Source organism: Lytechinus pictus, chromosome 2, assembly GCF_037042905.1.
Source record: "Lytechinus pictus isolate F3 Inbred chromosome 2, Lp3.0, whole genome shotgun sequence".
Taxonomy (NCBI): Eukaryota; Metazoa; Echinodermata; class Echinoidea; order Temnopleuroida; family Toxopneustidae; genus Lytechinus; species Lytechinus pictus.
Genome location: NC_087246.1, coordinates 44,244,080 through 44,377,803, shown reverse-complemented (window position 1 = coordinate 44,377,803; position 133,724 = coordinate 44,244,080). Strand labels below are relative to the sequence as shown.

The window sequence follows — 133,724 nt, the reverse complement described above, 5'->3', positions numbered from 1 at the left end:
TTATTTTTTGACCATTTTTTGATATTGAGGTATCAAATTAAACAGCAGATATTGAACTTTTAAGACATGTGATTTTCTTTTTTAAATTCATATACCCCCCGCCAAATGAGTTTTTGGTATCCTTCTTTCAAATTGTTTTTGCTCACTCATGCGTGAACGAGGAATAATCTAAGTAACATCAGATGAAAGAGGAGATTCTAAGCTTTACATTGGTAGGTCATTTGTCAATTTTTTATTTTGATTAAGTTATGATAAATCGTCGCTAAATCTCGGTTTCGTTTTTTTCTGGGACGCACTGTATAGTATCCCGTAATTAGTAACCATCTGGAATAAAATTATTGGAAATGGTTTTCTGACTGATTTGAGTAGGTATGGGTGTCAACATTTACCAAAAATAAGTTAGGAGGAATACGGGTTGGGGAAAGTGTTTTTTTTGCAAGGTCAATGACATTTTTATCATGGTGTCAAAATGCACAGATATTTACAAGATCAAATAAAATCAAATCAAGTACCTACAATGCTCATTCACCCATGAAATTCAAGGTCAAAATTAAGCCTTTCATAGGTCAATTACCTTTTTTACTTATACACCATATATGGTATAATTAATGGTATATCTGAGATGAAAAGGCGCATGCAGGTTGGTGATCTTGGTGTCAAAATGCAGAGGTTCTTACAGGAAGATCAAATAAAATAAAATTAAGTACCCAGAATGCACATTAAATAAAAACATTCAATATTTTGTCATTTTCCGGAAGTCAGGGTTGGTGACGTGACAAAGGGAAGTAGGGGTTGCTATGGGGGTGGGGAGGTGGAGGGTGGGGCTCTCTTGCTGCTATCTTCGTTTTCGGATGGCATGAGCTTCGACTACTACACAGTTTTGATAAAAAAGTTTTTTTTCGAGGAAGTTCATCACAATATTAAATGTAGATTTTTTTCGGCAAAAAAAAGATGACGGAATCCTGGATTAACTTCATATTTCTTTTATCTACAGGCCTGTATTATCGAGGGATATTCTGGTCCTGGTATCTCTTTAAATTAATGAATGGATAATTTTCCATAAATACACACACACAAAAAACCCAGACTTTTTTCATTTTGTATATAGTGTATTTTGTATATCTTTCCATTTTCCAATAAAGATCTAGTTACCATCTCACTTTACCTTCTCTCCCTCCCTCATATTCTGTCACTCCTTTCTTTTTTCCTCCTTTTTCTTTCTTTCACTCTCTTTCTATTTTTCTTTCTTTCTCTACTTTTCTTTGTCTTTTTCTCTTTCTTTCCTTTACACTTTCTTTCACTCTCTTTCTTTCTCTACTTTTCTTTCTTTCTTTCACTCTCTTTCTTTCTTTCTCTAATTTTCTTTGTCTTTCTTTCTCTCTAAATCTGTCTTTTTCTCTTTCTTTCTCTCTCTCTTATTTCTTTCTTTCTTTCTTTCTATATCTTCATATATCTAAAACTTTCTCTTTCCTCCAACCACTCTCTTTTCCTTTCACATCCTGATACCTTCCACATATATTTTTTCTCCACCTTAACAACACCCTACTCTGCTATCAAGCTCTGATGAAAACCTTCCTGAACCTTTTAAAAAGAATCAGAGTATTCCACAGAAAATCACAGACCCACACATTACACTTTTGACAATTTTTTATTTATTGACAAAACATCAAATTTATTCAAAGGGACATATCACATGCAATTAATGTATATAAATATTAATACTAGTATTTGTATTTGTATCATTTTATATACAAAACCACTGTATATCAATATGGCAAGAAGGCCCGCCCTCTTGCATTTCATGATCACACATTCTTCTACAGCTCTCTATTCCCACAATGATCAAAGATTGAAATATAGACATTAATATTGATAGACAATAATGTCCAATATCAAATTTGATATTGGCATAAGAAGTAATTATTATAATTAATCCAATGTACCCTGTTTAAAAAAAAAAATTCATATAACATCAGCACCCCAAAACCTTAAAGGTAAAGTCCACCTCAGAACACTGTTGATTTGAAACGATAGAGAAAAATCAGACAAGCAAAATGCTGAAAATTTCATCAAAATTGGATGTAAAATAAGAAAGTTATGACATTTTAAACTTTTGCTTATTTTTCACAAAATAGTTGTATTCACAATTTAGTCACATGCAAATGAGAGAATCCATGATGTCCCTCACTATTTCTTTTGTTTTTGATTGTTTGAATTATACACAATATTTTAATTTTTCCAGATTTGACAATCAGGACCAACTTGACTGAACCATAAAATGTTTAACAATGGTAATTCCACATGTTCAGGGAGAAATAAAACTTGGTTTCACAGGACAATGATAAAATTTGAATATTTCATATCATAAAATACAAATGAAATAGTGAGTGGATGACATCATAGTCTCCTCATTTCCATACCAACCAGGATGTGCATATAACCATTTTGTAAAATTAAGCGAAACTTTAAAATGTCATAACTTTCTGAATTTACATCCGATTTTGATGAAATTTTCAGTGTTGTACTTGTTGGATTTTTATCTTTTTATTCAAACCAACTTTTTGTTGGGGTGGACTTGTCCTTAAACAGAACTGTGAAAAATAGCAATCTCCTTGATACATTGTATATCACAATTCACAAAAGAATATACAGTCTCAAAATCATAATTGTGCCTTTTTAACCCTTGTCATGCTTAATTGCTCACTGACTGGGCTTCCTTCAATTAAAGTTTGATTTCACAAATGCGCAATCAAGCATAAAATCAACTAAGATTAATTGCTAAGCTTTGCGTTACAGGCCCCTGAGCTTTCTATGAGAAAAACAATGTAAATACAAAACATTATACCAAAGTGAGAGAACATTATGAAAGTTATCATGGCAACTGTTGTGTAGATTCAACAAAAGAGTTGAAAGATGAAAAAGCCTGAACATCTGGAGGAATTGGTTAATAAAGAGGTCATATTGTTGACATATTTCATAATTCATTTTGATCATTCATTTCAGTGATTGGCAGTCAAAAAGTAAAAATCCAGAATCATTAAACTCTGTGAATAATTCAGACAATAAATAATATTAAACACATACGTCCAACTGATCAGTATCAATAAATGTAGATGAATAATTGACAGATTAATATTACACATTGCTCAAAATTATGCCATAATTAAAACAAAACCTTTCCAAAAAATAATGGAACTGGTTTATCAACATTTCACATGCAAAGAAGGGTGCGATTGGAAGCTGATATCATGGGGAAAAATTGATCTTGGCAAAGAATTGTACATCTTATATTTTTGTATATAGATGTGTATTTATTGTGGAAGTTTGATGATCATTTTAAGAAAATATTGCGTTTGATATGATTGAGTTTATGTAAAGTGTTCGGTGATACAATCCACTGACATGAATACATGGATCAATAAATGCAGAAGAATATTTTAATGAAAAAGTTGTTTTACTTTTCAAAATTAATAATAAATTCGGAGACAATGGTTTCCTGCAGAGAGTGTTACATGCAACTGTATATTGTTTTTGACTTGTCTGAATGCGAGTAAATATTGACCATATCTCAATTTTTCATGCGCATGATTTAGCATTAAATTGTGTCATACAATTTTGAAAAATAGTCATCATGCAACACACTACTGAACTTTTGTAAGGACTATGAATAATTTTCATAGATTCCTAAATATTAATTTTTCACCTGCCCATACCCCCTCAATCTTTTTTATCATTAAAGGTCAAGTCCACCCAAGAAAAATTTTGATTTGAATAAATAGAGAAAAATCAAACTAGCATGACGCTGAAAATTTCATCAAAATCGGTTGAAAAATAAGAAAGTAATATGACATTTTAAAGTTTCGCTTATTTTTTCAAAAACAGTGATATGCACAATTCAGTGACATCCAAACTACTAGTATTTATTTTGTTTTTTTACTGTTTAAATAATTAATACAATATTTCATTTTTTACATATTTGACAATACGGACTGACTTAACTGAACCATATAGTATTAAACAATGATAATTCTTCATGTTCAGGGAGGAAGATCGTTGTTTCACTTGACGATGAGAAAATTGGAATAGTTCATATAATAAAATAGAAAAGAAATAGTGAGTGGATGACATCATCAGTCTCCTCATTTGCTTACTGACCAGGATGTGCATATAACTGTTTTGTGAAATAACGCAAAATTTTAAAATGTCATAACTTTCTTATTTTTCATCCACCTGGACAATTGTCAGTGGTATGTAAAATAATAATTGTAAATGTTAATTTTTCACAGAGGATGACCCAGATTCCTTGAATATTTCTGTAAGGAGGGCTTTAAAAAAGTTTGATGATTATTTGGCTTTGCACTAAATCTATTAAGCGACGAAAGAATGCTCTACCTGGGCGAATTGCCCTACAGATGAAATTAAGGAGGCCAGCTAATGATTGAATTTCTTTAACTGTTGTTGTCTTTAATATAATGACAGAACTTTCTTGATTTTGTTTCTGGCTTTAGAAAAGGGACACCTTTTTCTTCGCACACTGACTTGAGTGATTGTACCACATGATACCCCACTTGATTGCACAGGCCCAATACACATAAAATCATCCACGTAGTGCATTACCTTTATCTGAGCCACTTTGTGTAATATTCAATGAATGTGGAGAATTTGTCAAAGTAAGCAGGTGCGTTTCGAATCCCCATGGGTAGACATTTGTCAATGTAATATTTCCCTTCAAATTTCACTCCCAACAATTCAAAATTCTTGGGACTCATGGATAATAAGCGAAATGCAGATTTAATATCGAATTTAGAATCCCCAAGGGCAGACACCGGATCCGATCATCGCGAGATTTGTAACGATGTTCAACCGTGACTCCATACTCCAAGCATACTAAGTTGAATTCAAATACATACGCCATCTAATATTATTATTATCATTATTATATTTGTATTTTGTTAACTTTTGGACTACTGCCATTTACAAGCTTTTTAAAAAAGCTTTCTACAGGGGTTCCATTTTCCATTTATTTCTATCACTTACAATATTAATTTACTATGCTTACGTATTTGATCTATTTTTTTGTATATACATGTGTATTTCAACTGTACATATTTGTTGTTTTTTAATGGAAAAGAATAAATGAATTGAATTGAAAAAACAACGAACAGCAACGAAAATTACCTCCTGGAACCAAGATGCCTTTCACTCTTTGCACAGATCTTCCTCACAAATTGAAAGAGAAGCGTTAATAGTGCTTATAGGCTGAGAAAAGAAAAAGGAAAATCTAACAGAATTCGACTAATGGGAATTGATCTTTCCCTTGAAACATGTAACAAAGGCCAAAAAAAAGCACCGTGGGTTAAGCATGTCGATTAAATTATGGCAAGCCTGCGCCTACCATGATAAGCTGATACATCTGAAATTCATGTGATAGACAGTATTTTCATGGCACTTTTCTATACAAAGACTTTTGATATTTCTTGAATTGATTTCCAAAGTCAGCTAATTTTCACTCTGAGGTGAAAGTACTCTTACATTATTTCAGTGCCATATCAACAATATTTTGCTTTCATTTAATATTATGTCAAATACAGGCTTGTTGCATCTTAGGCTTTGTTTTTAGTCTTCTCTATGTACTGCCTAAGTATGAAGTACAAATATTTTGAACTAAGTTCTATGGAAGGGTATCTTGTCAACAGAGGTCTAGATGCTATTAACCAAATATCGACAATATTCTGATTTCACTCAATCTCATGTCAAAGACAGGCTTGTTGCATCTTAGGTGTCGTTTTTAGTCTCCTTTATTATGTATCTCTAAATTATATACCTGTCCTAAACAAGGTGAAACGCCTTATTCAAGTTTGGTCGAATAGGAACATAACCCCATTGGGCAAGGTAACTCTTGTTAAAACCCTTTTTCTTTCACAATTTAATTATTTAATTTTGTCTTTACCGAATCCGTCACCTGTGTTCATAAAAGAGCTGGACAGAGTTCTGTTTAGTTTTTTGTGTGGAATAAAAGAGTGTTCCTGTTGAACCCATCAAAGAGAAATATGGGAAGGCATTTGCCACATTTTGTAGCAATGTCATTGAAAGCAAAATTATCAAGGAGAAACAGATACATAGAATGTCATCACTGAGACGCATGTTTGTAAGATCAGTGAGAGATGTCAAGGGTGACGAAGAATTACAGTATTCAACAACGGATCAAAAGTATCTGCAGCTCTGCCTCCTCAAGCCCCAAAAGAGGTACACTCTTCTAATCAGAATGGACTTTCTTTGAACAATGCCAGAGAAATGAATCTGTATGTAATCTAGTCGATTTTCTGATTTAGTCAAATGCTGTCAAATTAGGTCAAAAGTTAAGTTTGTGAGCCACACGTACCGGTATTTGTTTTACACGTATTACATGTATGACCCTATGTATAACCTTGGACCCAAGACTTGGGCATTTCCTTCATTACTAGATCTAGGCCTGGGCTAGGAGTCTATTATCCCCAGACATAGAGCCAGTCTGCCACTGTAGATCGATGTAGACCTACAGATTCCAAGTTCATTCGTCCAGTACGATGATTCTGTACACTTTATCACAGATCGCTATCCAGCTGTCTCCGTCAAAAGTGCTGAGAGGGGAAAGAGGGCTCCAGATCGAAGGAATGCAGAGGGTAAAAATCTACATCACTGAACAATCCAATCGATTCCTCTACAGTGGAAAAAGTATATGACAGGGGGTCCAAACAAGGAAGAAATCGTATACCTTTTCTTTAAGACTACAGACCAAAGAAGTTCAAGAATCTGAAGGTCTTCTCCATCAATTGATTTCGATTGATGAAGCACTTTACAGGAAAGACAAAAACCTAATCAGTGATTCGGCCTATCACGATTTGGCAAGAGAGGAAGAATCCAGTTATCCATCCTGTTATTCCCTCAGGTTACTCATGAGGGAATTGGACTCAATGATGGAGATAATATATCTTTGAACGATTCAGAAGGTGTTATGAAAATCTTAGAACATAACTTGTTAGTGCTAGAAAATAGTACCGACTGGAATGATGATAAACTACACGTAAGTCTGAAATTCAGTAAAGAACTGACTACTGGTCTGTGATTTGCTGACAACATAAGTCACAACCAGGTGCCAATTAGCCCCCCCCCCCCTTCCCGGACCCTTTCATGGTTGAAACTTGAAAGGAGATAAATCAGTTAATAAAGTGGTGCATTTTTATGCCAAATTAGCACAGTACAGATGAGGAATTGCCAGATCCACTCATCTTCATAAGTGACTCCCCAACCGGCCCTGTCACACCCCCAACTGCTATACCATCTACGGCACCAACGAAAAGAGCCCCTGCAGTAGCTTCTCCATCATATCAGTAAGTCAAACAGTAATTAATACTGATTAAACAAAAATGGGAGAGGGAGGGGGTTCTCATCCAACCCATAGCTTTGCATCACTTCTGAGCTCCAACCAGGCCATCGAAGTACTCCGTGATCCATTATTAAGGTTAGATTTAGTAGTTAGTACTTTATAGCATAAGTTAGGCCAGTCTACAACAAATGGCGTAGTAGGTAAATAATTTGTGCGGGTGTAACTTTATGCGTTTTTCTTTTGTTTTGCGCTGGCAGTCACATGCTACTGCACGCAAAATCCGTCGGCCCTGTCACACCCCCAACTGCTATACCATCTACGGCACCAACAAAAAGAGCCCCTGCAGTAGCTTCTCCATCATATCAGTAAGTTAAACAGTAATTAATACTGATTAAATAAAAATGGGAGAAGGGGGGGGGGGGGGTCTCATCCAACCCAAAGAGCAAGATGAGCATAGCCATTTTGTGATGTCTGTTGTATTTGGCAAGCGTCATCTTTCCACAATTTCACATATTTCTTTCTTTCTGATTTCAATTCCATTTTCTCATCAAATATGCCAATTTATTCAGTTATTCAAAATCACACCCCAAAAAATTCACTTGGAGACGGATTATGTTTTTTTTTTTCATCTCGTAGAGCAACATGGGTAATTTCTTTCGTTACAACAAGCTCTTAACCCTATTGAATATGCTATTTCTAATATTTGGCTGATTATGTCAAAACTAAACAAGTGGAATGCCTCTGGCCGTCTCACCTGCATCACGCGATTCAATATAGCAGCAGTGCTGATTTTGAAAACTACTATAACTCGCACAAGATGTTCAGTGATACTTGGTTACTCTTATTTCCACGTTTTATGAACTAGACCAATACACTTATAGAGATATGATGGCAATTCAACAAATACCCCCAACGTGGCCAAAGTTCTTTGACCTTACATGACCTTTGACCTTGATCATGTGACCTGAAACTCGCACAGGATGTTCAGTAATACTTGATTAACCTTATGGCCAAGTTTCATGAACTAGGTCCATATACTTTCTAAGTTATGTTGTCATTTCAAAAACTTAACCTCAGGTTAAGATTTGGTGTTGACGCCGCCGCCGTCGCCGTCGGAAAAGCGGCGCCTATAGTCTCACTCTGCTATGCAGGTGAGACAAAAATTAGCATGCACATTACCCATGGCATCATCTACCAAAATGAATAGTCATATTCTTAGTATCTCATAATCATCATCACTATTAAAGTATGCTAATTAACGGATGAAACAAAGTGTTGCCAGAATAACTATATAAAGACACAAAACTGCAATTTTTAGATCATCCAGCCCGAAGCCTTTCAGAAGGGCCCGATGAGCAGATGAGCAACATCGTCGTCCATCCACAATTTTGAAATCCTTCTTCATCCTCATTTCAAGACCGATTACAATTCTGTTTGGTTTAGAATATAGCACTAAGATGGAGACTCAAAACTTCTACAGCGAATTTAGAAATTTTGACTAGAAAATTAATGTAGGTTTACCGTCTTATTTCTTATGTATTGTTCGTATTTATTATTGTTATTTTTTCACTTTTATGTACGTTTATATATTATGTATTGGGTGTCCCACTCATCAAGCTTTTGCTTATCATTTAAACTATATTGTACACTCATGTATGATTTTGTATATATTTTGGTTTGTATATTGATTTTTCAATGATTGAATAAAATGAATTGAATTGATCATATGCTAATTTATGTGAAATTTATTCATAAATCATCAAAAATGCTTCTCTTTTATTTGTTAACCAATTTCATTTTTTTCCTTTCATCTGGTAGAGCTACATGAGGTTCACCAAACTTCTGTACAGAATTTTGAAATTTTTACTAGAAAATTCTTTATGCTAATTCATGCAAAATTAAATTGTAAATCACAATACGTGATTCTTTATTTGTGACCGATTTTGATTTGTCCTGTCATCTGGTATCTATGTGAAGAAACATTGACGTGAAAAAGATATCACGTTACGAATTACACCTTCTCCATATTTACAGAAAATTGGAAGTCTGATGATTTGATTATTGTCATTTCAACAGAGCCAAAAAAGTATGATTTCATCCAGAATGTTTTAACTATTCTTAAGGGTGAAGTGGACGTCACTAGTACGAGGGGCATTATGATCCATGGAAAATCTGTTGAGGTTAAGTTCATAATATGTGATGACTTGAAATTCACAAATGAAATATTAGGAATGAATGCTTGTTTTGCAAAGTATCCAACATTCAACTATTCACCATTACATTCTTTTCTTTTATTCCAGCCAGACAACTAGGCGGGAAAAGAAAGTTCAAGACTAGTACCAATGAAGCCTTTGTCAACCAGAGCCTCAAGTGACAAATGCCCTCCCACCGAACCAGTACTGGCTTTCAGACAAACATAAGAAACATCTCCTATTGTATGAAGTCGAGTGAGTAAAGGGTGTACCAAAAAAAATAATGTAAACTGTACAAACAACACTGTATCTTTTGAACCTCTGGCACAAAATTTGATGGTATTATGAATGAAATGCTTGAAGGTGCGAATGACAGGGATTCTGTAAGGGTAATCTTCAACGCTCTCCAATTAAACAAACCCATTAGCATGCCGTTTGTAATGCGGAACCAGTTTGATAATGAAGCATTTTCTGTCAAACTCTGAGCCATTTTGCAATTGCACAAAGAAGTTTCTTTGGAAAAAATGTATCATTCAGCATTACGCATATGGAAATGCTTAAAGCAGGCATGATATTCCCCTCTGAAAAAAAGAAAAAGAAAAGTAACCAAGGGTGGCTAAGTCCCAGCCAAAGTCGGAGATGCCCCGGTCGAGGTTACAAGCTCTTGCATACTAAAGAAAACGAAAGTAATTTTTCAAGGTAAGTCTGCATGATAGCTTTGTCATTTGATTTAAAAAAGCATGAGAATATTCTTGGGCAAAGGATTTCATGTAAAAAGAAAATCATTGAAAAATAGGAATTCCGATTTTAGTTGAGAGAATATCATGCCTGTTAAAGGGGGTAAAAAGTCCATAACGCAACTCAATCTGAAGGAAAAACTCCTCTATGAAGAACATCACAAGAATAAAGAATAGGGGTGATCATGATATGCATTGTACATGGGCCATTGTAACTGGTACAGCTAGGAATGAAAATGATAATTGAAATTCAATATGGCAGAGCTATGGAATATGCTAAACAATTACACACAAAGGCAAAGTGCAAACTATACCTTATATTAAATGTGGCATTGAGGAAACGATTCAAAAATACAACCTGACTGCAAATTGTTGAGAAATCGTCCTTTACAAAAAGAATTTGAACAGTATCGTTAATGCTGGACCTGAGGACAGGCAGCTTTCCATTTACTTGTATGGCACATTGATTACTATGATCTTGTGAACTCACTTTAAGGGCTTTTTACAATAGATCTATTTTTGTTAAAAAGTGTCTGAAAGGTTAAGATGTCAAATTTGAACACAAGTGCGAAAATGCTTGCAAGATCTGTCGCAGGACAGACCTGCCAAGAATGACAATATTCAGCATTGCAATAGTTGTAACCATAATTAAAAAAAATAAGCAATGTTTCAAGAACCATGTAGAGGATCGAACCTGTTAAATCTGATTTCTAATGCAAATTTTGCAAAGGTGTTGTGTGGTGTATCTTTTTTAGAAAGGGACAAAAATTATTATATATGTCGCTGGACACTTTGCAATATATGCAAAGTGTTTGTACCACCGAGACAATGGTGCTACATGATGAAAGAGAGACCTAAGGCTAGGTGTAAACAAGTGGAATGCCTCTGGCCGTCTCACCTGCATCACGCGATTCAATATAGCAGCAGTGCTGATTTTGAAAACTACTATAACTCGCACAAGATGTTCAGTGATACTTGGTTACTCTTATTTCCACGTTTTATGAACTAGACCAATACACTTATAGAGATATGATGGCAATTCAACAAATACCCCCAACGTGGCCAAAGTTCTTTGACCTTACATGACCTTTGACCTTGATCATGTGACCTGAAACTCGCACAGGATGTTCAGTGATACTTGATTACTATTATGTCCAAGTTTTATGAACTAGACCAACACACTTTCAAATTTATGGCTGTAATTCAACAAATACCCCAATTTGGCCAAAGTTCATTGACCCTAAATGACCTTTGACCTTGATCATGTGACCTGAAACTTGCACAGGATGTTCAGTAATACTTGATTACTATTATGTCCAAGTTTCATGAATCAGATCCATAAACTTTCAAAGTTATGATGGTAATTCAACAGATACCCCCAATTCGGCCAAAGTTCATTGACCCTAAATGACCTTTGACCTTGGTCATGTGATGTGAAACTCATGCAGGATGTTCAGTGATACTTGATTAACCTTATGTATAAGTTTCATGAACTAGGTCCATATATTTTCTAAGTTATGATGACATTTCAAAAACTTAACCTTAGGTTAAGATTTTGATGTTGATTCCCCCAACATGGTCTAAGTTCATTGACCCTAAATGACCTTTGACCTTGGTCATGTGACATGAAACTCAGGCAGGATGTTCAGTAATACTTGATTAACCTTATGGCCAAGTTTCATGAACTAGGTCCATATCCTTTCTAAGTTATGCTGTCATTTCAAAAACTTAACCTCAGGTTAAGATTTTGTGTTGACGCCGCCGCCGCCGCCGCCGTCGGAAAAGCGGCGCCTATAGTCTCACTCTGCTATGCAGGTGAGACAACAAAATGATAGGATGGGTGATGAGCCGCTCAAATGGCAGCGGATACGGCCTAAGAGGCCCAACACAAACATGCTGCGGAAGATGAGAGGAAAAAAATGTTCCACTGGAAATGTAAAATCTTCAGGAATGTAGACCTTTAAATTTACCTATATGTCTACACCTAAAATCTCATTTTGTTGACCAGCTTTTATGTTTTTAGAAGGAAGAATTGGGAGGGAGTTTTGTGATGGATATTTTCTTTTTACAATTTTTTTAGCTCAAAATATTGTCGAGACCATTGTACTAAATTTTATATCTTGTTTTAATATAATCATTCACTAATTTCTTTTCTCTCATTGTATTTTACTCTTTCAGTCAGACCACATTCATTACTGAACATTGAAGATCTTCTTCCGAAGGCAAGTCCTCATGTGCTCCCTGGATACAGAGATTTAGAAGTGTCTATCAACTCCAATTGAGAAGGGCATATATGCCTTGGTGCTTGAAATCAAGCAAAATCCAATCAGTCAGCTAGAAAATATTGCTTCTTACATTCTAAAGAGTGTCTGGGAGGTGACAGAGAGAGGAAGCCATCTAGCTGTAGGTTCAGCTTTAAACACAGAACTATGGAAAGTTTTCCATGAGCTATGGCTTGGTGATGGACTAGCATCAAGATTTAACACATTGTAGAGTAGGAGGCCTCAATGTTGAAAGTTCTGAATTTTCCATCAGATTTCTCCTTCAAGGAGTGCTTGAATGTACTGTGAAGTCTATATTGGGAGTAAGGAATTAACAAAAGTGTCACAAAGGAATTAGAATTGCATTTACTTGTGTGTATCTTAAGATGATACAGATTAAGAGAGAGGTGAGATAGAGAAAGAACGTGCTTCTTGTGCCATTGGTGGAGAATGATAGAGAAAGATGATGAAATGAGATTAGTGATGAGATTAATGATGAAATTGAGGATTAATTTTCTAATGTGAAAGAGGTCCTAATAGGCCACAGGTCATTGAAATGTCTGTGAGTAGATTTGCTGAAAGAGGTTTAATTTCTTATTGTGCAAGGGTCTAGTCTATAGAGTCTTCCATGCAAGAGTTAATTGAACTGCATGCCTTATTTTATTCAGCCCAGGATAGGCTTTTGTGTTATAAGAATTTTTAAGTGCAAATATGCAAATTAACTTTGGACATGTTCCTCGTACTGAACATGTAGAAAGGGACACTTGGGGCAGACACACCCAGCCAGTTAGAGAACGAGGACATGCCAAGCCTGGGCATAGATCCTCAGGAGATTTTGTTCATTTAATTTCTTCAATAATTTTTTGTTTAGTCTTATAATTCTCCAAGTTTGAGAACAGTAGAAGAACCTGTTTTGACAGGGTATTTCATCGATTCTGTATACACGTAGTTAATTCAGCACCACCGGTGAGTTGACTTATGAACTTTTGTATGTTTTGAAAGTAAAAGAAATAATGTATGTGAAAGAAACAATACTGACTTATGATAAAGGATACTTTATTATAGTAAATGGATGATTCTTTTTGGCCTACTTATGAAATATTTGAGTAAGCCCTATAATAGCATTGTTTGATTTTTATCCTTATTGTTGTTTGAACTTTTAGAAAACTCATTTATATCAGCATTTCAAGACGGATTGTATATTTATAGGGAGTCATTGGACTTTAAATGGAATATGGAAGGATGTCATAGATTCTGAATTATTTAGTAATTATTTAGTAAGATGCTTTAATGCTATAAATGTGAATAACTATTCATATAGAATCTGAATCATATAGTAGAAAGTGTTTTCTGGCCGTTATTTAATTTTAGATGGCACGCAGTCTGGGGCAGGATGAACCCCCTTCCCATCCTTAACTCTGACGTATGCGACTTAAGCCACCGATGGAGTGCTGTTTAGCAAGATCTGCGACAGCGGGACTTTGGAACTTTGTCGTTAAAGCATTGATTCTTCGGAGTATGAACTATTCATCAAAGAATAAACAGAATGGTGATGTATTGAACTGAAACAATGAGCGTGATTGGGTTCTAAGAACAATTGCATATATATGTGCATATTTTCCATAGATTATCGTAGAGAGAGTGCATTTATTTTAGCAAAGAAATGGTTCAGAATTAGAGAGTGGATAGTAGAGGGATTGAATAAAGATGTAAGAGGCTAATAGATATTAAGTAAATGAGTTGGTATAGGTTTAAGATTTGGAGAGGTTACGATCAGGTCAGTACAGGATCTGCTTTGTACATGTTAGCCCTAGAGGCAGGTACGGTTGTGAAACGTGGAAATATTGTTTGAAAAACATTGTTACTTGGAGAGAGATAGAAGGTATTATCCTTTGGAAATAAAGAATCTTAGTTAAAGGCATGGTTGATGTGAATATTGTTTTTATTTAGTTGTTCCCATGTGACAAAAAGGAACATGAGACAGTTTCAAGCGAGGAATTTTCCATTCATGATGAACAGGTGCCGCATTATGTAGCAGGCTTTGTGCCCTTTGCTCATAGGAAGCGGTACCGGAGGCAGAAGTCAAGGGTGGCTGGTGAATTAGTCAGGTTTCTGGATGGGCTTTGGGCAAAGGAAGATGATCATACTCAGGCAGACTGTCATTACCTCTATCCCTACTCCTGTTGCTACCTCTATCTCTACTCCTATGGCTTTGACAGCCATTTGGATAGGATGATTGACCACATTGCATCTAAAGGTGATTACTTCCCCTGGACTCTGTCTGTCGTGAAGCTTGTGGGCGGTGTAGTCAATTTTTGCGACCCCCTGACTTTTAAGCGTGCACTCAAGCTCCTGCCGCTACTTTCGCATTATCATGTGGCTGTGGGCGTACATCCCAAGAAAGTCCCAGACCTAACCGAGGGTTCCTTTCAGAAACTGGAATGCCTGCTTGCATGCCAGGGATCGACCACGATGTCCCCTCTGCTGATCTCATCCCTTCAATGGGATTTCGTTCGGCGGCTTCTTAGTCACGGTTGCCGGAACCAGGTGTTGGTCCTTCACCTGCGGCCAGCCAGGAGGGATCCATGTGGACATCATCTGCGCGGCCCCTTCCGGGACCTCTTGAGGCAGTTTTGGGAGAGCACCAACACATCCACTTGCATAATTTCTCTGGTGACCTCCCCAGGTTACAAGAGTGGATGGCTGCGTGCAAGAATGTTTATGCCGCTGCTCAGCTCCTCCTAGAGACGGATGCACCGTACTTGCCAGTCACGTCTGGTCTACTGATCAATACCCCCTACCTGCTAGAGGATGTTGGTCGGTTGGTTTCCCGTATTAGGGACGAGGATTTCTGGGAGGCAATGCGAATCACGGCTCATAATGCCCAAGTACTCTACTCTGAGTTTGCTGGCCTTACCGTAGCATAAGATGTTTATGTCATGAGGGAAGCACATAACGTGTTTGGCAATACTTTAGCAATAAATCTTACCTATTTTTTCTACCATTAATTCAGTCGTAGGCTCTATCCATTTTTTGTTGTTGTTGCTAAATTGTGTTTATTTAATTTTTTGGCTAAATTGACATATTTGTGTCCGTCAAAAAGAAAACACATCATGAAGATGTTATGTTCTTCTCATGAGCGCCGTATTCATGGCCCCCTCATAACAATCCTTTAGGGTACCGTCTCATTCACCAGAACCTACCTGGGAGGGTATCTCTCAAGAGTTTATTTATCCTTCGTCTTCTTAAGGGCGCCGTCCTTATGGCCCCCGAAAGTCAATAGACTGGAATTTGATCAGTAAATTACGCATGGCAGCATTAAATGGTAACCAGTAAATAATCATCTGCATACTTGTCACTTCATTCTTTCATTTGGGTCTTAACGTCACACAGATTCCCCTGGACACATGATTTACGCGCTGCTTATTAATAAATTTGGATTCAAATTCCTCTTTTTGAACATGCTTATAAAAATGATAGTAAAAGCAATAATGTTGCGGATAGTAGAAACCAATCTGGCCTAATTTTGGGATAGATTACAGTCCTTATTTTGGATACTGCTATTAGTGTTGATTTCTCAGATAAAGTTTTAGTTTGTATGTATGTTAGATATCTATGCTTTATTAAAAAAAAAAAAGAGAAAAGATAAAAGAAAAAAAGAGATAAAAGAAAAGACAGAAGAAAACAAAAACAGAAATAGAGAAAAGAAGATAAAAGAAAAAAAGGAGAGTTAAAAGAAAAGAGAGAAGAATGAACAAAGCAAGAAGCTGGCACATGTACCTACTTATGTTTACATAGCAGGGTCACATAATTCCCCTCTGATACCTGTTTTTGTATTCAATTTTCTTTTGAATTATGAGTTATTTGTTAGGTTGATTCTGGGTTGTTCCCCAATAAGTCTAGATAAGATCTATCCTTAATAAGATAGGGAATAGTGTAGTGACAAGCACTTTTATATAGTTTCCTCATTCTCTATCCATATGGTTACGTACGTATTCCCTTTTGGCAAGCCATACCACTCCTGCCTCTAGTCGCGGCTTACGGGTTCCCCATATAAAGCCGAGTCACTTTGTAGGTTAGTTGTTGTTTTGAGTTTGCTTCTAATGGATCCATCGCTGAAAGCGTGTATCACCTGGCCAGTGGACGAGACATACCCCGGCAGTATACATCCTCCAGCTAGGACCCAACAGAGCGCTCTGCAACGGTAGCTTCGCATCGCTTCCGAGCTTCAACCAGGCCATCGAAGTACTCCGTGATCCATTAAGGTTAGATTTAGTAGTTAGTAATTTATAGCATAAGTTAGGCCAGACTACAACATATGGAAAGTGTTTGTTCCACCAAGACAACCCAGCTACATGAAGAAAGTGAGACCTGAGGCTAGAATGATAGCATGGGTGATGAGCAGCTCAAATGGCAATGAATACAGCTATACTCTTTTTGCCATTTTAACTCTACGTCATAATAGTTGCGCGGACTTTACTCATTACGTCACAATTTCTTCTAACAATGCACCTGTCGCGTTATGTTGTTGCGCATTGTATTTACTGCGTGTTGGTATCATCACAAAATGATGCAACCTGTTTTTTATAATAAAATCATCCCTGAAGAAGGTCTATGACCGAAAATTTGGAAGATTATGTCTCCTCACGGCGTTTCTATTAAGTCTTCTTTTGTTTCTACATTATGACGCCGATGCAGAACTCTTTGATTTATATATATATTGCAAAAGAAATGAATGAAGAGAACAATGGTAGGCATAGCTTAAATCAATTTCCCCAGAGCTATCTGCCCTTTAGAAATATTGGTGATGCCAGTAGAGACATTTTTTCGGCATCGCCAATATTTCCAAAGGGAAGATAGATCTGGGGAACCTTGATTTAGGCTACGCCTACCATTGTTCCCTTCATTCATTTCTTTCACAACATATTTGAATACAAGGGTTTCCAAAGCTGTTGTACATGTATAATTTCACACAATTGTATAATTTGTCCCATTTGCATAATTTGTCCCATACATGTACTGTATCTCAGCAATAGCTCTGATCCACCCGAGGCATATCGGCTTGTCGTTGTTCAAAACTCACCTACACCCGACAAAAGAAATTTAATTGGCAGTGCCAAAAATCTGTTTATCTGACGGTCAATTGGATCGGGGTCGCCCGAGCCACTAACAAATCTCTCTGGTCTCAATGTTGAAGGTTGTGAATTTTCCATCAGATTTCTTCTTCAAGGAGTGCTTGAATGTACTTTGAAGTCTATTTTGGGAGTAAGGAATGAACAAAAGGAGCATGAGACAGTTTCAAGCGAGGAAATTTCTGTTCATGATGAATAGGTGCTGCGTTATGTAGCAGGCTTTGTGCCCTTCGCTCTTTGGAAGCGGTACCAGAGGCAGAAGTCACAGGTGGCTGATGAATTTAAGGTTTCTGGATGGGCTTTGGGCAAAGCAAGACGATCACACTCAGGCAGACTCCTTTCTTGCATACACATCGGTCTAGACAACTGTCCAGAATCATGGCAGACTTTATGAGGAACACGATGAATGTTATAAGCTTTTCTGTGCCATGGAATTGGAAACAAGGCAACACATAAGCGATAATCTCCTCCTGCAAGGAAGATTGAAGAGGGTGGATAGTTTTGGTATATTCCTCAAAATCTGCTTGTCACAATTTTTATTTATTTGTATATGATATGAATGTTTATGCCCTGAAACAGTCATGATGTGGATGACATCAAGGAGATATCACCTTTAACTGGAATCACAACAGAGACTTTTTTACGACCGAGTGTAACGCAACGCATTAAATTGGATACGAAATGAAAGTGCCGCTTTGCTCTTATCGCTCGATCTTGCCCCGCGGTAACAGCTGACGACCCCTCTGCATCCCGCACTCTCATGCCGACTCGAAATAGCGCGGATGAATTTTATTTTTCATCGACTGTGATCGAGTAATATTGTGCACATGCGCAGTTCAATGTTTGAAGATATGATTGATGGTTTGTATACATGTATTGTTATTTTGTACCAAACTGAAGCAAAAAATAAAATTGGGCATAGTATTTTAGTGAAGACATGAAAAATAAGATAAAATAAAGTAACAACGGTCTGAAATGTTTGTATCTGGGTGAAGCGAGTCTTGGCAAATGTTTTTTTTTTATTTGGGGGGGGGGGGATATGGCTCTTTTCAAAAGTTATGATTTACATAAATTCCTTAAAGGTAGTCAATATTCATTGATCTCATATTGCATTTTTTATGTAGATACTCATCAAGATGCACTCAAGGAGCAATGTCGACTGTGCGGCATACTTTTGGGACCCCGCCCATGCTCTTTAACACCCATTGCTGGTATAATTAGAGCTGCACTTGGTATTGATGTTTCTGAGGATGATTCAACCATTCACCCACCATTCATCTGTGGAGGTTGCCTACGCAAACTACAGCGTTGGAGGAAGGGACAAAGCAAGAAGGAAAAGCAGTTGCATTGAATATTGCTGTTTCCTTTCGGGGCCCCACGATGATGGATGCTCTACATGCACTCAGGTAAAACCTAATCTAAAGACCATTGTTGGAAGAAGAGCACAACAATTTGAAGAGCTCACAGTTCATTCAAGAAGTAACAGAATATTGGTTGTCAAGCCCGACGAAGATGGGAATGCCAAAATAACCTTGACTATAAACGAAGGAGGATCGCGGCATATTAGGGCCTATGGGTGATTAGTCAAGAAAGATCATCCCTTGTTTTCTGCCATCCCTTGCCAGATGAATGGAGATTCAGATGTAGAAACATTGTTGAAGTTCTTGGTAAATAGCAAAGTCTGCACAGGGAATGAATTTTCCCTGACAGATGCAGACTTAAAAGGTAAACCTGCTTATCACCACCATTGCCCAGATTTGTCAACTGTTAGTCATAGGAGCTGCCCCCTACTGACTGACAGACCTAGATGTGGGCTGTGCTCAATATACAGAAGCACACTTGCAGCTTCATGTAAATCAGCCTAGCACATCTCAAAATACACCGCATCAATACCTCCCTGGCAAGGAAATTGAAGATCGCCTCAGAAAAGCTTGTGGGACTGTCAAATCCATGAGAACAAAAATCAGCAAACTAGAAGATAAGATTGCAAAATGGGTTCATGAGGGCCAAGAACTTCCTTTAGACCAGACAAAGTGCTTCAAAAGCATCCTCACCGATGAACACACCATCGATTACTTCCGTTCACTCCCAGAGGATTCTCCCCAAAGAATCCTGTTCGAACAGCAAAAAAAAATCAGCTTCTTCACACCCTACTAGAATGCGATGGCATCCCGCCCTTCTCCGTCTTTGCTCAGCCCTTCATTCAAAATCTTCATCTGCTTATAATCTCATTCGATCTTCTGGATTTTTGAACTTGCCGCATGAAAATACTCACCGGAACTACACACACTTTACCGACTCATCCCCAGGTATAAATGAAGAACTTCTCAAACTGCTTATCGATGAACAAGATTTAAGCAATCAGCCGGAATATGAGCACAATGTTTGCCTACTAATGGGCGAAATGAAAATTAAGACAGGACTCATCTTCAGTTCAGGTGGAAGGCAAGTTGGTTTTCCAGACCTTGATGATGTGAACAATGAACTGAAACACTTTGAGAACACTCTGAATGGACAGAAAACAAAACTTGCAAGCCATGTTTTTGTGTTGATGGTCCGCGCATTGCTATCGAACATGAAGGCCCCATTTGCTTACTTTCCTTTTGTAAGCATGTCATGTGATGAATTGTATCCTTGTGTTTGGGGAGGCATCAAAGTGCTTGAGAAGTATGGACTTCGTGTTCGAGCAGTTACTTCTGATGGTGCAAGTACAAACAAGAAATTCTATGAGATGTGCAGAAGTGAAAATGGGCATTTGACTTGGAATCCCTTTGACAAGACTCGGAAGGTGTACTTCATTTCAGATCCACCTCACCTCATCAAGACAGTAAGGAATAATTTTGCCAACAGTGGGAGTCATACAAAGACCAGGAACCTCATGGTAATGAAATTGATAATTTCTCTGAAGTAAACATAGGAATGAAAAAAAAAAAAAACATTCATTTTGAGAAAGTGCTTCCAAGAATTCATTGTCACTCTATTCACTTAAAATAATAAAATCTTCATGAGATTAAATTGGTAAATAGAGGTGTGAAAGTAATTGTTTTGATCTTTTTGTTCAACTTTTCAGAGCAAACAAAGATTGAGAGATTCCTGGGAAAGGGCTGCTGAGATGCTCAAGAGCCGAGGCATGCCCCTCTCCCCAAGAAGAAGGGAGCCAGACCCTGCCTCCGAGACCTATGGCAGAAGATGGTGTCACGTGCTAAAAAATATCGGAACCAGAGGTCTATGAAAGGGGAAAATTTGTCTCATCTTATTAATTAGAGAGTAATTAGATATGGCTTAGAAATTAAAAGTGGTACCACTGGATATTAAGATTTGTTGTACTTGTTGTCATGCAATGCATGTGTAATATTGTTTTGATGGTGGTTTGAACACTTCTAGCACCTCTCTCCCTAGGGAGTAGATGCCTTCATGGTACTGATTGCATCCAATATGTGGGGTAATAATATATCTTTAATTGCTTGGATACACCTAACAAGATTATTATTATTTTTAAAATTCTTCTTATTATTATTATACCTTGGGTTATGCTTAACATACTGATCAAAATTTACATGTAATTTATCTTCATTGGGAGGTGGACCCTGGCCCAAGTTTCATGATCGCCATGAAATGGTTTTAGAAGCTCTTCCAGCACCAACTGTGGAGGGATTCTCAGATGCGAACACCGAAGGTGGCAACATCATTGCTTTGACGAGTTAAATCATTCTTAAATTAGAATTCTATGCTTTTCATCTTCATTCGTGGAAGGACAAATGCCTTCATTTGTCCAGTAACTTTCAGTCTGTCATTTCAGTCTATTTTTTCTAAGTTTTTTGGCTTAGGCTTTTTAAGAGCATGTTTTAATAGTCATCTGGCTACTTGTTTCATCATGAATGGGTCCTTTCAAAAATAATGTCCTGTCCTTGTATCTCTTGATTCAGCAAATGTAAATACTTTTGAGTTGTTGAAGAGATGTGGTATTGACCCAGCTAACCACCGAATGGCAGTCCAAGGCTTGCCAGACGGGAAGTTCAACATACCTTTCGAATCTGCTGACATAAAAGAAAACAAGCTACCGATCCTGGAGAAAGAGAGGGCATGTGATGTGGTATCATACTCTAAACCTATCAAGTTTATTGCATTGCTTCATGTGCCATTTGAAGTAGACGTGCAAGTTACTTTTCTGACTACTTCACTTTAGAAAAAAATATGAAAAGCCTCAAAAGAAAAGAAAAACAGGCAACAAATCACTGAACAAAATGTGGATTGATACTAGAGTTGTTGGCCCAGGGGCATTGATGAAATTATTCAAGACATAAAAATATTTGCTTTGCATAGGAGGAACTTTCTGAAATAGAATTATAAGATTTAAAGAAACAATTATTTTCTCTCTTTATTTTCTTGCAATTCATAATGTAATGTCAAAAGGGCGGAGGTGCAAGTGGTGGAGGTCCTGTATCACATACAGTCATCGCTACTTCAGGAAGCAGATAACATGAAATCAAGGATCTCATCTTTCAGCGAGATGCTGTACAGGTTGGCATTGGCAAGCAATCTTGCAGAACCACCAAAGCCAAGCATCAAACATAAAAATGATTGCTTGTTGGAGGTGCATGTGCTAAGCCTCTGTGGGCAAAGCGACGAAAAGATTTGTTAGTAAGGAGATCATATAATTGTTTCTGTTGAAAGTAGCTCCGATGATGGTGAAAAAAGACGGTTCAAGTGATACTAAGAAAAATTACATCTCTAAGCGCATGCCAGATATATCATCATCCACGTTGTTTGATTAACTATCTTGCCCGCATATAAATGTACAGCAAGAATACACACTATTTCTTTAAGTATGTTCTTTTGTTGCAATATAAATCTCCAAAGTGCCATTTCAGTTTCATGATTTTGTTAAAATATTTCACAGAAAAGTAAAAAATAACTTAATATTATGCATACGTTTTAGAGCAATCTTGAAGGTGAGCTATTTATGAACTTGTTTCTAAGGAAGGCCCAGGAATTAAAATCCCTAACTCAGGCTATATTTTATAAAGCTTGTTATTAATGGTAAATAACAAGATGTTATAAGCTACTGACATAGTATAAGATGCTGAAACATTATAATTTGACTGGCCAAGATCAATTCTTTAAACATTTCTCACATTTAGATATTGATTACATGCTCTTTGAAACAGGGTCCAGATGGATCCGTTTGGTGATCAACAAAGGATTCTCAAACTCTTCTGATGTCTATAAGTCGATGCTCATATAGTAAAGGCTTGTGAATGAAAATCCAAGACTTAACTTCAATAGGCTGGTTATAAATGGGAAATGTTACAATTCAGTTGATTGAGAGTAATTTGAAAAAAAAATTCTAACATCTGATATTAATAAATGTTCTGTTGTTTAGAGGTCGATGCTCATATTCTATTATTATTATTATTATTTGTTTGGCGTCACCTGTGCCTGGGAGGCGAAAAGCGAACTGAATCACTATGACCCGCAGGTCTCTCCTCCCGATATGACTGATTGGGGGGGATGCAGGTGGACCACTACACCGGGGTTTCCCCCTACTCTTATACGAATAGTGCAGTGGGTTCTTAACGTGCAAAGGTGTAATGACTGTAATGACTAAATGAGCTCATGCATTAAAATCCCAAACTCAGACCTTATTTCATGAAGATTGTTTAATATCAAGCCTGAATTCTTTGAAGTTAAAGCACCAATACATCTAGTTACAGCTTAAATGCAAATCCTGTTGTCACCTGTCTCCCATCATGCCTTGCCGGTTTCGTATCAACTGCCCTTCAGCCGGGTAACTGACATAGCGACGATTGTCTGGTACTTTAGACCTCTCTCGTATTAAACCATCACTATCTCCAAGGAACTTCTCGTCAGAGCTGTAATCACATTAAACAAAAAAAAAATTAATGACACCAAAATGATACACAGATTTTACTTTGCAAACCAAAGTAAATTCACAGTCAGTCGCAGTAAATGATTTTTCATTCACATTCATTTTTTTATATTACAAACTTTAATGTTTTTTTTATCATATTATTACAAATGAGATTTAAAAGGTATTCATTAGCAGTGAGAGAGTTGGCATTTTGGAGATTAAAGTTCTTTGTCAGCTAGAATAGAAATGATTTCATAAATTGATATTAGACCTTAAATTTCAACACTGGTGACAAATGGCTAAAATATGTGTAAAATATACAGAAGAGTCTTGTACATAGGGTGATCATGTCAAGGATCACAGAGATTTTTGTCCATGCATATAAATGTGCAATCAATGAGCCTCTCTATGCAAGGTGCTGGCCCCTTATTTTCGCAAAACAATATGTTTATAATTGATATTTTTTTAAATGAGTGAATGATGTCCTACTTTGTACTCACTATAAATGTGTAATTTCAAATAAACTTTCTTTTCTTCATTCAATAATGCAAAAGTTGTTTGATGCTTCATGACACATCTTAAGTCATCCCTTACCAAGAAAACACAGTTACAAAAGACTTTTATTTTCATTGACGAATACATTTTAGGCCAATGGATAATTCAATAAATTCTTCTGGTATTAGGCTTCTTTTCTTGACTTGGAAAAATAAGTATTCCAATAATTCTGCATACATGGTAATTTTTAATTATTCTTCTTGGTGGATTCAACCACTGAAAATTTGATTTTTTTTTAAAATACAATTCCCAAGATACTCAACAATTATAGCTAAATTTTTTTTTTGCAAAGTGAAGAGAAAAGTCTGTAAAATAATGACTTCCACTTACAAAAGGTGAGAGCATGCCAAGCAATAGTACATGATGAAACCAAAAACAGTAAAGATTGCTGCAATGAAGTAGGCGGCAGTTCTTGTAGGCGTCACCTGTACAAGTTATGATAAAGAGAATATATCTTTTTATATTCAGAAAACATAAACATGTAGATTGGTTATCAAATTTGATAACAAAATAATAATTCATAACATAGTGAAGATTGTTGCAAACAAGTAGATGGCAGTTCTTTCTGCACGTATACTTGCCATCTGGACGAAAAAATCAGAAAGGGAAAAGAACAAGAAATTAATTTAATATTGAACTATGCATTATTTTCTATTTACAAATGTCACAAGATAACATTAGTTACAATGAAAAAGATGAAGTTTTATGATTTGAAAATTATGTTCATATATGTTCTGATATGATGAGAGAGGTAAACGAAAGGAAAATGTGTATGTGAATATTAGCAAATGGAATTTAAAACTGAATAACTTGTAAAACTTTTGTTTGTGTACATATATATTTGTGCATATTTTTATTCAAATAAAGAAGACCAGTACTGGTTAAAAAAAGGAATTATTTTATTTTTGGAAATCACATGAAACGGTTACACACTGACACATATAAATAACAGTACAACAAATCTATACAAAGCAATCAGTGACACATCGTTACTTATAATCATTTTTAGGTAATTTCACCTCAGTTTACTTGATATGGGACAACAGAAATCTATTTGACTTGGAAGAAAAAATTGAATCTGACGAGGCATGTCTTGCATAATCTGGCCTCAGAAAAGTGTTTCAATTTCAAATTGGGCAAATATTTGACTTGTGGAATGTCTCTTGCAAGTGCCTGATACCATGAGTGAATAGCCCAATTCAAGGTCACTACACTCTATACATGGTTCAGTTCTAACATGGGGTCTAAAGATCATAATATAATGAGAATTTATGAATCAATTATTTGAACTTGCTGTGGAACTTGATGCCAGAAAATTTCAATGGGATAGACCAATCAACCAGGGTAGGAGCTCATTTTTATTTTTAGGGGCAAATTTTATTCTTAACTTTCAGGCAATACTAGCTGAAGTTTGGGGCCACATGTGTTTCTTTTCTTCAAGGGCTACTTTTGGTGCAATAATCAATTATCATTTTGTAGTATATAGACATTCCACTAATATATTGATTTAAAAAAAAATGTAGAATACTGTTTGTAGCAGATCTATGGGGATTCCAGAAAATATAGTCACCCCAAAGGATGGCATTTGGGGAATTTCAGGGGCGATTTGGACTAAGATGAGGGCGACAGGCCTGTTGCCCTCATGATTTTCCTATGCTACGGTACCATCAACTCAAAATACTATATCATCTATCCCTACACTAACCAATGAAATTTAGCTACATCCTGTACATCTACCCTCCTATATAAGTATATATATATATATGTCGAAAATCTGTCTATCTGACGGTCAATCGGATCGGGGTCGCCCTAGCCACTAACCCAACTCTGTGGTCTAGTGGTTAAGGCACCGGCGTTCAAAGCTGGGGGCCCGGGTTTGATTCCCGGCAGAGACATTTTTTCGGCATCACCAATTTTTCCAAAGGGTAGATAGCTCTGGGGAACCTTGATTTAAGCTACACCTACCATTGTTCTCTTCATCCATTTCTTTACAATATATATTGTAATAACACTGCTAAATTTCTTCATGTTTTAATAATTATGTTATATCATATTATTATTATATTACTGTTCTCATTAAATTTTATTTGCTAAAATGCAACAAGAAGTAAATAACAAGTGTTATATCATAATGCATGCTACATACAGCCATTTCGCGTTCTACCTCTTCAAATAATAATCCTTACGTTGTTTACCTCTTTGTATGGATTCTCCCAGTAATTTTCACAAGTCAGAAATGAGCACACAGCATTATCCAGTTTTTCTGTGATAAATAAACAAAAGTAACAAATCACAAAAGGCTATCTGATGACTGAAACATAATGAATTTAAATTTCCACTAAAACCTTAATTTTGCATTCCATTTTCAATTTCAATTGCAATAACCATTTCAACTCAATTTGCTGAACCATGTAAGTATATTTTAGAATCAACATCATTATCAGCCATCGGCACTGCATACATCAAATTAAAACATTCAAGCATGGTCAATATGTATGTTGGATCTCCATCCAACACCCCCCCCCCCCTTTCTTGGCCCCATCTCAAAACAAGTTGCTATGATACCTAGTCTATCTGGAATGTCAACTTACCATGACAACAATGAAAATTCTGCTTTTTGATTGGCTCTTCCGATGAAAAGTTATATTCCAGCAAGAGTTCATATCATAGCAACTGTCAGTGTCTTTAATCTAGTTGTGTGAGCACTTTTTGTTAGAAAGAAAATCGGTAGAAAACAAACCTAGTATACTTTTCTTCTCTGCATCTGAAATGTGGGTTGGGACACATGCCTTCATGATATTCTGCAGTGATGGGGAAAAGAGAAAGTACAACCCTGTCAAAGTATGTACAGAGATGCACAGTACAAAGACCAGAGCCCCATCTTACAAAGAGTTGCGACTGATCCAATCAACCACAACTATGGAAAGCCAGCAATGTCAACATCTATTATGTATGATTATTCAAAATATTTTCTAATTATGATGTATATTCATACATTCATTGTTTTCTTAAAAATTCAGTGTGCTTCTCTTTGTTTACAAAGGACATGGTTCAAATTTCTTGTAGAAAATATTATGACAATGATGGATTTCCATAGAGTTGAGGTTGATTGGATCAATCGTAACTCTTTGTAAGACAGGACCTAGCCTATGCATTAGATTTTGAGTAGTACACCGCGACTCGGCGTGAGATCACCAAACAGTGAGTATAATGTATATGAGGATAGGCTATGGTACAGGCATGAGAAAGAGGTATGAGCCCTAATGCGTGAGACTTGGCATGTCTGTATAACTGCAAGCACATTAATGTAAATCCTGAACTTAGCACAACCAAATTTGAGAAAAGGGGCAAGGAATATAAATTGATTGCAATTTAGAGGACCAAACACGATCAGTAAGACCCATAAAAAACAACAAAACTACATTTAAACACTGTGGTAGGACTACAATGCAGTTTGGTGTGTCAGCCCCCTTATCAATAATAATATCATGCCCCTTATTGTTGTTGGTCTATATCGTTTTGCCTGACGTCCCTTATGCAGTGTAATGGCATCCATTGCGGTCATGAATGGCAAACTGATGAGACACACATGTCCCTAATAGGAATAAAATTAGAGTTGCCATAGAATTTCAGAAGCATATCAACAACAAAATATGGAAAAGTATTTTTTTTTTACAGAATATGAATGACTCACTGACTTGGAATCCTTCTACAAAGCAATTTAAACTTCAGATTACAACACGAGATTGCAAGTTCCTCTCCAAATTGTAATTGATTCTTTTTTACTTTTTTTTTTACGTTATACCATTATAAAAAAAAAAACATTAGTTCATTTATATACATTGTAAAAAAAAAAAAATTTCTATGGAATGAGATAAATGTACTCAATTTCTTGCTTACTGAGTAAGAAAATATCTTTGGTGTTGTAATATAATTGACCATTTCTACTTTGTTGATACAGTAATCAACTTCATACCCTCTTAAACATTTAGAGAGGAATCAACCTGATATCCACAAAAAGGTGGCAGACATTATGTCCATTTATTTACAAATAATCATAGCTTGTATATTTGTGAAACTGTGTGTGAAAGTTCAGCTGATACGTTAATTGAATTGTACAAGAGAATTGCTTCAATATATACTTTTTTAAAATAGACTCACCTGACATTTCCTTTTTAGAGCAAGGAGATCCTTTTGTTTGCAGAGAGCTTCTTCCCAAAAAGATGTCTTTTTAGCACTAGATATGATGTCACAGCGCAGGTAATCACAATGATCGGCTAGACAAACTGCTTCAGGTCCCTAGAGAAATAGGCACAATCAAATGTACTTTATCAACATTACATAAATCTTTATTTTGTTCAAAGCTACATGTACTGCAAGAAAATATTTGCAATTGAATGCAAATTTGTGTTGCAATTAACAAGTGACACCAGTTTTAGCTGTAGCAAATCAATTAGCATTCCTCATTTTGAGAAGCAAATTAGCGATCAAGTGTACAATTGTACTTGATTACAAGACACTACTGACATAGCGACCAAAAATACACAGGATTGATTGCAAGTTTCTTGCCATAAATCTCTTTAATGTAATTTTGTTGCTACTCAATACATTTAGGCCGAATTCATTTCGCCCAAAATTTCAAAAGTTAATCAACAACCATAAACATTTAAACTGTAAAAATATTACTGGTAATGCCAATTAATTTCAATGTAAAATAAAAATAGATTTCAGGCACACCTGCTTGCACCCACAATCTACGCAATCTCTGCGAAAAAAAGTCCATTTGAGAAATAGCATCATAACAGGTGTTTGAACGGATAACTGGCCGTATTGTATCACAGCTGTTTATGTTTGTTTAACTCTATCTAGGCCGGGGTATTTTGGGAGTTCATATGCATATGGCCGGGGGGGGGGGGGGGGGGGGGCCTCCCAGGCCCCCCCTTGAAATCTCGGCCGTCGACTGCGCGATCGCGCCAAAAATGGCACGCAGGTTGTCTGGGATATAATCTACAAAATTGTATAGTAATTTATTTCATAAGAATTGTTATTAAGTAATTATGCTAATTTATGCGTAATTAGTATGCGAAATCATACTTTTTCCTTTAACTCCATAAATAAAGCTCCAAATGTTCTAATTTTTGGCATAGAAACTCTTTGTGGTGTTCTTAGCAAGTTTACATGAAAAGAATTGTGATATTAGATCAATTTCTTATGTATTATATTTTTTTTTGCAATTTCTTATGTATTTCTCTGTTTTTTGGACCCTTTGTTTTTCATTGTTTTTTCAATGAAATTCGTTGGGGACTCTTCTAAGATCATAAACAGCATAAAATACATACATTTAGACCAGCAGAACTAAAAATAAACATACATTTATGATTTTTGGTTGAAAACACATTTATGTTGACTTTGTACACAAAATCACGTTTTTGAGCAATTTTTGGTCTGACATGCACTTACATAACGTTGCGTAATTTCGGAACCGCGTACCCGGGTGACGCAAAATTGGTCTCAAAAGTTGCGCAAGACTTGAAAGTAAAAAGTCAGCAAGCAGCGCGGTCCAAAAATTTTGCGTCGCGGAAATATCGCGCGACTCGTGGCCCCCCCCCCCCCCCGGCCTAGATAGGGTTAAAAGGGCATTACAAGAAACTTATGATCAATAACAAGTGCATTTGGCTATCTACAGTTAATACTGATCTGTAACAGAAATTTGCGATTGATTGCAGTATTTTTCTTTCAACGTCCCCAATGTTACACAAACAGTTGGCTTAATAATACAGAAGCAAGCTTGAATTTAGCACCCTGACATGCATGAAATCTGCAGGTATGTATACATAAACCATGGTTTCAGTCTTTCAGACCAACGATTGAAAACCCCCACTTCTTACATTATAGGCCTACTGTGGGTGGAGACATTAACATATCATTTAACTTTTGTTATAGTATGTGTGGTACTGAAATTGCCTTCTGAGAACAGAAATTTGGGGCAGACTTCCACATACATGCTAAAATTGAAACAAAAATCAATCATGAGGACTCTCGTCTTTCAGTCTGAAGGACATGGACTCAATTCCAAGCCATGGCGTGTTTTCCTTCAGCAAGAAATTTACCCACATTGTGCTGCACTCAACCCAGGTGAGGTAAATGGGTACCAGTAGGAAGTAATTCCTCAAAAAGCTGTGTGCACTAAAATCGGTAGACTAGCTTAGCTGGGGTAATATAGGAGCGCCTTGAGCACCTAGCAAGGTGGATACATGCGCTATACAAATCCTATATCATTATTATAATATTACCGGTATTATTATTTCCCACTTGACATTGGATTGTTTAAATCAAAATAAATATAATAGAATTAACCCACTTTAGATTTTAGATTAGACTATAGCAATTTCAGGTTTAAGATCACTTTAAAAACCTCTTCCTACATTACCAGTCAGGTTTCTGTAAATTACACTATCAAAACAGATAATAGATTTGGTCCACTGAATCTATTGTTTTCTGCTTTTATAGTGCAATAATTAATAAGCTGGAAGATTCTTGCTAATGCAGTGCACAGTTCATTAGCCTACAGTTTCATCAGTCTTTAATAGCTGGGAATGCATCCAATCTATTGATAAAAGACTGACCAACGGGTTCTGCCATGACTCAAATGAGTTGCTATGTCAATGAATATGCAGTGCACTTGAAGCCCCCATGCTTTCAATGATTCCTCTTACCCTCAATACTGTGTCCCTATGCCTATTATCATAATGATTGTCGATATGGTGCTCGTTGTGGAAGGACTTTCCGCAGTAAAGACAGTTCCAATTGTTCGCAAGCTCCGACCACTTGTGTCTTTCATTGTCCCAGTACATGTTCCTCTCGGGCCTCAGCAGACATTCTGTTCCAGGACTTAGTCCTTCTTTCTGCATGATGGCTAGGAAAGACTGATCAAACAGATTTAAAGTCAGAGCAGCAAACCTTAACATAAAGCTTGACGATTGATCTGATCGTGGGCCAGATTTTTATGAAGGATCATACACACTAATCAATGAAATCAATCAAACCAGCCCATAATCAATCTCTTACCTTCACTGGAAGCAGTGAATCAAACTGATTTCCTAAGTGCTACTCAGTTTAGACCATTTTGTAGTTTAGCCTAACTCAAACGACCTCTAACATCCACAGCATACAGACGTTTCATAACATGGAAGTCTTCTTGAACACTTTGATGAGCTTCCACAAAGTATTAAGTGTCTCACGAATAGCTTTAAATTCCCTTTTGAAAATAGAATGCCTCCACCTGGATACTTTAAAATGCATCAGGAGTGAACAAATGATTGCTTATGTAGGCATTCCAATTTACACACATGCACTTGAATACTATGACCACCTAAAAACTATTCTAGCTTCCGTTATTTGTAATCAAATCAATGAGGCTCGGTGTGTGGAATCCAGTTTGCATGAGTGCTGCTAGGTCAGACAACAAATGATCTTTACCTACACATGCTCAGATTAAATCTAGATGTACATGTATCAACTGGCTTTCTATTGACTAGCTGCCAAAAAAGAGTGCCAAATTATTCCCTGAAAAAAATTCTCATTAATTTTGTAAAATGTGTCAAATCAAATGCAAACTTGTGTCATTTCACACTTTTTTCTCCATTACATAAATAGAAACGCACTCTTGTAGAATACTGTGTGGCACAATTTTCAGAACCTGCAAATATGGAAAATCAATCATGTGAAAACAGCAGTTACAGTAATAGTCACCAAACACTTTTTCCTCCTTCTTGTCCTATTGCTCATTCTATTCCTTTCTTTTTTTGTCACCTCCTACTTTTTTTCTTTTTAATATGCAACAGTAGGGATACAGTAGTCACCCAAAATGACTTTTATGAAATTTACAAACTGGTTTAAACAGTACAGTGTCTCCTTGACACTTTGACAGTTTCTCATCACCCTGAATACTAGCAAAAAATGGAATGTGGTTTATATAGAGAGACAAATGTAAGTATGGAGAAAATGGTAACATTCCAAGTAAAGTATGTTGTGCCATTCCCGAGTCAAAACTGTTAACATGAGCTAATCATTATTAGCAACACTGTGAAACAAACAAAAATCTCTTTAAAAAAGCAAATTGGCAATGTATCTGTAAATGAATTCTTTTATCATTAATTTTGTCTCATGTGATATCCATATTTTTTTTTAAAGTATATGAAAATGAATGGAAAATTTGTGATTGCTGCCAATTTGATGAGCTAAAGATAATTTCATTTTCAACTTATGAACCATTTCAAGTCAAACCTTGGCAAATTTGGTCTCAGAAGAAGGAAAAGTTTAATTCCTGTCCAGATAATAAATTGACCATGCACTTCCACAACAATGCACCACTTTTTTCTAAGTGATTATTGCTGATGTTGACACCGAGAGAGAAATAAGCTTTGAATAACTTTATACCTACCGTGTACTTCAAAGGAATGATTTCCAAGGCACAATGAAAGCTGTGTGCCTCTAGGAGGTTAAAAAAACAAAATCAAAAAATTATATACCTTATCCAAAATTGACTGTGCCACTCTTGAACGGCTTCTAGAACATCCATTCTCCTGACATCTTACGAGCTGTACAAGGATCATCTAATAATGATGCAAAAATAAAAGCAAACTGTGACATTTATCAGATAATCATGCCTTATTTAGTCCCTTATTCATACCACATTGACTACAAAATAGTACAATATCATTGCTGAAATCTGTGACTTGTCACGCTGGAAGAAACTTTCAATGTTAAATACAAACTTGACTACTTCAAAATTTGAAAGTGGATTTTTGAGACCTTTTCCCTCCTCCGAAGACAAAGTTTGGTGCTAATAAACTTTGCATAGTTTTAATATCTATTGCTTTTAGTCTGTAATTTGGCAACAGAACTCTTTTGGTTGTGAATTTTTCTTTCCATAGGAACAAACACTTTCTCATAATTTACTGCAAACGCTGTTATTTTCGCGCTGGGCGGCTTCAAAACACATTCCTCGGTTCTTTAATTCACACTGCACACTCCACAATGACTAAAAATAATGTCACTACCTTTTTCCCCATTTCTGGCTGGATTTAATTTTTATTTAACATTCCCGGAAACAAAATTGTATCTGTATCTTCTGCTCATATTCTAGCTCTACAGCGGCATAATTCAGCATTGTTTTGTTCCGACCATTAACTATTGTGACATTTAGCGCAACTTCTGTTTGTCGGCAGACAAAGGGAGAGGCAAAATGAAGGCGCTGCTAGCCTAGTATGGGGCCAAGTGCCGGGTAGAGACTGGGGGGATTACAGTGATTCAAAGTGCATGGGATCAATCGACCCACCTGGGCGATTGACAAGAAGTCTCCAGACGTGTCAAACAGACCTAAACACTCACCAATCAAACAGCAAAACCAACTTTTATTTCAAGCAACATCATAATTCAAATACCGATCTGCGACTGTAAAAAAATGATCGCATTAAAAGAAAAAATTTTATCAAAATGCATAAATGTACACAGTAAGCATTCAATCTTGCTTGCTTAAATGTCGCCCTCTATAGGTCAAATTATACAGTCTCCTTACCAAAAGGATACACGCGATTGAGCCCCGGTTCTAAACATGCATTAAAATCAGACCTGCCAACCTCTGGGAATGCAAAATTGTATTCTATGAATAAAAAAGTGTATTTCATAATAAAATGTGTGGCGCACTCGCTCATCGCGGCACTCAAGCTGCATGCAAGCTAAAATACGCACTGCTCTTGCAGATGAAAAAAAACATTTAAACATGTGTATATCTCACCCTGGTTTTAACAAAATGATTGAAAAAAAAAACAAGTTACCTGAAATTACATTGATCTAATAACCATATTTGTGTAAGTTTTATCAAATAGAGACATATAGAGATAAGAGATGATTTTTCTCAATAAATTACGATAAAAAATAAAGGATTTTAAAAAGAAAAGACGTACTGCCGTATTTTGGTTGCAAAAACGTACTGGTTGGCAGGTCTGTAAAATAGATGCTCACAATTTTGCGCTCGCCGATCTTGCCGCAAAAATTGATGTGCCGTGAATATTTCTGAGTTTACAGTACCTAGACCTAGAGCAATTATGAAAAATCACAGTAGGTCTAAATGGTTGCGGGATAGAATATGGAATGAACAAATATAAAACAAGAAATAAAAAAAAAAAACATACTGAACTTTTATTCATAATGTATTTAATATTGGACATATGGATGACAAAGGTAATCACATTATCCACATTTTCATGATTTTGACTTCTAAAGATTCTTATGACCTGCGCTAATTTTGGACTCCAAAAAAAAATAGATGACCCAAAATATCTCATAAGTGGAAGTGATTTTTCGCTGGAAATATCGCCGTATTCTCACATGTTCGATCTATCGCAAAAATATCTGCAACGGCCGCCACAGGAATTTCGACATCCTCCCAAATATCGGACATATCAGCCGATTGAATTAGAAATGCGTGCTGTTAACGCACGCGCGCGCGCTTAAAGTCACGCGCAGCTGAGCAAAGACGTCCGATGTTTAGAGCCGAAAGAGGTCCGTTTGGTAAGTAAATAATTATTATTTACCTATTTCTATATCAAAATCGGCATTTACGCAGCTGAAATAAGTTGTTTTCTCAACAATCAAGCAATTATTTTGGGATTTAGAGTGTGATTTAAATAGTCGAAATTGATCGCGGCGCACAACTTTACGTGTCCGATATTTGGAAACTGCGTCCGATATTTGGCAAAAAAACAAGCTTCTGGTACCGTAGTAAATAAATAATTTCTGTTTACCATATTTTTTTTTCAATTCTATTTTTTCATGACATTAATATTCAACATTTGTACCACAGAAATACACATGATTTTTATTGATTCATGATTGTATTTTTGTTAGTTCATTGACCTTAAATGACCTTTGACTTTGGTCATGTGACCTGAAACTCGCATGAGATGTTCAGTGATACTTGATTACTCTTGTGTCCAAGTTTTATGAACTAGATCCAAACACTTTCTAAGTTATGCTGTCATTTCAAAAACCTAACCTTCGGTTAATATTTTATGTTGATGCCGCCGTCAGAAAAGCAGCGCCTATAGTCCCACTCTGGTATGCAGGTGAGACAAAAACAAATAAAAATATTATGTCTATCGTTATGAGAGACATATAGATAATACATGTCAAATAATGTAACGGAATATTGGAATTATAAATTAAGTTAAATTCTACTTCCAGACTTATATTAATAAATTTGTACTCTATGCTGATCCTCCCGCATTTGAACTTTTGTATTATTGCATGGGGGGGTTTGTGCTGATTTTCATTTGAATACCAGTAGACATTTACTAATCCAGAAAAAAGCATTGCGAGTTATTTGCCATTCTCATTATCGGGCACACACGAATGTTCTTTTTAAGACTCATGATATTCTTAAGATACATGATCTTTACTAAATAATCTTGGATCTTTTATGTACAACCTTAGTAAAGATGAACTACCAGATGTATTTCATTCTATGTTTACAAGAAATATCAATATCCATCACTACCCTACAAGATTTGCAGGACTTTTCCATTTACCTAGAACAAGGACATTATTAACAAATTAACTGTTCATTTCTTCTGGCATCAAACTTTGGAACTCACTTTCACACACTTTACGAAATAAGCCTACAATTCATATTTTCAATAGAGCATTTAAAAAACCCTCAGTAATAACTATAACACTCCAATTATTCATCCTACTTAGGATATCTTGAGGATCTTCTGTATTCTTCCCACCCCCTTCCCTTTATTTCACTTCTTTTCCCGTCACTGTCTCTTTTCATTCGATCTACCTGTGCAGATTTGTTTTTTTTCCTTTTACTAGTTTTTAGTCCTTTTTGTTGTTTTTGTTTCAATTTGTCCGTTCTTGTACTATTTCGTATGTCTTGTTTTTGTATTGCTTTTTGTCATGCTTTGTTCATTCTCTTACGTCCTGCTTTTGTAACGTTTTGTTTTCATGTGTCCTTTTCACTTTTTCTTCATATTTTGTATTTAACTTGGGAGAATATGATAAAAATATATTTTACAAGGATCTACATTTAACTTCTACAAGAAAGATATGATGATTTGTATATTTTGAACTTTGTATCTTGCATTAATATGTCTTATTTATTAAAGGAAAACTTCATTAACAAGCTTTGCTTTTCAGAAGATTTCATTTCAGGACAATATACAGTGCGTATCAACAAAAAAAACAGAGGACAGTTTTGAAAAGTCTATAAAAATTTTCTTTCAAATTATGATAACTATATTTTGATGTTAATAGATGCTCTGAAATCTTATCTTTGAAATGCCATTTAACAAAATAAATTTTGTTCAAGCTTGAGCGAACATGGGACGTTTTTGTCGGGGGTTCAAAAAGAGGCTTGCGCCAACGTGGCAGAAATGAGAAATTTGATGATAAGACTTCTTGCTAATCGGCAGACTTACTCTTAATCTTTTCATTATCTTTGCCATAATTTTCGAATTATGCTGTCAAATTTCATTTAAAAATTTAATTGTTTACTTGAATTATTTTGTTTTTCATTTGAACTTCTTTTAACTTTGAATTTCCCTTCATAAGTAAGAAAAGAAGACTTTTTGTCAACCCAAGCAAGAAGATTTGCATTGTTAATTGGGATAACTTGTAATTATTCAAATCCTTTTAATATGTGAAAAGAATTATGTTATGGTAGTATCTATAAAAGACATGAATCCTATTTTCAAGGGGTTATTGATTCCTTCACCAAGTTTAATTATATGCTTTACACGACAAACAGGAAAGGATTCACGTCTTTCAATGGCAATGGTGCAAGGGTTTGCAATTTATCTCTAAATCCTTATTTAAAATGATCATATAAACTTGTCCTTACTGTCAAAAGAAGCCCCTGAATTTTCTCTTTCCATACATGCCAAACACAAGTTAATAATCAATTCAGATCACATTTTTCTAGTAGCCTGAACTTCCCAGAAAAAAATGTGCCATATTTTCCCCTAAATCAGCCTGTTTTATGCTGACACTTTTCAGTGTGGCTTCAGACACCCTAACATTTTAACAATAGGAAACAAGATGGCGGCGTAAACATCGGGCAAGTCTCTTCCGTCTTTTCACAATATTTTTCTCATTTTTTTTCATGAATTCTTGTTTAAAAATAACAACGAGAGCGTAGAAATGTCGGAAATTAAGTTTTATCCCATGCCATCCATGGCCATGTACATGTACATACATGATTTAGACTTAGACTAGAGCTAGATCTTTTACTTTTTAGAAGGAAAGTACCGGTAGTGGCGGTAGCCGCGGTACTCACCGGTAGAAATCTCGGGGGTGAAAGTAGACCAAAAGCTTCGGTCTCTGTTATGTTGGTTGTTCAGCTGAACTCCGTTGGCTTCACTCACCAAATACAGAGACCGAAGTTCTAGCGCGATCTGTACAGGGGACTCAATGGCCATATGTTTATGTACTTATGATCGGATAAAACGGGGAAGTGAATTTGCGCGACAGCCGAGGTAAGTCACTGTTTTTGTTCCTTTTAACTTGATTTTTCTCCGTTTTGGGGCAATTAATGCCAGGAGGGAATATTAATTTGCATTTTGGTCGCGTTAATTTTCAAAATTTTTATTCATTAAAGACAAAAATTGAAGAGCCCCGACGGGGGGATTTCGCATTGCAAGTCCCCTAATGGTGGCTGCACGCTAGCGAGCCGTCTGTGTAGGAGGAGAATAAGAAAGAAAAAAATGTTTAAAAACTCCTCGAAACAGACGGCTGCCAGCTGTCTAGGGTGAAAGTAACCCAGAGAGCTCCCGCCCGCACAGCGGGCGGGAGCCCAGAAGCTTACCGTGTATTTTACCATTGTCACCGGACTAGGGTGATTTATGGTCTAAATATTTCTCCAAATGAATTGTGAAAACAGAAAGTATACAATTACCATGATTATATGGATGAAGGTCTAACGAGTGGCAGATTCCTGACATCTGGGCACAGTCTGGAACCTCAAAAAAACGAAAAGTTCTCTCCTTCTACCCCGTCTCGATCGGCCATTTTTGTTAAAAATCGTAACAAAATGGCCGATCGAGACTGGGTAGAAGGAGAGAACTTTTCGTTTTTTTGAGGTTCCAGACTGTGCCCAGATGTCAGGAATCTGCCACTCGTTAGACCTTCATCCATATAATCGTGGTAATTGTATACTTTCCGTTTTCACAATTCATTTGGAGAAATATTTAGACCATAAATCACCCTAGTCCGGTGACAATGGTAAAATACACGGTAAGCTTCTGGGCCGGGCTCCCGCCCGCTACGCGGGCGGGAGCTCTCTGGGTTAGGGTGAAAGTAATTTCAGGTTAAATTCGGGGTCCTTCGTGTAGGTGAATAGGAAGGACTCCCTGGCTTCATTGAGAGTAAGCCTACGTTAGTAAATGATTTTTACTCTCAAGAAGCCGCCTGGCTACGCATACCGTACGTACAGCGCATCATAAAAGATGGGCGACACGAAAGACGGTCCTTGGAAAGACCCTTTCGTACAATCGGCCCCGGGTACGGTTAGTTGAGGGGGAGTCGGAGTAGTGAATTCGCTTACTGACCGTCGCCGCTGCTTGGACACGACAGAAATTTAATAGCGATGATTTGAAACATTTCACTAGGTTCATAGATATTGAATCGATCGTGGTAAACCTATAGATCTAATTGCTCTAGGTAAACCCTGCATTTAACTTACCATTAATATGGTTAGCAACCAGTGAAATTTCATCTTGCCGCCAGCGCCAGCGAACCTCATGACTAGACTTCAAGTTCAATGAGTTCGATGAAATACCGTATATTACTAGGATACTCTAACTTTGCTCTCATGATGGCGCTCTTTATACTGTCTTCAGCGCGGCGGATACAAGTTTGTTTGCTATTTTTGCTGCAGAGCTATAATGGCCCTCCCCGGTTTCCCTCCCTCTTTACAAAAATAAAAAAATAAATAATGAACTTAAAGTTTCTTCTTTTATGTTTCATTGACATAAATCAACATAATTACATATTTACAAGTTTGGAATGATTAGAAATAAGTACAAATGCAAATAATAATATAAAAACATGAAGCCAGGCAAAGCATATAATTTTATATGAATGTGATTCGACAAAATGAGGGAGTAAGAAAAACTGACATAATAATACTTGCAGTTTAATAAGAGAAATCAAACTCAAACCACATTATTGGCGCACACAGTATCATATACACTCCATGTAATGCTCTTTTCTGTCGACACCAAAATACGGTATACGTCGACTTTGTTCATGACCATAGCCTCAGATATATATTAATTTGTATTGTCTCTATGTCCATGACGAAAAAAAATTATTAACTTTGATAAAAGTGAAAAAGGTTTGGTGAAAATTTTATTAAACATAGGGGGTCTACTTGCGAATGTGTCAATATTTGATCCCCAACATAATTGGTTGATATGATCTACTCCGTGCACTCGCTTGGCCAAGGGCCTTTTAAAACAGCGCCCCAAAACATGGAACCCCCATTAGCTTCCTTCTTCATTGCAGATTTCCTAAAAGCTAACCTCGTGTCTCAAAAGTAAAAACTCACACTTTCCATAATAACTTCATAGTTCTGTATTTTTGTTTGTTACTTAAATTTCAGACCTATACTGTTTGTGTTCCCTATTTTTTTTCAAATGCGTTTTACACCATACTTATATATGAAAAGGCGTATACATGATATTATTATTACTAAAATCCGTCGGAATCAAGTTATGAATTTTAGGTTTTGATTTTGTGACCTCAGGCACAAACTAGTTTATCTCTACTTGGGATACATCATTAACTTCTGTGGAATTATTTGCACACCATCAGTGAACTGTTTGCAGTTATTAATTGAGAGATGAACTCTTAGTTCTCATCGAGATCATCAACCTGTTCTGAAGAACAGTTGTCAACCCATGGATTGCTGAAATCGATTGTTTATCAGCACCAACTTCGTCTTCGTCTTCACGGACTTGAAAGGAATCGTTGCCAGCCAATTTGGATATTATTTAATATAGGACATAATTATAGTGGATTAATAAGAACTGTTAAGATTTTCTTATGTTGTTTTATTACATTGTGATCTATTTCCTGTATAAAAAAAGCAATCAAATTTAAAATTAATCTTACTTGTTATTATTTTGTTGCATATCGTAACAGTATCGTTTTACCACGTATATTAGTTTATGCATGTACCTTTTCCAAGATTATTTGCAAACAAACTAAAAATATATGAACACCGTTAAAAACCTTGTTTTGGAGGATATTATCGATAAATAAATAAAAATTTGACCTCTGCTCTTTCTCAGTCATTAATGTTTTATATCGTGGCATTGTTTCATTCCATCTTAAACCCAAATCAAGTCGACTATCATTATTTGTCAAGTTCAATTCATGAAGAAAATCAATTGTCTCATTGATTATTTAAAAAGGAAATAATAAGGGATGCAGGAACTAGAATGAAAGAACAGGAGAGAGAGAGAGAGAGCTGAGAGAACAAGGGGGTGAGATAAGGGGAGAGGCCTATTTTAGAGTGAAAGGAAAGTAAGCATAATCACTAGTGGGATCATAAAGAACAATTTCGTATTTGATAATATCATTTTTATTAAAAGAGGGTCTTCCTCGCCCCCCCCCCCAAAAAAAAAATCAAAGAGGGAGTGAGAGTCCTCTATTAGAAAAATCAAAGAGTACACTCTAAATTACAGGGATTTAAAATTAGTCCACATGGACTGTAGTTAGGGACCAATCGAATTCCGGATTTAATTGAATCCTTCAGATTCCTTTTTTAAATCTCGAAAGATTTAAATTTAATTTGAATTTAAATCATTTGAGATTTAAATTTAAGTCTTTAGGATTAAAACAAAATCCAGAAATCGATTGGTCCCTAACTACAATCCATCTAGACTTATTTTAAATCCCTGTAATTTAGAGTGTAGCATGGATGTGAAAGCGAGCAATTTTTTGTTAAATGACTTAGTATTTTAAAGGGGAAGTTTTAGGGAGGCACATGCTGATTGCAGGGGCCGCGGAAGCGGGGAGAGGCTGGGTGGGGGGCTTCAACCCCCCCCCCCCACTGTTTTCCAAAACCGAGTACAAAAAAACGTAAAAATTACCATAGGATTGTGATTTTTTTGCATGCTGGTCAGCCCCCCCCCCCCCCCACTTTGAAAACCGTTCCGCGGCCCCTGTTGCATGAAGAGTTGGTGATATTTTGAATCCGAGTTGATTAGTGATAACTCAAATTCCTCCTTAACCCTTTTTAAACCCACATTGACAAAGTTTGGGTCCGCCCTCTTCCGGCAGCTTTATCCCGTTTATTACCGTTTATTGCTCTGTCAACAGTCTACTATCATGGACATGGTACACTGTAAAAAATGAAGTGCTAATTTAGCACTTACAGTGCTTGTATAGTGACTGCACTACGAGTGCTGATTTTCTTGTTCAAATTTAAACTAGAAAATCAGCACTCGTTGTGCAGTCACTATGCAAGCACTGTAAGTGCTAAATCAGCACTTCATTTTTACAGTGTACAGACTTCTCCCAGGTCCATTTTATTCTTTATCGATCCTCTATCATTGACTGAAAAGAACCCCTTCACTCTTAAAAATATTGGGCAACATACTGTCCACACAACAATAATTGGTTAAAACTTGATCTAATTCTGGGTAGTTTTAAACCAAATGATGTGCTTTGGGTGAAAACTACACAGTATTGGTTGAAAACTGGCAGAGTCGGATAAATTTCTAACCAATAATTGTTGTATGGACAGTATGTTGCCCAACATTTTAAGAGTGTTGCGTAATTTATTTAGGTGTCATTTTCTCATCTGCTATCTCCATCTCTTTCTGATGCATCCACTCTCATGCATACGTACAACACGCATCATTTTGTCTGTATAAATACTATATAAATTTGTTTTTAATACTAAACTCAAACAGCCCAATTCTTCTCCTTATATTTCCCCTTTCCACCACAAATTAATTATTTTGCTTAAGCACACTTCCGTTTTCAGGTCAGTATGCCTATAGAAGTCGATCATAATAAAAATTGCAATGTCGAGTTTTCACTAGGTCGGAATATCAGGTTTTCAGCTCGAGTTTCGCCCGGGAGTTTCGCTACCAATAAATTGTTTGATTGATGCGGGGGGGGGGGGGGGGGCAGTCAAATATATTGCTGCATGTACACACGCGTGACCAAAAAAACGCGATTAAGGGGGTGTTTTTTCAGTTTTGGACGCGGTCCGCGCGTGGACTCGTTAAGGGTATCAAAAACACAAATTTTCAAGAAAAAGGGTTGTTTTGAAAGACTTGTCAATGGTAAATCACGATAGGTCAAACGTATTTAGGGTATGTTTTCCCCCAAAGCTTTTTTTTTAACTGACTAGCCAAACGTGTTTAGGGTATTTTTTTCCCCAAGCTTTTTCCCCGAGGTCATATTTTGGCGGCAACTTGTTTAGGGGCCAAAATGTGTAAATAAAGCCCGCGAAAAACTTGTATAGGGGGTTGTTTTGCACACAGAGAAAAACTCGTTTAGGGGGTGTTTGAAAATTCCTTGCCTCACGCATGTGTACAGCAATATATTTGACTGGCCCCCCGGGGATTGATGAGATATCCTCTTCGTGAGCCAAAGTGCCAGTGGCGTATGTGGCAAACAAGGAATAAAATAATCACAACTGCTTTAGTAAAATGCCATAGAAATAAAATCATAGATTTCAAAAGGAGGCTATCTCTCAAAAAGGAAAAGGTAAACTCACGTGTTTTTTAAAAATGTTTCAGAAACTGATTTTTTTTTAAAAGTTCTATCATGGGCATAGAAAAAAATTTAGCTCGCGCTCGCAACATTTATAGGTTTTACGAAATACCTTGTTGTATAATTATGTTGTTTGTAAGAATAAAGTTAAGATGTACTTTAACATCAATCGATCCTTAATTAGTATAGTATAGGACTAACTCCTAAAAAAAGGACAAAAATTAGTTTTTAGCTACCGATAGATCGCCGGGTGAAATAATTTTTTCCGCCCCGCCTTCCGGTCCCACCCCCACTGGCAAAAGCTGGATCCACCCCTGTCATTTAAATATTATTCTTATATGTATATGTATGTGTCAGGTGACACGCTTTTTTGGTTTTGTTGTTTTTCTCTCTTAGGAATTTATGATTAGAGTCCCAGTTCAGCTAAAGTTATAGGTCTGGAGTTTGGGTGGTCCTTTTCAGGACCGACATACAGTATGCCCATGAAAGAATACATGGTGTACTGCGAAACCATCTACATTCTTCTTCTTCGCCATGGAAACCTTCAGAAATTAGATATATGATTACTTGTAAATATTGTGATTGTGCTTATAAGGACCCCCCTCCCCCCCCCAAAAAAAAAAAACAATAAAAATCAATTGCTTATATAATCTTGATCGAGTGAGGGCAGCAATCTATTATTTGCCTGTTTTCGTGCTCGCTGTTGAATTGTAACATCATCGAATGAGCCGTCCGATCTCAATTGGAAATCATTTATTATTCATTGAACTCACGAATGGGATCGGATCTATCGAATAAAGGTGAAGGCGACTAGGACGTAAGTGAACAAGGGTCATATTGTTGAATATGGTATTTATTTAATGAGAAAACATGATCGAAAATTGTGCTTAATCACCAGCCGCGGGCGTAACTTGGCGACCAGTGCCGCCATCGGAAACCGCTCGCTCGCCGGGCCGAGACACTCGGCATGCTCGGGTTGGAACTCGGACCTTCGCTCTCGGCTCGGGGTTATTAGATTGCAATTGCATGATTGTCAAGGACAAGGAGCTCGCTCCGGCTCATCATGGACTGCCTTCGGCTTCGCCGCGAAAGAGCTCATTGACCTTGTGACTTGTCATTTAAATAAATATCCTGGGGTGGTATTCTGAGATCCATTGGCATTATCGTGATACAGTGTCAATGTCACGTGTCTCTTTTTAATTTTACTTTTAAAGTTTTAGTCTCCACTTATTGGCGTCGGGTCGACTAAATCTACTTCTTTTCAATCTCTATTGGACTTGGAGTACCGGTATTGCTTTATTTCGTGAACTAGTACTTTTCATATAAATCAGGATTATTCATGTTTCTCACAATAAAAAATTTGCCTTATTTCGTCTACATTTTTATTTTACTATATAAATCAAAAGGCCATACTCTTCAGTCCCCATTGCTTTATTTAGTTGATTCCTAATTTACTAAATCAGAATTTCATCTATTTCTTTTTCAGTCTCTATTGCTTTGTTTCGTTAACTACATGTAGGATTGTCTCTTTCATGTTTATCTGACAATTAAAATTTTGCTTTATTTCGTCAACGTTTTTACTAAATAAATCAAAAGGCCCTATCCCTCTTCAATCTCCATTGCTGTATTTTGTTGATTCCTAATTTACTAAATCAGAATTGCATCTACTTCTTTTTCAGTCTCTATTGCTTCATTTTGTCAACTAGTACTTTAAATAGTAAATAAATCAGGATTATCTCATGTTATCTGACAATTAAAATTTTGCTTTATTTCGTCTATTACGTTTTTACTAAATAAACTTCAAAATTTCATCTAGCCCTATCCCTCTTCAGTCTCCATTTTAATCGATTCTTAATTTACTAAATAAATCAGAATTGCATCTACTTCTTTTTCAGTCCTTATTGCTTTATTTCATCGTCTTTTTTTTAATGCTAAATAAATCTCTTTGCATATATGTTTCTATCAATTATGCTTTATTTCGTCTATCACGTTTATACCTAAATAAATCAAATTGCATCTCCCTCTTAAAAGTCTCCATTTCTTTATTTCGTCAGGTAAAAAGAATTTCTGTATAATTACTCTTCATAAAACTATAAAACTACTCCTCGTGATCCAAGTCCCCTCTCCTAATCATACAAAACAGCAATTATACCGTTGATATTCATCTACCTATTATTTCCCTCCTCTTCAAAACCACTCTGCCACTTTAAGAGATTCCTAGAGATTATAAATGAATATTTTCGATAATAAGAATCATTAAAATCAATGAAAATCAAAAACACTATTTAACTGTCTAATTACTCATGATCCAAGTCCCCTTCCCGTGTTGAGTCGGCCAATTTCTCATAGGAGGGAACTTGGATAACGAGGAGTACTATTAGTGGTGATCCAAGTCCCATCTCCTAAAAATAAAAACGGCAATTAACCCATTGATATTCATCTACCTCTCATTTCCCTCCTCTTCAAACCACTCTGCCACTTTTAGACAGTTTCCTAGAGATGATAAATGAATATTTTCGATAATAAGAATCATAAAAATCAATGAAAATCACTTTAAAAACACTATTTAGCTGTCTAATTACTCCTCGTGATCCGAGTCCCCTCCTATGGGGAAATTGGTAGTCTCAACACGGGAAGGGGACTAGGATCACGAGGAGTAATTAGACAGTTAAATAGTGTTTTTAGTGTGATTAATTTGATTTTATTTAGTGTTTTTTATCATTGTTTCATCAACTTGGAAGAATATTCAGCCACAGGAGGGAAAAGAAAAAAAATATTTTTGTCGTTTGATAAAGTGTCCGAGTCAGTTGTTATTGTGTCAATGGGAAAACGTGTGGTGGAAGGAAGTCCCCGTTCAGTGAGAAGCTTTGCACCGTTTCACATTGCAAACAATAGATTTCTTTTGAAAATCTTCCAACAGTGGATTCCATTGAAAGATTGCTGATATTTGAGGTGTGTCTCAAATTTGTCCCCAGTGACTTGGATGACGATAAATTTTAAATTTTATCTCCATTAAAAATCAGTGAGATAAAATACCCTTAAAGGAGAATGAAACTCTTGGAGCAAGTTAGCTTTTGTGAAAGCAGAAAAATCAAAAAATAAGATCAACAAAAGTTTGAGTAAAATAGGACTAGCAATAAAAGAGTTATGAGCATTTGAATGTCGAGATCACTAATGCTATGGAGATCCTCCTATTGGCAATGCGACCAAGATCTGTGATGTCATCACACGTACAACTCTCCCATTTGGACACTGAAAATATACCCCAAAACATTTCTTTTTGCTCATTCTAATCATATGACAAACGATTCATCAATGATATAATGTTGTGAAACCTCTGTACTTGTCATCTCATAAAGAGAACACCTCACCTTGTGATAGACTCTATAAAAGTGAGAATATAAGTGAAATAAGTACTAAAGTAATGAGGGAGTTGTACGTGTGTGATATCACAGATCTTGGTCGCATTGCCGATGGGAGGATCTACATGGCACTAGTGATCTCAATATTCAAATGCTCATAACTTTCTTATTATTCATTCAATCTTCCTCAAACTTTCAACAATGTGTTCCTTTGATTTTTCTCTTTGATATGGATTCAGCTGGTTTCAAGGGTTTAATTCTCCTTTAACATTAAAATGCCTTAACTCTCCGAATCGGTATTCTGACGAGCCAGGAGGCTCCTACTCCTGGCCACTTAAGGGTTCATTACCATCCTGCCTGTGGGGAATCTACAGTACTAGGTAAGACTATGGTATGCCAATGCTGTACACAGCACACACTTTAGCAAATCATTAAAATATCACTTTTGTGACCAAAAATACTAATTTCCATACAGTTGCAATTTTGGTGTAATTTTTGTATTCACCAGAGCGCTCGAAAACTTGAATTTTGGGCATACTTTTAAATCACTTGATTTTTTTCAAAAAAATCACTGATTTAAATAAACTTTTATGAAAAAATTTAGTTTTCTCTATTTTCTCTTAAAACTTCTTAACAGATACTTTCAATGTAATCATTTTCATTTCTGTTCCACATGCTTTAGAGATACTTTAAAAGAATGATACACCCTCATGGAGTCTGATTTAACACCACTGTTTTATTTTCAAATTGTAAAACAAGCAAAACTGATGAAAACAACAAGTTTCTAACGAAGTAATGAAATATTCCCAGCTAGAATTCCCAAGGGCAGTATAGGAACCCTAACAGGCCTTTAATAATGTCAATTTTGTTGGAAATTCTCAAGTTCTTTGAGTACTTCATGCATTGGAGTAACACTTCGGATGTTTTGAACTGACTGATATAAAAATTTCAAGAGTTTAAATGTATACATAATACATAACATTACTTGGGCTTCCATAAAATGTCCCTCTCTATAATGCAAATAAATTTTAAAAAAATAAAAAAATAACCTGTATATAAGTGGATTATTGTGTCAAATAGTACAATACACAATGTTCAAAACACTACTTGACCACTATTATTGGTGTAAAATAGTTTAAATATAGTTTAAAACTTGTTAAGTGTGACCATTATTTTTCGTTGGAAAAAAAAAAAAAAAATCTGATTTAAATCATAAAAATCCGATTTAAATAAAAAAAATCTGATTTTTTTTATTTAAAAAAAAAAAATCAAAAAAATCAACAACCCTGCAATGTTATTTTTCAATCTCTATTTTTGTCTCGCCCACCAGAGGTGAAGGCGAGACTTAGGGATCCAAATGTCGTCCGTTGTCTGTCCGTCACAAACCTAATGACACATAACTCCACAACCGTAAGTCGCTTTCCAACCAAACTTGAATGGTAGATGGACTTGGGAGACCTGTATGTTATGCTGCAGTCGGAGGTCACATGGTAAGGTCAAATGTCATTTTCAGGTCAACGTGTAAGTTTACATGCAAGACTCTTATGACACCTAGCTCCACAACCGTAAGTCACTTTTCAACCAAACTTAGATGGTAGATGGAATTGGGGAATCTGCATGTTATGCTGCAGTTGGAGGTCACATGGTAAGGTCAAAGGTCATTTTCAGGTCAACATTAAAGTTTACATGCAAGACTCTTATGACACCTAACTCCACAACCGTAAGTCACTTTTCAACCAAACTTGGATGGTAGATGGACTTGGGGGTCCTGCATGTTATGATGCAGTCGGAGTTCACATGGTAAGGTCAAAGGTCATTTTCAGGTCAACATTAAAGTTTACATGCAAGACTCTTATGACGCCTAACTCCACAACCGTAAGTCACTTTTCAACGAAACTTGGATGGTAGATGGACTTGGGGGTCCTGCATGTTATGCTGCAGTCGGAGGTCACATGAAAAGGTCAAAGGTCATTTTCAGGTCAACGTTAAAGTTTACATGCAAGACTCTCTTATGACACCTAACTCAGCAACCGTAAGTCGCTTTTCAACCAAACTTGAGTGGTTGATATGCTTGGGGGTCCTGCATGTTATGCTGCAGTCGGAGGTCACATGATAAGATCAAAGGTCATTTTCAGGTCAATATTAAAGTTTACATGCAAGGCTTTTATGACAAGTGTTATTCCATCCCAGTCATTTCACAATGAAGTTTTGATATAATTCTGTTGCGTGCCCTCTCAAATCACAATATTTCTGGTTATTTTCATAAGTGGGTGAGACACAAAATCGCTTTTGCCTTGTTAATTAAGAAAAAATAATTTAAAGAATCAAATTTACTTAAAAGCCAAGTTAAATGATGAATAGCTGTAATGGAAACTGACAAGTGTCAAAAAATAAAGCATTTGTCCCAAAGAAAAAAGAGAAAATATGCTAAACATTGCCAACCTTATTTCACCGTACAGGGAGTAGTAACAGAGAACAAGGTTATATCATAACCTTGGTCATAGAAAGAGTGACTCCTGACTAGAGTAGAGAGTAAATATAATTTACTAATGTTTATAGCCTTGAGGACTCCGTGATGATATATATAATATTTTTACATACACTTTTTCATTACTGAGCCTTGAAACCCTTGCCATACATGCCTAAGCGTGAGTTACACCCGGATGGATTTCTCTAGGAAATCCATATTTAGAGGGTGAAATCGGTTTGTTTCTCTTGATTTTATTTTTATATGACCCTTCATATGCCTAGTGCGTATGAAGGGGTTAAAATTATTTTAGTATAAATATGAAAAATGAGAGGTTTCTTACCAGACCGTTCTCATGTAGATCACTTGTTCCATTTGTAAACACTGCAAATACAATAGTCTTGACCATTGAACAGCTTCGTTATGACGTACCTTCGATATTAAAGGGATGTTACAAAATGCTGTTTTGAAGAACAATTTGTAGATAAAAATTATTATTTTACAAATAAAATGTAAAACGTGATTATAAATAATAATGATTTTTTCCCTTATTCTTTAGTATCAGTCTCAAAATAGTATTGCGTATTTCATCTCAAACTCGGTTTCTATCAAGGTGCGGAATAATTTTTATTTGCTTCTTTAATTTTATGTAGTGCTACTGCAAGTACTATTAGTGAATGGAGAAGGAAATTCATAGTCAGATAGTGATATTGCCCTTATAAAACTGAACATGATGAACAAGTACGTGCAGGTCTTGTCTCGTGCATGAAGTATTGTCTTTTATATTTCTTTCACCTATTTGTAAAATATAAGAATGCTACTTGTGTGACTAATGTTGGTTGGATGTTCTGCTAAAGAAAAAAAAACACTCGGGCTTATAATAGAGACTTTTAGGAGCAGTGAACGAGAACGGCATAGCAGTCATCTGATCGTTCGAGTCAACGTCGTCGTCTGCCCTTGTTCACTACAGATGCGAATACTTTAGATTTTACTCGACTTGTACGTGTACATACGTCCACGTGAAACAGTGCAATAACCAGCAGATCATGACACGCTGCCCGACCTGGAAGATCTGGCGTACCATCGCCTGGCGACCCGGTCGGGTGATGCGAAGGTGCAACTTGTGCACACTTGCCCTTTCACTTGCTTTGATTCCTTTTTACACGAGTTAGGATATATATCCATATATATTTTGGAGATCAGAAATCAATTTCAAATGTGATAAACATAATGCATCGTACAACTTACATTAATTTTGTGAAAACTGTGTTTTAAAAGGGAAAGGTTGATCTTCATGCTGAGCTTGAGCGGTTGAAATGATGTCACTCATGTGCACGTCGACTATGATTTAGGAGAACCGCAAAATGGATGTGGCGAGGTTCTCGATTCTGATAGTGGACGTGTGTGAGGACCTGATGCATATGGCAGGCCAAAAAATTATGTCATCTCGTACCAGTCGTCTATGACGACGTACGTTTCTAAAAGTGCTCAATATAGTATCTAGAGTAAATTTTACTTTTTTATAAACTATCTAAAATTGCTGCTTTATTATTTACAGGTCCATAGCAGAGATATGGGACTAGTCAGTAGCCAGTGTAAGCATGAGCTACGGGTTTCACAGTTGCTGCAATGGAACCAAGAGGAATAAATGCTGCCCATCTAAGTTACCCTCAAATCACAGATGCAGCGAAGGTAAAGGATCCTCAGGAAGAGGAGAGAATATGGATAGAGAATCTTCTGGCTGTCAGTGAAGAACCAGACGAAGGATGGGATTATATTGATCAGATAATTTGTAATGATTGGAACCTAGCGGTGCGGGGATGGGACGACACAGTGCCTTATGTGAAGTATGCCTGGGGAGATGCTCCTGTAGCCTCGAAGAAGCGGGAAGCAGAGGATCATGGTGGTGGGAAAAGGAATCGAGGGAGACGTCACCAGCAGCCACCTGTAGATGACTCCTGGAAGCGTTGCGTGGAGCCAAAAACGTACAGGTATGTGTATGATCCCAAAGGATTGCATCACACAACCCTCAAGTATTATAGTGGAGTTACCCTTGAGAGATCAGTGGAGGATGACGGTTTCTCGGATCATATTTTGAAATTACGGGAGTATTTGGAGAAGACGTTGAATCATGCCAAGAAGGAGACCTCACAAGGGATCAAGGAGCATGCCAAGCTTGGGCAGTATGTTGCTAATAAAACATCCACCTCAAGAGATAGGAGAGAGAAGCATTCTTTAGAGAAGAAAGTTGGTGGGAAGCTGCGTGGACTTGGAGAAGGTTTGTATGTTATGACAGATGACTCGTGTCCAGAGGACGAGGAGGATGCGAGGGTCACACTGAAAGGTGTGGAAGGTAAGGGCTTAGATGATAGTTTGCGTGCAAAGATAGACCGTCAACCAACTCCGATCTTGCCAATTAGGAAAGTAGAAAAAGTAAACCATGGGCAAATTGATCATATTACGAACCAAAGAGAAAGTCCGCGGCTGAAACTCACCCATGGTTTGAATGTTGGAAGCGGAGCGACAAGCAGCTATGAGAAATTTCCAACCAACAGCTACGAGAAGTTCCCTACACATTCTGTTCATGTAACTCCTCATAACATTCTTGACTTAACGCTTAACCCTCTCAAAAAAGTGACACCTTATCAGAGACAGATCCATGATGACAATGAGGTTCTATTGCATGATCGTGGAGAAAGGATACCACCAAGCAAACCGTCTAGTGCTAAATCCGAGCCAGACCACACTCCATCCTACAAAGTCCTCCTAGAACGTTCTTCTGCGCCTCACATGGGAAGCAGAGGAGATAGGACAATGCTTGCAGAAGTGAACGGTAAAGCAATGCCCATGCCCCCGCCCGTCAAAGAATTCCCCCTTGCACAAGAGCTTGCTGCGGTAAGCAAACTTCTCAGAGATCAAGACCAAAAGAACAAGCACAAAGGAAAGCAAGGAAAGTCCAAGCCAATCAAACTTGGGGCAGGGTATGTGAATGAAGCAGGACCCAAGCTAGGGGATCCATTGCACCGTGGTGTGATGGACAGAGAGACAGCAGGGGCCATGGCTGCAGAGTTGCTACCTGGAGTGAGTGGACATAAACTCAATCTTCCAGCATATTCCCAAAGAATTCTTTGATTCCAACTTCAAGGGGTCGTGTATATTGAAATGTGACTGTGGTATCTACATGTACATTGTACTAAATAATCTTGTGTTCCTCTAGCCAACATATGCCTACATCCATGTTTTTCGCCCATGGCCCATCTTATTAGCATCATTAAATTCATTTAATAGTTACACTCCATTATTCTTAGTAGAATTATTTGTCAGGCATGCTTTTTCTGTATTGAATTACTGTCAAATCTTTTTTTCAACAGGCCTTTCATTGCTTGTAACACCTGGGGGGCGTTTCATGAAAGGACTTGTCGGACGTTTTATCCGACAAGTCCCATTTTATCCGACAGTTACCATAGTAACAGTACCTCTCAGCCAATCAACATCAGAGAAAGATGTCAGATCTGACAACTTGTCGGATGAAAATGTTGATGAAACACTCCCCAGGTGACAATGTTTAGGTTTATAATATGCTCATTGCAAATGGAAATGACAACACTCACAGTGCAAAAATGGCACACCTTTTTCTATTTTACTGTCTTTTATGGAATAATGTCAAGAAAAGAAATCAGAATATATTTACCATGGAAACCAATCTTTTTAGTCTTTCATGTGGAAAAAAAACTTGTGAATGAAACCCAGTTCTCTTGGTACTTGTCAAATGAAAATGCAGCTAATATGCTTTATGCAGATTGTGGCGTACTACAATTTTTGCCCAACTACAATGACAGAACAATTACATTTTATCTATGTACATGCATGTTAATGTAAAGAGGTACTCCTTTTAGGCTTTCTATTGGTGCAATGTATTGGATGTTGGAATTTGATCACAGGATAGTGAACAGTGGGAATGTTGTCATTTTACTTGCAGAATTTGAACTTTGACCTTTACTGAAATCAGGGAAATGTCATTAAAAAATAATAATTTCCATTCTTTCAAATATTAACTGCAATTTGGCATTTACTACTTCGTATGTTTTCATTGTGCCTGCAACTGCATTGATAATAGCAGCATGTATGAGAGCTTTATTGTGAGTTGTATTATTATGTATCTGTGTACATAATACCCTACCGTGTAAAGGTTGAATATAATTTTGTTTTAATCAATATTATGGCGACCTACTTTCATCACATTTTGTGAATTTGTATGTGTATGTGTACTGTACCATGCAGTCACTTCAATGTACTTTGTATTATTAAGAGCTGTATACTGTATGGAAACTAAACTTTATGTAAATCTGCCCCAAGTCATTTTTTGGGGCTACAGAAATCTGTTAGATTGAGGTGAAATTCAACTTAGACTTTAAAAAAAAACTATATTATTTTTTGTTGTTGCATATTCTGATCTGAAGAATTACTTCCACTTTGCCAGTTATATAGTACTGAAGTGATGGTACCATATTTTGAAAAAGCATGATGAAATACCTCCACGAATCAAATTTGGTAGGAATCAGTCGATGGGGGCCTGAGATATGACCTCATGAATACATAATTAGCCCCATTGAAGTCGATGTGTTATTGGCCTGGTTCCTAACATTTAGAACCAGGCCAATAAAACACTGACTTCAATGGGGCTAATTATGTACACTGTATTCATGAGGTCATATCTGAGGCCCCCAAAGACCGATTCCCATCAAATTTGGGTTGTCATGCTCAACCGAAATATGGTATAAAAATGGTATTTAAATACAAAAAATGAAAATGGATGATGTCACACTTTGGTACTCTAATGCATTTCTTGAAGGTTGACATAGGCAGACCTGAAAATTTATAAGCATTCATTTGATACCCAAGGGATAAGCTAATGAAGTTGAGGATCTATGAGTTTCTCTAGTAGGTCCATGGTATCAGTCATCACCCTCAATCTCTAATGCTGCATCATCATGTGTTTCTGCATAGTTCCAATTTACTAAATAACTGTTACAGTGCTGGCACACTTGGAAAAGTTAATTCACCCATTACATGTATTTAATTAGACTTACATGGTGAACAGATAAAGCTTAAAGTATATGTGCAAGTCTGACAGACACATTTAAATGACACCTCTAAACCTGTGACATTTTGAAAAGTGTCTTGCTATGACTTGCCCGTGCATGCATGCATGCATGTTCATGCACAGGAAAGTCAAATCAGTGAACACTATTAAGGTAAATAATAGTCTTTGATGATAATAAATTAATAAGAAACTTGTACCTACATGTTATTACAATCAGGGGTGTGAGAGTTCAGATTTTTTTTTTTTTGATTTTCAGCTTAATTTCAGCTTATTTTTGGCCTTCCTCTGTACAAAAAGTATGGGAGCTCTTTCTATTTCAGACCTTTTCAACACTCTTCAGCTTTTTTCAGATCTTTTTAGTTGTGACCACTCACACCCCTGTACAATGAAAAACTGAAAAGTCAATCATGCTTGGTTGTTTGTTGAAAATCAGATTATTTTAATGTCACTTTGTATTCGATAGATTTAGTGTTTTAAACACAGAATTAATTGTTTAAATGAGGGGCTTTCTATAGAATGTATGTCATTTTCTTAAGAATTTTCTGACAAAACTAAAAAAAAAAGTGTTCTCTTATATAACTGAACACACACTTTAAACACGGAGGGACAATGTGAATTACAGAAATAAAAAAAAGGAGGCACAAGGCTCTCAAGTATACTACACCCACCATGCTTCGATCTGTGCCTGTTTACAGTGGCAGCCACAGGATTTTAAAATGGAGGAGGGTTGCACATATTTAATAAATTTAAAAAACAGAGGGGACGCAGAAGATAATTTTCTTAGAATGTTAGATTTAGCTTTAATAATATGTTCAATGGGCAATTCTCAGAATATAGAGAGGGGTGGGGGGTGCCCCTTGCGCTCCCACCTGGATCTGCCAGGTCAAGTCCACCCTTGAAAAATGTTAATTTGAATAAATAGAGAAAAATCAAACTAGCAAAACGCTGAAAATTCATCAAAATTGGATGTAAAATAAGAGAGTTATGACACTTAAAAGTTTTGCTGATTTTTCACAAAACAGTGATTTATGCACAACTCAAATGAGAAAGTCGATGATGTCCCTCACTCGTTCTTTTTTTTTTTATTGTTTGAATTATACAATATTTCATTTTTTATAGATTTGACAAGAAGGACCAACTTGACTGAATCATATACCAATAGTATAAAACAATGCTCATTCCACATGTTGAGGGAGGAATTAATCGTTGTTTCACTTGACAATGAGGAGAAAAATAGAATATTCCCTATTTCATATAATAAAATACAAAATAAATAGTGAGTGGATGATGTCATCATTCTCCTCATTTGCATACCCACCAGGATGTGCATATAACTGTTTTGTGATGATATATAACATTTTTTTTTATGAGGCACCAATTATCTAGTTACTCTTTCTATGGCGCCATATATAATATATTACCCTGGCTTTAGATTTTAAATTTGAATTTATTGTGTAATGGACATGTAGTTGTGGTACAAGGGTGAAAAGAAATGTATGATTTACCAATCAAATGTGATAACAATTGTCTTTCCAATTTGTAATTTACATGTATTCTCTATCCTTCCACATTGATTGTGCTAATTTCTGGACTATTTTATTACCTAAATTAAGGAAGGTGTTATTTATTCCAGCAAACTAATGTCTTTCATAATACCACCTATATAGGTATACACAGATTTAAAAAAAAAATCTAAATACTCTGTATTCATTTGTCTTTAATATGATTCAAATAAATTGATCATGGAAATTATGTCTTTATTGTTGCATTTTCATTAGGTTGCGTTGGTATGGTATGTATTGCATTTTTTTTGTATTTGTGCACAATTTTTAAACTGAAGTAATGTTGGTTTTGATGAGATGAAAAACAGAAAAAGCACTTGCCCATTTCTTTGTCTATTCCTCACTATCTTTCACTTGTCCCTTTAATCTCTTCCATCTCTGTCTTTCTCATTTTCTTTCCTTCCTGTGATACTTTCTTTCTACTTCTCCCCTTCTTACCCCCCCCCCCCCTCTCTCTCGATTTTTCTATTTCTATTACATTCTACTACACATTCAGAGTTCTGGTTCTCTCTCATCAATGCACCTTATTTTAGGGATTACATGGTTTTAATCACAGAAAACTTTTCATCTGCATACCCAGTCTGCAGGTCGATAAATACAACATCTCAATGATCCTCAGACTTTTCCATCTTATCCGATTGCTTGTCTAGCTTTTGTCAAACAAATAATGCAAGGGTTTATCCCCATTACTTGGTGTATACACAAGAGCAGAGAATTGCTGCATCTTGTGTGTGCGTTGAACCTTGGAGAAGAAAGGGTACTCTACCTTTTCTATTCCGCTGTTTCCATAGGGAGACAAACAATAGAGCCAGGGAGGTTTGATATCACATGGTTGAAAGGAATTGTTGAGGTTGCTCTGAAGAAAAGAAGACAATCGTGGCATGGCTTTGGATTGTTTAATTGACTGGTTGTATTGATCCATGGTTTAGTTGCAATGTGCGTATGTCAGGGATAAAAGACAAGGGCTCATAACATACAGTCCTGGAAAATAAAAAAGAGCCCCGCCATTCACTACAATGTTAAAGCTTATTTTAGTTGCAGATGAAGGCAGTATGTAATGAAAATAGCTACATCCCCCCTAAAAAAAAATGCTTGGCAGCACTGTTTTAGGACTGGTCCATAAATTTGTTATCATTGACAAGATATTGTTGAAAGCTACTGAAGAGTACATTCAGAATGGGCCACAAGTATTCCTGCTATATGCCTATAAATGGATAGGGCAAACCAAAACTTAGTTCACCCAAGTTCAAGCAGAAAAAAATGATTTCTTTATTACATATATATATATGTATATATAAGTGAAAATGTGAGAAAACTTGACAATGCAGTAAAAAATAAATTGTTCTCCAAAATCTGACAAATGCAGGAATGAGAGAATGACCCAAAATGTATAATGGAACAGTAAAGTAGATAAATGTCTTTGATATTGTTTGGTGCATGAGATAAATTTTTTAAAAAATATAGGATTTGTATAGCGCACATATCCACCTGTGGAGGCGTTCGTACATGTCCCCGGCTAAGCTTGTTATTTTAAGTCATTGATGTATGATCAAGATAAGCTGACACATTCTTGATAAGAATGTTAACGATTTCTGGAAATCATCAAAAATTGAAACAGAAGGGGGGGGGGTGAGTCTGGATAAGTTGGAGACTACTCTGTCTTGTATTTGAAATTTTAGGGATCACAGGTATTTGAACACAATACTCAAATTGATATTTACTACCATTTTGTTCTCACTCTTATGGTGGTTCATGGTATACTTTGCTTGAAGTGTGAAAGTCTGCAACAATAAGGGGGGGGGGGGTAAGGGAGAGGAGTGGCAGACTGTGTGTGAGGGAGGAGAGAGTGGGAAAAAGAGATGAGAATGAGAGGGTATGAAAGTGAGATGAGAGGGTGGGGGAGGGAGGGGCAGGGGTATAAAATGAGTGGCAGATGGAGGAGAGGGTGGGAAAGTGAGATTAGAAGGAGAGGGTGGGTGGGGGAGGGAGGGGAAGGGGTATGAAAGGAGCGGCAGAGAGAGATAGAGCCCTAGAGTGGAGGGAGGAGAGGGTGGGAAAGTGAGATGAAAAAGAGAGGGAGGGGCAGGGGTATGAAATGAGTGGCAGAGAGAGAGGGAGGAGGGTGGGAAAGTGAGATTAGAAGGAGAGGGTGGGTGGGGGAGGGAGGGGCAGGGGTATGAAAGGAGCGGCAGAGAGGGAGGGAGGAGAGGCAGGAGTATGAAAGGAGCGGCAGAGAGAGATAGAGCCCTAGAGTGGAGGGAGGAGGAGAGGGTATGAAAGTGAGATGAGAAGAGGAGAGGGAGGGGCAGGGGTATGAAAGGAGCGGCAGAGAGATAGAGCCCTAGAGTGGAGGGAGGAGAGGGTATGAAAGTGAGATGAAAAAGAGAGGGAGGGGCAGGGGTATGAAATGAGTGGCAGAGAGAGATAGAGCCCTAGAGTGGAGGGAGGAGAGGGTATGAAAGTGAGATGAAAAAGAGAGGGAGGGGCAGGGGTATGAAATGAGTGGCAGAGAGAGATAGAGAGGGAGCAAGGAGAGGGTGGGAAAGTAAGATGTGGAGAGGGTGGAGGAGGAGGTATCAGGGGTAGAAATGGTAAAGGAGGAAGACTGGGTGTGGCAGAGAGCGAGAGGGTGGGTGGGAGAGAAAGAGAGGGGAAGGGGTGAAGGGATAGGGTAGGAGTCGGTAGAAATAAAATATAGACATCGGTCCCATGAAAAAATGGAGGATTACAGAGGAATTACAAGTGGAATGGTAAAGTTTTGCTAATAACTTGAATTGCAATAGGGCCAGCACGATGTGAGACACAACAGATACATAAATATAAGAGTTAAACTATACAGTGCGTCCCAGAAAAAACGAAACCGAGATTAAGCGATGATTTATATCTCTTTCATCTGATATTACTTAGATTATTCCTCATTCACGCATGAGTGAGCAAAAACAATTTGAAGGATCCCAAAAACTCTTTGGTATTTCTGAATTTCAAAAAGAAAATCACATGCCTAAAAAGTTCAATATCTGCTCTTTTATTCGATACCTTAATCACAAAAAATGGTCTAGAAGTAAAAAAGTTATGTTCCCTCGAAACAATGCTTGTATTTCCATAATTTCATTAAATAAACGTGTTATCACCGGTTACACACAGAAGCTATCGCATGGCTGATCGTCAACAAAACGGAGTATCAAGTGAGTTTTAAGGCTAGCCTGTAGAACCTCTTCATTTTATGAAATTATTGAAATTCAAGCCTTATTTTAAATAACCAGAACTTTGTTATTTCTTTACCATTTTCTGTAATTGAGGTATCAAATTAAAGAGCAGATATTGAACTTTTTTAGGCATGTGATTTTCTTTTTGAAATTCAGATACCCCTGCCAAATGAGTTTTTGGTATCCTTTCTTCAAATTGTGTTTGCTCACTCATGCGTGAATGAGGAATAATCTAAGTAATTTCAGATGAAAGAGGAGATTCTAAGCTTTACAATGGTAGGTCATTTGTCTATTGTATTTGTGATTAAGTTATGATAAATCATCGATTAATCTCGGTTTCGTTTTTTGTGGGACGCACTGTAGATCAATTAAAAAAGAAAGAGGGAGGCAGACTTTATCAAAAGCAAATCGGGTACAACAAAATGCAGTTGCATGGTCAGACATCAAACCCCCCCCCCGACACACCCACCCACTCCCAAATAATTGGACACACGACAGTACTCTGAAAGAGGCAATAAAACAACAACCTGTATTCCTTTTCTATAGAAAACACTATGCATTTTAATATTCAAATTTAGCAAATAAATAACATTGAATAATGAATACATTTCATTATACTAAGTAAATAGTTTCAGCAAAATCTTTCAAATGAGTAATACTTCTTGATGTCTACAACAGTGAAGTACAAGTAAACTATAGTAAAACTGGTAGGGCAGGCGCGTATCCATAGTTAAACTTTTATGGGGCACAAATTTGCAATCAATGGTAATTACCATGGAAACAGTGATAAGTCATTTAGGCTATCATAGTAGTATTTATATGGAATGGGACCCCAATACAATGATTTTCCTGCAGGTTATACTACTTACTAAAGCCATTGACAGTTTATATTCTATCTTCTCACAAGATTATCGCGAAAATTATAATTTTTTGTTCAAAGGATCCATGGGGGGTGTAAATTGCTGTGCAAACTCTTCACTCAAGGAAAGTGGTCTGAATATGCAGCCTAAAGCCCCTGCCAATGACTTGTGTACAGAAGGCCCCTATCAAACAACAAGGGGTATTTGTGCTAGTCTTCTGTGAGGACCCACTTGTCATGGGAAGTTATGACAATTTAGTTATGACAATTCCACACATAACCCCAGGATTACCAAAGTTTGTTGACCCTAAATTACATTTGACCTTGGTCATGTGACCTGAAACTCGCACATGATATTCAAGGATACTTGATTGCTCTTATGTCCACGTTTCATGAACTAGATCCATAAAATTTCAAAGTTATGATGACAATTCCTCAATAACCCCAACATGGCCAAAGTTTGTTGACCCTAGGTGACCTTTGACCTTGGTCATGTGACCTGAAACTCACACACGATATTCAGAGATACATGGTTGCTCTTATGTCCAAGTTTCATGAACTAGATCCATAAACTTTTAAAGTTATGACAATTCCTCAAATAACCCTAACATGGCCAAAGTTCGTTGACTGTAAGTGACATTTGACCTTAATCATGTGACCTGAAACTCGGGAAGGATGTTCAGTGATACACTATTACCCTTATGTCTACGTTTTATGAACTAGGTCCATATACTTTCGAAGTTATGACAACATTTCAAAAATTAACGTTGGTTAAGATTTCGATATTCATTCCCCCAACATGGTCTAAGTTCATTGACCCTAAATGACCTTTGAACTTGGTCATGTGACCCGAAACTCAGGCAGGATGTTTAGTAATACGTGATTAACCTTATGTCCAAGTTTCATGAGCTGGGTCCTTATATTTTCTATATATACTTTCTAAGTTATGACATTTCAAAAACTTAACCTTGGTTAAGATTTCAATGTTCACGACGCCGCCGCCGTCGGAAAAGCGGCGCCTATAGTCTCGCTCTGCTATGCAGGCGAGACAAAAATGTATTTGACTTCAATTATTTTTAATAACATTCAATCACTTTACAATAAACTTACTTAACTTATGATTTAATTGTATGACTTATTCATGTCAACTGCTTCAGCATCAAAGAGTTAAATGGGCAGAATTGGTGCTCTTTAATTAACAGTATAGTTTCTCTGTAACTTAAGAGAATTATGTTGGAATAGGTGATGCTACGTACATAATACAAATTAATTTCATTTATGACTTTTATAGAAAGTGATTAGAATTGTAATTGACAAAAATTATTGGTAATTGTAATTGAAAAAAATTATAATTTAATTGAAAAGTAATTGTAATTGAACATTTCTTCAAAACATAGCCCAACCCTGGTGTAGTCATTTACCAAGCATTGAATATCATATACTCCTTATTGCTCAAGAAGCACTTAAAATGTCACTTTAATCATTCTTTGTGAAAAATTTATCTGATCAAGGCATACTGATAGGTGACATGTGAAGTACTACTTAATTTTACCCCCCCCCCCTTAACAACAACCAAATCAGACAGATGCATCTGCTGTGCTGAAACTCATCAATATAGACGTAAATTTGCATAGTTGGTTGTACAAATATGACTATGATACTGAATTGATTCATGTTCTATGAATTGAAATTTGATTCCCGAGAGACATTCTGATTTTTCATTACTTCCATATTAAAAAAAAAATCAAAATTTATCTGTTTTGGACACCAATTATCTGAAAAAAAGAGAGTGGAATAACAACATCCACACTGCAATAGCACTAAGCATGTTACTGTATATGCATACTCAAATCTATAGCTGCTTCTTTGTTAGTGTATGTAGGCCGAGCTGATATAGTTCCTTGTGGGAGGGGTAAATTATACACAATGGCCCCGTATGAACTTGGGTTTAAATCAAACCCTGGTTTAAAGTTGTAGTTTAACTATGAATAGCCAATTGCGGCATAAATCTGTATTAGTACATGTTCAATTTATTAACTCTTCTGACACTCAAATCACGTATAAATGTCTCTTATTAACTCTTCGGACTTTCAAATCATTTATAACTGTCTCAGAATGATAACTGAAATATTATCTTCATTATGGAAGCAAACTTATACAAAATAGTAAATATAAGCAGATTTAAAAAAAAAAGTTTTTGGCTCCCCATAATTTTAGCAGAGTTAGACCATGCTCTAGGTTAAACCTGACTTCAGAATACGGGCCATGATGTATGTGTTGGCCAAATGGGTTGCTTTTTCACAAGAAATCCCTTAATTGCAGGTTATACTTTGTGAGAAATCTCTAGACAAAAGTCTACATCTCTCTCTATCTGTCTGTCTGTCTATCAAAACTTGCCCCTTTTCCCATATAATTCTATTGATCTAGTAATTTAGCCCAGTTGATACACATAACTTGTTGATCATTTGATGTTGTGTCAGGCAGTAATGTAAAGAAAAGAAGACCCAACCCTGTATGCACAAATTTTGAGTTAAAATGTATTCAATCTTCATTTAATTTGTTATGTTTTGAAGTACAGACAAGGTTAAGCAGCAAACTAAATGCTCTGTAAGTCTTCACTACAGGTACATCTCTACCCAAATCAAACCCCAAGGACCTCAGTTCCAAAATCTGTGTAACTTGGGAGAAATTAGATTTATGACGGGTAAATGAAACATTTTGGCATACAATTGTCGAAAGAACTGCTTAGAATTTGGTGAATTTGACTAAAAGAATGTTGACTTGTGCAGACATCAATGGATAACAAAAAAAAAACAATGTATAACTCTAGTACATATCTTGTTATGGTTCATCTAAAAATCTACCTACATGTATATCCTGGAAATTGTTTAAGTACACGCTCATTTTCTTCAGGCTGATAAATTTCACAATTAATATTTTCTAAAATTGAAATTTCAACATGTGATTTTTTTCATTCACCATTTTGTAATTTTATTAAAATAGACATGTGACTATGTAAAAATAAGGCTATAAACCATAAAACCATAAACGTTCAGAAAATAAATGCATTCATGAATAATATTAATATAATAGTATATTCCTCATACAATATCAAATATAATATGAGGAACCAACCATATAATACTCTAATCAATTAATGAATAAATAAAAAATTCAAATTAACAAGGTAATAATAATCTGTAAAACTTCATTTGCATATACATGTAAAGCGTTTTCCTCTAATACAATATTTTGCAAATAGCTACAAAGAGGTGAAAATACAAGATGAATTTTTCAATCAAAAATAGCATTTAAGTGACTGGCATATCATCTACTAGCATAACTGCAATGAAATTCTCTGGACACCTTTTTTTCTCCTAAAAGATAAAATATGAAGTAAATCAATAACCTGGAAAGTGATTTGCAGTACTAATGCACAAATAATTATTCAGCATCTAATTGGAATAACATATGGATAAAGTACTGTTTATATTTCATTTCATATTTACAAACCCATTATAAACTCTTATAAACTTTTCATAAGAAAGGCAATTACTTTGTCATATTTTCCTATTTCCCTATGACAGAAAATTCACACTCATTTCATTATGAGGGAAAGGAGGTCGGAAATGAATATATAGTTATTTATGAATTAGATGTTCACAAAATTTACTTTGATTGGAAATTCTGAATGATCAAATCAACCAAAAAATGCCCATTATTAGAGGTATGGGAACCATCTAAAAGGTCTTAGGAATGTTAATAAATAGCCCTAATATATGCCATCCATGTTATAGGATTCAGGATAAAATGTAAACTGACATGAACTTAAGGTAAATAGCCCCCTTAAAAACCATTCATGTAAATGATGATTGATGGACATCAGCACAGAAAAAAAAATCAGTTAAATATGTCACAGCTTTCTCATTCAAATAATGAATACTTAAAATACTGTATCTTACCAGTTATTAACAAAGTGTTTATTTTTTTTAACAAGCTGTACATGTACATGTATCACTAACTTGTGCAAATATTGAGTTGCACTTTTAATTGTATTTTTATCTCCTTTTTCCATTAAATTTCTACCAGTTAACTGAAGTTCTTTGAAAGTGCAATTTGATAACCAGGAAAGTGTTTGATGAAGAAATATTTTGCTACTGACCAATTTGCGGTTAGCAAATCAGGTACAAGAATTTCATTAACTTATTGCAGATATCAATTCATGAAACACTCCCCTGAACTGCAGATTACCCAGGGTGAAGAAGGTCAACAGTAACAGTCAAATAGCAAATCTTTGTTTTTTAAGGGAACTGAGTTTGGGTAAAGCTATCCGACCTGATTATCGATTCAATATCCTCCCAAAGAGATGTTTGTGTATGACTGCTAGCCAGCTGACCACTGCCCATCTGTCTACTCCGAAGCCTATCAAAGTCCAGGTCTTCAGTCTGGACATCTGCACTGACCCTTTCCTGTTGGGACTCCAAGGTTGACACCTGAACCTCTTTAGTGATCTCATTCAGGCCATCTCCTTCAAGCAGCTTAGACCCTGATCCTGCTTCAGTCTGGACGGAGATAGAGTTACCAAACATCTCCAAGTCAAAGACTGATACTGTCTGTGTCTCAGTGTTGGAGAAGGCAAACTGTGAGTAAAGGTCAATCCCTGTTTGGCTGAACTGATCTGTCTCAGGCATGGTGGTCGTGCTGCTGTTGCTACTAGTACCAGCGCTTGAACTCATGGCTGTCTGGGTATACTGGTCAAGGAATGAGAATTCATCGAGGCTCCAGTCCCAGGCAGTCTGTGTTTCCTGGTGGCCAGTGTCAGCATCAAAGACAGTTTGAGTCTGTTGGCAGCACAGTGGCTCATCCATTCTGGGCATCTCAAGTGAAGAGTTTGCTCTGTGCTCTGTACTAGCCAGGAACAGAAGCTCCAAACCAGACAAAGCTATACCAGGTGTAGGGGAGATGCTTGTAGCACTGGCCTGATCTCCAAGACCCTGAAGAGCAGGGGATATACCCATGCTTCTGACCGGACTATGTAAATCTAATGATGCGGGAGATATACTAGAACCAAGTATCATGGGAACAGGAGTCATGCTACTTGCACTTGTCTGAGCTCCAGTGCCTGTTGATTCAGAAGATAAGCTAGAGGGTCCAGTCTGTACATCCAGACACAAAGGCACCGGTCTCACACCTGTTGCATTCACCTGTATGCCTGGGCTCAAACCTGCAGGAGACACAGCAGTAGACTTCTTTTCAACACCTAGACTTGAAGGTGCAGGAGACATACTGGTAGCACTGGTTGCCACATTCGGACTTGATAGATTTCCTGTTTTTGCTCCTGCTGTTTGAGATGATGAGGGTTCAATCGTTTCTGTCATGGCATCATTTACGCTGGAAAGAGTTTGTGTTTCCGATGAGTTGAACTCCAAGAAGTTCTGGAAAGTAAGGTCTGTTTGAGTACGTACTTCATTAGGAGATATCACTTTATTTTCTGGGTCCACTGAAGTTGTTGTGAGATCAGGGGTTGCATTGTTACTGATTGCCTCAACATTCAATGGAGTTTGAGTACTGTTTGTGTCAAGCTGAGAATTTTCAAGGGCAGTTCCCTGAGGATTAACAATCCCAGAGTTTAGACTTGATGTCAACAGTGCATCTTGAGGTGCAGTCAATGAAGCAGGACTTGAAAACTGAGGAAACATTGGACTAGAAATTGATTTCCCCTGTGGTGGCAAACGAGAGGGTATGGCAAACTGTAGACCAAGAGATAACGGACCCTGTTCTGTTGTACCCTGTCCATCCAATGTTTGGGTTTCTGTAGAAGCCATTTTGTTTGATATTTGACCCTGTGACCAATTACCAAGTGTCTGTACAGCCAGAGTCTTTTTATGTCTTCTTGGGCCATTCAACATGGGAATAAAATTAGGAAAGCAGCTATGCGATGTCTGAGCATAGGAACTATTCATGGACAGCTTGGGTGGCAATGGACTAACCCCAGAATCATCAGTTTGGGTAGATGCAGTTGCTGATGTAGAAGATTTTCTCAGGGTATTGTGGCCAACACCTACAGTCGCAGTTCCAACTTGTGTGGGGGTAGTGACTGTTGCAGAGGTCCTGTTGACGAGTTGTGAATTTCCAGACAGCGATAACAGAGTTCTTGCAGAAGGATGAGGAAGGAGGGTCTTAGGTTCACATATTGTCTTCTGGAAATCGCTTGTATTTCCACATGGGACTGGGACAACCAAGATATAGGTCTCCTTAGGTGGTTCAGGAGCAGGCTTCCTTCTGCAAAATGAAAACAAGAAGCAAGTATATCATTTTCCTAATTATCTCTTTTGAACAATTTCTAGAACTCTGAAAACATCAAAGAAGACATTCCTGCACATTAAGAATTTCAATTTCCACAAATAATTCTTCAAATTTACAGTAATGGTCAACAACATCACTCACCATAGATCGGTGGTGTTAGTCACTAAATCTCTATATACGAACTGGACAGGTGATCATGCCTCAGAGATTGAAACTGATGTCAGCCATCTTGGAATCCAGAACTTAGCAAAGCTAGCAATAGCAGACAGTGCACACACACTGTGTAGCTTTATGTTGTGTCATGTGTACACAGTCGTGCCTTTTCTTGTCATTAGAACATGATTTCAAAATCACTTTCATGTTTTGTAGTTTCTCAATTCGCTCTCAGGTCTGTAGTTTTCTGACTAATGTTTATTTCTTTACCTACATTTCTGTAACATTGTGGGTTGCATGTCTCATTCTAGATACAATACAACTAATGGGAGACAATGATGCTGATACTAATTAATAGTGATAAACATTATCATTATAACCACCATCATCCTAACAATAATAATAAATTAGTATATTCTTCCATTCTATTCCCTGCTCTCTCTCTCTCTTTTGCAAGCCTAGAGAAAATAATTTACTTCCCTGCTTTACTCTCACCAATCCTTTCTCATTACTTTTGCTCTAAATCTCTCTCTCCTTCTCTCTCCATTTTCAAGTCCATCCAATATCTACTTCTCTTATATTTTCAGCACTCTCTCTCTTTACCCTGTTTCTCTAATTTCATTGCTTTTCTTAAACACTCAATCTATTTCACTTTTTGTTATTTCTATCTTTCATTCTCGAACTCGGTTATACCCATCTTTTAAAATTATTTTCTAGCAACTTACAGTATTTATCACTCTCAGTCTCCGTACTTGCATTTTCGCTAGACCAGAGCAAAAGGACTGCACACTTAAGTGAGATTCTTATGGCATACATATACATGATCTATTTTGTATGTACTTACATTACAAAATCTAAGAAATAATTAACAACAAAGGGGACATTTTTCCCAAAACATAAATATTGGCAAGAAGGCTTATATGTTCAAAACATAATGTAAATGTAAATAACAAGCTTGTAAGTTGCATGTAGTTTGCCATGTGAATTAACATATGGGTCATTCCATGCCAATTCACCCAATGAATGTGCAATTTTGCACCCGACCCTCTCGGAATTTGTTGTAAATTGGTACACATAAAATTCACCATGGCCCACGCACAAAACAAAAAAAATAAGTCCAATCGGTCCGTCGGTTCTCGCGCTACGGCCCGCCCTTTTCTCCTTGTTTTGACAAAAATGGGCGTGACCTTCAACTTTCAATGGCCACTGCGTCGTAACGTGTTGACCAATTTTCATGAAACTGGTACCATTTATTAGGAAATTCAGAGAGGAATCCAAAACATGCATCAAATAATGTATTGGAGCGATTTATAAGGTCGTGACCCTTGACCTTTACTTTGACCTTGAATTTGACCCCCGGACAAATAATTTTTAAACTTGATTTTCGTGTATGTTAATTATTAGTATGATATTGACAAAATATGTTAAAATCAATGATGATATTTTATTTCTTCACCTTTTAAAACTCTTCCAAAGATACCATGAAATTTCACTCTAGTCCTACATACTGATATTCATGTTAGTAAAGTGTTTAACAGTTACATGATTTCTTCCAATCTGAAGTTACAGTATGCATGCACATGAAAAGAAATTAAGCTCATCAGTTCACAAATGAAACATTAAACATTTATGCTCATGAATAGGTATCTGTTTAGGCATTTTGATGTTCAGCAATATATATCATATATATATATATATATATATATATCTTCTTGTTAGTAAATAGGCATATACTCAACAATTTGATGATAAAAGTAAACACTTTACTAACAAGAATATATATATATATATATATATATGATATATATTGCTGAACATCAAAATGCCTAAACAGATACCTTTTCATGAGCATAAATGTTTAATGTTTCATTTGTGAACTGATGAGCTTAATTTCTTTTCATGTGTATGCATACGTAACTTAAGATTGGAAGAAATCATGTAACTGGTCAACACTTTTACTAACATGAATATTAGTATGTGGGACTAGAGTGAAATTTCATGGTATCTTTGGAAGAGTTTTTAAAGGTGAAGAAATAAAATATCATCATTGGTTTTAACATATTTTGTCAATATCATACTAATAATTAACATACACGATAATCAAGTTAAAAAATTATTTGTCCGGGGGTCAAATTCAAGGTCAAAGTAAAGGTCAAAGGTCACGACCTTTTAAATCGCTCCAATACATTTTTTGATTGGACTTATTGGACCAATTGGACTTATTTTTTTTGTTTTGTGCATGGGCCATGGTGAATTTTATGTGTACCAAATTACAACGAATTCTGAGACGGTCGGGTGCAACCACTGGGTGAATCCAGATGGAATGACCCATATAAAGCAATGAGCTGCATGATAAAAAAGTAAAGCAATAATCAAGATATATATTAAATCAATATGAAATATTCATTGTTATCTCTATCCCTATTTCTAATCATTCATGAGATATCACAGGAGCGGAAAAGATTAAAAATACATTTCAAATTCTGTTTATTATATTTTAGAATATCGAAGAAAATGATCCACTACTGCTAAGAACTGTTTTTCAATGCCTGTATATTCATAATAAAAAATCACACAACTACATGTATGGTAATGCTGGCTATTTGTGTGTAATTTGTCACATACAATCTTTTTATGCGCAACTCTTGGCAGGATTGCATAAAATTTGGTGATTTCAACAAATAGAGCAAACACTAATTCTCAGGTGCATTATTAATGTTTCTCAATGACTTCATGACGATGTCTTTCACAATTAAGACTTACAACTTGAACTTAATTTCATCTTGAGTATGTGCAGCTAAAAGTTCTTAACTTAACACCAATCTCATGCAAAATACAATGGTTGATTTCCAGTTCAGTGTTGACCTTCTGGTGTAGATTTTGGGCCAACTTTTTACATCAGCACAGCACCAAACTTGTAAAGAAGCTGCTCCTGAGACAAGTCTCACTTGGTGTTGAGATATTAATAATGTGATTTGTATCATTTTTGCAAGGCCACATCACATGTAGGTGTACAAGCTAGGATATGAAATTTTAATTGCACTTCCAACAACATCATAAGCACCAGCACAAGCACTGGTCAGCACCAACACTGAACTTGAAATGACCCAATTACAGTAATATGCCCTCGCACGAGAGCGCATAAACATCAGATTGCAGATGAGGCTCACTGCTATTCTCTGATTATCTACATTACCTACATGTAAACTACACATATTCATCATCATAATGCGAGTTTGGTCTGGTATTTTAAGCATGTTCAGAATTGAATCAGCAACACTTATTTGCAGAAGCTAAAATAAAAAATAAAAAATTTCTGGGGCTAAATTTTGACCCCACCAGCCAAATTTACTACATATTGCAGTTAACATTGGTAACATTATTACTATTGATTACTATATTTGGCTTACGTTTACATGTTATTCAGCCCATTAATCCAAGAAACAAATTGTACAGCAGAATCCAGTTGAAAAACTTAGAAAACTCTAATAATTAATGAGCACTCTAAATGAATGATCACTTCGTAAGTACACAGCTTATGACTTTTTGATGTACCCAAGATGGCTGATGCTTCGAATTGTTGACTTCGTTTCTAGATAGCCAATCTGAGTGCGACCACCCATCCAGTTCGCATACATGTAGATCAATGGTGTTAGTCAGTAGTAAGATAGTCTGTGAAAATAGAAGTGTCTTTTGGAGATTTTTGTTTCCTTTTTTATATAAAAAGGGGATGGTTTCCCATCCATAACTTTCAGATTTTTGTACGACTTACAGCTAGTATTGCTTCAAAAGATAATAAGTGCAAGGGCCAATTTTTTAACTTATGGTTACGGTATCGTTACCGTTATAGTAACTAACATGGTAACAGGGCTAAACAGCAATCAAAATCAAGGATTCCATGGACGTTACTATAATGGCAAAGTAACAAGTCACGAAAAACTTTAATATAACTCATATTTTGGCACTTCTTATTTCAGTCATTATTCTAATTAATTCATAACTTTAAGGATATCGTTATGAAACATCCTCAAGCCAAGGTATTAATTTTATTGACATCCAACATTGGTTCACCATGACCCTGTCAATGGCAAGTTACAGGCTACTGTTATACTACTTAAATTCTGCCACTTGGTCGGAAAAAGCAAATTTGAAAAAAAATACCAGAAGCTGTAATAGTGATAGGACCTGGTGATATCAAATACACTATAACTTTTATTCACCCTGTCATGATCCCACAAACAAACTGCCTCTAAACTGATTAATGGTTTGTCCATAGATGTTTAATCGGTCAGGGCCCTATATCATAAAGGTTTGTGATGGATTGCACATATGAAAGGAAAAATCTGATTGGGTTCTGGCTGGTAAGTATATTGAAAAGTATGAGTATGCAACAACTATCTTGATTGGGCATTATCATTTAGCAAATGATTGCAAAGAGTTGTAACAGAACCTTTAAGTTCCGTTGGTGTGACTGCAAAATATTCTTCTATCAGCATGCACATAGAGTGATAATCATCTTTGGATATTCAATATACATCAGCGTTATAAGCTCCTAAAATCTTGTTACGTTTAAACACAACTATCAAATTAGGAAATAAGTACAAATCACCTATATGCATTTCATTAGTTGAAAATTAAGTTACGTTGACTTTTGGAGTTGCGATTGATTGCAACTCTTTCTGGAACAGGCCCCCGATTTGCTAAGCGGAAATTTACCCAATATAGCAATTATCATAAGGTTAATGAAACCGGGGCCCCGGTAATCAAACAAGACCTACCTTTTATTATAGCGATACTCATCAGGAAGTTCATGTTGTTTTCGCTTGGCATGCATGTAGAGCGATGTGGAAGATTTGTGCTTCTCTCCGCACGTGCAGAAGAAGTCCTTGCCACAGTCTCTCTCATGGCTGGCAAGGTGACTCTGTGTGCTGAATCTTTTCTCACACTTCGGGCAAGGATACTTCTTTTCAGCATGGACGATGTAATAGTGCTAGAAAGACAACCCCCCAAAAAATCAAACCATACTGTAAACAACCAATGAAATGATCAATTGCTTATAGATTCAGGGCGTTGATTAACCTTGATTGCTGGATTCTGGACAGGTTGGTGTATGAAAATGTGAACCCCCCCCCCCCCCCGAAATGCATTTTATTGTGGATTTTTCATTCATATGAAAGGAAAACTGATGAACATTACAGTATTCTAATTAACTAAGAGTATCAAAGCTAAATTTCAATCAGGGCCATTAAAATAAATATGATGTAATTCATTTGCAAAATACTGGAGTGGGATAGTTTATATCAAGTAGAACCTGTTCTGACAATTATCAAAAAGATTTACCTTAACTTGCAAAGATATTTCAATTTTTTTGGGAGGATTTTCTTTTACTGACTACCTTTATCAGACAAACAAAACACTGAAAATGTCATCAAAATTTTATAAAGAATTACAAAGTAATAATGATTGGTGAAACAGTTCTACATTCCATGTGCAATGAGCAATCTGATTATGTCATATCCCCATTTATTTTTCTGTTGTTTTTTGTATATGAAATTGTGTTCAATTCAATTTTTTCCCCCCCTCAATTCAAATTTTGTACCTCAAGAATGCAAACAAAAAAATTAATATTTGTTTACTGCGTAAGATAATCATTGATGAAGCGTTTTATATGGGGGGGGGGGGGGTACAAGGCATACACGTGTTTATATTGTCCATGTATCAAAACAAGTTATGATTTCATATAATGGAATAAGATAAAGGATAGTGCGGACATGACATCAATGGCCCACCTGTTAAATATTCATGGTGACAAGAATTGAAATTGCAATTGTTTTCATAAATATAGTGCAGAACTTTAGAATTTAATAACTTCATTTAATAATTTTCATAAGATTTTGATACATTTTCACTGCTTGCGCTTTTAAGTTATTTAGATACTAATATTTTCAGGAGTACACATTCAATTGATTCAACCATCTATTCAACTGTGGACAAAAGGTCAAAGGTCATCATCAGTTTTCGGAAGAACTCTCCCAGCAAAATATTCTGACAAATAAAAAGAATAAGAAAAAAAAAGACCTTACAAACAGTGGGGGTGGGGGAGGAAGGCCAGAGCAAGCCTCTCTCTCCTCCTCAACCCCCCCCCCCCCGATCTTCACCTGAAATCATTACCTGTTTAAGCAGACTAAGTCTAGAAAATGGCTTATTCCATTCTTTGCTTCTATTACAGGTGTTGACTGGACAGTAGAAGTGCTTGATGACCTTGGTCATTTTCTTCTGAACCGATCGATCAAACCTCATCTTTTCCTCCTCATCCTGGCAAAAAGACAAATTCATACAAAACGTTGAGTACGTGAGCATCTCAGATGGGGAGGGTTCATAAGTCCCAGTATGTATGTCTGTCTACATCTAAAGATTTTCTGATAACTAGCCTGATCTTCAATTTCAACTAAAATATAAACTATAGAAAAACTGCATTCATTTTAGCCATGTAGAAGTAAACTACAGTATGCACCTCTGGGGCATGTTTTCAAACCAAAAGGAGATTTATAAGATAAGAAATGTAAGGTTCAGTTAAATCAGTTGGCCTATACCTTGGGACACACTGGAAAAAAAATCTGGTAAAAATGAAGAGGTTTGGGTGTGCATCGCACGAATATGATAGAGTGGACATAGGGCAATGTTCTTAGCAATGTGCACATTATTAGGTGGATGAGGAGACTGCCAACTTTTATTATTTCAAGTAAACCGTTGAGCTCAGTGCTCAGAAATACAACTAAATATTTCACAAGAGGTATTATTGAAGTCTGCAGATAAGACTAGACAGAAAACTGACAATATCACCACTCCTCCTCCTCCTACTACCACTACTACTACTACTACTACTACTACTACTACTATTACAACTACTACAACTACAACTACTACTAGTACTACCACCACTCCTGCTACCACTACCACCACTGGGCTATAAACCATCACTTCCACCACCGCTTATCACAACACCACTACTACTAGAACTACCACTTTTCCTACTTCTACTCTATCTGCTACTACCACTTAACTACCACCACCACTACTAAAATAGAGATTAAAGGTCAAAGGTTAAATCTCTCATACTTGTTTATTCATACCTTATAAATCTTATGTGTTTGTATGATGTGTATGCTGCGTGCTGCTGTGGTGTTAAATATCTTTTTACATCCATCCACTATACAAGGGACATTCATCACAGGCTCTTCTTTGAGCTCATCCTCTGAGGGACAAACGATAACAGGGTCGCTCCTCCCACTAGCTTCCAGCGTCTCCATGGTTACATCGAACGCCCCATCTCCGTCATATCCAAACTGGTGACATTTTCAGTCTTCAGTGGAGTCTGTGATTATAAAAAAATGAAAAAAGAATGTGAGTTTCATAATAGGCCTACATGCGTGAAAGTTACTCTCTCTGTCGAGGCTATCGAGACATTTTTACCAGAATGCATCACAAGTAGTGTTTCATCCATCCGGGTGGAAGAACCTTTATGGCTTCGTGATATTTTTTTTCTTTTTCGATTTGTCACGATCGAACACCATTGAACGAACCAAGAGTAGTGACGGTCACCGGAGGTGGAAAAATCGGTGAGTTTTTAGTCATTTTTCATATTATTTTCAGCAATTAGATCATATTTCTTATATAAATGTATGTCAAGTATCACACTTGATCTAGTTCGATAATAAGGTCATGATGTTTGTGGTGAGGGAAGGGGAGGAAAATAGTCGATGTTTTTTTTGGCCATGCTAGTGTATACACCCGAGAACGAGGTTATATTATAGCCTCGTTCGTAGGATGAGTGGCGTCAGTCACCCATGGGTTCATATCATCTCGCGTGCGAAGGAATATCAGTCATATGCACGCGACACACACGACAAGTCAAAAAGATAGTGGGCTTTTGCCCACATAAAATATCACCAATAATCTGGTATTTCACATTCTGCTATGACACTTACCGAATCATTTAGATCCTTCCGTGACTTCTCCTTGAAGTTTTTTCTTAAAAATATGTATATTTTCTTGATCTTTAGTGAAGATTTCACGGAGATAAAATTTGGTCAGCGTAGATATCAATTTTCGCCTAAAGAGGGCGCGCGATTTATATTCATATCAAAGATTAGGAACCTACACTATTTTACACGCAAATCGACGCAAGGCATTACGCGAAGTCCGTGAAGTGTCCAATCTTTTCATTGTATAGACTTTGGTATACCGTGACGTTCGTTAATACTGCTTGTACTGCTGGTTTCATTCCAGGCATGTGTATTTAAAAAAAAAAATTATATTAGTCATCGTTTTAAATTAATTGCAACAAAAGTGTTATCATCGCCAATAGTAATCCTGAATTATGTTTTTGAAGGTATTTTATTTATTGGTGCCCATAATTAGTAAATTAATCATAAGAATTGCGCATTCAAAGAATTTAGACACAGTTATAAAATTACCGAGGAGCTGAATCAAGGTTGTGAAATTTATTAGCGCCACCAACGGGCTTCCTTGTATTTCCGTAGGCGTAGAAGAGACAAACGAAGTCACTTGCTAGGCCGAGGTAAGCGAAATTTGCTCTTTTTAAATGAAATGAGTTAAATATCATATGTATAATTTTGTTAAGTATTGCTACTTACCGGAAAGAGCCCCGGTGCGTAGCGAGAAGGAGTTTCGGCAAATATTACTTCAGCAATGAAGCAATGTTTGCCGACTACTTCGAAATCTACGGTCAAACACGGTCCGGTGTACGAGGTTCGTATACGAACCTCGTATTAGTGTGAGTGGGCGTCAGTGGGGAGTAAGCCTACGTAGAGTAGATGACTTTTACTCCCCGGACGCCTAAGGGCTAGTGCCACCCTTACTGCGGCAGCCCGAACACGTACTGTGTTCGGGCTGCGTTGTGATTCACCCCGGCTCACCAGATCAAACCAGATGAGCATCGGGAATCAATCAAAAATACATAAAATTGCACAAAACTGTTACAAAGGAATCAATACATACTTACAACTTAAGCCGCAATATGGGCGGCCCTCAAAACTTCGAAATAATTCCCCAAAACGAAGCAAAAACGTCGGAAAATTTTGCCGGTGTGCATTAAAAGTCGTTTGTACAGAAAGCAATGGAGGATCGATATAGCCTTTTGACGAGGCAACGAGATAAATTGATTTTTATCTTCGTGCTAGCAGAAAACAAAAACAAAAGAAAAATAATAGCCTAATCCTTATAAAAACAAAAAATTAAATAATAATCGATTATAATACGTTTATAATACGCTCTTCCTATTAATTTCACCCTGTTTATTCACTGAGGATCCTATAGAAATATACTAGAAGTCTTTGACAAAAGGCTATCGTATGAGGCATGCGAGAAAGGGTAATATGAATATTCATAAGTCTAACTTAGTGGCGTAATTTCTTTTTCGATGGTTTGGCTGCGTGGCACCCAGTGAATAAATCACTATTTTAACGGCCTTTTGTTTTTATTCGATTAGCTTCTTTTCATGTAATTTTTTTCTTCATTCTTTTTTCGTGTTCTAATATTATTTCTTAGTTCTCCCTCGTGATTTCTTTTCACTTTCTTTATTTTTTATCCCCTTTTCCGTTTTGTTTTTATTATTTTCATATTTTGTTCATCTACTTTTCGTTTCGTAGTTGATTTTCTTTTCCTTTCTTTACTGTTTCATTCTTTTCTTTTTGACTTTTGCTCTTTTTTCTTCGTTTCTTGTCTTTTCTTTTCCCTTTCGTTTTCTTTTTTATTCTTTTTTCTTTACTTTTCTACCTATTGTCTCTATATTTAAATTAGTTTCTTTATCATCTTTTTTTTTTCGAGAGAGATTATGCACGTGGTGTCGCACATTTTTTTTAATATGCATAATTGAAAACAATTGATACACCTTGTGAGTAAAAAGATAATTTGATAGCCTATTTTATGTGGTTTGTATTGACGCTTGAAATGATGAAGCCTATTCTTTGCAAATAATTTATTTCCTTGTATTATATTAAGAAGTACTAGTAATTTGATATCATTTCATGTTTGTATTTGAGTATTATTCTATTGTTGTAAATTGTTGTAAATTGTTGTAAATTGTTGTACAAAATAATTATTCAGCCTTTGGCTGCGAGGCATGTTTTTAACAAACCATTATTGAATTGATTTTAGCCATATATATGGCTGCTATTTTTTCAAGCATTCAGCTTACGGTAGCTGGTCTCTGCATTTGAATTCATTTGTTATTGTTTACATGAATTATGTCTATATCTTCTTATAACCATAGGCGGCGGAAGTGGGGGCGGGGGGAGTATCCCCCCTAAATTTTAGGTGGGGTTACGAACCCCCCTAAATTTTTTGTTGATAACCTTTTTTTTTTTTTGCTTCAATTTTTTTTTGCTTGTCATTTTTTTTTGCTTTTCAAAAAAATGTGGTGCCCCCTAAAATTGTTGGCTTCCACCGCCAACTACATTGTCACCGTTGTAATTTGATCATTATGTATGTTTGATTTTAAATAATTGTTATAAATTTGCAATTTTGAATAAATGCAGAAATACCTGCTTTAAAAAGAAAGAGAAATGTTTGCATATATGACGTCACAAATAAAAAAAAATAAAACTCTATTATTATTTAACGAGATATATAATCCTGTATCCCCCCCCCCCTGTTATCAAGTCAATATACACCAAACATATTTCCTCGCACTTCGGGTTATTATTGTTTTATTTAGTGACACATGCTTCTTTTTCATGACCACTTTAAGTGATTTCCCCATGTTATGGTCTTAATATAAAACAGTTCCTATCCGTGATTTTCATTATTGGATTGTTGAGATCTGTCTACTCTCCATGAAGTCCTAATATCAGTCCTTAAAATGTCCCCTTTTCTGATCTGAATATAAAAATTTTTCAGCTCGCGCTTTTCGCTCGCCACATTTGGTCAGTGAAATACGTATGGTCTTAATGAATTCCTACAAACAAGCCTGAGAATGCCCCATTTCAGGTCTGAATTATCTAAATTTTCAGCTCGTGCTTCGTGCTCATAATATTTGATTAGTGAGATGCATATGATAATCATGATTACAATGACTACAAAAAGTGTTTCATGTGTTCAGATGTAATTATAACAAAATCAGCAAGCACTTGGCACTCGCATTAGATGACTATGATGAGATTTATACTCATCATAGATTCCTAAAATATAGTCTTTAAAATCTCCCTCTTTTAGGTCTGAATATAACAAATTTTCCGCTCAGTAGCGTTGTCCTTAAAATGTCTTTATTAGGTCAGTATACCTGCGCGCACACTAATTGACTAAACAAAAATTGCTGGTGACCCCCCCCCCCCCCCCCAATGCCGTGACCCACGGTACGCCACTGAGTGTGACATCAATTCCCATTGTTTGTATGTTTACGAGCATTTTTCATACCATGTGTATTTTGGTAGAGCACGATGAAATCCCTCTGAAACACTAATTTGGTGGGAATTGGTCCATGGTGCCTTGTCGTTTATTTTCACTTGGACTGGTCTACTAGCCATTTCGTCCAGTTACCAAATCGTCTACTATCATTGGTATGCCATCAGTCTACTACCCACATGGCCTAATTGCCATTTCGTCCACTCACCATTTTGTCTAACAACCAGTTGGTCCAATAACCATTTAGTCCTAACCATTTGGTCTAATTGGACTAAGTGTTAATCGGTTAAAATTATTGGAACTAAAATGGATATTAGACCAAAAGGTTATGAGAGGAAATTGTCATAAACGAACAGGTGATAAGACGAAGTGATGATTGGAATAAACGGTTGGAGCGAAATTTAGATGGAATGTTAATTAGACTAAATTAAAGTAGACCATGTGGGAAGTGAACGAGTTGGCAGTAGACGAATTGGAAATTTACCTTAGATATGACCTCATGAAATATGAATACATGATTTGCCCCTTTGTAATCTAGGAACCAGTCCAATGATTTATTGACTTCAATGGGGCTAATTATGTATACCTAATTTTATGGCCTAATGTAACGGGATTCATTAGGTCTTAAAGCCCCTATCAGCCTATATGCCTACGGACCGATTCCCACCATGTTTGGATGTGGAGGTATTTCATCATGCCCTACCAAACTAGGCCTATAAATCACTCAAATTCGAAGAAGAAAAATTTCGTGACGTCATCACTTTGGTACTCTATAATTTTATTTTATCTAGTAGACTCCAGTAGATTTATAAATTGGGCCACTTGATTTTCAACTGGACCACTGCCAGTACTAACAAAATTGGATGGTGCTGTTTACGTGGTTTAGTTATTTGCATTTTTTAAAAGCAATAAATCATACTTTAGAGTGACAATGCAAAAGATTCTGAAGAAGTATGTGTAGAGACTTAGAATAGGCCCTATATTTCAAATTAGAGCAGAAAGATTAATTTATGAACCATCTATTCCATCTCATTTAGAATTAGCTTCACGGTACCGTACGCCATGACGTATTTTTCTTTACTTGGGCAAGTGTTGGTCCTGAAAAGGACCACCCAATCTCTTTAAAAAATAATAAAAAAAGACGTGTTGCATTTTGACCAAGAAAGATCAGTATGGAATCCAGTTGAGTACTACTAGATTAGGACACAAGTAATAATATTGTGACCAGTAACAAACTCCAGTAGACTAATATTATATTAAGACCACTTTAATTTCGAGTTAGTAATTCAAGATCAGTTTGACAAGTGGAATTTCAACTTGTAACTTTTTAAATTGACTGGTCTAGCTTAGTTGATCCAGTCTAATTTCATATGGACAAATATACGCGCAGCACTGAACCAGTAAGACAAGTAACCAATGTTGCAATTTCCAGATCGAGTTACCAGTTGAAATTCTACTGGTCAGACTGGTCCAGTTTAAACTGGTTCTTTGTGATTTATTACTTTCTCCATTAGTTTGTGATGGAGGGCAAAGCACGTGCTCTTTCCGTAACCCGTTGGGAGAATCACGAGACTGTCATTTCCTCTCTGGGCCTCTTCCAGGGCCTGTTTTTGAGGCACCTTTAATTTTATTGCAAATTCTTCTTCAAGTTCCTCCATATTTGCAACGCGAACTACGTTTCTGACGTCAATGTCCCATGGGTTTCAAAATTGATATTAAGGTCTATAAATCGGAAAAATAATCTGTATGTTTCTTATATATCAAATCCAAATGATATTTCAAGGAATAGATACACGTCTTATAAAAATACCTTAACAACTACTCTCCGAATAGCAAAAAAGAGGTTTTATTCAGAAAAATTAAATTCATATAAAAACGACCTTAAAAATACATGGAAAACAATAAATGGGGCCCTAAACAAAATTAACAAATCTAGTGCTGTTCATAAATTATGTGTAGATGGAAATATGGTTGAAGATACTCATTCTATAGCAAATGAATTTAATACATATTTCTCTCAAATTGGACCAAAGTTAGCTGGAAATATTATGCCTGTAGAAAATTCGTTTAAGGACTTTTTGGATAAACAAAATGAAAGTTCAATATTTCTTACTCCAGTTCATAGAGAAGAATTACTTGAGATTGTATTTAATTTGAAAGCAGAAAAGACTCCCGGTTATGATGGCATTACAAATAGAGTTGTGAAAAACATTATACATTCTCTTGCTGATCCTCTGCTTCATATATTTAATTTATCGTTGCAGCTTGGCCAGGTACCAAAGAAGATGAAAATAGCTAAAGTTATACCCATTTTCAAGAAGGGAGACCAATTAATTACTAGTAATTACCGCCCAATATCTTTGTTAACTTTGTTCTCAAAAATTCTTGAAAGGATAATTTATAAAAGGACAGTTGCTTTCCTTAAGAAATATAGTATTATATGTGATAATCAATTCGGTTTTAGAGAAAAACATAATACAACTCATGCTATATTGACATTAATAAATAAAATATCTACTTCTTTTGACGATTCTGATCACACCGTAGGGTTATTCCTCGACTTCTCAAAAGCGTTTGATACAATAGATCATGAAATACTATTATGTAAGCTATCAAATTACGGTATCAGAGGGACAGCTTTACAATGGTTTAGGAGTTATCTTACTGATAGAATTCAGTTTGTTACAGTAAATGAATCAGAATCTCCAACAAGGCCAGTTTCCTGTGGAATTCCACAAGGTAGTATTCTTGGCCCTTTGCTATTTGTACTTTATGTTAATGATATGAAAAATTCATCTCATGTTCTCTCATTTATTCTCTTTGCTGATGATTCCAATATTTTCTTTACACATCATGATCCACATGTACTTGTGAGCACTATGAATGCAGAATTTAAAAAAGTAACAAACTGGATTAAAGCCAACAAACTGTCATTGAATCTGCAAAAAACTAATTATATGCTTTTTAGTCATTCATTGAAACATCTACTGCATCAAATACTTTTAGATAATACTGAAATCAAAGAAGTGCAAACAACAAAATTCTTAGTCTTACTATTGATCACAAGCTTACGTGGAATGCTCATATCAACAATATTTGCAAAACTGTGGCAAGAAATATTGGAGTCATCAATAAGCTTAAAAACGCTCTTCCAGCACAGGCGCTATCCATGTTGTATTGTGCATTAATTCTACCATATCTTAATTATGGAATTCTGGCATTGGGTAATGCCTCTCAAACGAGACTCAATAAAGTCTTGCTACTTCAGAAAAAAGTACTGAGAATAATATGCAATATGTCCTTTAGAGCTCATACAGATGAATTGTTTCGTCATAAACGTATCCTTAAAGTCAATGACCTGTACCGCTTGCAACTATTCCAATTCATGTATCAGCTACATAGAAATAGTGTACCTAATGTCCTACAAAAGAAATTTATGAAAAACAATACTTTACATTCATATAATACGAGACATTCAAATGACTATCACTTACCCAAAAGTAGAACAGTATTTTCTAGCAAAACTGTATTTTTCACAGGACCAAAACTCTGGAATTCTCTGGACAGAGTAATAAAAGAGGCAGCTAATCTAAACCGATTTAAATTACTCATCAAAAAATTTATTCTGAATTCTTATTGATTCAATCAAATATTTTGTGAACCTCATACTTACCCACGGTAGTATTGATTATTTTAAAGTCAATATTTAATTTTGTATATAGTGTAAATACATTTGTGTTACAGTGTTTATATATAATTTTATAGAATTTTGCTGATTATTTTACTCTACTTATATCATATTACCGTTGTATAAAATTTTGATAGGGGGTCTACATTTTACAAGCTTTGCTTTTTAGTAGGCCCCTCCACTTTTTTCATTTCATTGCTACGTTTCAATCCTGTGTGTTATGCATTTTTTCAGTGTTAAAATGATTTATTATAAATGTACTTTGATGATTGTGGAATATGAATATATCAATTAAAAAAAAAAAAAAAATGTCGACTCGATATTGACCTTGATTCTAACTTATTACATCTCTAATTTTAAAAAAAATGTATTTTGTAAACGCAGTCATGTTTGTTCATAATATACAGATTGAGATAAATATAATTTTAATGAAATTAATTCTTCTTTAAATAATGTTTTTTTTTCTATGTTAAATGCAAGCAAGATTGATATCCATTACTGAAATACCTAAATCGCGATTTATTTGAAAAGCAAGTTCGTGATTCGACCGAAGTTTTCTTATCTCTTCTTGTAATGCATATTCATTAACAGTGACGACATCTTATAAATATTCATGTTGCGCATGCGCATACATGTTTTTCATTTAATTCAACATGGCGATTCGTACGAAATCCGAAAATTGATCCTCTATTGTACGATTCCATCGAATTTTCGTAATTTTAAGGAGAACGTATCTTGAACTCAGTTTGTTTAGGTAAGGTCAGTCCTAACTGTCGTATTTTTGGTTTCGTTTTATCATCCATGTTTTTGTAATTTAGCGATTAATCTAGTGCATCAGTGCACTCCGGTGAGAACGAATGGTAGCGTTCAGGACCTCGACACTGTCTAAAGACGTCGTGTCGAGGTTCCCGGGGCAAGTGCCACCCACACCTATGTCAAGGGATATTTCAAAACCTGGGACAATCAGACTATGTGATATAACTGGTGAATTCGCTCTTGTGCTACTGGAACACATTTATCAAGGGTTCGTGATAAACCCATACACTTGTGTACATAATAAATTGTACATAAAAGTAATGGCAATGTCAGCTGTACTACTAGTTACAGAGGCACTCGAAGTCGAATGTTGTTAGCAATGTTTTCGGAGAATGAAATGGTATGAAATAAAAACGAATTGTATTCTACCAAACCTTCTCACTTTGTGATACATTATTCCGAATATATACCCCCAAATAAAAATAATTAAAAACTTACTAAAATAGAAATTCTGCAGGCTTTTCGCGGGCGTCTGTCTAACGAGGAGAGGATCGCGTAGATATAAACAGCTGCGTTACATTACATTGTATTGTACTTGTGCAGGCTCGCTAGGCGCGGATCCTTTTGAGAAGCAAAATAAAAAAATTGTAATGTATAAATGCCATGAAAACAGAGGTATGCCCCCTCTTTTGAACTTGAATTTTTTTTTGCTTGTCTAATTTTTTCGGGTATGAATAACCCATAATTTGTTTTTGAACCCCCCCCCCCTTTTTTTTTTTTTGCTTGTCAATTTTTTTCGGGTACGAAATATCCTTTAATGATTTGTGGTTGAAGACCTTTTTTTTGTTGCTTGTCAAATTTTTTCAGGTACGAAATATCCTTAATTTCCTCCAAAAATTTGCCCCCCCCCCTTTTGGAAAATCCTGGATCCGCCACTGTGGTGGATAGCGCATGCATATCGACGCGACTAGAGTTCTTGCTAATTTATTGCTATATTCATAACAAAAACACAAGCTGTATTAAAAGCAAATTTACTAATTATATTATTATTAGCCAAAGGGTGTATTATAGCCAATCACATGGAAATTTTAAATTATTGCTAACTTGTTATTATCATAAATGAGAACCCATGTAGGATTACCCATATCTCCCATACTTAAAGGACAATTAATTCGATCCACTCCAACAAAAAGTTGAGAAAAATCGAACGCATAACGCTGAAAATTTTCATCAAAACTGGATGTAAAATAAGAAAGTTATGGCATTTTTAAGTTGCGCTAAATTTCACAAAACAGCTATGGATCGACATCCTGGTAGGTATGAGGGAACTGATGATGTCATCCACTCACTATTTCTTTTGTATTTCCTTATTTGAAATATGAAATATTCTTAATTTCTCCTCATTGTGCTCAAAGTTTTATTTCTTCCTTAAATGTGGAATTACCATTGTTTTAAAATTTTATGGTTCAGTCAAGTTGGTCCCGACTGTCAAATCTGTAAAAATTGAAATATTGTAAAATTCACACCTGAATAAAAAAAATTAATAAGATAATATTTTTCTCAATCTTAAATGACAACAAGGTGAGTGGGGATCGACGGACATGTTGCTGAGTTGTGCATAATTATAATTGTTTTGTGAAAAATAATGAGCGAAACTTTAAAATGTCATAACTTTTTTATCCGATTTTGATGAAATTTTCAGCATTTGATTTTTCTCTATAGATTCAAATCCACATTTTCTGGGGTGGACTTGACCTTTAATATATCACCCTAATTACCCTACCCCATTCTCTGTACGCCAGTGTGAGTATTTCAGGGCCCGACTTCAGGGGTATACCCTGTAACCGTAGATTTAAGATTGAGAAAAATATATGGAATAAGGAAATTACAAACCATGCAGGCTCACCAATTTAGAGAAAATATAATACCTTCTGTCGAAATTCGCTTAATATGATACAAAGAGAAAATTTTACAGTTTTTCCTAAACTGGATTTTATTATTTCATGTGCGAACTGCAAAGGGGTGATGCGTGCTACACTAAATACATAATTTAAACAACGTACGCTGTACTATACGTGAATCGCACAGTAGTTAAAGGTCAAGTCCACCCCCAAAAAACATGTTGATTTGAATAAATAGAAAAAAAATTAAACAAACATAACGCTGAAAATTTCATCAAATCGGATGTAAAATAAAAAAAAGTTATGGCATTTTTAAGTTTCGCTTACTTTTCAGAAAACAGTGATATGCACAACTCAGCGACATGTAAATGGGTCAGTCAATGATGTCCATCACTCACTATTTCTTTAGTTTTTCTATTGTTTGAATTATACAATATTTCATTGTTTGAAACATTTGACAATAATTAAATGACCAACTTGACTGAACCATATAATATTAAACAATGCTAATTCTACATGTTCAGGGAGGAATTGATCTTTGTCATGGGCGGAAATCCCAAGGGGGACAGGGGGGACGTGTCCCCCCCTACTCAAAATAGTAGGGGGACGCAATATCAAATGTCCCCTACTATTTTTGGTCTTATTATGATGGAAAGAAATACATCATTCAAAATCAAAGTAAAACACGTATTTTGGACGAGATGGCCTAACTTTTGGTGGTAACCTTTTATTCATTTATCTATATTTTTTTGCTTTTCAAATTTTTCAGCCCCTGGTCCCCCTATCTTTGGGGAGAGATTTTTTAATATCAATAGATACCATGGCCATAAAATTTGATGTCTTTTCACTACACCCCCCCCCCCCACTCCATCCTAAATCAATCTTCAGCATCCAAAATAACACACCCCAAAACCGAGATATAATACAAGGAGGATGCCACACAACAATTCGTAAGAAAAGACGATCGAATTTGCCCAGCACGATCAGTATGAGCCTTTACTGAGGGCCACCGGTCACTAAAAATAGGCCAATCTGTGAAGTCAACGAACTTTCTGACGTGACATCACAATGTGATCTGCGCAGAACTAAAACTTTCATCCAATCGTTGCGCCGTAACCAAGGGTGTGGTCACTGCGCACCTGTTTGTTTACTTCTGCATAATGCAAATGTTTCATTCTCATTGAAATGGCCTTCGCACACGGGTTTGGACTTACTTCATATTATCACACGTCTTTATTAGGAAACTGAGATTCGTTTGCTGTTTCAGAAAGAAGGAAATCAGAATGTGTTTGAGGTAAATAATAAACACATTACTATGACGATTTTTTGTTCATTAATTCGGAAAAGAAGATGTTTTTGTTTTTGTTTCAAGGTCAATAGCAATCATTTCTTTACGACTGTCATAATACTAGAGTGAGCATTGACTGTTTTATTGATAAATTCAACCTCCATCGCTCTCCACTTCAAAATGATGATAAAACTTTAAAGAAAAGCTCTTCATTACTACTGAACTGCAGCTTTAACCGCTTCGATTTTATTTTTTTACATACTACACCCTACACTTTATTATCTCATGCTACTTCTTCCGCAAATGACATGACTAATGTCGCTGCAAAAATGATGCTTTAAAATTACTACTACTACCACCACTACTGCTACCTCGTCTTCTATTACTACCACAAGTATTTATAACAGGGGCCGCGGAACGGTTTTCAAAGTGGGGGGGGGGGGGGGGGGCTGACCATGCGAAAAATCACAATGATATGGTCAATTTTACGTTTTTGTACACGGTTTTGGAAAGAAGTGGGGGGGGGGGGCTGAAGCGCCCCCAGCCCCCCCCCCCCTTTCCGCGGCCCCTGTATAATCATAACACCGATACTCGAAAAAAAAAAGTCCTGTAGAGATGTTAAGAGAGAGAGAGAGAGAGAGAGATTGTCCAAGTAATGAACCTTAAAATCCTTAACAAAAAGGTCAGTGCCCCTGTACTAGAGTGATCGCCGAATCATTTTTATACATACATGAAGTGTATGAACTGATATCAATTGGAGGCGCTGTAAGTAAATGAAGAACATAAATAATTATGGAAGTAATTCCCTTGCAACGTGTAATATCGCCTACAAATTTCTTTTTGGGTAATTCACAGAATTTCGCTGGAAATGTACGACGGGTTCAAGTGTATCCTTATTCGAAATGAAGTGAGTCTTTCTAATAGACGCAAAGAGGCCACAATTCATATCGAGATTTGTCTTGAAAAAGTACCTGAGCTAATACTCTTTTATCAAAGAAAATCTCTAAATTGAAAATAAATCAAGAAATCAGGGGGGGGGGGGGGGTAAGAAAATGATAATTACACATCAGTACATAGCTAGGGCGCTTGAATAATTAATGGTTTAGATGGTAGAGGTCGCTACACTGTTCAGTGGTCCAGGAAGGAAGGAAGGCAAAAGATATTCATTCGACCCAGCCCAAACAATATCCCAAGATTTTTAGTTTGATAATTATTGATGATACACGAAAGTGTATGCATAATTATGATTCGCCATCTAACCACTGATCTTCTTTTGTCCAATTATGGAAGAAATGTCACTTAACTTTTGAAACTATATCATTTTGACTGGCGGAGGGATGAGAGCGATTTCACCTTTCCAGGTGATTAATGGCATGTCCTCATGATCAAGAGATCCTCTCTTGATTCAAACGTCGACTTTTTTTTTTATTTCGAAATGAAGCGGTCGTTCGAGATAAGCTTTTTTGGTCAAATCATAAAAATTCAGATATATTTCCCATCAGCTGGTAGTAAAGATTAGTCCCTGTAATTTCATCCTTATTTTTAAAGACTTTTAACGCGTTAGTTTATAACAAACATGTTCGTGGGGAAAATTCGAAATGTTAACTTTTGTGGTGCAAGTTCAGATATCTTATAACTTAACAGACGTAATAATAGTTTCTAAACATTATTTTTGTATGAGAGGGGTAATGTACGATTCAATGTAGTCCAATTACAGACAGAGGCCGCTTTTGACAATCTTTTCTGTAGAATTCACTGGAACTTTCTCAGTTTCACAATCTTATAAATTGTAATTTCACGGGAACTTTCACAATTGCCCAAGAAACCTTATTTATATCATTGTCGTTGCGATCATGATTGCGACTTGTATAAGATTGATCCGAGCAGTGAAGAAGAAGGGGTAAAAACATTATTGAGGCCATTTCAATTATTGGTGTTTTGAGAATTTTATTTCAAAGGGAAAGAGACGGGAGTTCGAGTTTCTAGATTAAAAACACTTGGTTATTATATTAATCTGTGCACGACGAAATGACTATTCAGGCGTGCGTCACGCACCGTCACAGTCGTGACTTTCGCTGTAGGCCGACAAAACATTATACATGTTTATTTTAGAGCGTTAGAAAATCATGATCAAATTTACGACTTTTAGAACAACACCGAACTGGGAGATCCAGGAGACCGTTTCATCAACATTTGCCATCTAGGAACAAAAAATATTTTACTTTTTCGTTGATTGTGAGAACCATTGGGTTTCACTGTAAATGTTTTTACTTTTAGATTATAGACCTTGATAAAGCGTCCAACGTACAGGTCCTTTTATAAAACACTCCAGAGAATATTATTAAAATGGGGAGGCCAAGAAAACTTTTGCATAAGTTTTTTAATTTAGTTTTCCTTTTAACAATTAAATTAAAGTATCTCCTCGACAAAATTATTAAACCATCACTCACCCCCCCCCCCCCCCCACGGGCAACAACAGCAAAACGTTGTCACATTTTCACGAAGGGAACCAACATTCTTTCACCAGTGGAGGCAAATCGATTGTCCGATCATTTACAGTGACCGAGAGCGCTGACACTTTAATATTTAGATTTTTGAATATCAATAGATACCATGGCCATAAAATGTGATGTCTTTTAACTACACCCCCCCCCCCCCACTCCATCCTAAATCAATCTTCAGTATCCAAAATAACACACCCCAAAACCGAGATATAATACAAGGAGGATGCCACACAACAATTCGCAAGACAAGACGATCGAATTTGCCCAGCACGATCAGTATGCGCCTTTACTGAGGGCCACCGGTCACTAAAAATAGGCCAATCTGTGAAGTCAACGAACTTTCTGACGTGACATCACAATGTGATCTGCGCAGAACTAAAACTTTCATCCAATCGTTGCGCCGTAACCAAGGGTTTGGTCACTGCGCACCTGTTTGTTTACTTCTGCATAATGGGAATGTTTCATTCTCATTGAAATGACCTTCGCACACGGTTTTGGGCCTTTATTCATGGGACTTACTTCATAATTATTATCACACGTCTTTATTAGGAAACTGAGATTCGTTTGCTGTTTCAGAAAGAAGGGAAACAGAATGTGTTTGAGGTAAATAATAAACACATTACTATGACGATTTTTTGTTCATTAATTCGTAAAAGAAAATGTTTTTGTTTTTGGTTCAAGGTCAATAGCAATCATTTCTTTACGACCGTCATAATACTAGAGTGAGCATTGACTGTTTTATTGATAAATTCAACCTCCATCGCTCTCCACTTCAAAATGATGATAAAACTTAAAAGAAAAGCTCTCCAATACTACTAAACTGCAGCTTTAACCGCTTCGATTTAATTTTTTTACATACTACACCTGCACTTTATTATCTCACGCTACTTCTTCCGCAAATGACATGACTAATGTCGCTGCAAAAATGATGCTTTAAAATTACTACTACTACCACCACTACTGCTACCTCGTCTTTTATTACTACCACAAGTATTTATAACAGGGGCCGCGGAACGGTTTTCAAAGTGGGGGGGGGGGGGCTGACCATGCAAAAAATCACAATGATATGGTCATTTTTACGTTTTTGTACACGGTTTTGGAAAAAAGTGGGATGGCTGAAGCCCCCCGCCCCCCCCTTTCCGCGGCCCATGTATAATCATAACAACGACACTCGAAAAGAAAAGTCCAATAGAGATGTAAAGAGAGAGAGAGAGAGAGAGATTGTCCAAGTAATGAACCTTAAAATCCTTAACAAAAAGTCTAGTGCCCCTGTATTAGAGTGATCGCCGGATCATTTTTATACATACATGAAGTGTATTAACTGATATCAATTGGAGGCGCTGTAAGTAAATGAAGAACATAAACAATTATGGAAGTAATTCCCTTGCAACGTGTAATATCGCCTACAAATTTCTTTTTGGGTAATTCACAGAATTTCGCTGGAAATGTACGACGGGTTCAAGTGTATCCTTATTCGAAATGAAGTGAGTCTTTCTATTAGACGCAAAGAGGCCACAATTCATATCGAGATTTGTCTTGAAAAAGTACCCGAGCTAATACTCTATTATCAAAGAAAATCTCTAAATTGAAAATAAATCAAGAAATCAGGGGGGGGGGGTAAGAAAATTATAATTACACATCAGTACATAGCTAGGGCGCTTGAATAATTAATGGTTTAGATGGTAGAGGTCGCACTGTTCAGTGGTCCAGGAAGGAAGGAAGGCAAAAGATATTCATTCGACCCAGCCCAAACAATATCCCAAGATTTTTAGTTTGATAATTATTAATGATACACGAAAGTGTATGCATAATTATGATTTGCCATCTAACCACTGATCTTCTTTTGTCCAATTATGGAAGAAATGTCACTTAACTTTTGAAACTATATTATTTGACTGGCGGAGGGATGAGAGCGATTTAACCTTTCCAGGTGATGAATGGCATGTCCTCATGATCAAGAGATCCTCTCTTGATTTGAACGTCGATTTTTTTTTTCGAAATGAAGCGGTCGTTCGACATAAGCTTTTTTGGTCAAATCATAAAAATCCAGACATATTTCCCATCAGCTGGTAGTAAAGATTAGTCCCTGTAATTTCATCCTTATTTTTAAAGACTTTTAACGCGTTAGTTTAACAAACATGTTCGTGGGGAAAATTCGAAATGTTAACTCTTGTGGTGCAAGTTCAGATATCTTATAACTTAACAGACGTAATAATAGTTCCTTAACGTTATTTTTGTATGAGAGGGGTAATGTACGATTCAATGTAGTCCAATTACAGACAGAGGGATTGACAATCTTTTCTTTAGAATTCACTGGAACTTTCTCAGTTTCACAATCTTATAAATTGTAATTTCACGGGAACTTTCTCAATCGCCCAAGAAACCTAATCTATATCATTGTCGCTGCGATCATGATTGCGACTTGTATAAGATTGAAACGAGCAGTGAAGAAGAAGGGGTAAAAACATTATTGAGGCCATTTCAAGTATTGGTGTTTTGAGAATTTTATTTCAAAGGGAAAGAGACGGGAGTTCAAGTTTCTAGATTAAAAACACTTGGTTATTAATCTGTACACGACGAAATGACTATTCAGGCGTGCGTCACGCATCGTCACAGTCGTGACTTTTGCTGTAGGCTGACAAAACAATATACATATTTATTTTAGAGCGTTAGAAAATCATGATCAAATTTACGACTTTTAGAACAACACCGAACTGGGAGATCCAGGAGACCGTTTCATCAACATTTGCCATCTAGGAAAAAAAACATGACTTTGCTTTTTCGTTGATTGTGAGAACCATTGGGTTTCACTGTAATTGTTTTTACTTTTAGATTATATACCTTGGCTGATAAAGCGTCCAACGTACAGGTCCTTTTATGAAAAACTCCAGAGAATATTATTAAAATGGGGAGGCCAAGAAAACTTTTGCATAAGTTTTTAAATTTAGTTTTCCTTTTAACAATTAAATTAAAGTATCTCGTCGACAAAGTTATAAAACCATCACTCACCCCCCCCCCACGGGCAACAACAGCAAAACGTTGTCACATTTTTACGAAGGGAACCAACATTCTTTCACCAGTGGAGGCAAATCGATTGTCCGATCATTCAAAGTGACTGAGAGCGCTCACACTTTAATATTTAGATTTTTGAATATCAATAGATACCATGGCCATAAAATGTGATGTCTTTTAACTACACCCCCCCCCCACTCCATCCTAAATCAATCTTCAGCATCCAAAATAACACACCCCAAAACCGATATATAATACAAGGAGGATGCCACACAACAATTCGCAAGACAAGACGATCGAATTTGCCCAGCACGATCAGTATGCGCCTTTACTGAGGGCCACCGGTCACTAAAAATAGGCCAATCTGTGAAGTCAACGAACTTTCTGACGTGACATCACAATGTGATCTGCGCAGAACTAAAACTTTCATCCAATCGTTGCGCCGTAACCAAGGGTGTGGTCACTGCGCACCTGTTTGTTTACTTCTGCATAATGGGAATGTTTCATTCTCATTGAAATGACCTTCGCACACGGTTTTGGGCCTTTATTCATGGGACTTACTTCATAATTATTATCACACGTCTTTATTAGGAAACTGAGATCAAAAACTCAAACTTCTAGTAACTTTCTTAATCTTTGATGGGTTTTCCGCAAACCTTCAACAATATATTTTTACGGTAAACCATTCGTCAGGGTGAATTTCCCCTTCAAAACAGGTCGATAGAATGGTACCTAAGAAACACCTATAAATTTAAATCCCTTTTTAAAATTTAAATTGGACTCTGAAAAAATGAACACCAGTTGCTATTATTATATCATTTACATTAAACTATATACGTATCCTATCAATATCTATTAGGATCCACTATGATGTTGAAATATGAAAAATTACTTTTATTACAAAACGTTTTGTTATTTTTCTGTTATCCAAGTTATGCAAGTGGTTCAAAGAAATCCCGAAATCGTCTATTTCAGTGTGTTATGGTAGCGCACATTGGTGTTTACATTGCAATTCATTTGGTATGTATGTGTTGAAGTGTTGTTCTACTATACGAACTGGCCAAGATAAATCCTTTCATCACTCACTAATTGAAATCATTTTGGTATGAAAATGTTTGAGTTTCATCATATCAACGATAAAGTATAGACCTAAAATGATGAGAAAAAAAAATCAAATAATATTTCATCAGTTCATAATACTCATTTTGTCCATTCAAGGTCAATAATTATGACTGATATTAACTAAAAAGGCTATATCTTTTCCTTGCTGATCTAGCATGTCATGATCTTTAATTACCTCTGTCATTTTTACCTCTGCCATTATTACCTCTGCAATGATGTGACCAAAAAAAAAGAGAATTCAAAATCCGTTTCTGAAACAGTCGTGAAAAACACGTCTGTTCATGGGCATACGGATTGTGAAACTCACCTTTTTATATATATATATATATATAATTATATATATATAATGTATGTGTATATATATATATTGTAACAAAATGAAAGGTTAATTCAATGTTCAGCATGGTTTTGTAACAGTGAAGAGCGTAGAATAATTTTTAATCCATGTACAGTGCGTCCCACAAAAAACGAAACCGAAATTTATCAATGATTTATCATAACTTAATCACAAATACAATAGACAAATGACCTACCATTGGAAAGCTTAGAATCTCCTCTTTCATCTGAAATTACTTAGATTATTTCTCATTCACGCATGAGTGAGCAAAAAGAATTTGAACAGGGGATACCAAAAAGTCATTTGGCGGGCTGTATCTGGGTTTCGAAACGAAAACCACATTTTTAAAAAGTTCAATATCTGCTCTTTAATTTGATACCTCAATTACAGAAAATGGTCAAGAAATAACAAACTTCTGGTCATTTGAAATAAGGCTTGAATTTCAATAATTTAATAAAATGAAGAGGTTTTACAGCCTAGCGTTCAAACTCACTCGACACTCCGTTTTGTTGACGATCAGCCATGCATTAACTCTTTTGTTAACCGTGCGATAGCTTCTGTGGGAAACCGGTGAAAACACGTTTATTTAATGAAATTATGGAAATACAAGTATTGTTTCGAGGAAACATAACTTTTTTACTTCTGGACCTTTTTTGTGATTAAGGTATCAAATAAAAGAGCAGATATTGAACTTTTTAGGCATGTGATTTTCTTTTTGAAATTCAGATACCCCCCGCCAAATGAGTTTTTGGTATCATTTCTTCAAATTGTTTTTGCTCACTCATGCGTGAATGAGGAATATTCTAAGTAATATCAGATAAAAGAGGAGATTCTAAGCTTTACATTGATAGGTCATTTGTCTATTGTATTTATGATTAAGTTATGATAAATCATCGCTAAATCTCGGTTTCGTTTTTTGTGGGACGCACTGTATAATAGTTGCATAGGGAAATTCAGTAATCGTTTGTAATCGATTATGTAAGGATTTTTTAAAAATGTATGAAAGCACTATTTGCTGAGAAATAACGATGTTTACAACTGTATGATTGTGTTAGATATTTATATTTAATTGTTCTTCACTGTTTGCGTATAAAAAAGTGACAATTACTATTGTCGTCGCTGAAAAGTTTGATTTCATAACTCTAACTGTTTTTAAAAGAAGATTAAATTTTAAAAGCTGACAATCTCCATCTAGAATCGTTGAGCATAATCGAGCTGTATGCTCAATCATAGAGTACTTCTGGTATCTTTGAAGTTTGATGTATAATTTGTATAATTAATAATCATGTTTCAAATAGTTTGTACAACTTGCTTATGAAATGTGAATGTGCATTTTGATTTGAGAGAATGCAATAAAACATCCTTTAAAAAAAATCATGGAAACGTTTTTTTATATATGGAACCCGTGATGTAGGAGGACTTTTGTGATTATTCACTATCAAAATACTTCACTGAATAATTGTAAAATATCATTACCAAATTTTACATGGATATGTTGGAAATTTGGGCCGCTACCAAAGAAGTACTTCTTAAAAAAGAAACATCCAAAAGAAATGAGATATTTTTTAACAATAAACTTATTCGACTAAACGGGCAAATGCTATTTGATGAAAACTTATTTCTTAAAATATATATAAATCGCATATATTGTTGACAAGGAAGGTAACATCAAATCCCCTAGAGACCTTCTGAGAATGGGGTTAGATGGAAATGAAATAGATAAAGTTTTTGAAAATATTCCAGCAACATGGAAACACCTTTTGAAGAAAAAAGACAACTGTGAAGACACTGGTCTAAATCTAGAATTTATATGTAATGGTAAGATTAACAGTTTGCCAAACGTGACATCCAATAAAATATACAAGGCACTTTTAAGTATTAAATTGGTAAAATCGTATGCGTTTAATAATATAGAGAAGACATATAATTACTCCGAAAAAGATATCTGTGCTATATTTTCAAGACCCAGAAAATGTACTCTAAGCAGTAGGCTTAGAGAGTTTCGATTTAAAATGCTTTATGAATTAATATACACGAAGAAATATTTATATTTATTCAAAATTTCCTCAGATAGTGAGTGTTCATTTTGTGGGAATACTGAAGAAACTTACGAGCATCTGCTTTTTTCATGTGAAAAGACGAGAGATGTATGGATAGATTGTGGTAACTTATTCAATATGTATGAAATAAAAAATGCCAGGTGGGTGGATATACACATTGGTGTTAAGCATGCTAATACAGGGAAGGAACAGATAATTAATCACATTATTCTTTTAATAAAATGTCTGATCTTTGCTTACAGCAGGACTAAAAAAAGACCACCAAGTCCCAACGAAATTAGAGAGAAGATATTAGAAAATGAACGTGAAGAGAAAATTTTAGCAGTAACGCGGGGTAAATTATCAAACCTACAAGAGTATAGAGGCGACAGAGCTCACGAGATTATGTTCGTTCATGGTGTTTTTCTTGTTTCAAATGGAACGCGGGCACCGTATGCAAACATAATAATACGATCCTTGCAACACGCTTGGCAGTAAGAAGTTTCTTACCGAAACTCTGTTTAATGTTTTATTGGAACCTGCTGCGACAGGATGAGCATGATTTCTTCAGTAAAGTTATAATAACTGAATGTCTTGCCTCCTGCCTGCAGTGGCGTAGCTAGGATTTTTTTCCTGGGGGGGGGCACTGGGGGTCCTTGCTTTTTCAGGGGGCACCATTTTTTCCGGTGTGTGTGTGTATGTGTCACAAGGGCGGATCCGACTTTCGCCAATAGGGGACGGCGCCCGAAATTATCTTCACCTATATTTTCCCCGATCAGTCACTTCTTAGTTTTATTCATATAAAACAACATAAACATGAAATAGTCTCATAAGCCTTATAAAAAGCGCGAGCGATTTTTTATTTACTTTCATGTATTTTGTCCTGAAAATTTGATATTCTGGGCAATGTTATGTATGATCCTGAACAAGATTCGTATGTAACTAGATGATTACTGCGAACGCCAAGCGCGAGCAGAAATTCATATTAACTGTTCTAGCATTATCGAAAAGGGACCTGTTAAGGACTGCTTACAGTTACCCACGAAAACGGTATATATTTCAATAATGGGAGCGCGAAGCGCGAGCAATTTTTTTTTGACATTCCTACCTAAAAAATTGTCATTCTAAGCACTTTTTGTATAAATAAATGGGATAGGTATGTAATTAAACAATTGATGCGAGCGCAAAGCTCTAAAGGAAGAAAATTGAATTGAATTGAATTTATTCTCATACTTCACAAGATAACAAAATAACATAATACAAGAAATACATTTGATTACATAGAAAATACAAAGATAATGGCAGCAAATAAAGTGAAATATGAAGGAACCTGCATAAAAAGCAGAGCTTGTAATGTCTGCAGGTTCCTTAAAGTAATTATGAAGTTCGTAAGGAGATCGGACACTAAAGAAAAATCAGACTACAAAGGAAAAGCCAAAGTTTAGCGCAAAATCACGGGGTAAAGAATTTGAGGAAAAGTGGACAATGTGAAATATAGGAGGGGGATGAGCGAAGAATGAAAATTAAAAAAATAAAAAACTATACCACAGTATACCTTTAAAAAGGGACAAATCAAATACATTATATATATTCAGCCAGTGCGTCTTAACGGTGTCCATAACTGGACAAAAGAAATGATTTCAGTTTACATTTAAACATACTTTAGTCCAGGATAGGTCCCATAGACAAGGGGCCGAACCTTGTTTTTTTAGATATACAATGTTTTTTGATGGTTTCTTGTCAATTCGAGGGTGCTGATTCCGAATCTGAATGATGCCACTCTTGTAACCTTGAGCATTTTCCGCAAATTGGCAAAATCCAATATGGCCGCCAAAATATGCAAATTACCCATGAAAATAATAAAATTGCCAACACATTAGCTATAAAATGCATGTAGTTGTTGTGCAGAAGTGAAATACCAATTGGAAAAGCGATATTTGACAAAATATTTATTTTATTGATATTCAAAATGGCCGCCATAACCCCTGTATACTTTATTATGTAGAATATGAATGGGGAAAATATTTTTTTCAAACAAGAGCACTATTATTGCATGTGATTGTGACCTGCGAGTGGACTACTGTCTGAAAACATGACTATTAACAAAACTATGTCATTTGTATACTATCTAATGTGATAAATGCTGTATTATGATATTCAAAATGGCTGCCATAGACCCCTTATACTGTGTACAATATATAAAAGGGGACAAATAATTTTCACAACCTTTGAATTTGTTTGACTTTAAAATGCCAATAACTGCGAAATATTGGTGTAACACCGTCTGACAACAAGGATTTCTAACGAAACATATCATTTCCCTTGCAATTTCGGTAATTATGCTGCATGTTGACATTCAAAATGGCTGCCATAGGCCCTATCTGTATTATGAACAAAGCGAATGAAGAAACTAATTTTCACAAGAGTAAAAACAATAAAATGAATGCAATTGTAATCTATACGAGTGAAATATTGTCTAATCACATGATTTCTGGCGAAACATATCATTTCATTTAAAATGCATGAGATGAATGCTGTATTGTAAAATTCAAAATGGCCCCTATGGGCCCTTACAGTATTATCTACAGTGTAAATGGGGACAAATACTTTTGAAAGAATTAGGATTTGCCTGACTATGAAATCCATATAATTCTGTTGTATAAGGAAAATATTGTTTGAAAACGTGATTTTTTAATGAAATATAACATTTCCTCTCCCATAGGTGATAAATACTGTATTTTGACTTTCAAAACGGCCGCACAAGCCCCTACAAATTATGTAACATGCGTATAGGGAAACTAATCATCACCAGAATGAGAACCAAAAACGCACGTAACTATGTGATGTATCGGTAAAATTTGGTCTTGAACATGATTTCTGACTAAATACATCATATAATGGTTGAGAAGGTAATAAAGGCCTTACTTTGAAATTCAAAATTGCTGCCATAGCCCAAAGTAGTATGTACATTGTAACTGGGGACAGATAATTTTGACAAAATTTTTACTATGAAAATGGCTTAATTTTGATGTAAGTGTTAAGTATTATCTAAACCCAATGATTTCTAACGAAATATATCATAGCTTGTGTCATAAAGGTGATGAATGCAGCCTTTTAAAAATGAAAAATGGCCGCCATAGTCCCTTATCTTAATATGTAAAATTTGAATGGGGAAAAATAATTTCCACAAAGAAACATATTGCAGCCATTTTGAAATTTAAATATAGCATTTATCACCTAAATAACATAAGAAATGATCTATTAATGGTTACAAAATCATATTTTCAGACGATATTTCACTCATACATGCAACACCATTTAGTCAAGCAAAGCCAAATTCTGTTAAAATTATATGTTCCCATTCACAAAGTACATAATAGGCCTACTGTTAGGGCCTGTAGCGGCCATTTTGACTTTCAAAATACATTATTTATCACCTACCTGGCAGAATGAATGATATATCTTGTTTGGAATTATGTTTTCAGACAATATTTTACTCTTAAATCACAATTATATGCATGTTATGGTGCTGACTCATGTGAAAATTGGTTTCCCAGATCGATTGTACATAATACAGTCAATGTCTTTTAGCGGCCATTTTGAAAGTCAAAATACAATATTTAACACAAATATGAAACCCGAATAATATATTTCGTTGCAAATTATATTTGAAGACAGTATTCCACTAATTTACCACAAAAAATACGTTTTAGTGCTCACCTTGTGATTGTTTTGTCCTCTCTCACATCGTAGATCATAATTTTAGGGCCTTTGGCGGTCATATTAAATATCAAAATACAGGGTTTATCACATACATGGCATGTTAAATAATAAATTTCGTTAACAAAAATGTTTTTAGTCAGTAATCCACTCGTTTATCTCAACAAAATGCATTTTAGTGCTCACTCTTGTGATTTTTGTGCATGTGTCACCATTCACATTGTACATAATAGTGTTAGGGCTTTTGAAGGCCATTTTGAATATCAAAATACAGGATTTATCACATAACTGACATAACAAATGATATATATCGTTAGCAATCATGTTTACAGACATTGCTTCACTCATAGATCATAATTACTTGCATTTCAGTGCTCAATTTTGCAAAAATTAATTTTCCCCATTCATATTGTACAGGGGTCTATGATGGCGGCCATTTTGATATCAACAAAATAAATATTTTGACAAAAATCATTTTTTCAGATATTATTTCACTCCGGCAGCACAATTGCATGTACTTTAAAGCCAATGTGTGGACAATTTTATGATTTTCATGGGTAATTTGAATATTTTGGCGGCCATATTGGATTTTGCCAATTTGCAGAAAATGCTCAAGGTTACACGAGTGGCATCATTCAGATTCGGAATCAGCACCCTCGAATTGACAAGAAACCATAAAAAAACATTGTATATATAAAAAAACAAGGTTCGACCCCTTCTATCCTGGACTACTTAGGGATAAACAGCTAGTTATTTCGTTTGGAAGATTATTCCAAAGCCTTGGTCCTTCGAAAACAATTGTTCTTTGAGCAAATAACGTACGAGTACGTGGAAGGTGAAATGAGTCACTTTGGCGGGTAGGATAAGAATGGATGAGGTTGTTTCTTTGAAACAAGGAAGAGAAAATTTCCGGTAGATCATCTTTTGAGAGTTGAAACATGAATGTACCCAAATGAAATTCGTAAAGATACTTCTCACATTATGGTGCATGAGAAAGAGTTCGTCCTTTGATTTCAATGAGTTACTGATGACGTTGTCAACTGAAAAGTATCTGGACGATAATTTGTGCAAGCGTATCGTTGGAATCTAAGTCAAATAAAAGATCAGGTGTTTGGAGGTTTAAATACCGTGGGAGATCACCACGGTTATTTACATCAATATACTCATTACCCATATACAACTAAATAAATGTAGAAAGGAATGTGTGGAGGTGATTGAAATTGGCTATCAAAAGACGAACTCTTTAATACTGTTGAGCAACCATCAAGAAGAAAAGACTGTGTAAGGCAGTAATAATACAACGAAATGCGATAAAAAGTGATTAACATATAAATGCTGTAGAATTGAATTGATTTCAAAGCAAGATGTAATAAGAATGGCAATTTCATTAAGACACAAAATACATGTAGAGAGAAAATACAATGTAAGACGCACTGACTGAACAATAATACCAAATACATGTAAAGCCGTGAAAAAACGGCAATCATGTTGGATGAAACATCCAAAGTAATAAAAATATATTTAGATAAATTCAACATTAACAATTCATGCACAGAAAATGTTGTCCTGAGCATTGTATTGCAAATAAATCAGCAGATTTGCAGCCAAATTATTGTATGAGTACGGTCAAAAAGAAAATTGAAAACACAGAAATCTAAGAAACAAAGTCATAGCTAGTTGAGATTTTTTTTCCCCAAAAAGTTTCAAACCGCCTCGATCATAAGACATAATTATAAGGTGTCATTGTCATAAGATCTAGGAGAAGAGATAATTCTGCAAATAAACTTGGGAGAGGAAAAGAATGGGATAAAACAAGTGATTTTGGAAAAATGAAACTTCAACAAAAATGCAGCTGTCGCGTTAAAGTGAGAATCACACTATATGAAAACATTTGATTCATGATTACCAGATAATCAGAAAATACAAAAGCTGAAGATATACCTCACAACATAAAATTGAAGTTCTTGTTTAGAAGCCAAATTCTATAACAATTTTCATGATTGCTTCTTATAACAAGCTATGAAGAAGGGATAAGTACTGTTAATTGTGAGAAAATCGTTATGTAGTTATGTATACCTAGTCTAAACACTTCAAGAGCATTAATTGAAGTTCCATTTTACAGGCAAAACTTGATGTTAAAAAGAAATATGCCAAATTCGCTGTGTAACAATCACTCACCAATAATTGCCAAAGTAAGGGTTACAAGTCATTGTAGGCAACAAAATGGTCAAACTGTTGTAATTTACTAGAAGTATTGAATCATTCTGAAGGAAGCTATTATACAGGTAATAATATAAACTAAGTATTAGGAAAATCATGCAAGTACAAAATCCTAAAAGCTTCTCAATTAAGATAAAATAGTATTTTATTTTCGTATGAACATCTTTATGAGATATAGCTATATTTCGTATATAAGACAAGAAAAAAAGAGGGATGCGTAAACAATGAGCATATGACAGGCTAAGACGGCCAAACAAGATAACTTGGCGAGCCGAAGAATTTCGGCAAGCAAGGCCTATCTGTAAGCAAGACAACTTGAAGAGCCGAACAATTTCGGCAAGAAGACCTATCTCTTGCTAGAAACAAATCAAGCAATATTGTATATAGAAAATGCAATTAAGATACTCAAATAACATGTATATAAGTTACATAATTTTGTGAATAAATGTTACATGTGATAAATAGCCTCAGCTAGAAAAGATGACAAGCCCAAAAACAACAAGCCGAATGATCGGTATTTAAGGATTTGCCCGAAAATGTATCGGGAGAATGGCAGATATAACCATAGGAGTTGAATAGCTAAAATATTAATAATAGGATTGAACCTTTCACTCCAGAACAAATGTTCCAAAAGCATATAGATTGTAATTGCAAAGCCATTGATAGAGATATATGAGTTATTTTCTGGCCAAAGATAGATCAGAATTTTTATGTTGATAGCATCAGATAGAAAAAAAATTATCTCTGCTATCAAAACGTCTATATGTCTATATTGTACACAAACAAAATGCATTATAGGCACTCAAAATTATTACACTGTAGTATTTAAACAGATTAACGATCATTGACATAGTGACAAACATGAACAGCGTTCATGTTTTAAATGAACAAAGTATATCAATAATTCAAGGTGAGTTATAAGTAGCTTCTGGTTGGATGTAGAAAAACAAGAGTATTGTTAATTAACATCAGGCAACAGTTATTAATTATACGTGGTTTTCAATGGAAGTTGCAAGTTGCTTCAAGAAGACAAGAGATTGAAATAGTAAGTAGATGATGTAGCTAGACAAAAACTCACTCAGTGAAGCTTTTCCATTCTCTAGTGTTTTTCTCTTTCCATAGCAAAACGACTTTCGTGCCAACTACAGAGATTTTTGTAGACAAGCCTTTATCCTTTCTGAGCTTGTAGGCCGACTTGGCGAGTAGACTTCTACGAGCTTTCATCTCGGGGGGAAGATCTGTACGGACCGAAACCCGCGCCCACTGGGTACGTTGCGGGGGTGTGTCAAGAGCTCTGGGGCCCGTTTCTCAACACCGTCATAAGTCTAACTTCTTGACTAAATCGGAGATAGTGTGCTACTTGTCCGCTAACCGTTTCACGAAGCCCTCTTTACCAAGATCGGGTACAACAACCTCACTAAATATTTATGACACCTCCGAACCTGTCATAACTTCTTTCTTAATGACGTAGTGGCATCACGTGGGTAGACTATGACATGCGAAAGTGCCTAGAAATATTTTAATTATAATTTTACGTTATCAATCATGTAGACGTTGAAATTACATCACAAAACAAGTAGGTTAATAATTGTAATACAAAGAAACTATAAAAACTGTTGGTAAACGCCACAAAACCATTCATTTTGAAATAGTAAAATGATTTAATCGATAAAGATTCTACCACGTCAGGCCATCCATAACTGAACTCGTATTTGTTGTTTTCAGACCCCTATTAACAGTTGGATGAATTCTATCTCTAATTTATGCATACAATTTGTCCAATGTCGTATCTTTTGGTATCAATGATTAAAAATGTTTCGTTAAACTATATTTTGATGACGTTTGGAATCGTAAAAGTCCGTATAATTATCATCATTTTACAAAGAAAACCGTTATGGTTTACTTTCGTAAACTATTAAAATTGGGTATTCCGGGGGTACCCATCTCAACGTCCACAAGTGATTTTTTAGTCATGAAATGAATTATTCATAATTTAATTTTCTCTGCAATTGAATGCTCCAGTCTTCATGGTCTAAGTATGTATGATGCATAATTCACCTGTGCTATTATTTTGAAAAGATTTAATTCCCAATTCATCATAATATTTGCAATTTTGTCATAATTTTTCTTTTTGAAAATTATGCTATTTTGTGACTAAGGCTACGCCTCGTCTGCTCTTTTTACCGATAATATCGATATCAAGGTATTCTAGTTAGGAAGCCTTTCGAGAAACAGGTTTAGTAAGATTGGAACTAACTCCGTGGTTGGTGGATAAAGATATGACTAACTTGTCCATGTGTTGAGAAACGGGCCCCTGGCCTCATGTTGGTTGGCTGGGGGTGGGCGCCGCGAGCGATTTTCGTAAGCAGTGAGAACTAAGTTTCGATCCCGCATATACACGAATTTCGCGATGACGGCTTTTGGCGGTGTGGGGGCTGGCTGGCGCTGGCGACATCCCGACGGGGTAGCCGATGAGCATTTACCAGAGCGATGTTCTCTGCGACTTCGTCACGAATACCAAGGTGTATGAATACATCTCGTAGCAAATCGTAGATGTTTTCATCTCGATCCTCTGGTAATCCATAAAACAGAAGATTAGAACGCCGATTGTAGATCTCCATTTCTAGTAACTTCACTTTCAGCTGGGAGATTTCTTGGGCCATTCTCTCTTCCAACCCGGGTAACTTCCGTTGCTCAAGATCGATGATTCTATCAGAATTAGATGTGACCGAAGCTTCAACATCTTCTAATTTAGATTTGATGGAGGTTACTTCTCTGGTCAAGGCTTCTAATTTCACGCAAACATCAGCAGAAGACTCCTTAACAGATCGGTACACATCCGCAAGCGTAGGTTCAATTTGAGCCGGACGTGGAGCTGCGGCAGCAGACGGGCTGGTATGGGCAGGTTCGCTAGACCCTACGGCTTTACTCTGAGAAGAGGGTGTGGTTTTAGATCTGGCCGGTAGCAGGACCGGGAGGAGGCATGTTGAGTGATGAGACAACAAAATTACAGCTTAGAGAACTTGTGATGACCAAAAGCGTAGATATTATGTCCCAGTTAGTAAAGTAAAGTCAAAAGTTGATGAAAAATTATGACTGACCGTTTAGAATATCCGTGTTAGAAAAAAAAATCGGCTTTGGCTACAAGAGCCGCTGGTTTACACGTCCGTGTGAGATTTTAGACCTAAAAGCGGGACACTCTATTCATATTTTGTCAATCGTAAATAGGATATATATTTAATTGGGTATCATTAATAATGCGATCGTGAAGCATGAGCAGACAATTATTGATATTCTGATGTGAAACTGGATAATCTAAGTACATTTTAAATAAAGAATCTAGAACCTAGAATCTGGGCATTCTGAATACATTTGTTTAATAGAACTTTATGGAATACACGTAGACAATAGGAACTTGGCAAATCAAACAATGTGACCACGCAGCGTGAGCTTAAAGTGCTGATATATGTAGACCATAAAACGGACATTTTACAGAGCACTTAAATTTGTAAATGAAAAAAATAATGAAAGCTCGATGTCCTAGAGCTAAAATATGTTTTGTTTATTGACTTCAAAACTTGCTCCATGATCAGCCTATTGAGCAAGATATGAATCTCATCGAACAGGCAATTCTGGCGCGAAGCGCAAGCAAAAATTCTATATAGTAACATGAAAGATTTTTTTTTTTTTGCAAGTCTTCCCCTCACATTATTTCATTCACTCCTCTTCCTCCTCTTATTTTCACCTTCTTTTTTTCTTTTCTTCTTTCTCCCTTTTTTTTTTGCCCTGCCAATTTTTTTCAGGGGGCACCTGGGGGGGGGCACACCAAATCTCAGGGGGGGGGGCACGTACCCCCCCCCCCAGGCCCCCCCCCCCCGTAGCTACGCCACTGCCTGCCTGTCGTTATTTTGTTGTATGGAGCTACAAGTATACATGGTCGGAAAAGCATAAGTACTGACTAGAGAAGGAGTGAGAATACTGACTTTACTGAGATACGGAAAATACTGAATTTACCGAAATACTGAAAATACTGAGATTACTGAGAATACTGAAAGTACTGAAATTACTGAGATACTGAAATACTGAAATTACGGAGATACTGATTTCTGGAATGACTGAGATAATTGCAGCCGAAACAAACCAGCTCGTCAGGAAATAAAGTCGGCTGGGCTACAATATATATATATATATATATATATAGGTAGGTAAGTATATAGTGACATACTGCAATATCTAACAGTGCTCGACTGTGTAGGAGCTGAGTATAAATAATTTATTGGTTGGATTGCTTAACTAAGCTAGTCGTACAGACTGTTTCACCCTAAGGCTCATCAGCGACTGATTAGTATGAAGAACACAATTTTGGGACAGAATAAAGTATACAGAGAATGTGCATTAGGGTATAACATTGGGTTGACAGAGATGAAAGGGGTTACTGAAGGGGTACATGTGTATTGTTTATTACATCAGGGGTACTTAGGGGTCATTACTACATGGTTACATGTGAGGGGGGGCTGGTGGGGCTATCCATATCCAGCAAGGAGGAACTTTTTCTTATGTCTACAGGTAGATATGAGTTCAGTTCGAGAGTTCAAATTGTTGTTTCTGTTTGCGGTGATGATGAAGTATTTCTCCCAGTCGCTGATGAGCCTTAGGGTGAAACAGTCTGTACGACTAGCTTAGTTAAGCAATCCAACCAATAAATTATTTATATATATATATATATATATATATATATATATATATATTAATTTATTTATTTGATTATTTAATTAATTATTTATTATACATATTTAACTAGGGTAGCCCACTCAGCAATAAACTGATATCCCTAGGGTCCCTGGGATACATGATAAAAACAAGTACAAAAACATAGAAAGAACATAATACCAATTTACAAAATTATTATGAATAACACGGTATCCTAACAGAAAACAAAATAGCAAGTATGCGGCGTCGTTAACAAACAAAGCGAATAGACAAAAAATGTTCCCTTTAAAAGGCAATAATAAAACTTAAAATTTAAAAAGATGCAGTTCTAGCTTTTGTTTAAAATTGATAAAGATTTTGATTGTTTAAAACTATAAAATGGCAAGTTGTTCCAAAGTTAAATTGCCGAGTAAGATAGAGAGTGCTCAAAATTTCCCTATGAGCTTTTGGGGTGATCAGGTTATCTTTTGCTGCATAATTATCTAGCGTTAAAACAATGAGATTCACTTGAAAGAGTAAACACATTACAATAGAATTCATTGATACTTTGAAGTTTTCTTACATTTATGAAAAAACTTACAATAAAGTTATTATAATTTTCTGATCTTAATTATCTTCATAATTATCACCACCCCTAAAAGTGGCCCTTAGGGGTACCACCCAGATGCAACATTTCAAATTCAGCACTGTTTTCAACATGATGAATCGTGTATTTAAAATTGTGCTAATCATCTTAAATTTCTGTGGAGCGCTTCCTTTAAACAATTTTCTTTCAAGCTGGATAAATGGCATTTCGCATAAGTTATTGGATCATTCCATTATCATAGGATGGGTGATGCCATTTTCCAGACTTTTGATAAATTGGAAAATGGCCTATTTTGGGGCTATATTTGACTTGCTATAGAAAATATGGCCCAACTTTTCCCGAGCTGATTTTGATGTAGGATATAGGCCCAACTATGGTTAAATCATTCCAGGTTTCAAATCCATGGAGTGTCTTTTACTTTTTGGTTACCAGCCGCTTTAAGTCAGGGCCCTGGGAACGATTATTTTTGGCTGGGGGTGCCGAAGTAGGCCTAAATTCAGAGGCGGATCCAGCTTTCGCCAATAACCGGGGGGGGGGGGAATTCACCCATATTTTCCCCAATCGGCCACTCAAAGATGGTTTCTGTTTAAAAGTTTCTTTGTAATAGTCATTTCTGCTTATTCTTATAAAGCATAGTAATCTCATAAGCCATATTTAAATAGTGCGAGCGCGAAGCGCGAGTTCCTTTTTTGGAAATTTCATGTATCTTGTCCTGAAAATCGAACATTCTGGGCAATGTTTTTGATTGAACAAAATGCGTATAATAACTGATAGAAAAGGGACCTGATGGAGACTGTTTGTAGTTAGCCATAAAGCGATACATATTCAATTAAATAAAGCGAGCGCGAAGCGCAAGCTGGAAATTTTTGACATGCCAACTTAATTCTAAGCATATTTTTTAATCATAGGCAGGATAGGCATATAACTAAACAATGCGAGCGCGAAGCGTGAGCGGGAAAAAAAGAGAGATTTAGACCTAAAAAAACGGGTCACTCTATTCATGTTTTGTGAATCATGAAAAGAATGGGTAATTGGGTATCCTAAATCAATAATGTGAAAGCGAAGCAAGAGCAGAAAATTTTAGTCTGAAACTAGATAATCTAAGCATGTTTTTAATAAAGAACAAGCTGTGTATCTCAGTAAACATCCATGCGTGTGTTTAAGATTTATACCTAGTATCTGGGCATTCTAAATATATTTTTTATCATAAATATCAATAATGTGATCGCGAAGCGCGAGCTGAAAATATTTGATATTCCTATTTGAAAAAGGGTTAATTTTAGCACTATTATATTCAAGCAATGTATACGAAAATTGTGAAGTGGATATTATGGATCGCTCTTAATGTGAGCGTGAAGCGGAAGCTGATATTTTTGTTATTTTTATTTTGACCTAGGACCTGCACATTCTAGGGACATTTTGTCATCATATGAAGATGATGACTTTCTTCTATTCCTCTTCCTAAGCGCGAGATATTCCATTCTGAAAAAAAAGACAATTTAATTATTAGGAATTCATGAAAACGTTATTTTTGTATTTACTAATAAGCCTAATGACAGCCCGACATTTGTTGATATTAATTCCTGAAAACTGGACATTTTAAGCACCTTTGTAATTAGGACGTATGGGTTAACTAACAAATTAATGAGAGTGCAAATCGCGATGTTATGAAAAGGGGATTTTTAGCAGTTTGTTATAGAATTGCTTATTATCATACTGAGGAAATTATTGAGGTACTACAATACTCACCAATCAAGATACGCACAGCGCTGCATGGCTGAAAAATGTTGAAAATGTTGATACTGAGACAATAAAACGGACATTTTACAATTTTACAATTATTTTATAAAAAATAAGCGAGTTTTTAAAATGTCATAACTTTCTTATTTTACTTCCGATTTTGATGAAAAATTCAGTGTTGTGCTTGTTGGATTTTTCTCTTTTTATTCAAATCGACCTTTTGTCGGGATGGACTTGTCCTTTAAACAAAATAATACGATCCTTGCAACACGCTTGGCAGTAAGAAGTTTCTTACCGAAACTCTGTTTAATGTTTTATTGGAACCTGCTGCGACAGGATGAGCATGATTTATTCAGTAAAGTTATAAGAACTGAATGTCTTGCCTCCTGCCTGCAGTGGTGTAGCTAGGATTTTTTTCCTGGGGGGGGGGGCACTTGGGGGTCCTTGCTTTTTCAGGGGGGCACCATTTTTTCCGGTGTGTGTGTGTCACAAGGGCGGATCCGTGACATGACCAAGTTGCGCATGGAATATTCATAATGCATAGAATATTGTTTCACCGAAATAATGCAAGCCTGAAAAAAAAGTCATAAATATAGCGTCCGCCTATAGTTATCAAAATTCAATGTTTTGTTTGTTTGATTATTCGGTTCAAATTATTTTCAGCCAGGAGTAACTGCGTTCATGTCGGGAACCCCCATCCCGCCCAACAAACGCAAAAAATAATAATTATTGAATAAATGAAAAATAAAATAAATAGTTAAAGCAGAAGAAGGAGGTGGAAGAGGAGAGCATTGGATTGATAATAACTCATGCATGCAGGGCGAGTTTCGAAAAGAATGAATTTTGTACTGGTCGATTGATCGGTGCAACATAAATAACTAGAGGTATATGAGGCGCCGATTGTACCAATATTATATAGAACAATTATTTGTTATATAATCATTATTTATTAAATAATAACTATTATTTATATATAATTAACATTTTATTTGTAAATAATTACTATTATATAAAATAACATTTCTAATTATTTATATATAATTCCAAGTAAATAATTCCATTATTTATAAATAATGATTATTTGTTTTTCATTATTTATAAATAATGATTATTTGATTTTCATTATTTATAAATAATGATTATTTGGTTTCATTATTTATAAATAATGATTATTTGTTTTTCATTATTTACAAATAATTTTTATTTGTTTTTCATTATTTATAAATAATGATTATTTGTTTTTCATTATTTATAAATAATGATTATTTGTTTTTCATTATTTATAAATAATGATTATTTGTTTTTCATTATTTATAAATAATGATTATTTGTCTTTTATTATTTATGATTAATGATTTTCGTTTTTCATTATTTATAAATAATGACACTACATACTTCATTATTTATAAATAATTGCAATTCGTTTTTCCATTATTTATAAATAAATTTTCTATTATTTATAAATAATAATTATTTATTAACAATGCCAGTGCACATTTCTTTATTTATAAATAATTTGTTGAGTTTCCCATTATTTATAAATAATGATTATTTATAAACAATTTTTACAGTTTGCCATTATATACAAATAATCATTATTTATATACCCGGTACAAATAACCATTATTTATTAAATAATGGAATGTCGAACTATTATTATTTACAAATAATGAAGTATTAGTATTACTTGGAATTATATATAAATAATTAGAAATGTTAATTTATATAATAGTAATTATTTACAAATAAAATGTAAATTATATATAAATAATATTGGTACAATCGGCGCCTCATAGAGGTACCGGTATTTGGTGCAGCGCGAAAATTGATATTAAGAAGACCAGTCTGTCCATCCAGTGGTTGAAATCTTTATTCAGTGCAGATGTCATGGAAAGTACAGTTCGGATCCCGACGACCTATTTCTCGATCGCGAATGTCTGTCACTGCAGCTTCAAAAATACTAATGTGTCTCGATCTGGATATTGGATCTGGCTCTAATCCCGCCGCGCTCTAATCCTGGTACATGGTAGGAAGGGAATTCCCCGCCCCCTGGCCCTGAAGGCCCCGCGGTTCACGATCGACTCCGGGCTGCGAGTCAGACATGGACATATGTACCGTACCGGTACTGTAGTGTAGAGTGATCAGCAAGGTTTTGCATGGATATGGACAATGGCTGTCCCATCCGTCCATTCTTGCACACAGGTAATATTGGTATCTCACACTCACACAGTGCAGTCTTGGCCAAGACGGAGAGAGTCTGAGTCGGCGAGGTTGAGTCGACTCAGTCGTCTGAGTCCGACTCTGAGTCCGACTCTGAGTCTGAGTGAGTGAGAGTTTTGAGAGGCTTTTTTTTTTTTTTAGTTAACCTAAACGTTACATAAAAAAGTGTGATTGACTGAGTGGATAAGAGATTATTTGTACATTGGTACATTGTGATTTCCCTTTCCTCACATAAAATTGAAATTAGGGCCTAGGTATCTTGTTTGAAAAAAATAATCTAACTTGCTCGTAGTAGGGAGTTCGGTGACTTTTTGAAATCTTGAAGGAATCTCAACAAATTTAATATCATTGGAAAGCTTGAATGTGAAATAAGAAAAATAATGGTGCTTCAATCAACTCATTGTCTGATATATTGACGGAGATATTCCAATTTACAGGGGAAAATATGCAGATTTTGTTCTGTCGAAAAAAAATATTAGAGGTTATAGAGGCTTGTTTGAGTGGGGGAGACAGTGGCTTTTTGAAATCTTGAAGGGATCCCAACAATTTTGGTACCATTAGGAAGCTTGTGAAATGAGAAAAAGAATGGTGTATAAATCAACTCATGAATGATGTCAAATATTGACAGAGATATTTCTGTTTAAAGGGGAGAATGTGCAGATTTTTTTTACAGCAAAAGTAGATTTTCATAATTTTACACAAAATGCAATGAATGGGATTGTGACTGTAATACTTTTTTTTAAACTGCTATGCAAGGCATGCCCTTGAATTATTCATCATTTTATCCATAAAACTTCAAAGTTTCTCATGGCATAGGTTTCTACAGGGTTTTTCCTCCTCCTTAAATGGCTTCATACTTGTTGTATACATGTTTGCACAGAGAGATACAAATTCTGAAAGTGTCATTTCACCGAACTCTCTACTCGTAGACGTACAGTACAGACTGTACAGTCAGTCTAGGTTCCATTACTAGTCGTGCATGTGTAGGGAGTCAAACATGGGGGATAGGGATGAAGTTTGGTACTGATAATTTTAGTCTTACATATGCATGATAGGTTTTTGGACAAGCCAGATTTCTGGTTCATCTATTTTTCGCACTTTATAGTTTTAAAAATTCACTGTTTCCTGCATGGTTAATCAAATGCTAGACAGGATTAATTATATCGTCGGCAGTCATCCGAAATGTCGTATCACACATATGACGGAGCAAACCCATTTCAGAGAAAATCGTCTTCAAAGTTTACTGTAATTCTAGTACCCCAGCCTTAGGCCTACAACATACTAGTATTCATTGCTAGAAAAATTCATGGTTGGAAAGATCAAGAAAATTGCTTGACATTGGTATCTTTATTTTTACACAAAACTAAGATCCGAGAAAATATCGCAAAAGAGCTACATGCTTGTAATTTCGGTTTGAGCGGCTTAGATTTTCCCTGTACAAAAAGGCCATAGGGAAAAAGCGATACGACATTTTGACTGATTGCGATTTCAAAGCGCGCGATCATTCAAAACGTATCGCTTTTTATGTGCAAAGTCAATGCAGTGCCCAGTGCCGATAGGACGGTTTGGCTGACCGTGCGCATTGAAGTCGCGGTCAGTCAAAACGTATCGCTGGGTTACAGTACACGTTTCCTATGGGATTTGCGCATTTTAATTAAAATTTATATGGCATCGCCATGAAAATCCTCTCATATCTCAAAAAATAAAATAAATTGCTGCCTAGAGATTTAGTTATGAATAGAGTAGGACTTGTTCTTTCATTTTCTGCAAAAATCTCAAAATCGATTTTTTAAACCAAAATTGACTGATATGACGGTTCGGATGACCGCCGATGATATATGCCTTCAGGGAATTATTTTATCAATATTTTGTTAATGCATTTTATTTTTTTGAGGAATATTAAAATTATAAAACTTCATAGATAAGCACATTTCCCCACAATGTGTTACTTTCATTAAAAATAAACATTACTTTGTTTTTTAAAGACAAATAATGCATGAACATTGCAAGAAAATTAATACATTTGAATGAGTAAGAAGTGCAGTTGCACGTTTATCTACCAGATTCAATTTGGCAACTAGAAGATCTATGCTTGCCATATCCTTCATGAAAGATGCAACTGACTTTTATTGAGGTGCCTTAATAATTCAATTACACAACAGGCCTACATATGTGCTCATATTTTGGTATTTACTTTGCAGTTGACAGATTTGAACGAGAAGTTAATGCATCGGCTGAAAAAGTTGAAGAAGCGTAATGATGCCCTCGAAAAAGAACTCTCCTCGATCAACGAGCAGATCAAAATTGAGAATCTACTGAGGGAACACTGTAAGATCAGACATGTCGGGGTCCAGACTGAGCTCCACCCTAGGGGATCATGGCGTGTCATCAAACAACCCCCTCCCCAAACAAAGACCCAAGAGGATAATAGTCAGAAGACTATTGAAAGGTATCAAATCTGCAGTTTCCTACATGATCTATGTAAATTGCATCTTCCTCAAAACAAATAAATTTGATAATTTTTTTGTTAACATGAATACCCTCCCCCTTTATCATCAACTGGACTAAAGCTTGTACCGCTGAAATGAGAATATAGGCACAATTACCTTTCCTTTCATCGCTATACTACAGGGTTGGCAGATTTAAATCACGTTGCTTTAAATCACCATGATTTAAAAAAAAATCATTGATTCAAATCATTTCCATTGAAACATGTACAAATGATTAACACTTAGACCCCTTCTCCACTTAAAAGTGGACTTACAAAAGTTTCCTTGTGAAATTTTTCTTGGTCGATAGTAAAACAAATTTCTTGTCTTTTTATGTCAAAATCCGAAAGTGTTTTAAGAAAATATACAAGTAGTAATGGCTTGCTGGTAATTCTTCTATTTTTATCATTCACATGAACTACTTTTGCTGTGTCAAATAGAAGATTGATATTTTGTCAAAAGATTTTACGTCTATCTTTGTTTAATTGTTATTCCTTCTTGTTATCAAACAACTGATGCTTTCAACAATGAAAAAAAATAAGAATGCAGTTGAAGTCGCAATTTGTTGATTAAACATATCTTTTATAAAGTTCTTTTAAGTCACTATTGGCTCATTTCTTTCTCAATTGCAGTGCTACAAATATTAACAAAAATATTGCATCTGCATTACATGTAGTCTTGTAGATATATGGAGAAAGCTCTATATATACGATTTACAAACTGAAAACAGAATTTGATTTTAATTCATCATGTGGACAAAATAGGTGGTCTGTCATCTCAGATTTCTTATATGAAATTATTTATAAATAGGTAGAATGACAGAAAACCATCAAGATAGATAAATAGACAGATATAAAGTTTAATAGAAAGTTAGATTAATAGACAGATAGTCTGTCGTCTCAGTTTTCTTGAGCAACGAATAGGAAATGATATTTGTAAACATGAACTCCTTGATGATCATTATAGTGATCATGAGAATGAATTTTGCCCATGACAATGATGGTCATTGTGATTAGGATAGTCTTGATGATGAGGATGAAAAATATGATGATGATGAGGATGATGATATGAGGATGATAATTAATGATGATGATGTTGATGATGATGATGATATGATGATATGATGGTGATGATGATGATGATGGTGATGATGATGATTATGGTGATGATTATGATAATTGATAAAAATGAGGAGAGTGATGATGGTGATGATTATGATAATTGATAAAAATGATGAGGGTGATGATGATGATGATCAATATGGTGATGATATTTGATAGACACATAGATTCACAGTCATTAGATACACACACCAACAGACAGATAGATAGACAGACAGACATTAAACAGATTAATAGATATCAGATAGATAGATGGAAGGATGTATAGATAGATAATGTAGATAGATATGAATAGACAGACATTTCAAACAGATAGATAGATAGATAAACCATCGCGTGACACTGACACTAGTCTGACGGTCCCAGACCGGTAAAAAAATTATGTCCTGTCGGGCCAGTAGCTTTCAGAAATAGCCAGATTTACTGGTCCGACATGACCAGTATAAAAATATATCAAACTGATACAAATGATATTTTCTTCTCTTTTGTTAATCATTAAAATGGCTCTGGAGTCTCAGAAAATGGCTCTCCTGAATTATGTTGTGTTTGTGTACTTTGCACTAGTTTGATTTTTTTTTTTTGGGGGGGGGGTAACAATAAGCAATAAAGCACAGCAAAATAAACTCAAGTCTTTTTTTCAATGTTTTTCTTTTTTGGGGGGACCAGAACATTTTAGGTTCAAACCAGTAAAAAATAGAAAAATTGGTCCAACATGAACAGGTTGGACCAGTATTTTGTGAAAACAGTTATATGCACATCGTCATGAATATTCATAAAGTGAATATAACATAATATTGGAATTGGTATAAAGGATCATGTGTCAGATCATGATGATGATGAGGATGATGATCACGATGGTGATGATGATATGTTGATGATATATTATTATTTTGATAGACAAATAGATTCACAGACAAATTGATACACAGATAGATAGATAGATGGATGGATAGACAGACATATTTAAACAGATAAATAGATATTAGATAGATAGATTAAAAATTGTGTTAAATTTTGTTGCAAGATGCTGGATGAGCTCCACATCATTGATGTGCTAGATTTAATTAGCATATTTAGCGTAATTAGCATACTTTATATATGTAAAATGCAACTAATCTTAAACAAGAAAGACTGAAAACATAAATAATACAGTTTTTCTAAGGTTCCTTGTGACAAGGAATTAATTCATGACCTTCAATTTTTATTTTTAAGTAAAGCAGTCATCGTAACAGCATAATATACATAATGAGCTAATTAGCATAAGTCTAATATATAAATGTAGACCTTTTGTGAATGTACCAGAAATCACCAAAACATAGATAATACAGCTCTTCTAAGGTTTTCTATGACAAGGAATTTATTACCATGATTTTCCTTTTTATTTAGTATAATTGTCATGACTAGCATAATTAGTATAATTCTCTAATTAACATACATCTGCAATATGTATTTCTTTGTCATTATAAATCCAGAAAACGTGAATAATATAGCTTTTCTAGGAATTAATATGGTGAGGAATTCAATAAAGCAATGGGTTTCCCTTTTAAGCAGTGTTTTGTCGTATTTAGCATAATTAACTAAATATGTGTCATATAGGCCTACATGGATTTCTTTGTCATTTTATATCCAGAAAGCCTGAAAACATGCAATAATACAGCTCTTCGTGTGTTTTCTATGATGAGGAAATCATTCATAACACTAGTTTTCCTTTTAAGCCAGTGTAATCATCGTAATTAACATAATTAGCTTTATGCACTAATGAACACGTGCAACATGTATATTTCTACGTCATTTTATATCCCCAAAGCCTGAAAACCTGAATAAGACAGCTTTTCTATAGTTCTAAGGTTTTCTGTAATGATGGATTCTTTTATGACACTGGTTTTTGTCTCACCTGCATAGCAGAGTGAGACTATAGGCGCCGCTTTTCCGACGGCGACGGCGGCGGCGGCGTCAACACCAAATCTTAACCTTAGGTTAAGTTTTTGAAATGACAGCATAACTTAGAAAGTATATGGACCTAGTTCATGAAACTTGGCCATAAGGTTAATCAAGTATTACTGAACATCCTGCCTGAGTTTCATGTCACATGACCAAGGTCAAAGGTCATTTAGGGTCAATGAACTTAGACCATGTTGGGGGAATCAACATCAAAATCTTAACCTAAGGTTAAGTTTTTGAAATGTCATCATAACTTAGAAAATATATGGACCTAGTTCATGAAACTTATACATAAGGTTAATCAAGTATCACTGAACATCCTGCATGAGTTTCACGTCACATGACCAAGGTCAAAGGTCATTTAGGGTCAATGAACTTTGGCCGAATTGGGGGTATCTGTTGAATTACCATCATAACTTTGAAGGTTTATGGATCTGATTCATGAAACTTGGACATAATAGTAATCAAGTATTACTGAACATCCTGTGCAAGTTTCAGGTCACATGATCAAGGTCAAAGGTCATTTAGGGTCAATGAACTTTGGCCAAATTGGGGTATTTGTTGAATTACAGCCATAAATTTGAAAGTGTGTTGGTCTAGTTCATAAAACTTGGACATAATAGTAATCAAGTATCACTGAACATCCTGTGCGAGTTTCAGGTCACATGATCAAGGTCAAAGGTCATGTAAGGTCAAAGAACTTTGGCCACGTTGGGGGTATTTGTTGAATTGCCATCATATCTCTATGAGTGTATTGGTCTAGTTCATAAAACGTGGAAATAAGAGTAACCAAGTATCACTGAACATCTTGTGCGAGTTATAGTAGTTTTCAAAATCAGCACTGCTGCTATATTGAATCGCGTGATGCAGGTGAGACGGCCAGAGGCATTCCACTTGTTGGTTATTGTCTTGACTGCAGAGCAAGACTATCCATAGGCGCCGCTTTTTCGATGGCGGCGGCGTCGTCGTCATCATCAAATCTTAACCGAAGGTTAAGTTTTTGAAATGTCATCATAACTTAGAAAGTATATGGGTCTAGTTCATGAAACTTGGACATGATAGTAATCAAGTATTACTGAACACCCTGCCTGAGTTTCAGGTCACATGACTAAGGTCAAAGGTCATTTAGGGTTAATGAACTTTGGCCAGGTTGGGAGTTTTTGTTAATTTCCATCATAACTTTGAAAGTTTATGGAACTGGTTCCTGAAACTTGGACATAAGAGTAATCAAGTATTACTGAACACCCTGCCTGAGTTTCAGGTCACATGACCAAGGTCAAAAGTCATTTAAGGTCAATTAACTCCGATTATGTTGGGGGAATCAAAACAAAATCTTAAAGGACAAGTCCACCCCAACAAAAAGTTGATTTGAATAAAAAGAGAAAAATTCAACAAGGATAACGCTGAAAATTTCATCAAAATAGGATGTAAAAAAAGAAAGTTATGACATTTTTAAGTTTCGCTTAATTTCACAAAACAGTTATATGCACATACCGTTTAGTATACAAATGAGGGAACTGATGACATCACTCACTCAGTTTTTCTTTTGTATTTTATTATATGAAATATTCTAATTTTCTCCCCATTGTTCTGTGAAACAAAGTTTTATTTCTCCCTGAACATGTGGAATTACCGTTCTTTAACATTTTATGGTTCAGTCAAGTTTGTACTTATTTTCAAATCTGTAAAAATTGAAATATTGTATAATTCAAACAATAAAAAACAAAAGAAATAGTGAGTGAGGGACATCATCGATTCTTTCATTTGCACGTGAATAAATTGTGCATATAACTATTTTGTAAAAATAAGCGAAACATCAAAATGTCATACATTTCTTATTTTACATCCGATTTTGATGAAATTTGCAGCATTATGCTTGTCTGATTTTGCTATATTGATTCAAATCAATATGTTTCTGAGGTGGACTTGACCTTTAACCAAGGTTAAGTTTTTTAAATATCATAACTCTGAAAGTATACAAATCTAGTTCATGAAACTTGAACACCGGTAATCAAGCATCAGTGGACATCTTGCGTGAGTTTTAGGTCACATGACCAAGGTCAATGAACTTTGGCCATGTTGGGGATATTTGTTGAATTGCTATCATATCTTTGAAAGCTTTAATGGATCTAGTTCATAAAATGTGGAAATAAAGGTAATCAAGTATGACTCATCATCTTGCACAAGTCTTATGTCACACGATCAAGGTCAAATGTCATTTAGGGTCAATGAACATAGTATTTTATCATATGAATGGTGTTTTTTGTAAATGTTTATTCTATAGTCGTTTTAAAAGTCAGCACTACTGCTATATTGAATTGCATAATGTAGGCTAGACTGCCAAAGGCGCTCCACTTGTCTAGTTTATTTGTAATCATCACAATTACCATAATGTGCTTATAATTTATGTGCAATTGGCCTCCGGAGATTTCTTTGTCACATTATTATCTAGCTAGCTTGGAAATATGAATGATAGGACTACAGTTAAGTTAACCTAAGGTTTCCTGTGACAAATTAATTAATGACATTAGCTTTCCTGTCTAATCAATGTAATTATCATAATTACCATAATGTGCTAATGTGCAATATCAAGATTTCTTTGTCACTGTTTTTATATCTAGTAAACCTTAAAAGACATGAATAATACTGCTCTTTTTGTTATGAGGAATTCATTTAATACACTAATTTTCCTTTCTAATCAAATTTATTATCATAATCAACATGATTAGCATAATGTGCTAATTAGTATATCCATTAATTGTATTGGCCTCGTCGCGCCACCACCGCTGCAGAGATTTCCTCGTGAGCGCTCTACCAGCTGCACTTCTTCTCTGATCATCTTCAAATTTGGCATGAAAGCAAAGCCGCCTATTATTTTTTTGTGTGGGCGGAGACATCGTTGCCATGGTAACCATATTTTTGTGGAAAATTGGGTAAAACCTGTAATTTATTTTTCCATGTTTTCTACATAATACAGTGGCAAAGAAATTATTGCATGTTGGCCTATACGGTGATAAGCTCATTGTGTTATTTATGATAACTTTGACAAATGCACAGTCTGTAAAAAGGAAAACTAGTGTCATAAACGGAATCCTCGTAATGGAAAGCCTTAGAAGAGCTATATTATTCACTTTTCAGGTTTTCTAGATAATAAAACATTCTATACATATATATATATCTTAATTAGCTAACAATGCTGATTATGCTCATTATAATGAATAAATTTGATAAAAAGGAATATTAGTTTCATGAATGAATGATTCCTCTTCATATGTATCATTCTTGTTTTCAGGCGTTCTGGAAAATACAGTGACAAAGAAATCTGTATATTGCACATACATGTAGGCCTATATGTTAATTAGCTCATTATGTTAATTATGCTAATTACAACAAATATATTAGAGAAAAAAAACTTGTGTCAAATGAAATCCTTGTCACAGAAAACCTAAGAAGGGTGATTCCATACGTGTCGTACGGGACATTTAGAGAACATTTGACAGTATTTTGACAAGAAAGACAAAAAATATTCCAGTAACTAAAGGTGATCATCAAGTACTACCAGAGTGTTAGAAAAACCAAGACTTAACATGACTTGAATTCACATCCTGTATAATACAGATTTAAAATAGTGATGTGTCGTACGGACGCAGAAAAAGTGGCTTTTTTCGAAACCTCAAGTTTGTACTCTAAAGTCTGTGAGTTGTACGGATAATTTTCATAGAAACTGAACTCAAATTGATATTCAATTACCCAAGAACAAACACATCTATGAAAGAAAGCAAAATAAACATTCATGAATAAATAAAGCAAATTACAATTTTCGAGAACATTGTGGCGTACGGGACACTCAAAATGTGTCGTACGGGACACCTCTAAATTGAAGCCAAACTTTCCTACTTTATGTCTCTTTGACTTCTTCAATCACTCTATTTGGCTGATGATAATGATAGTCCTATCAAACTAAAGACATTCATTATGTTAGAAACCGCTTTTGGCTGAATATTTCTGTCAATATATCATAAACAAAATAATGTGTCGTACGGGACACTTGTGTGTCGTACGGGACACTTGTGTGTCGTACAGGACACTTCTGTGTCGTACGGGACACTTGTGTGTTGTACAGGCACTTGCGTGTTGTACTGGGCAGTCTGAATAAAACAATGAACTTTTATCAATTAGAAGGGGAGCATTGCCCCTAAATTCTTCCTTTTTAATGAAAAGTCTTTTAATAAGTAGTCATTCAGGACAATATAATTAAATAACCTCAATATATATACAATCGGGAGCAATTTGTTTTCATTTTTTTTCATGATGGGAAATGTACAAGGGTTTGCAGCATTTTTTCCAAGCTGAAGAACTTGAGGTTTTGTGTGAAGTTATATTTTAGTGAATTAATTGATGATTTCCAATACACTATTTAAACAATGAATGAATGAAACTGTTTGTGTAAATTATGGGGCTAAAATGTTATAATTTTTCATATAAAATGTATCTACATGATATATGTCACAACTGTCACTTATAATTCCACAAAAATATTTTTTTTCTAAAGAAATGCGGTTCTACTTTTTCAAACCTTTCTGCATTTCATGAAACCATATGGTTTGTCTTATTTTCCAGATTTTTTTTTACAACTTGAAAAAAGTAAGGAGTTTCAATACTGTATATAAAAAAATTAGTGATCATCAAGGGAAGTCCAAATAGTTGATTGATATGTAATTTTTTTACATCTTATAATAATTCCATGCAAGAGGAAGTCATCTTCCAGGCTAGGGTGAATCAATTATAAACGTTTTCTTTTCATGCTCAGTGACAAAGAAATTAACCTGCTCTGACCAGTGAAAATCACCAGTTTAGCTGAAGGGATTCACAAAAGAATACACCTACACTTACATGACATCAATTAAAATGGTTAGAATCACCTATTTCATGTTCTATGGAGATAAAAAAGTATTTTTTCAGTTCACTTTATGTCAAATCAATTACTTGAATTAAAATAGGCCTACTATTTACAGTTTCTGAATCAAAATCCTGCAATTAAATGCATTATATATTGTGTGTCGTACGGGACATGTCCCGTACGACCCACTTTGTGTCGTATGGGACAACTTTTAATAGGACAATTATTGAAAAATGAAGGGCTGTGATTACATCCTTATGAGATAAATCGATCACCCATGGGTCGAAGAAAGAGAAACTGATATTGTGAAATTGCATCATCAAAAATAAAATTGTAGGACAAACTTTTGCATCTTTATGTGTCGTACGGGACATTGCCAAAAATAGGTTCGGAAAAATCAGGGCTGCCCCTATTAGGGATCATGAAAATGTTGTAGATATCATTTGGAACCATCAATGATACATTATTCCATTGACCTGCAATATTTTCAATCTTCTCGTGCTTTGCCAATAATTGTTTCAGGCAGTGTTTGTACTTGACTATTTAATTAGCAAAATTATTGAAAATTCCATTATTCTTCCCCAAAAAAACTATATCTGATTTCACTTTTGGTTAAAACTCATAATTTTTATAAAATTTAGGTATCATAGTAAAATATTACACTACTTATGACTTATTGAAAGCGTGTTGAAATTTATGATATTTTTGAAGTTCTAGTGTTGGAATCGCCCAGAAGAGCTGTATCATTCATGTTAGGTTTTCTATATAATACAATGACAAAGAATTATGTATATTGCACTTATATTATACTAATTATAATAAATAAATTTGTTAAAAGTAAAAACTAGTGTCAAACGAATTCCTCATCAAGAAAAACCCAAAACCAACTTTATTATCAAGGTTTTGGATTTATATGCATTCACAAATAAGTCTATATATTACACTCATGCTAATTAGCTCATTATGCTAATTACGTTGATTACGCTGATTACATCTCGTAAAAATGAAAACTAGGGTCATGAATGAATTTCTCGTCACAGGAACCCTTAGAAAAACTGTATTATTTATGTTTTCAGTCTTTTTGGTTAAAGATTAGTAGCATATTACATAGTATATAGTATGCTTTACATGATTATGTTAATTATGCTAAATAGAAAATTGCCCAAGGTTGCCAAGGTGGCAACCAAGCTAAATTTACTACAAAACCCATCTAGAACACAAATCAACCATAAAACCTTGTACTTAACAACTTTTCCAGGTCATGTACATGACCTATGGGGCTGTCTATTGGACTATATAGGCCGGGGGCCACTTACATTGACAAGTGGATACCATGTGCAACCAAAAAAACACGTAAAAAGAATGTCTTTTTCAAGATAGGGCACGTAATGTTATAAGGGTGTCAAAAACACTTAAATAATAAAAAAAGTACCTATTTTGCTAGGAAAGCTGCATGTTTAGGGTCAAATTTGCGAGGGTATATAAGACTAAAATGTTTTGTAAAGGATGTTGCCCCGTCAACACTACATGTTGCTCTAGGTGTGGCAGGTTGGGCCGTATACCCAATGATGTAGGTAAAGGTAAAACCGACGTCTGAGACATAACTAAAATATCATTGTACTTGTTTAGGGGTTCAATTCAGGGAATACTTGTCAAGGGTATCGTTTTGTTTCCAATACTTGTTAAGGGTAGGGTTTCACATGCCAATACTTGTTAAGGGGTGCATTTTCAGAATATGGAAAATACTTGTTAAGGGTGCTTTTTGAGACCCTACGAGACCTCATGGTTGCGCATGGTATCCACCCGTCATTGGAAGTGCCCCCCCCCCGGTATATAGGCCAACACTTGCTTTGAAAGGCTTTATAATGGTAATATCATATGGAGAATATAAGTGATTAAAATCAATGTCTTAAATGTTTTTAAAATCTAATTTTGTACATGTAGATCTGTATGCAATGAATGGAATAATTTGGAGGCAGTATTTAATTGTTTTCTGTCCTTGTATTCCTATTTACGTTTCTTAGTTTGATGAAGAATCATAAAAGCTTGATGAGGAGGTATGAGAGAGAGGTCCGAGCCAACACTAAACACATTGAAACAGTTGCATCTCTAAATGTGAGTATGGAACACCTTGATTATCCCCCAAAATGGACTAATATTTTATAACATGTGCTCAAAATAAATATTTTGATTGTGAAGGAAAAATTAATGTTTTTAATGAAAGAATTGCTTTGTTTTTAAATAATGATTGATTTTATTTATTCATATATATACACATTGTTAACATTACATAACATTTTTCATTGGTATAATCATTCAGATAATACATATACATGAGTGGATCATCATAAGCTCTAAGAGCTTGAGAGCGATGTCCAAAAACTAGAATACAATCAATGATGCGAACATCAAATTAAAGGACAGAAGGAGAGCTAGAGAGAAGGAGTGAGGGGTGGTGAGAAATGAAGGGGGAAGGAGAGAACTGACAAGAGAGAAACATGAAGAGAGGACTATTAAACACTATATAAAAAAACAAGACATATTATCATGTTCTGAAAACAAAGACTTGTTGCTAAGGTAGTTTGTATAATAATAATCACAAACAAAAAAAATTATCAAATATGTGGCGGTACATTATGTAACCATGCAATGTAAATACAACATACATTTCACATCAGCCTTGTGTTTCATACCGGTATTTAGAAAAAGGGGAATTTTTTACTTGCCTTTGAAAGGAATTTTTCGTCGGGCATGATCTAATATAAAAAGAGAGTTCCAAATACGACCCACTGAGTAAAACAGTTATCATTGGAATACATAATTTCAATTTACTTCAGAAATATATGATCCATAAACAAGATATATGTAAAAATTTGATTTAGCAAAAGCTTGGTAGAATCGCAAGATTTAAATCGATCCAAGGGCAGCAATCCATGGCCTTGGATGCTCTATCAATTGGCCTCAATTATCCTCTCATAAGCCTTCAATATTTTTGGCCCCCGTATTTTATTTTGTACTGCATTATATAGCTGTGCCCTAGAAATATTGAAGGCATGTCACACATCTATTTTGAATGATAGGTGATTAATATTTAACATCTTGCTGTTAGCTTTGCAAGGTTTTTTAAAAAAACATTTAATACTAACTACCAAGTGGGGCATAGAAACTGATTGACCTCCAAATTAATCACTACTCTTTTATAACATTCATTTTTGTCTCGCCTGCATAGCATAGCGAGACTATAGGAATCGCTTTGTCGACGGCGACGACGTCGTCAACACCAAATCTTAACCAAAGGTTAAGTTTCGAAATGTCATAACTTAGAAAGTATGTGGGCCTAGTTCATGAAACTTGGACATAAGAGTAATCAAGTATTACTGAATACTCTGAGTTACTCTGCCTGAGTTTTAAGTCACATGACCAAGGTCAAAGGTCATTTAGGGTCAATGAACTTTGGCCATGTTGGGGGTATTTGTTGATTTCCGTCATAACTGAATGTTTATGGATCTGGTTCATGAAATTGGGACATAAGAGTAATCAAGTATCACTGAACATCCTTTGTGAGTTTCAGGTCACATGACCAAGGTCAAAGGTCATTTAGGGTCAATGAACTTAGATTATATTGGGGGTGTTTGTTGAATTACCATCATAACTGAAATTTTATAGATCTAGTGGATGAAACTTGGATATAAGAGCAATCAAGTATCAGCAAACATCCTAAGGACAAAGGTCATTTAGGGTCAACAAACTTTGGCCAGGCATGTTAGAGGTATTTGCTGAATTGCCATCATACATGTAACTTTGAAAGTTTATAGATCTAGTTCATGAAACTTTCAACATTAGAGTAATCTAGTATCATTGAACATTCTGCTCAAGATTCAGGTCACATGACCAATGTCAAAGGTCATCTAGGGTCAATGAACGTAGTATTTTATTATCATATGAATTGGGTTTTTTTTTTCTTCAAATAACTCAATAGTTGTTTTTCAAAGTCATCACTGCTGCTCTATAGAATGGCGTAATGCAGGCGAGACTACCAGAGGGGCTCCACTTGTTAAGTATGATGGGCCAATATAATTTATTATATACCTTTTACCAAAGCCTTAGACAGGGGAAATAAATTTTTTTTGGTAGCCGCCCTTTAAAGACTTTTCCTATTTACTATAGTATAAAATTAAACATGCTCCCAATATTCTGTCACAGCTTCGTATACAAGAGCTGGAGAAACTGCTCTCATCAGCCAATGAGCGTGTTCGTCTGCTTGAAGGCCAGACCCAGCGATACACCCCACATGGATGGAGCACTCCAAGGGACCATGTCCAGAATAGATCCCGGACCATGCCTGGACAGAGGAGAATGAGGAGCCGCAGCAGACAATCTTACTCCCCCGATAATTATTCTCAAGGTGCATACAGCATTTAACTTATCTAAATATTTATATAAATCCATGTCACAACCTATATGTTATAAGCTACTGAAAATCCTTGCGTCTGATTTGCTGAGAAATCACTGATAAAAACTCTTCATGAAATGCCCCAAAGTTCTGTTCATGTTCAGATAAAGTTTAGCAACATTTTGTGCACTTTAGCCTATAATATGGATGGCAAAGATCATATGAAAAGGCAGAGGCTGTATGGGCCCTGAATTCATGAAGGCAGGCTAAATTCAGCTCTAGGCTAAATGTAGCCCACCTTTGTATTTGGGGGCCATGGGGAACTCTCATATCATCATTTACCTATAAGAACGTTTGCATGCAAACAGGACAAGGTGAGATACATGATTGTCTCCTTTTCATTCTCGTCCCATTTATTTTCACCTCATTTCCTCTTTGGCTTAATACAGAGCTTGAAACTGTCAGAAGAGAAAGAGATCGACTGAAGAAAGACAAACACAAGCTGAAAAAAGAACTAGGTGCTCTAGATGAGGTATGGTCAATCAATGTAAAATTGATTTGTGGAATCATTCCACTGAAAATACATGTGCATTCATAACTACAGGTGACTGTTCAAGTTGAATCTCTCGGGACAATAGAAATCTCTTTGCATTTGACTTAAAAGATGTTATGTTACAATATTGAATACTGAACAAAAAACAAAGAAAATTTTGATTAGATCATTTTTGCTTTTTAATTATTTACACAGAATAAACAAAACAAAATAATACATCTTACATATCTTGAAGATTCAGTTTTGAGTTATTCCAAATGATAGGCCTATGTATATCCAAGTTGACTGGCAAAGGCTCCTTAAATTAAAGTCCACAATGCTGGCGATGATGAAATCGGTTTTGAAGCACGATGAATAATAAGAGTCACTGTAACGAGTTGAAATATCCGTGAAGACGAAGTTGATGATGATAAACAGTCAATTTATTAGATCATTTTTGCTTTTTAATTATTTACACAGAATAAACAAAACAAAATAATACATCTTACATATCTTGAAGATTCAGTTTTGAGTTATTCCAAATGATAGGCCTATATATATATCCAAGTTGACTGGCAAAGGCTCCTTAAATTAAAGTCCACAATGCTGGCGATGATGAAATTGATTTTGAAGCACGATGAATAATATGAGTCACTGTAACGAGTAGAAATGTCCGTGAAGACGAAGTTGATGATGATAAACAGTCAATTTATTAGATCATTTTTGCTTTTTAATTATTTACACAGAATAAACAAAACAAAATAATACATCTTACATATCTTGAAGATTCAGTTTTGAGTTATTCCAAATGATAGGCCTATACAAATATCCAAGTTGACTGGCAAAGGCTCCTTAAATTAAAGTCCACAATGCTGGCGATGATGAAATTGATTTTGAAGCACGATGAATAATAAGAGTCACTGTAACAAGTTGAAATGTCCGTGAAGACGAAGTTGATGATGATAAACAGTCAATTTCAGCAATCCATGGGTTGAAAAATGTTCTGTAGAACAGGTTGATGATCTCAATGAGAATTGAAAATTCCTCTCTCAAAATAACTGCAAACAGTTCATTATTTTCGTGCAAATAATTTACAGAAGATAAATGTTGTATTTCAGTTGGAAATAAATTATGCTCTGACATAAAGTCTGGTGCGAAACTCTGAGTTCTGATCTGATATGATGATGTCCTTGAAGGAACTGCCAGCTTTATATATATAAATTTCCACTATTCTGGAAGCTTATAGTATTGTCTTTAAAAAAAGAACATTCTGCCAATTTCTAGAGCAGTCCAATTCAAGAAGACTCTTGAATGACCTCAGTGAAATTAACAATGTAAACAACATAGCTAATCCTATTGCCATTTCACTGCAGGGTCTCTAGTGTCTAGCAGTCTATTGTCCAATACAAACATACCAAAATACCAATCATTGCTATATCTCATTAAATATGTGTACCTTGCAAAGCTTAATTGAGGCATTCTGGAATATTCTTATTATGCAATGAACTTCCTTTTTAATAGAGAAAAAAATTACTAAATGACTGAATGTAATTTCTCTACAATTCTTGTAATATTTGTAGAATCATTCCAGTGAAAATGCATGTTCATTTATAACTACAGATGACTGTTCAAGTTGAATCCCTTGGGACAACAGAAATCTCTTTGCATTTGACTTAAAATATGTTGTTAAAACCTTTTTGTGGATATTCTGGTTTGAAACCATTCTTTGAGTTTGGTGATTATTTAACCTATGCAGAGTCTAACGTATAATGTCATTTAACTTCCCAATGTCAACTTGACATGATAACATGAATCTACCCAGTGGCGGACCATGACCCGGAGGGGCACATGATTGTTCACTAACAATAGAGTGCCCCTCCAATCATTGTCTCCTCCGGGTCACGGTCCGCCACTGAATCTACCTGAATAATTTCTTGAAAGTATTGATGTAAAAAGATGAAAACCGTAAAGATAAATAGAGACCTATTACATATGTAAACATGATGAAATGAGACATATTTTAAATGTGATATTGATGTATTGTAATTTGTACTGTAATTATTGTAAATGTTAATTCTTTGTTGATGCAAGAAATTAAAGGGGAAAAAATTTGCCAGATATCAGATCTTTATTTTATTGTACAACGCTTACTAAGCTTGATGTACATGAGCAAATGGGAGACTCTGAATGTCAAACATTCGTACTATTGTACCATCCAGATTGTATCATCCATAATATACTATTGCATGTTCAGGGACAAGGTGACATCAATATAAAATGATGAATCAATGCATTGCGCTTAGTAAATGCAGGTTCAATTCGTGTAGGGCTTAATGGCTAAATATATGCGTGTTGCTGCTGCAGATCAGGGTCCCGTTTCATAAAGGACTTATAACTGTTGTAACTTTGCCTTTAACTACCATGGTATACTTGATTGTGATTGGCTGCTGAGCCCTGATACCATGGTAGTTGCCATAATGGCAAAGTTACAACAGTCCTTTATGAAACAGGACCCTGATGTGCAGTTGAGGGATTTTGCTTTCAATAATTCTTTCTTATTTTCGTAGATTAACATATGAAAATATCAATTATTTGTATTTTTGCTAACTTCTGAGGTGTTGCACAACACAAATAGCAAATATTCTAGTTTGTGCAGTGGTGCAACATTTTGCATTCAGTGAAATCTTGCACCATCTCACTCATGTCTATTTGAATCAATTTATTTCAGAATTTCTTAAAGGAGAATGAAACTCTTGGAGCAAGTTAGCTTTCGTGAAAGCAGAAAAATCAAAGAATAAGATCAACAAAAGTTTGAGTAAAATAGGACTAGCAATAGAAGAGTTATGAGCATTTGAATGTCGAGATCACTAATGCTATGGAGATCCTCCCATTGGCAATGCGACCAAGATCTATGATGTCACAGATGAACAACTCTCCCCATTTGGACACTGAAAATATACCCCAAAACATCTCTTTTTGCTCATTCTAATCATATGACAAACGATTCTTCAATGATATAATGTTGTGAAACCTCTGTACTTGTCCTCTCATAAAGAGAACACCTCACCTTGTGATAGACTCTATAAAAGTGAGAATATAAGTGAAATAAGTACTAAAGTAATGAGGGAGTTGTACGTGTGTGACATCACAGATCTTGGTCGCATTGCCAATGGGAGGATCTACATGGCATTAGTGATCTCAATATTCAAATGCTCATAACTTTCTTATTATTCATTCAATCTTCCTCAAACTTTCAACAATATGTTTCTTTGATTTTTCTCTTTGATATGGATTCAGCTGGTTTCAAGGGTTTCATTCTCCTTTAAATAAATCAGATCTTTTCTTTTCACATTTGTCATTAACTTTCAATTGAATTATTTCAGAATTTCTTTGAAGAGATTGAGGACCTCAAATTTGCTCTCCAGCAGTCGGCTCGACTGAACCAGGAATATGATAAGGCATTGAAACAAGTGTGTGAAAACTTTGGAGCTCCTTTCCCTCTGGATAGTCTTCCATCAAGACCAAAGAAATCTTCATCAGCGTCGAAGAGACCACCTTTGAGTCGTCAAACAAGATGATAGTAGAGATATGAAGATTACAGGCCAGGATTCTGGAGTCTTGTTTGACTTAGGCTGTGATAAGTCTTGGCTAAAATTATGGGAAGCCCAAACTTTTCAAACTTTGTTCAGATCTTACATTTCAAAACTATTTTGGTTATTATTCACAGACAGTTATTAATGCATCGAGTGTCAAATGAGCTGAATCTGTAGTACTAGAGATTTGTGTCACAGTTGGCTACCCGTAGTTACACCACAACTTTGGACAAGAGTTTAATTTAAACAAGAGTTCAATATTGGTTTGAGCCTGGGTATGGTACTCAAATCTACAGCTAGACATTTGTCTACATTTGCCATCCTCCACCGTATATGTGGCCTATTAAATATTTATTTGTAAATTTGCACCTGACCTGACCAAAGGGAAGGGGACCCACTGGCAACCATCTACAGTTGGTGGAGGCATAAGATAGATATAAAGACATTCGTGAAGAGGTAGACTATACTGATGTCAAATGCAAATATGTATTTAGTGTTGTAAACATCAAATTCATCTTTTTCAGTGATATGTACATACATAATTAGGCAATTGTAAATAGTGACATTCTGAGATTCAATTTATCTATGCACTGCAGTATGCAGATACAAGAGTTCTTAACATTTCAGAGAAGCACCTTGGAATTTGGTTAAGGTGCCTAAAAGTTTCAAGAACCACCTTTGAATTTGTTGAGGTGCCTAAGTTTGTAGTAAAAGATAGCTTGAGAATTACCAAACAAAAAAACAAAGTAAAGATAATACTGTACAGTGAAACCAGTCTATAAAGACCACATAAAAGACAACAAAAGTAGTCTTTATGTGCAGGTTGACTTTATGGATAGGTTCCTTTAGTACATGTTTAACCCTAACTAGGCCGGGCTTTTTTTGCTGTTCTGTGGCCGGGGGGGGGGTTGATTCAACCCCCCGGAGATCTCGGCCGCCGATCGCGCGAGCGCCGCAAAAATTTGCACGCTGGTAGTGTGCGATGTAATCTACAAGGCTGTATGGTAAAATTTTCCAAAATAATGAGATTTTATTTTATATGAATTAATTATGCTAATTTATGCATAAATCATACTTTTTGCTCTAATTCACTAAATAAAGCTCCTAGAATGCTAATTTTTGGTAAAAATATTCTTTGTAGCATTCTTAACAATGGCAATTGAAAAAAACTTCGGTTTGCAAATCAATTTCTTATGTATTTTATTGTTTCATGAATTTCTTATGTATTTCTTTGTTTTTCAACCTTTTGTTTTTCTTTGTTTTTTTCACCAGATTTATTGCACAACCTTTTTGAAGCATAATTATGCTAAAATCAATTGCTTTCAGCTGTTTAAAGTAAAAATAATCATATCTTTATGAATAAGATGAGAAAACTAAATTTGCATTGACTTTGTACACAAAATCACGTTTTGGAACAATTTTTTGTCTGACATGCACTTACAAAATGTTGCGTAATTTCGGAATCGCGTACCCGGGCATCGTAAATTTGGTCTTAAAAGATGCGCGAGACTTAAAAGTATAAACTCTGCGAGTGACGCGGTCAAAAAAATTCGCGCGGCGGAATGATCGCAGGAAATGTTGAGGGGGTGTTGATTCAACCCCCCGGCCATTTTAGGGTTAAATTGGGAAAATTATCAAAGGGAAATGAAACATGTGGTCTTTATGGACAGGTGGTCATCAATTCACTTAGAGTACAGAAGTGTGACGTCATCAATTTTATATTTTTGTTTTTTACCATATTTTTGATATATTTCAGTTGACCATGATGAAATTCCTCCACAACCGAAATTTGGTGGGAATTGGTCCATGGGGCCCCAAGATATATCTTGGGGGCCCCATGGACCAATTCCCACCAAATATCAGTTTGTTCAATTGAATCAAAATCATTCAATCAGTGGGGCTAATTATGTATTCATGAGGTTATAACCTCATGAATACATAATTAGCCACACTGAAATCAATGTATTATTGGCCTGGTTCTAAATGATTTGAACCAGGCCATTAGGCCCCCATTCCACAGAGGGGAGACCTTTGAAGGACCTTTGAAAGACAAAAAATTGGATAGGTCTTACAGCAGTCTCCAAGATCACTGAAATTTAAGAACTCTTAAAGACTGATCAATATTTCTTGTCTTACAGGACTTAGACTTGTCCTATAGATATTTTTCAATGGTCTTTCAGAGATCTTGTATGCAACAATTGATCTTTCAGAATTCTTTTCATGGACTTTTCCATGTCTTTCAATGACCTTTCACAGATATTTCAATGATCTCTCATGAGTCTTAAAGTGATCTCCATAAAAATCTTGAGAGACTGTCAAAAGATCATGGAAAGACTAATAAGAACTTTGAAAGTTCATCGAAAGACCGCTGAAAAACTGCTGAAAGACTGTTTTGAACTGTTTCAAAAAGTTTTGGGACTCACGAGGACCATTGAAAGATCCATCAGGAATCGTGAAAGACCTCGGAGATTGTTGAAAGACCTTTGAAAGACCAAGCAAGTTTCATGGTCTTTCAGAGGTCTTGCTCTCCGTGGAATGGGGGTTTGACTATGTATTCATGAGGTCATATCTTCGACAGATTCCCACTAAATTTGGTTTGAGGGTTTTTTTCAGCATGCCCCGCAGATGTATGGTATAAAAGATGCTGAAATTCCCCCCCAAAAAATGTGACATCACTTCGGTACTCTATAGCAAGTTTGACTATATTGAGAACTCTAAATGTCTCTTAAAGTCAGATTTACCTTTATAACTTGTAACGATTGTCATTATGTACACAACATTTAAGAAATCTTTTAACACTATTATACACAAACAAAAAGGTTAAATTTCCATTCCATTTTTTTAATTGCACTTTTTCCATAAGCATTCACTTTCAGAATATAAATGTACATAGTTGTCATAGCAATTAGTCTGAATAAATTTTCTTTGAACATTTACAAGTAACTGAGAAAATGTGCATTTCTTTATATCTTGGGAGTGGGTGAGTGGTACCAATGTACAGCAAGGGCTGCATGATAATAGGGACCTGACAAATATCAGTTTGTTCAATTGAATCAAAATCATTCAATCATTACTACTGAACCCATTTGGTTTAATGGTAAATGCTGTTGGGTTTATTCATCACTGTTGTCTTGGTCTAATTCCAAGGGGGGGGGGGGGGCGCTGCCATTACAAGGTGAGAACCATGATCCTGCACAAAAGCATGTAAAAAGGGCTATTCTTGAAAATGTATGCACATACAGTGAAAAGGTATCAAAAATGAGGAAAAAGGGTATACTTATCAACCTATAATGAAAATTAATTACCCAAGGTATTATTTAGGGCAGGGAAAAAGCAACAATACTTGCTTAGGGTCCATTCTGAAAGTCCCATGTCATGCATGGTGTCTACCTTGTAATGATAGTGCTCCCACAAAATAAACTGTTATTACTCGTTTGTCTACTAAGTACTAAATAAACGGGTTCCACAGTATTTAACTGCTCTACTCTGTATAGGCCAATTAGAGCACCCAGGTCGGCTGGTTACCCTCTACGTCTCACATTTTCCAACACTTTTACTCTGTTAGCTTCAAAATACTAGAATGATTTGCCACTTGCAATTACACAGTCTCCATCACCTTTTTCAGAAAAGCATGAAGTGCCCATCTTGTAGTTTGTAATTTTACGAAAATAATCATTCCATTCAATTTCATTGTAAGTGCTTTTGGCCTTATGGGAAGAGCACAGTATAAGTAATGATAATAAACTGATTAAATTCCTCTCATTCATCCAGTCATGATCAATGTAATAAATTAAATAAAAGAACTGGAAATCAACTATTTCGCTAATTATCATTTGGCTTCTTTGGCGAATGACGATCCCTATGAAGAGGAGGCCCGAATTCACAAAGGGGTTTTGAAAACCCACGGTTGAGTCCATGGTTTATGCAGATTTCCTTTTATAAATTATGCTTAATTTAGCGCGTATTGGGCGCATGTATAAAAAATGTCCAGTACTGATGCGCGCTTATGTCACAGTGCGCCAAATTGACGCCTGTTACCATGGTTAGATACGCTATTCTATTCATAATTACTTGAAAACAGTGGATAACCACGGCAACAGGTGTCAATTTGGCGCACTGTGACAAAAGCACGCATCAGCATTGGACATTTTTTAATATACGCGGTAAAATAAGCGCTAAATTAAGCGTAATGTATAAAAGGAAATCTGCATAAGCCATGGATTCAACCGTGGGTTTTCAAAACCACCTTTGTGAATTCGGGCCATAATGTTTGAGATTGTGCAGATACGGCGGAGATCACGAAGGAGAAATCAGACATAAAAGAATCCTTAGCTTGATGGTCCCCCCAACTGGACTTTCTCCAAGGTGAAGGTGAACGCACCAAAACTACTTAAGATACCTGACACAAGTGGTGGCCAAAAGCATAAGACAGTCATCACAATACCCTTCTCTTAGAGAAGATCAAGAGGCTCTTTCTGAAACAAGGCATTACTAAATGCCTTCAAACCTCATAACACCCTGGGACAAAGACTTGTGCATGTAAACGACAGTTCCCAAAGAGAAACAGAGGAACTTAGTATATGGCATCAGATGTTCTCAAGAGGATTGTGATGACTTCTATGTGGGCGAAACTCTGCAATCTCTGCGGGTTTGCATGAACCAACCTCAAAGACCCAGCAGGTCTGAAAGCATTTCAGATTCTGCGGCCTACATCCACATCAGTTCTAGCAAACACTAATTTGACACTAAGGAAGTTATTATATTGGACAACGAATTCAGGTGTTTTGAAGAAGGAATCAAGGAAGCCATATGGGAAAGAGTGGAAAGCCCATCCATCAACAAGAAAGGAGACCTCCGCTTTAATTTGTCACATGTGTGGGACTGGGCAATTCAAAAGATTCCAAGTCGTCTTTCATGCGCTGGACATAGTTCAATGCACAATCTCAAACATTGTATAGTCGAGTAGAAGTGTTCCATATCAGGAAAAGTTGTTAAGTACAAGGTTTTTCGTTTGATTTGTGTTCTAGATGGGTTTTGAAGTAAATTTAGCTTGGTTGCCACCTTGGCAACCTTGGGCATTTTTCTAATTAGCATAATCATGTACGGTAAGTACTTTATATATGTAAAATGCAACTAATTTCAAACATGAAAGACTGAAAACATAAAATTTTTCTAAGGTTTCTTGTGACAAGGAATTAATTCATGACCTTATTTTTCATTTTTAAGTGAAGCAGTCATCGTAATCAGCATAATTTACATAATGAGCTAATTAGAATAAGTGTAACATACAATGTATAGACCTTTTGTGAATGTATATCCAGAAATCACCAAAACATAGATAATACAGCTCTTTTCAAGGTTTTCTATAACGATGAATTAATTAATGACTATGATTTTCCCTTTTATGTAGTATAATTGTCATAACTAGCATAATTAGTATAATTCTCTAATTAACATACCAGGGGCCGCGGAACCGGGGGGGCTGGGGGGGCTTCAGCCCCCCCACTTTTTTCCAAAACCGTGTACAAAAACGTAAAAATGACCATATGATTGTGA

The 133,724-nt window shown here is 35.7% G+C and overlaps 5 protein-coding genes across 7 annotated transcripts in view; 2 read left to right on the top strand and 3 right to left on the bottom strand.

The window, feature by feature from the left end:
* Positions 1-21,703: 21,703 nt before the first annotated feature.
* On the bottom strand, positions 21,704-38,992 carry LOC129254203 (uncharacterized). Its single transcript, XM_064094869.1, has 8 exons — positions 38,862-38,992; positions 32,647-32,730; positions 30,832-31,041; positions 28,277-28,414; positions 26,856-26,916; positions 26,311-26,378; positions 24,446-24,540; positions 21,704-23,561 (listed from the first exon to the last, which is right to left on the bottom strand). Exons 1-8 carry the CDS (start codon positions 38,919-38,921, stop codon positions 23,423-23,425), a joined length of 855 nt encoding a protein of 284 aa, XP_063950939.1. The 5' UTR covers positions 38,922-38,992; the 3' UTR covers positions 21,704-23,422.
* Positions 38,993-43,600: 4,608 nt separating this feature from the next.
* Positions 43,601-55,598, top strand: LOC129254204 (uncharacterized). Its single transcript, XM_064094868.1, has 2 exons — positions 43,601-43,730; positions 50,301-55,598. The coding sequence occupies exon 2, from the start codon at positions 50,372-50,374 to the stop codon at positions 51,872-51,874; it is 1,503 nt and encodes a 500-aa protein (XP_063950938.1). The 5' UTR covers positions 43,601-43,730; positions 50,301-50,371; the 3' UTR covers positions 51,875-55,598.
* Positions 55,599-59,146: 3,548 nt separating this feature from the next.
* On the bottom strand, positions 59,147-82,459 carry LOC129279203 (ATM interactor-like). Its single transcript, XM_064094867.1, has 5 exons — positions 82,299-82,459; positions 73,066-73,307; positions 72,104-72,247; positions 70,711-70,922; positions 59,147-65,755 (listed from the first exon to the last, which is right to left on the bottom strand). The coding sequence occupies exons 2-5, from the start codon at positions 73,240-73,242 to the stop codon at positions 63,775-63,777; spliced, it is 2,514 nt and encodes an 837-aa protein (XP_063950937.1). The 5' UTR covers positions 73,243-73,307; positions 82,299-82,459; the 3' UTR covers positions 59,147-63,774.
* A 39,219-nt stretch (positions 82,460-121,678) lies between these two features.
* Positions 121,679-131,107, top strand: LOC129254206 (centrosomal protein of 290 kDa-like). Of its 3 annotated transcripts, none has more exons than XM_064094865.1 (5): positions 121,679-121,765; positions 123,854-124,055; positions 124,493-124,575; positions 127,959-129,373; positions 130,088-131,107. In XM_064094865.1, the coding sequence occupies exons 1-4, from the start codon at positions 121,679-121,681 to the stop codon at positions 128,151-128,153; spliced, it is 567 nt and encodes a 188-aa protein (XP_063950935.1). In that variant the 3' UTR covers positions 128,154-129,373; positions 130,088-131,107. The 3 variants fall into 3 exon arrangements, with proteins under 3 accessions (XP_063950935.1, XP_063950936.1, XP_063950933.1); XM_064094866.1 differs by having other exon boundaries at positions 127,959-129,960; XM_064094863.1 differs by having other exon boundaries at positions 127,959-129,960; positions 130,032-131,107.
* Positions 131,108-133,527: 2,420 nt separating this feature from the next.
* The window catches only part of LOC129254209 (ER degradation-enhancing alpha-mannosidase-like protein 2), a 15,100-nt gene continuing 14,903 nt past the window's right edge, over positions 133,528-133,724 (bottom strand). The window contains exon 11 of the mRNA XM_054892666.2: positions 133,528-133,724. This exon is cut by the window's right edge and continues 1,213 nt beyond it. The gene's annotated coding sequence lies outside the window, so the exon portion shown is untranslated.

Excerpts from the sequence above, each read along its gene's own strand:
- LOC129254203 (XM_064094869.1), bottom strand. The coding sequence starts at position 38,921 with ATGAGGTTCGCTGGCGCTGGCGGCAAGATGAAATTTCACTGGTTGCTA. Across the intron at positions 32,731-38,861 it reads GGTTGCTAACCATATTAATG|ATGATCCTTGTACAGCTCGT; the intron begins GTAAGTTAAATG and ends CATCATTATTAG. Across the intron at positions 26,379-26,855 it reads AGAGAAGAAAAGTATACTAG|AAAAACTGGATAATGCTGTG; the intron begins GTTTGTTTTCTA and ends TATTTATCACAG.
- LOC129254204 (XM_064094868.1), top strand. The coding sequence starts at position 50,372 with ATGGAACCAAGAGGAATAAATGCTGCCCATCTAAGTTACCCTCAAATC.
- LOC129279203 (XM_064094867.1), bottom strand. The coding sequence starts at position 73,242 with ATGGAGACGCTGGAAGCTAGTGGGAGGAGCGACCCTGTTATCGTTTGT. Across the intron at positions 72,248-73,065 it reads AAACACATAAGATTTATAAG|GATGAGGAGGAAAAGATGAG; the intron begins GTATGAATAAAC and ends TCTTTTTGCCAG. Across the intron at positions 65,756-70,710 it reads GAGTATCGCTATAATAAAAG|AAGGAAGCCTGCTCCTGAAC; the intron begins GTAGGTCTTGTT and ends TTCATTTTGCAG.
- LOC129254206 (XM_064094865.1), top strand. The coding sequence starts at position 121,679 with ATGAAGAATCATAAAAGCTTGATGAGGAGGTATGAGAGAGAGGTCCGA. Across the intron at positions 121,766-123,853 it reads AAACAGTTGCATCTCTAAAT|CTTCGTATACAAGAGCTGGA; the intron begins GTGAGTATGGAA and ends ATTCTGTCACAG. Across the intron at positions 124,056-124,492 it reads CCCCGATAATTATTCTCAAG|AGCTTGAAACTGTCAGAAGA; the intron begins GTGCATACAGCA and ends GGCTTAATACAG.